This window comes from Ochotona princeps, chromosome 24 (assembly GCF_030435755.1).
Source record: "Ochotona princeps isolate mOchPri1 chromosome 24, mOchPri1.hap1, whole genome shotgun sequence".
In the NCBI taxonomy this organism is placed as follows: Eukaryota; Metazoa; Chordata; class Mammalia; order Lagomorpha; family Ochotonidae; genus Ochotona; species Ochotona princeps.
The window spans coordinates 36748232-36892410 of NC_080855.1; the positions used below are offsets into that span (position 1 = coordinate 36748232).

At 43.1% G+C, this 144179-nt stretch overlaps 1 protein-coding gene and 2 pseudogenes across 1 annotated transcript; 2 read left to right on the forward strand and 1 right to left on the reverse strand.

Moving 5' to 3' along the window:
* Positions 1-34521: 34521 nt before the first annotated feature.
* Positions 34522-92213, reverse strand: LOC131483198 (cytochrome P450 3A6-like). Its single transcript, XM_058680602.1, has 13 exons — positions 92143-92213; positions 83990-84083; positions 77391-77443; positions 72467-72566; positions 68144-68257; positions 67713-67801; positions 65311-65459; positions 44572-44699; positions 44288-44354; positions 41200-41363; positions 39235-39461; positions 36211-36373; positions 34522-34599 (listed from the first exon to the last, which is right to left on the reverse strand). Exons 1-13 carry the CDS (start codon positions 92211-92213, stop codon positions 34522-34524), a joined length of 1497 nt encoding a protein of 498 aa, XP_058536585.1.
* Positions 92214-95157: 2944 nt separating this feature from the next.
* Positions 95158-96330, forward strand: LOC131483184 (ras-related protein Rab-6A-like; annotated as a pseudogene).
* Positions 96331-104032: 7702 nt separating this feature from the next.
* On the forward strand, positions 104033-104606 carry LOC131483185 (zinc finger MYND domain-containing protein 19-like; annotated as a pseudogene).
* The last annotated feature ends 39573 nt before the right edge of the window (positions 104607-144179 follow it).

The window sequence follows — 144179 nt, forward strand, 5'->3', positions numbered from 1 at the left end:
AGAACCCTTGTCTGAAAGGATCTCTTGTTTTGTATGTCCAATCCATTATTCCCAGATAAAGGTTATCCAATCAGTTGTTTTTAATACAAATGATCTCCAATCAATTGTCATCCTACAAATCTCCATTCCCTATTTTGTAAATTAAGCTTGAATATAGGTTTTTTTTAAATTATTTATTATTTAACTTCAGTAATTACATTGTATTATGTGACACAGTTACATAGATACTTGGGTTCTCCCCACCCCTCCCCAAGCCCTCCCACCATGGTGGACTCCTCCACCTTGTTGTATAACCACAGCTCAAGTTCAGTTGAGATTTCCCCATTGCAAGCGTATACCAAACATAGAGTCCAGCATCTTGTTGTCCCGTCAAGTCCAACGGCTTCTTAGGTATACCCTCTCTGGTCTGAAGACAGAGCCAGCAGAGTATCATCCCAGTCAATTGAAAGCTCCAACATATCATCAGCAAAAATTTACATCATTATGGAATTAATTGACATAGTAATGAGTAACCAATATGTTAAAAGTAAATGCGAGTTCCCAGCCACCTTCTGAGACCACCTCACCTATACTTCAATTTTAGTTTATACACAACATATAACATTCAAAACATAACATGTTATACATAGCATCATATCATCTTAAATTAAGGCAAACATGTGGTATTTAACCTTTTGGGATTGGCTCATTTCCCTTAGCATTATGGTTTCCAGTTTGGCCCATTTGGCCACAAAGAACTGCATTTTGTTTTTTTTAATAGCTGAGTAGTATTCCATGGAGTAGATGAACCATAGCTTTCTTATCCAATCCTCTGTTGATGGGCATTTTGGTTGCTTCCATGTTTTTGCAATTACTGATTGTGCTGCTATGAACATAGGAGTGCATGTTGGTTTCTCATAGAACAAGTGTTCTGGATATATTCCTAGGAGTGCTATTGCTGGATCATACGGTATGTTGAATTTGAGTTGTTTGAATATTCTCCATACTGATTTCCATAGAGGCTGTACCAGCCTGCAGCCCCACCAGCAGTGGAGTAGGGTTCCCTTTTCCCCGCAACCTCGCCAACAAGTGTTGTTGGTGCTTTTATCCATGTGGGCCAGTCTTACTGGCGTTAGGTGGTACCTCATTGATGTTTTAATTTGGATTTCCCTTATTGCCAGGGAACGTGAGCATTTTTTCATATGTTTATTTGCCATTTGGGTTTGTTCCTTTGTGAAGTGTTTGCCCATTTCCTGTGCCCATTTCTTGAGTGGCTTGTTTGTTTTGACATTTTGGTTGTTTTGTAGCTCTTTGTATATTCTGCAGATCAGCCCTCTATCACCTATGTCGTGTGCGAAGATCTTCTCCCATTCTGTGGGTTGCCTTTTTACTTTGTTGATTGTTTCTCTAGCTGTACAGAAGCTTCTTAGTTTGATGAGGTCCCAATTGTTTATTTTGGTCTTGATTTCTACTGCATCTGGAGTCTTTTTTAGGAAGTGAGGGCCTACCCCTAAGTGTTGCAGTGTGTTTGCAACATTTTCTTCCAAAAGTTTGAAGGTTTCTGGATGTAGGTTTAGATCTGTTATCCATTTAGATCTGATCTTAGTGTATGGTGAGAGATGTGGATCTATTTTTTTGTTTCTGCAGGCTATCAACCAGTTGTCCCAACAGCATTTATTGAACAGACCTTCCCATTTGCCTGGATTGTCGTTTGTCTTTTTGTCAAAGATTATTTGGCTGTATCTGTGTGGGTTTCCTTCTGGCGTTTCTATTCTGCTCCATTGATCTTCCTCTCTATCTTTGTGCCAGTACCACGCTGTTTTGATAACCACCGCCCTATAGTATGTCCAGAGGTCTGGGACTGTGATTCCCCCTGCTAACTTCCTGTTCTTCAGGATAGTTCTAGCTATCCGTGGTTTTTTGTGCTTCCAGATGAGCCTTTGAATCATTGTTTCCAGATCTGTGAAGAATGTTTTGGGCAATTTGATTGGGATTGCGTTGAATGTATATATTGCTTTTGGCAGTATAGACATTTTAATGATATTGATTTTACCTATCCAGGAGCATGGGATGCTACTCCATCTTTTGAGGTCTTGTTCAATTTCTTTTTTAAGTAGTTTGTAGTTTTTTTCAAATAAGTCTTCTACATTTTTGGTTAGATTTATTCCCAGATATTTCATACTTTTCTCTGTTATTTTGAATGGTATCTTGCTGGTTAAGTCTTTTTCCATCTTGGGGCTGTTCGCATACACTATGGCTGTTGATTTTTGTTCATTAATTTTGTACCCTGCCACTCTACCAAACTCTCGTACAAGTTCTAGCAGTCTCTGTATTGAGTCTCTTGGCTCTTCTACATAAAGAATCATATCATCTGCGTATAGTGAGAGTTTAACTTCTTCGTTTCCCATTTGGATTCCTCTGATTTCTTTTTCTTGTCTTATGGCCTCAGCGAGTACCTCTAGGACTATGTTGAATAGTAGTGGAGAAAGTGGACATCCCTGTCGTGTTCCAGATCTCAGTGGGAAGGGTTTCAGCTTTTCTCCATTCAGTATGATGCTGGCGTTGGGTTTTTCATATATGGCTTTAATTATGTTGTGGATTTTTCCATCTATGCCTACCTTGGTTAGGGTTTTTAGTAGGAAGTGGTGTTGGATTTTGTCGAAAGCTTTTTCTGCATCTATTGATACTATCATGTGATTCTTGTTTTTCAGTTTTTGGATGTGGTGTATCACATTTATAGATTTTCGAATGTTGAACCATCCCTGCATTCCAGGGATGAATCCTACTTGATCTGGATGAATGATCTGTCTGATGTGTTTTTGAATTCTGTTGGCTAGGATTTTGTTGAGAATCTTAGCATCAATGTTCATCAAAGAGATAGGTCTGTAGTTTTCCTTCTCTGTTAGTTCTCTGTCTGGTTTTGGGATTAAGGTAATGTTGGCTTCATAGAATGAGTTTGGAAGGGTTGCCTCTTTTTCTCTTGTTTTGAAGAGTTTGTAGAGGATTGGAGTCAGCTCTGTTCGGAATGTTTTGTAGAATTCTGGAGTGAAGCCGTCTGGGCCTGGGCTTTTCTTTGTTGGGAGGTCTTTAATCACTGATTCAATCTCTACTTCAGTTATGGGTTTGTTCAGGTCGTTTGTTGCCTCTGGGCTAAGTTTTGGCAAGTGGTAGAAGTCTAAGCACTTTTCCATTTCTTGGTGGTCTTCTGATTTGTTGGAGTACAGTGCTTTGTAGTAATTTCTAATTATGGTCTTAATGGATGCGGTGTCTGTTGTTATGTTGCCTTTTTCATCTTTGATGCTGTTAATTCTTGCCTTCTCTTGTTTTTTCTTTGTCAGTCGGGCCAGTGGGGTGTCTATCTTGTGTATCTTCTCAAAAAACCAGCTTTTTGATTCATTGATTTTGTGTATCTTTTTTTTATTTCTATCTGGTTGATTTCCTCCCTTGTTTTGATGATTTCTTGTTTCCTATTGTGTGTGGGGCTCTTCTGCTGTTGTTTTTCCAGTTCCTGGAGGTATGTGTTTAGTTCCTGTATTTGGCACCTCTCTTGGGCCTTGACATGAGCTCCAATTGCGATGAGTTTACCCCGTAGCACTGCTTTGGCAGTGTCCCACAAATTTTGGAATGTTGTGTCAGAGTTTTCATTGGTTTCCATAAGTTTTTTTTTTTAATTTTTTTTATTAATTATTATGCATTATGTGACAGTTTCATATGCTCTGGGAATCCCCCCACCCCTCCCCACACCCCTCCCCCCTGGTGGATTCCTCCACCTTGATGCAGTATTACAGTTCAAATTCCATCAAGATTCTTTCCTTGCAAACATATACCCAGCATAGAGTCCAGCTACTCATTGTCCAGATGGGTTGAACAGTTTGTTGGGGAGACCATTTCTGGTCCAAAGGTTTCCATAAGTTTTTGATCTCATCTTTAATTTCTTCTCTGATCCATTGTTCGTTTAGTAGCATATTGTTCAGCCTCCAAGAGTTTCTGTATTTCCTGGGGCATTTTGAATTGCTGATTTCCAGCTTCATTCCGTGGTGGTCTGAGAGGGTACATGGTATGATTCCTATCTTTTTGAAGTTATTTAGGTTTGCTTTGTGTCCTATCATGTGGTCGATCCTGGAGAAGGTGCCATGCACTGCTGAAAAAAATGTATAATCTGTGGCCTTAGGGTAAAAAATTCTATAAATGTCAACCAAGTCCAGTTCTTCTATTGTTTGTATGAGTTCTGTTGTTTCTTTGTTGAGTTTTTGTTTTGTTGATCTGTCTATAGTTGTTAGTGGGGTGTTAAGATCACCCACTATTATTGTGTGCATATCTATGTCTCCCCTTAAGTCCGTGAGTAATTGCTTCACGTAGCTAGGTGTGTTTGAATTTGGTGCATATATGTTCATAATGGTAATTACTTCCTGATGGATCAGTCCCTTCACCAATATATAATGTCCTTCCCTGTCCTTTTTGATGTGTGTCAGATTGAAGTCCACATCATCTGAAATTAAGACAGCTACCCCAGCCTTTTTTTCTCGTCCATCAATGAAATATCTGTTTCCAAACTTTCACTTTCAGCTTCTTCGAATCTCTTCTGGTTAATGTGTCTCTTGTAGGCAACAGATAGTTGGGTGCTGTTTGATAATCCATTCTGTTAATCTATGCCTTTTGATTGGTGAGTTTAGGCCATTTGTGTTGAGAGTTAAAATTGAGAGGTTGTGATTTTGCCCTGCCATACTTGTTTTTGTGGGTGTTGATATCTGTGTTATTGCCCTTCCTTGTGTGGACTTTAGTGGGGAGATCTTCCTGTTTGCCATCTTTGCTTATGATTCACCTCCTTTTTTTCTGGATTTAGTGCATTTCTAAGGAGATTTTGTAGAGCTGGTTTTGTGCTGGCATATTCTTCTAATTTCTCTGTGCTATGGAAGTATTTGATTTCGTTCTCAAATACGAATGAGATCTTTGCTGGGTACAATAGTCTTGGTTGACAGTTGTTCTGATTCAGGATTTGGAAGATCTTTGTCCATTCTCTTCTTGCTTGTAAGGTCACTTCAGAAAAGTCAGCAGTGATCCTGATTGGTTTTCCCCGGTATGTGATCTTTTCTCTGCTTCGTACTTGTCTCAGGATTCTTTCTTTGTCTTCGTTGGAGTGGAACTTGAGCACCATATGTCTGGGTGAAGATCGCTTTGGGTCATATCTGCTGGGAGTCCTCTGACCGTCCTGGATTTGAGCTGGATTCATGTTCCAAGTGTTTTGAAAGTTTTCCTGTATAATTTCGTCGAGCACCATTTGCATTCCTGATTCTTTTTCCGCTCCTTCAGGAAGGCCAATAAGCCTAATATTTGATTTTCTGAGGTTGTCTTTCATTTCTTGTATGGTCTTATTGGCTTTGTTCAGACTTGTCTCCAGCTGTTTAATGAACTGGGTGTGTTCATTTTGTGTGTCTTCCGTTTCAGAGATCCTCTCTTCTGCTGTATTTGTTCTGTTGGTTAGGCTCTCAATTTTGTGCTCTAAGTCAAGGATTTGACTTTTCATTTGTTGTATTTCTGAGGCTATGTGTTTCTTGAATTCCTTGAAGTCCTCCCAATTCTTCTCATTGTCTCTGACATATTTTAACATTATTTTTTTGAATTCCTTGTCTGGTAGATCTTCTATGTCTTCATCTCGCATCTCCGAAATAGACATTGGCTTTCGATCCTTTATTGTTAGGGTGTTGGCACTCTCATCTGGATCATTACCTTTTCTGGTATTTCTTCCCATTGTGTTAGTGTTTCTTTTTTGAGAGACCTAGGCACCAGTGTGCTGAGGGGTCTCCAAGCACTATCCTGTAGAGATCGGAGTCTGCAGGCGTGGAGTAGCAGGGTGTGGGAATTTTCAAGGCACTTTTGGTGCGTCTCCAGAACACTGGACCTCAGGGAGCCACTTCCAGGGCCCAGAGGATTCAAAGCGCACTCTCAGCTCGTCCCCTACAGGTATGCTACCTCAGGGCATGGGGGAGTGAAGGCATTCTCTGTGCGCGCCCCCTGTGCACTGCATCACAGGGCTCGGAGCACGGGACTATAGGGCGTGGGGTGTTCCAGGTGCTCTCTGGAAGCGCCTCCTGCGCAGGCCCGACCACCCCATCACTTGCAGGGGACCGAACACCCCAGCGCTAGCAGGGAACTGCCCAGCCCAGAGGCGTGCTTGGATTCCTGTGGGATAGCACCGCCCAGCTGAGTGCCAGACCTCAAAGGCACAGGGGAGTATCCAGTGTGCCTTTTGCCTTTCTCCCAGACACAGTTTTGGCAGTTTCAAGGCACTCGTCCTGTGTCTCTAGACGCTGGAGTCTGGGGGGGGAGGGGCGGGGAGACGAGCACCAATTGTGTTCAGGCTCTGTCCGTGCCAATGGGGGGCCAACTCCCGAAGCCTCCAACCCACCACTGTCCCCACCGAACTCACTCAAACCTCAGGTTCTTGCAGTCTGCCTCTTCCTCTGGTGGGAATCCTGGCCGCCGGTGCGTCTCCCGACTGCTGCGTCCGTTGCTGGTCTCGGCAGGTCGCGATGGAGCCTGGAGGCTGCGGCTGGTGCAGGTCCCGGGGCTTGGTGACCAGGGTGGGCAGATGCCGGCGGGTCCCGGTGATTCAGGGTCCTGGTGTCCGCAGCGGGGCAGGTCCTGGCGAGTCCTGGTGACCAGGGTGAGCAGATGCCAGCGGGTCCCAATCACCGCAGGTCCTCACGGCCACAGCATCTGTGGGTCGGTCTTTGGGTGGGTCGGCGGCTTTCAGCGTCTGCACTCAGAGGTGACTCAGCAGGTCAGGAGCGGAAAGTCGTCTTCCCTGTCCTTTGCTTTGTTTTTCCCTGGTTGCTCTTCCGAGTTGTGTGGATTTTTTTGGCTCCACACTGTCCAGGGAACTTCACGTTCTTCTCCCTGTAGTTCTATGCTGCTCCACTTATGCTTTTGTCGCGTTCTAGCCCTCTCTGTCTGTGAGCTCTCTCACAGTCTTCCTCCTGTGTCGGCCATCTTGCGAGTCTCCCTAGGTTTTTCATAATACATTTTTCATAAAATTTTTGAAGACCATTATACGCATAGATTTTGATTCCTTGATTAAAATATCTCAATTTCATTTTCCATGAACTTTAAAAATTCATTTCTCTATCAGAAGATAAAGAGAAAGAGACACAAAACTTGTATTCACTGGTCACAACTCAAACGACTTCAATGTTCAGGGCTGGACCAGGCCAAAACCAGTAGCCTGAACTCCATCTGGGTATCCTACACAGTACGGGGAGACAAGGGCTTGGACCATCTTCTGCCTCTTTCCCAGGCATATTAGCAGGGAGTTAGATGGAAGTGAATTAGCAGGGATCCTAACCAGTGTCAGCATTGCAGGCCTTGGCTTACCGACTGTGCCACAATGTCAGATACTCCATGAATTTTTTGAAATACGTTTGTATCATGATTGGCTCCAGCCACCAGGACTTGGGTACTACCGGCTTCTTAAGTTGTAGGAGGCAAGGAACACCAAAAAGTATTTTATTTCATGGCCTAGAATTTTAACTTCTTTCATACCTTTTAGTGGGCTCATTAAGTCTGTTTACAAAGCATGATTTTGGAATATGACATCTAGAGAATGGGTCAACTGACTACATCAAGTGCCTTTACCACATTAGCCTCCATCATACTGAAAGCAAGCATCCTGAGAAAAAGCTAGGGAAAGTGAAAGGCTAGCTTAGTTATCAAAATGTTTGCAGCTGCAGTGATTTGATTTTCTCCTTTCTGTTTACAGAGGAGAGAAGTGGACTCATTCACATCCTGCAGCACAGGTCACTTTGCTCCTAGCATGGGTGTGGCTGCTTGTGGGAACTGTGAAGCTTCAAACTGGCATCATCCCACTTCTCAATGATCTGGTATGTTTCAATATCTGTTAGGCTTCAATTCAAGAATCTTCTCCTTCCACCTTGCTCAGGAATTTTTCAGCTTGAGCTGTTGGACCCAACATAAAACCTCTGGTGAGTTTGATAATTCCAATAATTTAAAATATACCATTCAATAGACATATGGTGGGATTACTACCATGCTGGGAATTTCAGTTCTGTTAGTCTAGGTATTCTCCAGCTGTAACAGAACAGAGCCATGGAGGGTCATTCACTTCAGCCACAGAGGCTGAGAAGCAGAGGACATGGTGCACAGGTTTGAGAGCCACACATACTTGGACTTAAACCCTGGCTCTAAGTCTCCCTTTTTGATTTGGCAGCTCCTCCTCTGTTTCTTCACCTGCCAAATAGTATCAATAACCCTTGCCTGGTGATTGTTCTAAAGTTAATTGCTGTGACAAAGCTGGTTAAGCTGCTACTTGTGACTCATTGGAGTGTTGGTTCATGTCCTGGTGGCTCCACTTCTGATCTGGCTCCACACTAATGCTCCTGGAAGATGGTCCAAGTACCTGGGCCCCTCAAACTCATATGGAAAACCTAGATGAAGCTCCTGGCTTCAGCATGAACCAGACCTGGAAGTTGGGGGCTTGTAGGGATGTTGAGGCCTCCTACTCCCTCTTACAGTGACAGTAGATGAAGATTCTCTTCTCTACTTCAAATAAATAAATTACAAAAAAAAAAAAAAACAGAGAAAAGTGCTGGCATATGATAAGTTGGCATATGATAAGCCTATGATTGGTATTGGTTTCCTTTCCATTCTCTGAGGAGTCCTAGTTCAAGTACATGACTTCTACATGCAAGAACACAAGCATATATGGTGTAGTTATAGTCACACTCATACAGTCTCACCACCTGCCACATGCAGACTCATGGGATGATAAGGCTGCACTTAGGCAGGAGATGCAAGGGCTCTGACAGCTGGTAATAAGTCAATTCCAACTCATGTGTATGGCAAGCAAGTCCTTTCAGTAACCCTGCTTTTTTGAAGATTTATTTATTTTTATTGCAAAGTCAGATATACAGACAGGCAGAGAGAAAGAAAGGAATGTCTTCCATCTGATAATTCACTCCTCAAGTGTCACAAAAGCAGAGCTGAGCCAATCTCAAGTGAGGAGCCAGGAGCGTCTTCTGGGTGCAGGGTCCCAAGGCATTGGGCCATTCTTGATTGTTTTTCCAAGCCACAAGCAGGTAGCGGATGGAAAGCATGGCAGCCAGGATTAGAACTGGCTCCCACATGGAATCTGGCACATTCAAGACGAGGACGTTAGCCAGTAGGCTATTGCTGCAGACCCTCAGTGACCAGCCTCCCTTTTTAAGATTTATTACTTATTTGAAAGAAGAGTGACAGGAGAGGCAGCGATCATCCAACACTGATCACTTTTCAGATTCCCACAATTCTCAGGCTTGATCCAGGTGAAGAAAGGTGTTCAGGTGTTAGGAACTCCATTCCAGTCTCTCACATGAGTGGCAGTAGCCTAAGGAGTTGGGCTATCTTCTGCTGCTTCCTCGTGTGTATTATCAGACAGTGATCTGAAGCAGGGCAGCTGGGACTCAAACCCACGCTCTGACATGGAATGCTGGAGTTGCAGATTGCACTGGCTTATATACAGTGGCGTAATACTGGCTCTAGTCTTTCAGTCTTGCTTTTTTTTTTTTTTTTTTAATCAATGTGCACTTTATTTTTTCTGGGCATCATTATACTAAATTTTTTGCAGGGCAAGCAGGAAGGCAAATGTTACTTGTTAACCGGACAATAGCACAAGCCCGACTAAATAGGGATCACAAGGAATTTGGGAAGCAACCACCAGGCTTCAGGCAACAGCACAGCAAACATGAGTTACAGAAACCAATATCAGTAAACAAACATATAACAAGAAAAGCAACATAACAAAATAAGGAGAAAGGGTTGCTCACACATCCAGAAAAAAATAAATGAGATCACAATGAGACTGAGTGGAAGCACAGACAAATGTACCATTAGTGGATATTCGCTCAAACTGGCCAAAGACCAGGAGAGACCACCTCGTTTTCAGGATGTCATGCTGCTTTGCCTTGATTTGTCACGGTTAATTGCCACAGCTGCCTCCCTTACCTCTCTTTCCCTCTCTGCTGTTGCTTTGTCTGTTTCCTTCAAAGCTACATGGCAGTCTCTGGGCCACCCATCTGTGCAAGTTATGTGTACTAATGACTTTCATACCCTCACAGTTTCTTCAGTGTTGGATGTGTGCCACTGGGCCACAAGAAAAGCAGGCCTTATTGTAGTGCATTTTAGGTGTTCCTGTCATGTTGATATTATGATCCACTCTTGCTTGACTTTGATTCCCATTTCCTAATTCTTTGTTGTTGTTGTTCTTGTTGCCTTTTCTCTTTATCACTGATATAATTGCCTTTTTATGATACAGTTTCATAGGCCATTCAATTTCCCTTATTCCCTTCTCCAGTTCTGTGATGCTGTTATGGGTTTCTCATATTAGTCTTCATTTGCTTCAAATAATTTTCTTCTGTAGCTACCTAGTTGCAATTTTTTTTTATCTTAAGAATAATTTGAATCTTGAAAAAATTCTGTTTCCATGTATTTAAATCATCACAGAGTTTGTTCTTGATACTGTTTCCGTTTTGAATACCGCATGTATTGAATTCTGAATGTTGTCACCTACTTGTGACATTGGGATAAATTCCACTTTATCATGGCATACGATCTTGTTGACAGAAGAAACAAAATGGAAAAATTCATAGTGAATTAACTCTAATATACCTTAAGAATCAGTCTGGATTTCCTGAAGAGACTTCACACATTGTGTTCGAGAGGATGCAAAATGTGAGCCGTTGATTCTCACCAACTCAGTTGCATAGATTGCCATTTATTTATATATTTATTAAAATATTTATTTATTTTTATTGGAAAGGCAGATATACAGAGAGGAGGAGAGACAGAGGGAAGATCTTCTGTCCGATGGTTCATTCCCCAAGTGACTGCAATGGCAGGAGCTGAGCTAATCCGAAGCCAGGAGCCAGGAACTCTTCCAGGTTTCCCACATGGGTGCAGGGTCCTAAGACTTTAGGCCATCCTCTACTGCTTTTCCAGGCCACATGCAGGGTGCTGCATGTGAAGCAGGGCTGCTGGGGTTAGAACCAGTGCCCATATGGGATCCTGGCACGTGCAAGGCAAGGACTACGCTATCGTGCTGGCCCTAGATTGCCATTTAAATAGCCAGAATGTATTAGAAGAAAAATTTTAAAAGAAATTGGCATATTTAATGGATATTTTCTATTACTATTACAATACAAATTACACTACTAGGGTGACCTTATTTATTCAATTCTATTTTAGAATTACTGAAAAACTAGTAAGAATATTCAGTGTATGACCCAGCTAAGCAAGTGATGAGAAGACTAAAAGAAGCGGGAGACAGATGATCAACAAGAAACAGAGAGTTTGAATCTACATATCTGGCACTGATTTAGTCAGCTCCTCTCTATTACACAAAAGAGAGTACTCTGCACACACAGATAGTTTTATGTGCCCATTCCCTGCAATGCTTCCTTGTGTGCCACAGGTTAGTTGCAACATTATTTCCAACCATTATTATGAAAATGCATTGAGCTTTCTGGTGTTTTGCATACACTGAAGAGCAAGGACGAAGTCCAGAGGATAATCAAGATCATCTCTTGACACAACCTTTAGAATAATGGGCTTCTCAGGCTTGAGGAATCCTTGTGTGGTTAATTTAGGGGCATCTGCAACAATTAAGTAAACTTATAAAGAAACAGGAAATGAAGCACGATCAATAACAGAAGCAAAACAGAAAAGCTACAAGAATAATGATACTGAAAAATGCTAACACCATTCCTGAATATGGTTAACACATTTGGAAAAGTCTCATGAAGTTAATTTTTCTACATTGAAACATAAATAATTCTTGAGTGGGCAACACATTTTAAGTGTATAAATAGATCTGGTCTTATGGAAAAAAATTCCAACTTTGTTATGCGAAATAAAATGTGTTTTTGTTTGCTTGTTTGTTTCTCTCATCCCTTCTTGCCTTCCACATGTATTGTTAATGGCAATTAGGAAAACTTGGTAGTTCTGAAGAGCTTTCATGAATCCTCTTAACGTCATTCTCAAGGAACTATTCATTCAGTGTGGGCAAGTAAGCAATAGGTCTCATCTTAGTAAAGACAAGCTGCATCAACTCCTTACAACGTGAGGAACAGCAGTATGAAGATGACTGGAAGCCTGCCAAGGAGAAGGTATCCCATAGCACGTGTGGCAGAGACCTGCTTTCCCAAGTGATGACTCCATCTCTTCATACACTTATAAACTTACACACTGGATTTCAGTTGGTGACCAATTCTACTCTCCTAGGTTCCTCTGCAAAAATCATAATGAAATCAGGGACATTGATGTTAAATGCAACTTAAACTCTAGACATAAGTTTCCTTGGGCTTTCCCTGGTAGGAATCAAAGAAACAGTCAGGTGAGCTCCTTACAGGACCAAATCCAGAGAAAGATGGAAAAAGATGAACCCTGGACAGCTCCTGACAACCACTGGAACTGGGATTTTTAGCAGCCATTCCACACAATCACATGGCAGTTCAAGCCTCTGTTACTGCATTTTCATGGCATTAACAGTTTGCATTTGAAGATAGAATCAAGAGGGCTATAAACTGAAACATCCTGGGAGAGGAATTAAAAGCACTAAATCAAAAGAAAAATGATAATATTCACCTGAGGGTTACAAAAGTATGTACTTCAGAACATCAAATATAACAATTAATTTGTCTTCTAAGGCATAGGCAAAGTCACAGATTAGTTCTCATCTATCTTGATCGTCACGTTGGAGTTCTGAAAAAACCCCCATACGTGTGATGCTGATGATCAAATATAATGAGCTTTTGATTCTGTTCTATAAATTCTCACATTAATGGACATGAAGGCAGAAGATCATTGTTTACTATGAACATGACAAGTGATTATATTTAAATTTGAAATGCCAGTCATGCACTGTCCTTAAGACATACACAGTTAACTTGGTAATATTGTTTCAAGTAAATTCCAAATCAAAGTCAAATCATTCTTTAAACATGTGTTTTGCATGCTGTCAGTGTGATAAGTGCTCACAAAAAAGTACATCATTGAGTGTTTATTCAAGGACAAAAGTGACACTCAAGAGTACAGATTTGGCTTATTACCAGGCAGCTTTAGCACTTTTTCTTATGCCTGATAACCATTTGAATTTGTTCCTTTGAAAAGTGTCTGACTATTTAAAACATCACTGAGGTAGCACCTAACTTCAATAAGAATGTCTAACATACAGAAAGCCACCAACAACACTTATGGGGGAAAAGGAACCCTACTCCAATGCTGGAGGATTACAGGCTGGTGCAGCCTATATGGAAATCAGTATGGAGAATCCTCAGGCAACTGACAATCTGCATACCATATTACTCAGCAAAATCATTTCTAGGAATATATCTAAAACCTGTTAAATGAGAAAGCAACTTGCACCCCTATGTTCATAGCAACACAATCAATAATAATAATAAAAAAAAACACGGAAGCAAATAAAATGCCCGTCAACAGAAAACTGAATTAGGAAACTATGATACATCTACTCCGTGGAATACTATTTAGCGACTTATAAAAAATGCATTTTGGGCCCAGTACCATAGCATAGTGGTTAAAGTCCTCACCTTGCACGTGCCAGGATCCCATATGGGGGCGGGTTCTAACCCTGGCAGCCCTGCTTCGCATCCAGCACCCTTGTTGCCGGTGGAGTTCCAACTGCCACTGCAACTCACATCTCTACTTACCTAATGCTTCTGGTTTATCAGTCACTGCAATGCTACACCATTGTGTCTACTGCTATCCTGTGTCTACCAGTCCACTGGCAACCCTCTGCTGTTGTTCTGTTCTCTCCAATTTCCTGGAATGTGCCTTCTCTGCTTCACACTGGCTAATGTTTCTCCATCTGAGTAAATGTATCCTTATCCTGTTCCACCATCTTGGTTGTTCGGGTTTACCATGTACAATTTCTATAATATGTTTAGGACATCCATGGCCATTGTGAACATTTAAAGAGTTAATGGATAGAAGTGCATACTGGGGCCCGGCAGCGTGGCCTAGTGGCTAAAGTCCTCACCTTGAACGCCCTGTGATCCCATATGGGCGCCGGTTCTAATCCCAGCTGCTCCACTTCCCATCCAGCTCCCTGCTTGTGGCCTGGGAAAGCAGTTGAGGACGGCCAAAGCTTTGGGACCCTGCACCCACGTGGGAGACCCGAAAGAGGTTCCAGGTTCCTGGCATCAGATCAATGCAGCACCGACCCATTGCGGCTCACTTGGAGAGTAAAACATCGGATGGAAGATCTTCCTCTCTGTCTCTCCTCCTCTCTGTACATCTGGCTTTCCAATAATAAGAAAATCTTTAAAAAAAAAAAAAAAAAAAAGAAGAAGTGCATACTGGTTCACTTGCTGTGTCCTACTTCAAGAAAAAAAAATTTAAAATTTCCAATACAACTAGAATAAAGAAAAATTAGATTGAAATGTATACAAAGATATAGTTACATGGTTGTACTGGGATCAGTCTATTCTACTATCTAAGCCAACTATGAGGTTCTTAATTATTTTGCCAGATAGTTTGTGAAACTATCTTCTTGAAGCTAGTAGGTTGAAACTTAATATGATGAGAATATTTATGTTAAAGAAATAGGTTCCAGATTGGGGACGTTTTTGAGAGAGACAAAATAATGCGACATGGAGAAATTAAAAAAAAGTTCACTGACAGCACTTGGTATAGTATCAATGGAAGTAACTCATTTCTGGTTCTCTGTAAATAAATTTGATTTCCACATTTTGATCACAGAAATAATCTAGAAAGGCGACAACTCGGTAGCAATGATCAGTTCTAGCTCTCAAAAATCAGAGATGTAAGAAGTTATTTCACATCCAGCACAATGACCATGGGTTAATTTGAAACCCATCATTGCATGATCAAACCAGTAGGTAGAGGTTTCAGAAGAAACTGCAAATACACAAATTCTTAAAAGTGTTCCCAACAGGGTGCATGTGTACTACAAGCATAAAAAGGAAATGTTATGGGAGATTAGGCCAGTAAGCACAACTTCACCAAGTAGTCCGACTTAATAAAATAGCTCTGGATACAATGACTGATTCCATGTATAAATGAACCTTTCCAGGCTGAGACTCTGACACAGGGATATTGATGTGACTGGGGATCTGCCACTGTTCTACCAATAATGGTGATCCATTGGCCACTCACTGGCTTTCTGGTATGAAATGCTACACTTCTTGTGGTCATGGCAATGGCTGGGAGAATTCACTCTGGCTACCACTGTCATATCTGAACACACATCTTTTTGCAATTTGGAAGAATTGCTCACTTGCCTGGAAAATTGCATGCATATTTTGGAACAAATCCTCCCTCAGAGGCTCCACACCACAGACCTCACAGAAATCCATGGTAATCTTTTTAGGAATTTACTACTTAATAATTCTAATATTTAATCATCAGTTGCAGAAAATCCACTTGGTGCTGAAAGAAAATTTTAAAGACAAGATAACCACTTGTCAGAAATGCATCAGAAGCTCAGGACTGCAACTGCTCTCTGAGAAGACCCCTCACAAGTCCAGAGGTCTGTCTGGAGTCGCGTGAATCATCATCTCAAAATTATCACTCAAAATGCTAATTGTCATGCCTATCATTTTATTGTAAATGTTGTCACTGACGGCAGGGTACAAAATTAATGAACAAAAATCAACAGTCATAGTGTATGCGAACAGCCCCAAGTTGGAAAAAGATCTAACCAACAAAATACCATTCAAAATAACGGAGAAAAGTATGAAGTATCTGGGAATTAACCTAACCAAAAATGTAGGAGACCTATTTGAGGAAAACTACAAACTACTTAAAAAAGAAACTGAACAAGACCTCAAAAGATGGAGTAACATCCCATGCTCCTGGATAGGTAAAATCAAAATTGTCAAGATATCCATACTACCAAAAGCAACATACACGTTCAACGCAATCCCAGTAAAAGTACCCAAAACACTCTTCACAGATCTGGAAACAATGATCCAAAGGTTCATCTGGAAACACAAAAAAACACGAATAGCTAGAACCATCCTGAAGAACAGGAAGTTGGCAGGGGGAATCACAGTTCCAGAACTCTGGACATACTATAGGGCAGTGGTTATCAAAACAGCCTGGAACTGGCACAAAGATAGAGAAGAAGTTGAATGTAGCAGAATAGAAACACCAGATGAGAACCCACAGAAATACAGCCAAGTAATCTTTGACAAAAAGACAAATGACAACCGAGGCAAGTGGGAAGGTCTGTTCAATAAATGCTATTGGGACAACTGGTTGATAGCCTACAGAAACAAAAAGATAGACCCACATCTCTCACCATACACCAAGATCAAATCTAAATGGATAAAAGATCTAAACCTACATCCAGAAATCTTCAAACTTTTGGAAGAAAATGTAGGAAATACTCTGCAAGATCTAGGGGTAGGTCCCAACTTGCTAAAAAGGACTCCAAAAGCAATAGAAATCAAGACCCGATAAGGAGGAAGCTTGGATCCCAACCATGAAGACTCTCAGACCTTCACCACAAACTATTAATACGAGCAACAAGGACTATATCCCAACTGCCAAGGAGGCCACAGGGAATTGGATGCCCTCGGAGGCCAAGTACTCTGAGGTCACCCACACCTAACAGGAGCTTCCGCAGGGGATGGAAGAAGTCCAAACACTACCGCGCAGAAACCAACATCATCGGAAAGACAACCAGAAGCCCTGAGTGGTCCGCAGAAACAGAAGAACAATAAATGTCCTTCAGGACCAGGGAGGAGAGCTTTCTCTGGTCCGAGCCTGGTTCCACCTCTGGACCCCCGCCCTCCCTCGCAATGACCATCGGGATTGCTCCGAAAACCCCTCAAACCAATCAAACAATCATACAAACTAAAAAAAAAAAAAACTAAAACAAATAGACAAACAACAGAAAGTAGAATTTGAAATCTGACAGGAAAGAGCTGACATGGATTGGCTCATGCCTCACAGGGTGGGACACAAATATTAGTTACTCCTCACAGTGGTGTTGAGGATTTTCCAGCACACCCCCCACCCAAAAAAAAATGTTCTGCACCTTAATTGTGGACAGATGTCTTGTTAGAGTTACAAGCCAGTCTAGATTATCCTAAAATCTGCCAAGATCAGCAAAATTATACTTCAACACAGCAAATGGCTAAATACTAAAATGAAATAGACACGAGACAGCTGAATGGTACCTTATAGCCATTTTAAGGTATATAGCAGCCGGTCCTGTATATAAACTAAAATTGAAATGTCAATGAACAAATCATAGGTTGTGGCTAGGACTTGTTTTTGTTTTTGTTTTTGTTTTTAACATACTGGTTACTCAAAACCATGTCAATTCCATAATATTGCAAATTGCTCTTGATGTTATATTAGGACTCTTAATTGACTGGGATGATATTCTACCAGCTCTAACTTCAGACCAGAAATGGTCTCCCCAAGAAACTGTTCAACCCATCTGGACAATAAGTAGCTGGACTCTATGCTTGGTATACGTTTGCAAGGAAAGAATTTTGATTGAATTTGAACTGTAATACTGCATCAAGGTGGAGGAATCCACCAGGGGGGAGGGGCGTGGGGAGGGGTGGGGAGATTTCCAGAGCCTATGAAACTGACACATAATGCAAAATAATTAAGAAAAAAAGAAATCAAGACCAGAATAAACAAATGGAACCTCATCAAACTACAGCTTCTGTACAGCAAAGGAAACAATCAATAAAGTGAAAAAGCAGCCCACAGAATGGGAAAAGATCTTTGCGCTCTATATAGGTGATAGGGGGCTAATCTCCAGAATATACAAAGAACTACAAAACAGCTGAAACACCAAAACAAACAAGCCACTCAAGAAATGGGCATGGGAAATGGGCAGACACTTCACAAAGGAACAATCCCAAATGGCAAATAAACATATGAAAAAATGCTCAAGTTCCCTGGCAATAAGGGAAATCCAAATTAAAACATCAATGAGGTACCACCTAACGCCAGTAAGACTGGCCCACATGAAAACCATCAACAACACTTGTTGGCGAGGTTGTGGGGAAAAAGGGAACCCTACTCCACTGCTGGTGGGGCTGCAGGCTGGTACAGCCTCTATGGAAATCAGTATGGAGAATATTCAAACAACTCAAAATTGACATACCATATGATCCAGCAATAGCACTCCTAGGAATATGTCCAGAACACTTGTTTTATGAGAAACCAAAGTGCACTGCTATGTTCATTGCAGCACAATCAGTAATTGCAAAAACATGGAAACAACCAAAATGCCCATCAGCAGAGGATTGGATAAGAAAGCTATGGTTCATCTACTCCATGGAATACTACTCAACTCTTAAAAAACACAAAATGCAGTTCTTTGTGGCCAAATGGGCCCAACTGGAAACCATAATGCTAAAGGAAATGAGCCAATCCCAAAAGGTTAAATACCACATGTTTGCCTTAATTTAAGAAGATATACTGTTATGCATAACAGGTTAGGTTATGGATATTATGTCATATGTAGTATATAAACTAAAATGGAAATGTGAATGGGGTGGTCACAGAAGGTGGTTAAGAACTCGCAGTTATTTTTAACATGTTGGCTGCTCAATACTATGTCAATTAATTCTATACCGATGTTAATTGTTGCTGATAATATGTTAGTGCTTTTATTTGATCTGGATGATACTCTGCTGGCTCTGCCCTCAGACCAGAGAGGGTCTCCCCAATAAGTAGTTGGACTTGACTGGAGTATAAGATGTTGGACTCTATGCTTGGCATATGCTTGCTAAGAGGGAATCTCAACTGAACTTGAACTATGGTTACGCAACAAGGTGGAGGAACCCACCATGGGGGGAGGGTGTGGGAAAGTGCGGGGAGAATCCCAGTTCCTATGAAATTACAGCACAATGTAATTAATGAATAAATTTAATTAAAAAAATTCACACACACACACAAAAAGAAATGTTGTCACTGACTCATTTTCATATCACTTCTACAAACCCCAAATTCTTCATCACTCAAGAAATGCAAACACTCACCTTAAACCTACAACTAACAGGCTCAACACAATAACCTAGTGGCTAAATCCTCACCCAAAATCCCATATGGGCACCAGTTTGTGCCCTAACTGCTCTACTTCCCTTCCAGCTCCCCTATTGTGCCAGGGATAGCAATAGTGGAGCCCAAAGCCTTGGGACCCTGCACTCACGTGGGTGACTGAGAGGAAGCTCCTGGCTCCTGCCTTTAGATTGGCTCAGCTCCAAACATTGTGGGCATTTGGGAAGCGAACCAGTAGACAGAAGATCTTTCTCTATATCTCTACTTTTCTGTGTTTATCCACCTTTCCAATAAAATCAAATAAATGTTTGATTAAAAGATCAATCATAGTTACAGTTCCCAAAACTTGCCAAAAGCAGACCATTCTCATGTACTATTGAATTTACCTCTTTATTCCTGAGGCAATTTTTTTAAATTTTTTCTACAGACATTTTCGAAAAATCTGTCCCGTCTTTGGTTTACCTAGTGATATACACTGTTTCATATACTGGAGTGAAGAAAGAAAGAGTGGTATAGGAAAAAAAAAAAACAATGAAAAGCAAATTTCATGTAGTACAATTGTGGTTTCTCATTCAGAGGAGTAAAAGTCATCAGGGTTCTCAACCAGGAAGCATTCCCTCCACACTTGTTTTGACTGCCAAGCTAATAGATAAACAGTGGCACATTCACACAAAGATGCCATCACTGGAACCTAGAGCATCAATGGTCTTTTCTTCATCTTTCCAAGGACCACAGGAATAGATGAGATTCCCAATTCCAGATGCCTTCAAAGATGGACACAATAATATATTTAAAGAACTAGTGTCACTTCTTAAAAAAATTTGCAAGCCAGGGAAGAAAAATGAGTACATCTAGATTTGTTCTATGAAACTGGCAGTCCATATGGGCACTGTTTCATATCCGGATTGCTCAACCTCCCATCTAGCTCCTGCTTATGGCCTGTGAAAGTAGTGGAGAATGGACTAAATTTTTGGGCTGGGCACCATTCACGAGGTCCAGAGGAGAATCCTGACTTCTGGTTTCAGATTTGTTCAACTCCAAATATTGTGGCTATTTGAGGAGCAAATTGGCAGATGGAACATCATTCTCTCAAAATTCCCAGTTTTTTTTAAAGATTTATTCATTTTATTACAGCCAGATATACACAGAGGAGGAGAGACAGAGAGGAAGATCTTCCGTCCAATGTTTCACTCCCCAAGTGAGCCTCAACGGGCCGATGTGCGCCGGTCTGAAGCCAGGAACCTGGAACCTCCTCCGGGTCTCCCACGTGGGTGCAGTGTCCCAATGCATTGGGCCGTCCTCGACTGCTTTCCCAGGCCACAAGCAGGGAGGTGGATGGGAAGTGGAGCTGCCGGGATTAGAACCGATGCCCATATGGGATCCCGGGGCTTTCAAGGCGAGGACTTTAGCCATTAGGCCACGCCTCTGGGCCCAAAATTCCAAGTTTTTAAATAAAGAAAGCTATATCACCACAGCAAGTGCAGTAGTGCCTTCAGTATAGACAGAGATCAAAATAACAGAAAGTCAGTCTAGAAGTAAATTTTATTTTCATGATCCATTAAATTTTGTAAAAGTATTGCAACCATTTAAGGAATGAGGCCTCCAATTCAGCAAATATTGCTGGCACATTGAACAGACACACACACAAAGAATAGAGTCAGTTCTTTGTTAAACATTCTGTACAAAGCTAACTCCTAGGGCTGGAGCTGTGGTGCAACAAATTAAGTCACCCCACAGCAGAGGCATCCCATATGGGTTCTGCTTTAATTACAAGCTGCTCTGTTTCGTATCTATCATCCTGCTAATGTACTCTGGGAAGGTATGAGAAAATGAAACAAGTTCTCAGGCCCATACACCTTGTGAAGAGCTTTACAAATATCCTGACCCTGACCTTTCCTTGCCTGCCCTGAACCAGTGAAATAGTCTGGGAAATAAGCCAAATCAGAGATGAAAATTCCTCTCTGAATCTCTCGCCCCACCTCTACACTCATACTCCTTTTCCCTCATTGTAACTCTGTCCTTCAAATCAATAAAAATAATTCATTTTGGTGGCAACTCACTACCATTGCTGGCCATCAAATGGTGGGGAGCACGTGGAGGCCTATGGATGAAGGCTTGGGGCACGAGAGGGATACAGTTATAGCACTGGCGGGCATGTGGGGACCTGGAACCTTACCTCTAGGCAGATGGAATGAATCTGGTGATTTCTCCATGTGTTTGGTCCTGGCTGAGGAGAGCGTCCCAGCATACTGCCTTGGTGTGCTGGTGAACCAGGCTTAGAGAACTCCAATGGACTTTGATCTTGGGTGTGTGGAGGGGTAAGGCAACAGGCCAGCACATGTGGAGCTTGGGACCCTGGTGGTTAGGAGAATCTCAGATGAACATACAAGCCACTCAGCTTCCAAAGACGGGGCAGGAGCACTCATCCACTCTTGGTCTCAATGATTGTGGATTGAATGGGGAAAGGAGCATGGAATAGGTAGTAGGGAGGGCCACTCTGGGAATATCTTGCAGATGAGGAATGACTCCTGAGGAGCTCTCAATGACAGGGCCATTGAGCCTATAGGTAAGCTAGGCAACTGTGACATTGCCGTATACAGGGGAGAAGACAGAAGACCTTTATGGATCAGACCAATGCACCAGGACACATGGGAGACCTGAGCTGGGCTTGTTAGCATGGAGCACTGTCAACCACCACACACCAGCCTACACAAAAGCTAGGGCTTGGTGCAGCGGACCAAGGAACTGCATGGAGGGGTTCCAGAAGCTCCCTGGACTTCGAGCATCCAAGAAGAAACACATAACTCGGAAGGAATCCAGAGAAAGAAGACAGGGAACACAGCGACCCACTCAAAATGTGGAGTCATGCTGGGAAAGGGGCGCACCAGCAGGAAACCCATTCGACCCAGGGCAGATGGAGACAGCTGGACGGTTTGTCTTTTGTGAAGGCCCCCACCAGCAGCAGGGACCCCCTCCCCTTCTGGTGGAATTTCCAGTGAACAGAGCTGTGAGATTGCTTGGCGTTCCGAGCAGCACAGGCCCCAGGCGGCACCTGGCTTGGAGGCTTTGTGGCACTGGCATCAGCTGCCCTGAGTCACGCAGGGTCCCAGGGAGGTGGGGACGGCTGGGGTGAAAAGCCCCTTAGATTCCTGAGAGAACCATATGAAGCTCGACCCTGCTTGGTGCTCCTCTCCTCCCCAGAATTCTCCCAGACTGAGGCTGTGCAACAACCGAAGGCTCCAACTAGTGTGGGGGCTGGGCGTGGAGCTCCTACAGGTCCCCCAGTGGTGCAGCGCAGCCAACATGCGCTGCTTCGCTTTTTCTGCGGGACCTTGCTGGGCAGACCCTCAGCACACCAGCGCCTGGGGTTCATGCCAGAGCAGCATCCCACTGCTAAATGCCTGTAGCCCCGGGGCAGCGGGCGAAGGTGGGGAGTGCAGTTTCACTTTCTCTGCGGGACCTTGCTGGGAGGACCCTCAGCACACCAGCACCTGAGTTTCACATCAGGACAGGGCTAGGCAGCTCCACAACTGCAGGCTCCGAGACAGTGGCCCCGATGCACATAGCTAGAGCCCCCGATGGCTTGATGCATACTCCCTCATAGGCCTGAGGGGTACTGGGGGTCTCCCAAATCCACAAAGACCAGAGACAAGGACCTCTGAAGCTACAAAGTGCTGCTACTAAGCTCTACCCCTGAAGACACACACAGGACAAAAGGTCCAACCAACAGAACTTAGAGAAACCAAGCTACAGAGGCTTATATACACCAAGGGGTTAACAAAGCTACCCCCCACCCTCACCAAACATCCCCAATAGAACTCAAAGAAATTCTCTTCTGTAACCAACCATAAAGCAGTAGCAAACTCATACCTACTCCACACCACTGCACTGAGACCAGAAACTGTGGATAAACAAATCAGAGAATACATTCCCTCAAATCAACAAGGAACAATAATGCAATGGGAAGAAGCATCAGAAAAAAAAAAAGATTCAGATGAGAGAGCCAGTACCTCACCAAAAACGTACCAAAAGCCATTATCTATTTTGGAGATGCGAGATGAAGACATGGAAGCTCTACCAGAAAAAGAATATTAAAAATATTATTAAAATTTGTCAGAGACAATGAGAAGAACTGGGAAGACTTCAAGGAATTCAAGAACCACATAGTCACAGAAATACAACAAGTCAAAAGCAGAATCCTTGACTTAGAGCACAAACTTGAGAGCCTAACTAACAGAATAAATGCAGCAGAAGAGAGGATCTCTGAAACTGAAGACACGCAAAATGAAAGTACCCAGCTCATTAAACAGCTAGAAATAAGCCTGAACAAAGCCAACAAGACCATAAAGGAGAAGAAAGACAACCTAAGAAAATTGAATATCTGAGTTGTAAGACTTTCTAAAGGAGCAGAAAGAGAATCAAGGATGTAAATGGTGCTCGAGGAAATTATACAGGAAAACTTCCAAAACACTTGGAACATGAACCCAGCCCAAATTCACGATGGACAGAGAACTCCCAATAAATACGATCCAAACAGATCCTCACCCAGACACATGGTGCTCAAGTTTCACTCCAATGAAGACAAGGAATCCTGAGACAAGTACAAAGCAAAGAAAAGATAACATAGAGGGGAAAATTAATCAGAATCACTGCTGACTTCTCTGAAGAGACCCTACAAGCAAGGAGAGAATGGACAAAGATCTTCCAAATACTGAAACAGAACAACTGTCAACCAAGAATAATGTACCCAGCAAAGATCTCATTTATATTTGAGAACAAAATCAGATACATCCATAGCAAAGAGAAACTCGAAGAATATGCCAGCACAAAACCAGCTCTACAAAATCTCCTTAGAAATGTGCTAAATCCAGAAAAAACTGGGCAAATCATAAGCAAAGATGGAAAACAGAAGGTTTCCCCACTAAAGTCCACACAAGGAGGGGCAATCAAACAAAAACCAACACCCACAAAAACACATATGTATGGCAGAACAAAATCGCAACATCTCAATATTAACTCTTAACACAAATGGCCTAAATTCACCAATCAAAAGGCATAGATCAACGGAATGGATCATCAAACAGGACCCAATTATCTGTTGCCAACAAGAGACACATCTAACCAGAAAAGAAGATAAGAATCTGAAAGTGAAGGGATGGAAAAAGTTATTTCACGCCAGTGGACGAGAAAAAACGGCTGGGGTAGCTGTCCTAATTTCAGATGATATAGACTTCAATGTGACAAACATCAAAAGGGACAGGGAAGGACATTTTATATTGGTGAAAGGAAAGATCCACCAGGAAGTAATTGCCATCATGAACATATATGCACCAAATTCCAATGCGCCTAGCTATTTGAAGCAATTATTTACAGACTTAAGGAAAGACAGAGATACGCATACAATAATTGTGGGTGATTTCAATACCCCATTAACACCAAAAGACAGATCAACGAAACAAAAACTCAACAAAGAAACAAAGGAACTCACACAAATAGAACAATTGGATTTGGTTAACATTTATAGAGCTTTTTATCCTAAGGCCTCACATTATATATTTTTTTCAGCAGTGCATGGCACCTTCTCCAGGATCGAGCACATGATAGGACACAAAGCAAATCTAAATAACTTCAACAAGATATGAAACATATCATGTACCCTCTCAGACCATCATGGAATGAAACTGAAAATCAACTATTCAAAATGCCCCAGAATATACAGAAACTCTTGGAGGTTGAACAATATGCTATTTAACGAACAATGGGTCAGAGAAGAAATTAATAAAGATGAGATCAAAAAATATATGGAAACCATGCCATATGCCTGTGTTTTTGAGGTTGTTGGTAATTGATAGTCATTTCTGTCGATGGATTTTATTGAGCTCTCCCAGATTGCCACCCTTGCTTATGGCTTGCTTCCTTTTTCTCTGGGAGTAGCGCTTTTTTTAAGGAGATTTTGTAGAGTTGGTTTTGTGTTGGCATATTCTTCTAATTTCTCTTTGCTGTGGAAGCATCTAGTTTTGTTCTCGTATACAAATGAAATCTTTGCTGGTTAAGAGTATTCTTGGTTGACAGTTGTTCTCTTTCAGTACTTGAAAGATTTTGTTCCACTCTCTTCTTGCCTGGAGCGTCTGTTCTGAGAAGTCGGCAGTGATTCTGATGGTCTTGCCCCTAAATGTAAGCTTCTCTTTGGTTCGTGCTAACCTAAGGATTCTTTCATTGTATTCATTGGAGGGTAACTTGATTACCATGTGTCTTGGGGAATATCGTTTTGGGTCCACCCTGTGGGGAGTCCTCTGGCCTTCCTGAATTTGGATTGGGTTCATGTTCCAGGTATTTTGGAAGTTCTCCTGCATAATTTCCTCAAGTACTGGTTGTATGCCTGTCTCTCTTTCCACTCCTTCTGGGAGCCCCATGATTCTGATATTTGACTTCTTGATGTTGTCGTTCATCTCCTGGATCATCTTGGTCGCTTTGTGTAGTTGTGACTCTAGTTGGTTAATAATCTGCCTGCTTTCATTCTGGGAATCTTCCAAGTCGGATATCCTGTCTTCTGCTGCTGTAATTGTGTTGGCTAAGCTCTCAACTTTGTGCTTCAAGTCTAGGATCTCGTTTTTGAGTAATTTTGTTTCTGTGATTATGTGGTTTTTGAAATCTTTGAGCTCATCCCATCGTTTTTCATTGTCTCTGAAGAGTTTTATAATTATATTTCTGAACTTCTTATCAGAGACGTCTTCAATTTCTTCATCTGTAATCTCTGCGATTGACCAGGCTTTATGGTGGCTTTTTGGGGTGGCGCTAGCTGTTTCTACTTCACTAATTCTCTTATTGCATCTCATACTTGTGGCCCAAGGTGTTACTGGATTCTCACCCTTGTCCTCTGTTGCCACCTAGTGGGTGACCTGCGGTCTTGCTGGCCTAGGTTTTTGTTTTCCTTCTGGACCAGGGAGTTTTTGTTTTTTTGTTTCCCTTCAGGGTTTCAGGTTTCAGGGCCTCAGGTTTCAGTGCCTGGGCGCCCGTCCGGGTCTTGTCTCTTTGGTTGTTTTTTTTTTTTTTTTTTTTTTAATCTGAGGCATGGGATCTGGCGGACCCACTCCACCGCCTCTTTCCCCTGGACTGGTTGGCCCAGAATTTAGATTAGCTGTGATCCTGGGGATTTCACCCTCGCTGCCACAGCTGCTGGCTACTGCACTTCAAGGTCCTAGCACCCTCCCGGTACCGTGGCATTTGGTTATGGGGGAGTGTGTGTCAGGTAGCCATCCCCGTTTTGCCTGAGTCCCGCCAAGGTTATTAATATCTCGACCAGTGCTAGAGGTTTCAGCACTCCTACAGTTTCTAGCCACCACTGGAGGGGCTTTGTGCAACGATTTCCTAAAGTTGCCTATATATCCTCTGGTTAAAATTCCCGCCGGCCTTTCCCCTGCTGGGTTCTTAACTAACCCTTTTCGAGCCGCTGCGCCACTAAGCCGAACCGCTGAGCGCTGCCTTGGTTTTTTTGTTGTTGTTATTTTTGGTTGATTCTCCAGATTGTATGGGTCTTGTTGATTCCGTAGTGTTCTGGGAGATTCACACACCTGCTTACACTGTTTCTAACTATACTTGCTCATTCTTCTGGCACTTTTTGCCTCTCTCTCTGCCTTCCCCCTTACATCAACCCTCCATGGTCGGCTATTTTTTCCGGAATACTACTCAGCTATTAAAAAAAGCGAAATGCAGTTCTTTGTGGCCAAATGGGCCCAACTGGAATCCATCATGCTAAGAGAAATGAACCAATCCCAAAAGGTTGAATACCACATGTTTGCCCTAATCTGAGATGAAAAGATGACAACTTGAAAGATAGTACCTGTATATTGTAATATTAGTGTAATCTCTAAAAACCTGTATCCAATGCAATAAGATAATGCGATATAATCTATAAACCAACAATTAATGTCAGAATACTTAAGATCTACATCGAAAAACTGTAAAACCTACTATACCCTCAATACCCTATGTTAATCTGTGATGGGGAGGGAGTGCAGGGAAGTCTTTCAGGACCATAAAAAGAGTGAGGAAAAGGTACAATATAGCCTATCAAGATCAAATCTGGTAATTCGTAGACAACAGACTCAAAGCGGCACTAAACAATAGTAAAACTACTATAGCAATGCATGAGGGGGGAATCAGGTGAGATTCTGAAAACCTCTTAACAGGAGGTCATGTGCGTGGGGTAGGGGGGCACTCCAGATGGAGCAGGTGGTAAGGAGGAAGCTTGGATCCCAACCATGAAGACTCTCAGACCTTCGCCACAAACTATTAATACGAGCAACAAGGACTATATCCCAACTGCCAAGGAGGCCACAGGGAATTGGATGCCCTCGGAGGCCGAGTACTCTGAGGTCACCCACCCCTAACAGGAGCTTCCGCAGGGGATGGAAGAAGTCCAAACACTACCGCGCAGAAACCAACGTCATCGGAAAGACAACCAGAAGCCCTGAGTGGTCCGCAGAAACAGAAGAACAATAAATGTCCTTCGGGACCAGGGAGGAGTGCTTTCTCTGGTCCGGGCCTGGTTCCACCTCTGGACCCCCGCCCTCCCTCGCAATGACCATCGGGATTGCTCCGAAAACCCCTCAAACCAATCAAACAATCATACAAACTAAAAAAAAGCTGAAATAAATAGACAACAAAAAGTAGAGCTTGGAATCTGACAGGAAAGAGCTGGCATGGATTGGCTCATGCCTCGCTGGGTGGGACACAAATATTAGTTACTCCTCACAGTGGTGTTGAGGATTTTCCTGCATACCTTCCCCCCAAAAAATGTTCTGCACCTTAATTGTAGACAGATGTCTTGTTAGAGTTACAAGCCAGTCTAGATTATCCTAAAATCTGCCAAGATCAGCAAAATTATACTTCAACACAGCAAATGGCTAAATACTAAAATGAAATAGACACGAGACAGCTGAATGGTACCTTATAGCCATTTTAAGGTATATAGCAGCCGGTCCTGTATATAAACTAAAATTGAAATGTCAATAAACTAATCATAGGTTGTGGTTAAGAACTTGCTTTTTTTTTTTTTTTTAACATACTGGTTACTCAAAATCATGTCAATTCCATAATGTTGCAAATTGCTGTTGATGTTTTTTTTTTTTTTTAAATTATTTATTATTTAACTTCAGTAATTACATTGTATTATGTGACACAGTTACATAGATACTTGGGTTCTCCCCACCCCTCCCCAAACCCTCCCACCATGGTGGATTCCTCCACCTTATTGCATAACCACAGCTCAAGTTCAGTTGAGATTTCCCCATTGCAAGCGTATACCAAACATAGAGTCCAGCATCTTATTGTCCCGTCAAGTTCAACGGCTTCTTAGGTATACCCTCTCTGGTCTGATGACAGAGCCAGCAGAGTATCATCCCAGTCAATTGAAAGCTCCAACATACCATCAGCAAAAATTTACATCATTATGGAATTAATTGACATAGTAATGAGTAACCAATATGTTAAAAGTAAATGCTGGTTCCCAGCCACCTTCTGTGACCACCTCACCTATATTTCAATTTTAGTTTATACACAACATATAACATTCAAAACATAACATGTTATACATAACATCATATCATCTTAAATTAAATATGGGCGCCGGTTCTGGTCCTGTCAGCCCCACTTCCCATCCAGCTCCCTGCTTGTGGCCTGGGAAAGCAGTTGAGGACGGCCCAAGGCTTTGGGACCCTACACCCAGGTGGGACACCCGGAGGAGGTTCCTGGTTCCCGGCATCAGATTGACGCGCACCAGCCCGTTGCTGCTCACTTGGGGAGTGAATCATCGGACGGAGGATCTTCCTCTCTGTCTCTCCTCCTCTGTGTATTTCTGACTGTAATAAAATGAATAAATCTTTAAAAAATAAGTAAATAAATAAATAAATAAATAAATATTATAATGAAAACAGACAGAAGACAGCTGAACAATAATCTATAGCTATTTTAAGATGTATAGAACCCAGTTGTATTTAAACTAAGATTGAAATGTCAATGAAATAGTCACAGGATGCGGTTAAGAACTTGCATTTATTTTTAACATATTGGTTGCTCAATACGATGTCAATTAATTCCATAACATTATAAATTATTGCTGATGTTATGTTGGAGCTTCTAATTGATCAGGATTTTACTCAGTTGGCTCTACCTTCAGACCAGACAAGGTCTCCCCAAGAAGCCATTGAACTTGACTGGACAATAAGATGCTGGACTCTATGCTTGGTATATGCTTGCAATGAAGGAATCTCAACTGAACTTGAATTGTGGTTATGCAACAAGGTGGAGGAATCCATCACGGGGGAAGGTCAGGGGAGGGTTGGGGTGAATCCCAGTGCCTATAAAACTGTGTCACCTAACACAATGCAATTAATAAATTTAAAAATCAGCTAGGGCTTGTTGCATGTCTGCAAGGCCTATATCCCAGGATCTGACAGTGAGTGTCAGAACAGGTGATAGGTCACATTAGGCTGGCCCATGACACAAACCAGCATGCAAGATAATCAGGTTCAGGGGTAGATTCTTTAGGGGATATGTGGGTCTAGCCTTGTGGAATTACAAGTCCCACTGGCTAGTTTAAGAGTTTGGGAGGTGAGGCATTGAGATAGGCATGACCATGGAACCTGCCAACACTGGGGTTCTGTGAATAGGCTCAGGCTAAGCAGGTCCAGACTGCAGCACCCACATGAACACAATAAAAGAGGATGTAGAGCAGACTGGGATACAACATCCCCTAGCTCATACAAGGCTATGGTGAGGGTAGGCCGCCAGATGTCTAGGCAAGGGCCTAATACCCTCTGGTATGTGTGACATGTTTAGGAGCAGGCTAAATGGGAGAACTTGGGAAACTCCATTGGTAGCTCAAAGCATCCACTGGTGAACAGGTGGTCCAGGTCTGGGTTGGGCAGCCTAGGCAAGATAGTTCCATCCACTGGCAAGTTTGTGGGTTGGTTTTGGATGTGGGTGGAATAGGCTGGCTGAGCAAACCTTAGCCCACTGGTGAGTGCAGAAACCAGGCTGGAATGTGACTCATGCTGTGCTAAGGTGTCACACCTACTGCTTTACATGAGCCAGGGATGGGAGCAGACTGAGCAGGGCCAGATTGCAGTACCTGCCTGCAAGTGTCAGGACTGGTTGCAGGCAAGATCAGGCCTGGCTGTGGCACCCAAACCCAAAGCCAAAGGCCAAAACATGTGCGAAGCTATACAAAGCTGGGCCTGGTAGGGGTTATTCTACCTCACTCTGACTGGGCTGCAGCTCCCATTGGTTTGCATGAATGCTAAATGTGTGTGGTGAAAAGGATGTGGCTAAGCTGCAACACACATTAATTTGCTCAGAAGACAGGATTTGAGACAACTTACCCAGCCATTGGCATTAACGCTTTGTACATAGGTTGATTTGGATGACAGACTGTGCCAGATCCTGTATTGGCAATTGGGTCTGGGATTACCTCAGATAAAGTTTCTTTTGGAATCCCACCCAACTGAAGTGCTGGCTAAAAAGCTCCAAGCATGGAGTAAATTGCAGGTTCCATGGTCTGAACATGGAATGTATGTGTCAGATCTGGGCCTCTTCAGTGGTTTTGAAGGAGCTGTGGACAGTATATTCAGATGCATATGGAGGATATGCCTTACACTGGAGCCTGCAGAGAACAAATGGAAACATAGTAGAGGATGGAAGATTTGCTTCTGGCCATACAGTGCCTGGGGGCAGCTTGGTTTCACCCCTGAATCTCCTAGGCAGCCTCGGGTGACCTGTGGACTAACATGGGAGCTAGAAGATTCAGCCTGGGATCTTGCTCAGATGAACAGGGGAAGGCAGAGTGGAGGGGGTCTGGGGTCTTTCACTCACTCTCACTCTCTTCATTTCAAATTAAACAAAATTTAAAACAATGCCCAAAATGGAAGCAGGAATTTCTTAGGCCAAGAAATTCTATACAGAAAGCCATGAAAAAGAGACACAGGGAAAAGCCTCAAAGCGTTTCTTTAGGACTGATAACAAGCAACAAATCACTTGTACAAGGGACACAAAGTACATTTCTGTGCTGTTTTATCATTGGATTTCCAGTTTGCAGTTGGGTGTCTGCAAACACAGAATCATTGTTGTGCATGCCCTGAGAGGAAAAAAAATTTTATTCAATTCCTTAGGATCCAACTGTACACCAAAAGAAACATAATGCCTGTTCCTAGAACAGGGAACACAAAAAAGTACAGTATATACCAAATGTGCACCTAAGTCAAAGCACATGTTTAAAGATTTTCTGTTACTAATTTGACTTAAAATAAAAAGAGCACATGGGAATTTTACTGCCGGAGTCCAGCTCCAGCCGAGAGTTCGGAGCTCGGGAAGGGTGCGTGGCGTAGGCGATAAAGAAAGACACAGACACTGACACTTGGTGCGTTCTTGCTATATCCTTTTTTCTCCAAAAGAAGCTGTCCTTTTTATTTACTTAGACACATCACTAGCCTCTGCACAAACGTTTGATTTTTTATCTTTAACTTTAGAACTAAGACAGCATACACAGATGTCCAATTAATTATTACTTCATGGTCAACCAGGTGCTCTTAAAGATAATTTTGTAAGTTACTATAATCAGTTTCTTTAAAGCAAGCCATTATTCATTCTTCAGAAGTAGCCATTAGGTGACAGCCAGAAATCCAAGGCCGAGGCACAGATGGTTACCTACTAATCAGTAAAACATTCCTACCTACTACATTTTATTTTCACAACTTATCTATCACATAATGGGAAAGATACATCAAAAGAAAAGAACATAAGGATCTAAGGCAAAAAGTTTTAAACATTAAATCCCCCTACAACTGCAAACCCTACAACCCCATAAACAATTAAACAATAATCAAAAGTATATCTCTGTGATGTTAGTAGAATTGCCCTATATTTCCTCTAGTTAAAAAATTATAAAAACGGCTAAAACAGCTGCATTTTCTATGCTCTAAAAGTTGCAAGGACAGGCTAACCTTTAAGGTCACAGTAACTATATTTTTTTTGCCATAGCAGTTTCCACTCATACTCCCATCAATTCTGTTAGTTTGTAAAATTCTTATTAAGCCATTTCCCAAAAGGCATGCTATATTTCTGGGCCAGATTTCAGGACAATGGGTAGGTACACAACAAGGTGTCCAAAAATGGCATGGGTTTAATTGTACTCCTGTGCGCGGTTAAAGGCCCACTCACCAAGACATTATCAGTAACATTAACTCTCAAGCTCATATTACTTGCCAAAGCCATCTCACAGGGGCAAACAATGCCTCAATAGATTACAGGATTCTTAGTGGGGTGCCTGAGTGTCTATGCAAAAGGGTGGTGAGACTGCATCAAGGTGGTCAGAGAGAAATCCGCCGGGCCCTGCCAAACAGCTGGAAGCTCCCCCGGGCCCTGCCAAGCAGGGGAGCTGTTCTCTTCACACCTTCGTGCCATCTACACCTACTGCACAGTCCCCTGCATTTTACCTTCTTCTAACTATACATCACAGAGATGTGAGAACAATGCAGCAACAATTCTTATTTTCACTGTCTTCACCACAGTTCCCAACTGTTGCCACCAGAGTGAATGTCTCCTCTTTCCAGTTTGAAGTAATGATGGACTTTATATTCAGAATTGGCTCGCTAACAGGTTCACATCTGAAGCTTCTCTATGAAGACAAATTCACAGGAGAAAAGCACACGAAATGCAAGAGGATGTAACATGCAGAATCTATTTAACCATAGTCACCTCTGTGTCATTGGGAACAGCAATGCTTCATTTTTCAAAATACAGAGGGGCACACTCAAGCAGGAGCGTTTTATGATCTGACTCAGGAGAGAATGACTAGGGTAGGGGACACTGACCTTCCTTCTGCTGCTTTCCCAATGCCAAGAGTCTGTACGGTAGAAGTACGTGTCCTGAATAATATTGATATCAACACAATGAGACCAGGAGAGTCCCTCACTGCATTTCTCTGTCTGATCAGACACTGAGTCCACAGAAAGAGAAAAATCATCAAAATGCGTTTAAGGGATAACCCATAACTCTGCCACATGGCACAGAGATTGGGAAAGGAAAGGGACAATTGGGGGGAGAAGATGTTGGGGTAGTTCTTCAGTCCAGAAATACAAGTAGTCAAGAGTGTTGCCATAAAATTCTCTTCTTCACAACTCACAGGGCAACATCTCTGAGGCTGATAATGGGAATGACTGAAACTCAGAAATTTCTCTCCAGAATCCAGCTAGTCACTGTGAGCAGTGAACTCCAGGGATTTGATCTGGAACATTGAACTCACCACATTGTTTATGAAACTTATTGAGCACTCTAGGAAGAAATGATTTGATTTGCACACATCAATGATACGTAATAATGAGCCACACTCTGATGTCTCAATACATCTATACAGCATATATTGATCAAGTCAGATTAATTAGCACTGACATTGTACACCACTGCTTTACACTTGGGGCCTTTAATCTCTTCTAGCTCTTTATTAAAAGCAAACAAAAAAAACTGTTAGTATGAACTGCAGTCACCCAGCAGAATGTGATGTGGAGCATTCACAATTATACCTTCCATTTAGCCATTTTGGGACCTGTTGTCCAATCTTGAAAAACACTATCTCTTCTAATTCTTCTCCACAACTTCACAACAATTTTTATAGATTTTCTTGAAAATAGCCATTATAACTGGCAGGAGATTACTTTCCATTGTAGCTTTGACTTGCATTGCCTGGTGACTTGAAATATTGACAATCTACTCATATTCTTTATTCTATTAATTTCTTAGTTTTTGATCAAGGTACTTGGAGTTTGCTGTTGAGTTCCTTATATGATCTGGAAAATGATGAACAGTGTTTAAATATCCTCTCCCTGTAATATACCTGAAGAATCAATCTGGAATTCCTGAAGTGGCATCACACAGTGTGTTCATGTGGATGTAAAATGTCAGCCATTGGTTCTCACTGATTCAGTACCATAGATTGCCATTTAAATAGCAAGAATGTATTAGAAGAAATAAATTTAAAGAAATTGGCATATTTAATGGTTATTCTAGTAAGTACAAGCAAGAAAAAGTACAAATGTCACTACTAGGGTGACCTCATTTATTCAAATCTTTGTTTTTAGTATTATTGGTAAACTACTAAGAATGTTATATTGTGTGATCCAGCTAAGCAAGTGATGAGAAGACTAAAAGAAGAGGAAGAGAGAGGATCAACAAGAACCAGAGTGTTTGAATCTACATATCTGGCACTGATTTAGTCAGCTCCTCTCTATTACACAAAAGAGAGTACTCTGCACATACAGATGGTTGTATGTGCCCATTCCCTGCAATGCTTCCTTGTGTGCCACAGGCTAGTTACAACATTATTTCCAACCATTATTATGAAAATGCATTGAGGTCTCTGGTGGTTTGTGTACATCTTTCATGAACAGCAAAGACGAACTCCACAGATAATCAAGCACAATGTACAGTTCAATTTCTTGACACAATCTTTAGAATAATGGGCTTCTCAGGCTTGAGGATTCCTTGTGTGGTTAATTTAAGGGGCATCTGCAACAATGAAGTAAACATACAAAGGAACAGAAAATTAAACACAATCAATAACAGGAGTAAAACAGAAAAGCTACAAGAATAATGATATTGAAAAATGCCAACATCATTCCTGACCATATGGTTGACACATTTAGAAAAGTCTCATGAAGTTAATTTTTCTATGTTGAAACGTAAATTACTCTTGAGTGGATAACATATTTCAAGTGTATAAATAATTCTGACCTTATGGAAAAGTCAATTGCATTTATTGATGCAAAAGAAAATATGTGCTTTTTGTTTCTAACATTCCCTCTTGTTTTCCAACTGTACTATGAATTGTAAATGCGGGAATTCTGAAGTTCTGAAGAGCTTTCATGAATCCTCTTAACGTCATTCTCAGGGATCCATTCATTTAGTGTGGGAAAGCATGCAGTAGGTCTCATCTCAGTAAAGACAAGCTGCATCAACTCCTCACAGACATGAGGAAGAGCAGTATGAAGATGACTGGAAGCCTGCCAAGGAGGAGGCATCCTATAGCACGTGTGGCAGAGACCTGCTTTCCCAAGTGATGACTCCATTTCTTCACACACTTAAAAACTTGCACACTGAATTTCAGTTGGTGACCAATTCTACCCTCCTAGGTTCCTCTACAGAAAACATACTGAGGTCAAGGAGATAAATATTAAATGCAACTTAAACTCTAGACATAAGTTCCTTAGGGCCTTCCCTGGTAGGAATTAATGTGCCCATACTCTGTAATGATGCTCTGCCACAGTTGGTCACAGCACCAAATCCAGAGAAAGATGGAAAAAGATGAACACTGGACAGCTCCTGACAACCACTGGAACTGGGATTTTTAGCAGCTATTCCACACAATCACATGGTAGTTCAAATCTCTGTTACTGCATTTTCATGGCATTAACAGTTGGCATTTGAAGACAGAATCAAGAGGGCTATAAACTGAAACATCCTGGGAGAGGAATTAAAAGCACTAAATCAAAAGAAATTGTAAAAATGATAATATTCACCTGAGGGTTACGAAAGTATGTACTTCAGAACATCAAAATATAACAATTAATTTGCCTTCTAAGGCATAGGCAAAGTCACAGAGTAGTTCTCATCTATCTTGATCATCACGTTGGAGTTCTTAAACAAACCTGACACATGTGATGCTGATGATCAAATATAATGAGCTATTGATTCTCACTGATTCTGTTCTATAAATTCTCACATTAATGGACATGAAGGCAGAAGATCATTGTTTACTATGAACATAACAAGTGATCATATTTAAATTTGAAATTCCATTTATACACATCCATTGGAGAAATACAGAGATCTCTTGATAATATTGTTTCAAGTAAATTCCAAATCAAAGTCAAATCATTCTTTAAACATGTTTTTTGCATGGTGTCAGTGGGATGAGCCCCCTAAAACACATTATTGAAGATTTATTCAAGGACAAAAGTGACACTCAAGAGTATAGATTTAGGGAAGCATTCAGAGATGTAGGAATAACCGAACCAAATCTAATGATGTAATGACAAAATATTCTATTCGAACACAACAACATTCAGTTTTTTTAGAAAGTCGCCAGAAAAGGATTCTCACTACATGAAGTACACTAACCTGAGTTTCCTCACAAGGCTTGAAGGAGAAGTTCTGTATTAATCTGACGAGAGCAAGTTTTACATTTATGAGAGCAAACCTCATGCCAATGCAACTTCGAGGACCAGCTCCAAAGGGAAGGTATGCATAAGGATTGATTTTGTCCTTGTTTTTCTTATTGAACCTGATTCCACAGCAGAAATGAGCACACATTAGTGATGCGTAGAACCACAAGAATCACTTAGTTTGAGTTATCAATTGGACCTTTGAAATGATTATGGCTTGGCCATTCAAATCTTACTGTTATTGAGCTTTAAGAGTTCTAAATTGGACAGCTGTTCCAGTTAGCAATTACCCTCACCACACAGGACTTTTCTGTCTTGTTGGTGAGATAATGTGAGTGCTGTTTAAAAAGACACTTACCTTTGCACCTTAAAATTACATTAAAGGTGGTGATGAGATCACATTTTGGAACACATATGGAAAGTAAGGATGGTGAAAGGAAAAGCAGGTTCCTGCTTCAACTGACAACCAAATGAACATATGTTAACTAAGGAAGAAGATGATGACACTTAGCATCTAAACAAAACTACCCCCAATTTCTCTCTTCTCCAGCCTCCTTCCCACCTGCTTCCTCCTCATTCTCTTTCACTCTTTCACTTCACTCTTTATCTATATACTTAGTTTCTTTCCAAATTCTCCATAAAATACTCTTTGACATTACTCCCCACCAGCATACTCCTTCTCTCTTGCCATAATTGTTTAAGCGAGATACTGACACGACATCTGATGCTATCATACTTTAATGACATCAGTGATATATATCTCTTCAATCAGGCCATAAATTATTTGAATATAAAGCTATCATTTATTCATGCAATTCCTGATAGTTGATGGTATTGAGAAGATAATGTTTATATTGGGAAAATGACCATGGAATATTGTTCTTTGATTTTAAAATAGAGCTACAGTTTTGTACAATATTCTTAGATTTCTAGATTTTTTTTTCTTTTTAAAGATTAACCTATCATTTTTATTGGGAAGTCAGATATACATATAGGAGGAGTGACAGAGAGGAAGATCCCCATCTGCTCTTTCACTCCCAAAGTGGCCACGATTGCTGTAGCTGAGCCAATTCAAAGACAGGAACCAGAAGGCTCCTTTAAGTCTTCCACACGAGTGCAGGTTCACAACGCCCTGGTCCATCCTTGATTGCCTCCTTGGACATTAGCAAGGAGACAGATAGGAAGCAGGGATTCCAGACATTAACCAGCACTCACATGAAATCCCTGTGCGTGCAAGGCAAAGACTTCAGCTTCTATGCCAATGCACTGGAGCACTATAGGTTGCTTTGCTCAAAATATCTTATCAACAGAGGAAGGGCAGTAAATATTTTAGTCGCAATAGCATATCATCAGAGCAATGTAGTGTATGAGAGAGCTGACATAGGTGCTGGGTATTTGTACAAGTATTAGGCCCATGCAGTTGCAGTAGAAGTGCCCCCATAGACTTGTATTTCTCTGTTACATATGGGAATATTTCAAACATTCTCCAGCTTCAACATTGATAACATCCAATGTTCTCATTGTTTGGCCCAAGCACTGACACTTAAAGGTTGGTGACTAATATATAAATAAATTTTAAAAATCTGAAAAAAAAGAAAAAAAGGGTTGATGACTAAAGCAATCAAAGAGAACCCTATGGACTTATCACTGAACATGAATGAAGCTACAGAAAGTAGAAGTCCTGGCCTCAGGACACAAAGAATTCATGGCTTTGAAAATAAAGGGTTATGTGAACACTAATTTACTTGACTTATAATTACCACATGAGCACCCTGTGCCATCAGTAGGGTCAAAATGCCCACAACAAAATTTCTGTCAACAGAAAGCCCATCTGTTGGCGATAAAAATGTCTTCATTCCTGGGGCCCGGCGGCGTGGCCTAGCGGCTAAAGTCCTCGCCTTGAAAGCCCCGGGATCCCATATGGGCACCGGTTCTAATCCCGGCAGCTCCACTTCCCATCCACCTCCCTGCTTGTGGCCTGGGAAAGCAGTTGAGGACGGCCCAATGCATTGGGACACTGCACCCGCGTGGGAGACCCGGAAGAGGTTCCAGGTTCCCGGCTTCGGACCGGCGCGCATCGGCCCGTTGCGGCTCACTTGGGGAGTGAATCATCGGACGGAAGATCTTCCTCTCTGTCTCTCCTCTGTATATATCTGGCTGTAATAAAATGAATAAATCTTTAAAAAAAAAATGTCTTCATTCCAAGACTTCTGACTTGCCAGCCAGTGTTCATTTTTCCTTGCCAAAGCAACAATGGTAGCTGAGCAACCACTTCCAAAGTGTACAATGTCCAAAAGCCTGGCCTATATTACTATTCCAAGAATAGCAAACAGCTTTGAGACCCAGTGACTTCACAGTGAAAAAAGGGTTCACTCACTACTAAGTAAGCGTGTGGGCTGCCAGAAGATAGCAAGTAGAACCAGGATCAGGGTACCCAGACTCTCCTGACTTGACTGAATCTTCTGTCCATCCATGATGAGGACTTCTCATTAGCACAGCCTGTGGCTTTACAATTGGTTTACAGGAAGAGGCCACCAGATTCAAGGTGGAAAGCTTTTCTATAAGTACTGTGACATTTCACAGCCAAAGTAATTAGCATAGGAAAACTGGAAAGAATTTTTTAAAGCCTGTACACTTAAAATAAACTACAGTCAATAAATTACAGCTAAATGCAAATATTACCAAAATTGTATCAATAGTCCGTAATAGAAAATTACATAGCATTTTCAGAGCCCCCTGTGTAATTTAAGCTCACGAGATGCAACAACGGTTTGGATTCAAGGATGAAAATAGTACCCTTTCTCCAGTTACCACTTTGGACAATTTTGAAAACAATCATTATTTTTCCATAAGAAAAGCTTCTAAAATAATGGACACAAATGATTCTGTTCTCATGAGTTCCTTGTCTTCACACAAATTTACCACATATGCTTGAGCCAGATTGTTTCAACATAGGTTCCCCTTTCCAGGGATCCTGTACCTTTCAGGGCGGAATTCACAAGGCTCTGTCCAGTATTTCGGATTCCGGTGGAGGACATACATCGGAATTGCCACAATTGTCCCTTTGGGAATGAATATCCCATTTATTTCAATGTCTTTCTTGCATGTCCTCTCAAATCTGCTACCAACTGGGTATAATCTGAATGATTCATTCACCACCATGTCCAGATATTCCATCTGCATGACAACATCATATGTGACAAATGTCTGGATAGAAAGAAACACATTTTGACAAAATGAGATTTGAAATTAAAACAGATGTGTCCTCCATCCTGTTCAATGAACAGTGCATTCCGATGTGGAAAGTAGTTGTGAACAAGGAGATTTTGAGGACAAACCCCTAACCAGGCCCAGAAAACATAAGCATGGCCTTACAATACTCATGCTGCCTCATGTGTATAAAAGAGATAAACACTAGACATGGTGTGGTTGCCTAATGGCTAAAGAACTCGCCTTGCATGTGCCGGGGTCCTCTATGGGTGCTGGATCTAAATAGGGCAGCCCCACTTCCCATCCAGCTCCCTGCTTGTGGCCTGGGACAGCAGTTGAGGACAGCCCAAGGCCTTGGGACTCTGCACCCACATGGGAGACCCAAAAGAAGTTCCTGGCTTCAGATTGGCTCATTTCTGGCTGTGGCAGCCACTTGGAGAATCAAGCATCAGATGAAAGATCTTCCCCTCTGTCTCTGCTCCTCTCTGTATATCTGACTTTCAATTAAAAAAAACCCAAAAAATGACAAATCATTTTTAAAAAGACAGATGAACAGAGTAGAACACTGTGCTTAAAGAAAATATGCAAAGTAGCAGTCACCTCTCAAAGAGAGTCTACAATACTGCCAACAAACTGGAACATTAAAAGCAAAGAATCCCTTAACCTGCCTCAGAATTTTCTCCTCAAAAATTCTGGTTAGAAACTGCTTTGACCCCATATAAAATATCAGAAAGGGCCAAGATTGGCATGTAGCAGGTGAAGCCACCCCTTGCAATGACACCATCCCTCATGAGGGTCAGGAGGTATCTATTCCATTTTCATCCATCTCACAGATAATGATCTGGAAATGGCAACACAGTGCATTCCAGGACTTTCTGTCCCGGTCACCATTAAGGGAGACCATAAGCAACTCTGACTCTTGCCTTCATCTTGATGTCACACTTGGCATTGTGGACATAAAAGAGTGGCAAGAACATGAAATCTCTCTCTATCCCTCCTTCTCATTTTTCCTTTCTCTGCATTTGTCTTTCAAAATAAACAAAGAAAGAAATAGTTTTTCTAAATTGTCCTACTAGGCCCCCATTATTTTTTAATATACATATTAATATGACAATAAATTCAGGTCAAGTGAGGTTCTACAGAGAAAAGAAAACACTTTCACTCCACATATTATTTCTAGAACAGTCCCTCATGAATAGCTTAAGGCTATGTTTATCTGGCCATCAAACAGCCATGTCACGCTAGATTTCAGGCTCCTTCACAATCGACAGCAAACACTCTGGATCATCTCATGTGTTCTTTAACACTGGTGGTGTGAATGGAGGATGAGAATGGCAGGAAACAGAACACAGTCTTCCGCCCTAGGCCAGTCCTGGACAGCCCAGGCCAGCCTCACTCAGCCAGCAGCCCAACCAGACTAAGTTCAGCCAATGGAAGCAGAGCTAATGACCACAGACTTGAGTAACAAAGACTCCTTCTAGGTGCCATTGTGGATTCTTGTAACTGACATGCAGGACAAACACTGATTTACCAAGTTGTTATAGTTCTGTGAGTAGCACCTTCAGCCCTTTTTCCAAATGAGTTTTTCTCTTTAGATTATTCCTTTACTTGTAAATGAAGTATCTTCACTTCATACTTTGCAAGCAGTCCCCTGAACAGTGCTCTGGAGGCATTCTATCAAGACACTACTCCTGCCCCACAGTGCACCCATCCCAAGTACCACTCATTCACTCACCTTCTTTTTGGAAAAAGCTGCATCAACCTCCTGCTGCAGTTTCTGCTGAACATCAGGGTGAGTGGCCAATAAATACATGATGAAAGAAAGAGTATTGCTAGTGGACTCATAGCCAGCAAAAAGAAAAGTAATTGACTGAGCTACCAATTCTGTATCAGTCAGAGCTAACAAGAGAAGAAAAACATTTTAAGCAAAGTAGGTCATTGTGAATCACCCTATAGTAGATGAAAAAAGCCATATATGAACAGATGTTATTGTACATCAAGTTAAGCTACTGCCTACAGAGACAGCATTGCATTTGACTGCTGGATTCACGTCCAGGTTCCTGATTCCAATTCAGCATTGTGGTAATGATTCTGGAAAGGAATAAATATATGGCTACACTACTTGTGCCCCTGAGCATGCACAGGAGATTTCCAGGTTCCTGGATTATCCCTGCCCAGCCCCAGCCATGGCAGCCATGTGTGGAATCAACCAGTGATGGAGGAATACTCACTCTCTGGTTCCCACTTTAATTCTTATTTTAAATAAATAAATACTTAAAGAAACAAAAAGATTACAAAAGTTTCAAAATTCTTGTAGGAAAAAAATGTGTAAGTACCCAGCAGGTTGGCTCAATTGGCTAATGCTTCACCTCCCATTGCCAGCATCACATATGGGTGCCAGGACTTATCCCAGCTTTTCTCCTTCCCATCTAGCTCCCTGCTTACAGCCTGGGAAAGCAACAGAGTAGGATCAAAGGTAAGGGTTATGCAATTGTATGGGAGAGTATGAAAAAGCCCCTGACTCTCGGTTTAGGATTGGCTAAACTCTTGCCACTGTGGCCCTTAGAGAGTGAATCAGTGGTTCAAGTCTTTTCTGTCTTTCCTTTACTCTGTAAATCTGATTAGCATTTCCAATAGACATTTTTAAAAAGAAAAAAAAATAAAGAAGAAATTCAGTGTCAACAGATGAATGTTATTCACACAGTCAGGAAAAAAATATTTTCTTGAGTTCACTTTATCCCAGCCTATCCCATGCACTGCTATCCTCTCTTTATTACACTATCCTTATCACCAATTCAGTTAGGTGCTGTCAGGAGAAAACTTCCCTGTCACACATGCACAGTGCAACCAGTACACCATTTGGATAATATGCGGTAGCATTGTCCTTAAGGAAAATACATTGAATTCTTTTTTTATATATTTTATTTTTTTTATTCATTGATTACATTGTATTATGTGATACAGTTTCGTGGGAACTGGGAATCACCCCACCCCTCCCCCGCCCTCCCCCCATGTGGAATATTCCAGCTTGTTGCATATCCACTGATCAAGTACAGTTGAGATTCCCTCTTTGCAAGCATAAACTAAACATAGAGTCCAACATCTTATAGTCCAATCTAGTTCCTCAGCTTCCTGGGGAGACCCTGACCAGTCCGAGGGCAGAACCATCAGATTATCAACCCGATCAATTAAAGGCTCCAACATACCCTCAGCATGTTGCTCGGGGTTTGTGGTCCACAGCCCCGAGCTGAGTCAGGAGGCTCTATGTCCCAGCCCTAGTGCCAGGCCTTCCCCCTGCAGCTCCCACTCAAAGTCGTTGCCCCACTGGGAGACACACTGCTCCACGCCTCCGTCTGGGTTAGTTGACTCTGCTGAGCTGTGTCTTGCCTCTTGGGCTCAGGGCCTCTGCGCCACCTCAGGCCACAGGTCCGCAAAGTCTTGTCTTGCCTCTTGGGCTGGGGACCTGTGCTGCACACTGTGGGGGTCTCTGTCCTGGGCCCTTGCCTCCTGTGGTTTGGAATCTACACCCTAGGCTGGGTTGGAAAGATCCGTCAAGTTCTTCTCCCTGGAATTCCCACTCAAAAGAGTTGTCCCACTGGGAGATGTACTACAGCGACTCCGCTGCCAGGTCAGCAGGCTTTGCTTAGCAGCCTCCAGCTTCTATTGGCTGGGAGAACTTGCCTTGTGGTTCTGCAGAACCAGCTTTAGTTCGGGGTCTCCTGCTGAGCTGAGCACAGCAGGGGATCTACTCGAGTTCACAGTCCTGCCCTACCCCCTTTACAAGGCTTTTCTTTTTTCTTTCTCTCTCTTTTTTTTTTTTTTTTGCACTTTCTCAAAGGTGTTCCGCCGTTGGGAGCAGAGCCATGGGAGTCATGTAGCCATGCTCCCACCAGCCTGCACCTCTGTGCAGGGAGGTTCTACCAAGTGTTGCCCTGCTCCTAGTGCTCAGGCTGAGCCCAGCAACAGTTTCCACTAGAGTCTCTTGCAGCTAGTCAACCATTTGGAGCTGAGTTGGGGATTACTGTAACTGGGTCCCAGAGCGCAGCTCCAGTCCCCTCTGCAGTCTCTCAAAGCTGCTGACCTGCTGAGAGGCACGTTTCTGGGCAACCCCCCCCACACTTATCTTCATGGGTTGATGCCCCCTTTGTTTAATCCAGTAGCCTCCTTTAGGGTCTCCTGCACTCCAGTGGTCGGTGCCCCTGTCCATGTGGACGCCTGTCCTTCTAACCACCTTTGTCCTCCCTGGAATGGCTGAGATTCCTCTGCCTTCCCCCTGACTGGGATCGCGACTCATCAAAATTCTCACGGAGTGCTGTCTCCTCTTTTTTCCTTTTTATGGTTGTCTCTCCACCCTGTGTAGATCTTACTTCAGCGAACTCTAGTGACCTTCCTACACCTATCCCCACAGTTATGTGTCTCCTGGTTTGTTTCTCTGCTGAATTAATTACCCTCTGTTCCCACTCTGCCCTACACCAGCTCTCTATGGTCGGCCATCTTCCCACACATAGAGAACACATTGAATTCTACTTAAAATATTTGAAAACACTGAGTGTAAAATAATAAGACTTTATCGAATAAAAACTAAAGGGTGTTTCACTTACGTATATGTGAGTTAAATTAAGGGGACAAGAAGGGGCTACAGATAAAATTGTGGCATTTAGAATGTAGTCCAATGATGAACTGCACCTAGGAGCTCATGAAAAATTCAGATTTCCAGCAACAATTACACAGGTCAACATGGAAATTCTTCAGAATTCTGAAAATAAATCTACCATCTGACACAGCCATTTCTCCCTCTGAGCTTCCCATGCATTCTTGGTTACCTTTGTAGGAATCAACTTCCTTGGAATTCTGGGAGTTAATCAGGAGTTGCAGAAAGTCCACACGGTGCTGAAAGAGAGGTCAAAGACAAGATAACCCTAAGTCAAAGTCCATCAGGAGCTCAGCACTGCGGCTTCTCTCTGAGGAGACCACACTCAAGTCTAGAGGTCTGCCTGGAGTGGCCTGAGTCATCATCTTAATGCTATATCTCAAAACAATCATATGGCTGAAACCCCAAAACCTGGGGGAAAAAAGAACATCCTCATGCAAGTAGCATCAGATTTACCTTTTTGTTATCTTTGAGACGTTCTTCTTTAATCTTTTCAACAAAGGTTTTCAAAAAATCTGTAACATCTCTGGGGTACCTACTGATATTCAATGCTTCACATACTGGAGTAAGGAAAGGAAAGAGTGCTACAGGAGAAAGAAAAACAGAAATTATAATGAAAAGCAAAATTTATGTGACACAATTACAATCTCTGAATCAGGACAGTAAAAGTCCTCAGCGTTCTCAACAAGGAAGCATTCCCTCAGCATTTTCTTTAGTTTTCCAGAACAAACACTGAGCAATTGCACAACCACATACAGAGACCATTGCTAGAATGGACCATCAATGACCTTTTCTCCATTTTTGCAATGAAAGGGCCTTGGACTGAAACTCACTGGATAGAATGGCACAAGTGACTGCAAATGAAGAACAGGGTACTGAACACATTCCTTAAAATGAACTGTAGACCCATGGTGACGCAACTTAGAAAACAACCAAAGAGAAATCTAATCAGAAGTGCAATGACCAAGAGCAAAAGAAGAGACAGGCATAATGAATATTATAATGCCTCCCCCACAAAAAGAAGTAAAAATTTTTATCAACTGTGAAGTAAACTGAGGAATACATTGAGGAAATGAGGGATAAAGAATTTTAAAACTGACATTCCTTTGCTGAGATGGAGAGGGGATGGAGAGGGGTCTGTAACAGCTCATGGGAGTCTGAGGATATGGGCTTGGTAGGGAGAGGAGGACATATCACAGCGGGGCACATGAAGGCCTTAGAGTTCACATCTAAGCAGGCAAGCAAACCTGGAGAATTCCTCATGTTCTTGGTGCCAGGTGAGGTGAGGATAGGGGCAGGCAGAGCCACAGCGCAACATCCTGCCCTGGTGAGCTGGCTGACTGGGCCTGGAATACTTCAATAGGCATGAATTATGGGTGGGTAAAGGGGTAAAGCAATAGGCTAGCACATGTACCAGGAGCTTGGGACTTTGGTGGGCAGGTAGAGCTCTGGACCAGCACACCACTCACTACGCTTGCAAAAGTTGAGCTGGAGAACACAGGCACTGATGGGCACAATGATTGTGGATTCATTAGGGAAAGGGGTAAAGGGATATGGGGAAGGCAGGACCACTCAGGGAGTTTGTTGCAGTAAGAAATGATTCCTGAGGAACTCCCAGCAACAAGGCCATTGTACTTGAGAGCTGACCATATGGAGGGAGAGGCTAGGTCTGGGTCTGACTGATGGACTGCAAAATGGCAGAACTGAGTTGGGCTTGTTAGCATGAAACACTGCTGACCACCACAGGCCAGCTCACACAAAAGCTAGGGCTAGGGTCCTTCCTGGCAGGATTAGATCACAGTATCTGTCAGTGCCATCGTAGGGGAAGGGTAACATTAGGCTGGCCCGTGACATCAGCACAATAGAGAAGCAGGTCCAGGGGTCGATTCTGTGGGCAATATGTGGGCCTAATCCTGTGGAATCACAAGTACTGCTGGTTAGCCGAAGATTTGGGATAGTGCTGGGCTGAGCTAGGCATGACCATGAAACCTGCCGGCACTCATGGATAGTGGGGGTAGGAACAGGCACAGCAGGTTCCAGTTGCAGCACCTGTATATGCACCACAAAACAGGGTATGGGGCAGACCAGGCCAAAACATTAACCAGCTCATGAAAAGGCTAGGATGAAAGGGCAAGCTATGCCAGGTATGGATCTATGCCACCTGCCATGTGTGGGGTCTACGTCTGGAATTGCACAAGGTGAAGAACTTTGGAAACTCCCCTGGTGGGCCATAGTTCTCGCTGGTGAACACATGTCTCAGGTCTGGATAATGGGCATGCTTTGCATGGTAGCTCCACCCAATGACAAGTGTGGAATGGTTTTGAAAGGCTGTGGAACAGGCAGGGCCAAGCAAACCTTAACGAAATGACAAGTGCAAAAACTATGCAGTAGTTTGGGTCATGCCAGGCTTGACTATTATACCTACCAGTTTACATGAGGCAGAGATGGGAATAGACTGAGTAAGGCCTGGATGCAGCACTGCCTACAAAAGTTGTGAGTAGGGCCAGCCAAGTCAGGCTAGGCTATGGCATCTGAAGGCAAAGTACAAGCTGAACCAGAGCAACCAGTGCCATGCACATCATCTGTGCCTGGGAACAAGCCTGGTTGTAGAGTTAAGGGGATGCCCAGGCTGAATAATGTCATATCTGGTGAGTGTAAGGTTAGAGTGGGGGCTGTAATCTGGTCTGGACATGGTTGTAATGTACCTCAGCAAGGGTGTGGCCTACATATGGTGTGTGACAGACTAGATTACAATTCAGAACCCACTGGTGCTCATGAGAACCAGGGTGGATAAAGGACAGCCATGCTTGAACCATGCCTGGGTGTGGACCAGGCTTTGGTGGGCTAAGCACCCAACAATGTGTGAGGTCAGGTCAGGAAAGGCCATTATTCCTGTTAGGATAGGGCATATTTTAAGTTGGCTGGGCATGGAGCCACCTGTATGTGAGAGACCTGGCACTGGAACAGTATCTGAGGGAGGAGCTTAGGGAACTCCTCTGTTGGTACACAGTCCCTGCAGGTAAACACAGGATTCAATGCAGAAAGCAGCCAAGAACAGGCCAGTTTATGGCTCAGGTCTGGGGCAAGCCAGGATGGGCCAATTCATATGACCCTCTGGCGAATCTGAGCACAACAATGCAGTGTGGGTTGGACAAGTTGGACCACAATACCAACCAGTTCACATTATGGCCAGGACGGGAGGAGGAAAGCAAGGCTGAGCCATGGTAGAACACCAACTAGCAAATGCCGATGTGAGGGGCTCATGCTAGACTGTAAAACATTTAAAGCAATAAAGAACAGCACATAGTGATCAAAGAATCCAAACAGCAAGAAGAGATCAACTGACAGGTTTATTAGGAATTTTTTTATCTAAATTTACTTGTTTTTTCTCTTGCTTTTCTTTACTACTCTGGGTAAAACAGTGCTTTGTTCAACTTCTTTTAAAAAATAGCTTTTTCCTGAGAACCAGGACGGGAGGCAGACCTGACTAGACAGGTGCTGATACCCACTGGCAAGAGTGTGGGGTAGAGGGTGGAGTCAGCTGAGATAAGTTAGGCTTCAATGGCCAATTATGTGTACAAGAGCTGAAGGGAAGGTAAGACAGACTGGACCAATCCATTGCACATGCTGCCAGACACAGAAACTAGGACTCGGGTCCAGCTCAGTGGAAGTTTTTGGAGGTCACTCTGAGTGGACTGTAGTTCCCAATGGTGTACATGAGGGCTAACTATGTGGAGGACAGGGTTGGGGTGGGCCACAGCACCCATTCTTTTGTGTAAGAAATGGGACTGGAGAAAATCAAGCTGGTGGAATAAGGTTATGACACATTTAAATAGACAAATATTAGCCAGGGTCAAGCAGAGAGGACACCTACCAGGAAATAGGAGAGGACAGACTAACATCAGAGGGGCATTTGGAGACTGATAGACATAGTAAAGCAGTGAATACAATGGTGTGGTGCTACAGTGACTGAATACACGAGTAGCATTCAGCAAGTGGTGATCTGAACTGCACCAGGAGCCAGAAATCCACCAGAAACCAAGTGAGAAGTGGGACTCCTTGAGAACTCAGGAGGTGAACCCAGTCAAAGCATTGCCCAACCTGCTGGTTTGTTTGAGTTGACCAGGAGCAGAGATGGAGCAGCAAATTTCAAATAGATGGTGCGGGAACAGGGTGGATTTTATAAACTAAGTCCACTAAACCCAAATCGAGTGCCCTCTTGTGTAGGGAGGTAATGGCTACGGGACAGAACTGTGCATGAACTAAGTTGTAAGTGAGCACATTTGTGGCTCAATGAACTACAACAATGTGGCATCCTTCAAGTTTCACCCAAAATGGGACCAGGTGGCCCCAGACCTAATGGCTAGCAGATGAAGAACTCCACAAGTTTCACATGAGCTGTCATTTGGTACAGTGTGGCAAAAGCTTTGCCACTGTAGGGACAAGAGTGAGCTGCACATATGCTATCATCTTGGGAATTACGTAAACTGAAACTGGGAGAAGCATTCAACAGACAATGGTGCAAGAATAGTGCAGAGTTACAGGAAAGAGAGAGTGGTGAGCCAGGAGCTGAGATACACAGACCATGGTAGAAGTCTAACATAAGAGCACAGATATGAGACTAGCTGAAGGAAGTGGTAAAAGTGACTGCAAACGAACAACCATGTACCAACCAGAATAAGTAAAATTGAGTTGCAGACCTGTGGATGACAGAGCTTGGAAATCTGCCCCATAGAGATGAATCTGATAATCAGAAGTAAAATGACCAAAACAAAAGATGACTCAAAAGCACAATTTATATTACTGAAGAATCCCCTGCAGAGGAGCAAAAATCTTTGCCAACCTCAGGAATCGTTGAGGAAGACATAGAGAAAATGGGGGATACCAGATTCAAAACACTTGTTATAAAGCTTCTTACCAACAACAAGAAGCACTTAAAGAAGGAGTTCAAGGAGTTTAAGGAATATGTTACACAGGAAATAGCAGGAATGGATCAAATGAAAGCTGATATATCAGAAATTCAGAATAGAGTGGAGCAAATTAAAAGTCCAGTAGAGAATCTCCAAAATGGAATGAAGGAAGCAGAAGAAAGAATTTCAGAATTTGAATATGTTTCCTTTCAGCAAGGGGAAGCAAACAAAAAGCTGCAAGCAGAGCTGGGTCAAGCTGAAAAATGTATTAAAAAACTGAGAAACACTATTAAAAGGACAAATATAATTGTTATGAGAGTCCCAGAAGGTACAGAAAGAGAAGCTGGGTTTAAAAAACATATTTAAAGATATAATAAAAGAAATCCTGCATAATCTGGAGAAAGAATTGGGAAACAACATTCTGGAGGGGCACAGAACTCCCAACAGGGTTGAATCAAAGCAATCTTTACCATTACACATGGAAATCAAGCTCTCTTCAATCAAACATAAGGAAAACTTCCTTAAATATGCTAGTGAAAATAATCAATTGACATACAGAGGAATGGCAATTAAATTGACAGCTGATCTCTCACAGGAAACTCTACATGTCAAAAGAGAATGTTGCAACATATCACAGATTCTAAAAGCTAAGAATTGTCAGCCGAGGATAATGTTCACAGCAAAGCTGTCCTTTGTCTTTGAAATGAAATAAAAATTCTTCCACAATAAATAAAAGTTAAATGAATATTCCTCTTCCAAACCTGCCCTACAAGGGATAGTTACAGATGTTCTCTTGACAGAAAAAAGGAATAGCCCCATCAAAATGAAAGACAAATGTGAAGAACATTGCAGTAAAAAACAACAATAGACTAAATCAATGAAGAACCCATTGCTAAAATGACAGGACCACATTGCCACCTATTTATATTCACCCTGAATGTAAATGGCTTAAACTCATCAATCAAATGTCATAGAGAAGTAGACTGGATTAAAAAGACAAAACCCATCTCTTTGTGACCTACAGGAGATACATCTCACCAGCAAAAATCAGCGGAAACTAGATCTCATGGATTTTGATGTTTTAGTTTAATTTCTTCAAAACACGTTTTATTTTTCTCATTAATCTTTACTGAGTCAGGTCATACAGTAGCATCATTTTATTCATAATGGTTTTTTATTTTCTTTTTTTATTTCTTCAGCAACACATTAGTCACGCAGTAGCATGCTACTTAACTACATGGTATTTTTCATTTCTTCTTTCTGTTGTTGATTTTGTTTTGTGGCCCTTCACTTTGGGGGATTTACACTGTGTAATGGAGAATAACATGTTCAGATGTGAGGATACCGTGCAGTATACAACTCTACTTCTGGATCGAGGATGCACTTCCAGTGAAACTGTTGAAAATGTGCCTTAACAATGGATTGCTGTCCATGCCCACAATGATGGATTTGTGACACTCTAGTTTGAACTATGCTGTTGCAGTGCTATGGGAGACCTCAGTGGGTGGGGTGGGCTTAGAGAACGGGATAATGGAAATCCCAGGGTTGATGGAACTGTTTCATAAAATGATGATAATAATAAAAATAAAACATATAAATAATTAAATAAGACTAAAAAATAAAGGGGGCTCAAGATGGATCTTACCTAGTAATTGCAATTATCAGTGTGAACATAGGATGATATGGGAGAAAGAACAATCTGTACGCATGTAAGTGGGTGCACACAGAAGTTGGGTCTGAAACCACAGGGGACAAGAGTGCTTCCAGGATATCAGAGCAAAACTGCTAGACTCATAACTCCAACCATGGAGAGAGTGGCAGTATCAGCAGTCTGTCAATGGAGGTGCATGTGTCCCAATTAGGCCTCCTCAGTGGCTTTGACAGAGCAGTGGACAGCATATCCAGAAGCACATGGAGGATATGCCAGGCCATTGGAGCCTACAGAGGACACCTAGTACCATAGCAAAGAGGTCAGAACAAACTGGACAACTACCCCAATTAAGCATGACAGCACGTATCAGAGCCAACTTAGAGGTGGATTGTGCCAACCAATGAACCTTGGAAAGATATCCTCATCCTTGCATCTGTGAGATCAATGTTGAAATCTCTTGAGCAGAACCCTTGAGGCATGCTCCAATTCAAGGATTTTGCAATGACATCGGGTGCCATGACCCATTCCTCGGGTACTGAGGTGTTTTGGAGGCTGGGTGTGGCTTCTCCCTTTACTCTCTCCTTCCCCATATACAGGAAGAAGGAGAGGAAAATGTGGACACAATGGTTTCACCCATTTCCCCCTGATCCTACACGTTTTCTACTTCAATTGACTTATAAACATCACCAAAAAACTTTTAAAAAAATAAAAATAAAAACTGCTCATTCTCGTTGCAATGTGTAGTTTTTTTTAGTTTCAATTCATTTCTTTATCATTTTTTATCATTTCCTGCTTCCTGTTCACTTTTTCTGTTTTAATAATCCTTGAGATGCATTATCAGGGACTAAGATGGCCGACCGCGGAAAGCTGTTATAAGGTGGAGTAGAGAGAGAGGGGGACTGATCCAGCAAAGAAACAAAGCAGGAGACACAGAATTGCAGGAGAGGAGAGGAGTTCACTGGAGTTCACTGAAGTAAGAAGATCTACACAGCGTGGAGGAACAGCCATAAAATGACAAAAAGGAAAGACAGCACGCTGCGTGAAACTTGGTGAGTTGTGGTCCCAGGCAGGGGGAAGGCGGTGGAGTCTCAGCCGACCCAGGGAAGACAAAGCCAGCTAAAAAATAAAAAAAGTACACACACCTGCAGGGACACAAGCCACTGGAGTGCTGGAGACCCTAAAGGTAGCTACAGGACTGAAAATAGGGGCCATCAACCTGTGCTGAGGTGGAGGACAAGCAGAGGGGGTTTTCCAGCAACGCGACTCCCAGCAGGTCAGCAACTGTGTGAGAGTGCAGAGGGGATTAGAGCTGCGCTCTGGGGCTGGGTTGCAGCAATCCCCGAATCAGCTCCGAACTGTGGACTAGCTGCTAGAGACTCCAGTGGAATCTTCTGCTGTGCTCAGCCAGAGCCTCAGAGGCTGGGCAACACTCGGCAGAGCCTCCCAACCTGGACAGTAGGGCAGGCCAGCAGGGGCATGGCTACGTGCCTCCCACAGCTCCGCTCCTTTGAGAGAGTGCAACAGGGAGAGAAGCCTCGCATGGGAGCAAGGCAGGGAGTTTTGAACTGGGAGCAGCAAACAACTGAATACTCAGGCAGATTAGCCTGCAGTGTTCAGCTCAAACCCCAGAGGCGGGACTTTGCTCAAAAATCTGCCAACCCTAGCGGGGCAGCACTTTTGAGAGAAAGCTCTGGGGGGAGGAGCAGGGCACTGGGGTCGGATCCACAGAGCTTTCCTAGCCAGCTCAGGGCTGTGGATACCTAGCAACTGGCAGCTAGAGGCTGGGGCAGAACCCCCTGCTGTGCTCGGTTCAAGCACCAGAGGCGGAATGCTGCTCAGCAGAGTCTGCTAACCTGGACTAGCAGAGACACAATAGCGTGTCCCCCAGCGACTGCAGGTGGCTAGAGGCTGGGGCAGAACCCCCTGCTGTGCTCGATCCAAGCTCCAGAGGCGGAACACTGCTCAGCAGAGTCTGCTAATGTGGACTACTGGAGACACAATAGCGTGTCCCCCAGCAACTGTGGGTGGCTACAGGCAGGAACAGAGGCCCCTACTGTGCTCGGTTCAAGCTCCAGAGGCAGAACGCTGCTCAGCAGAGTCTGCTAACATGGACTAGTGGAGGCACAATAGTGTGTCTCCCAGCAGTGGCAGGCTGCTAGAGGCTGGGGCAGAACCCCTTGCTGTGCTGGATCCAAGCTCCGGAGGCTGCTCAGCAGAGTCTGCCTATGTGGTCTAGTGGGGACACAATATTGTGTCTCCCAGAAACACAGCGTCTTTGAGTAGGAGTTGCAGGGGAAGGGGCCTGGCACCAGGGCTAGGCCGCAGAGCCTCCCGACCCAGCTTGGGGCTGTGAACTACAGAATCCGAACAACAAGCAGTTGGAGAATCAGGTAGAATTCCTTGCTGTGCTCAGTAGAGCTCCTGAAACAGTGGTGCCACCCAACAGATCTGCTGATTCGGCAAGAAGTACAGACAAGCAGGGCAATAGCAGTGTGCTTCCCAACAGGGGAGCACATTTGTGAGGGTATAGTAGGGTAGGAACCGCATGCTCTACATCTGCCCAAAGCAAAGATAAGAAGCCCGCGGTTGCAAAGTCTCTCATCTACACCCTATCCCCACTGGCATACGCAAGACAACACCTAACCAACTAGCTGCAATGGAACCAGATTGCAGAGATATAAACCCAGGCACAAATGAAACAACCCAACACCCACCCCACCATCACCTGCTGTCAACAATAGAGTAAGAAGAATTACGCTTATGCCAATGTTCCATGCAGCAGCAGCTGGATCACACTTCCTATAGGCTACAGCACCGAGGGCAATGGCTCTGGACAAGCAAGTCAGAGATTAAAATTCCAAAACGACAAGAAACAACACCACAATGAGGACAATGAGGAGAAGTATCAGAAAAAGTAATGATTCAGAAGAAAGATCAAGCAATCCCCCCCCAAAAAAAACCAAAGACAAATCTCAATATCAGAGATGCAAGATGAAGACATAGAGGAATTACCAGATAAGGAATTGAAGAAATTAGTGATAAAATTCATCAAAGGCAGCGAGAAGTGCTGGGAAGAGTCCAAGGAATTAAAAAACCATGTCACTGCAGAAATAAATCAAGTCAAAAAGGGAATCACTGATCTAGAGCACAAAATTGAGAGCCTAACCAACAGAATGAATACATCAGAGGACAGAATATCAGAATTGGAAGACAATCAGAATGAAAGGCAGCAGCTCATCAAGCAGTTGGAAACAAATCTGGAGAAAGCCAATAGGTCCATACAGGAAATGAAAGACAACCTCAAAAAATCAAATATAAGAATAATAGGCCGGAGACAAAAAATATGGCCGACCTGGGAGGATGGGCATAGAAACGGAAGTGCTGAAAGAGAGACAGGGTGCAGCTGGAGAGAGATCTGCAGACCAAAGAACCACAGGAATGAGTGCCAGAAGCTCCCTGGACATCGAGCATCCAAGAAGAAACACATAACTTGGAAGAAATCCAGAGAAGGAATGCAGGAAACACAAAGACCCGGTTAAAACGTGGTGACTCATCCCAGGAAAAGGGTGCATCAGCGGGAAGCCCAGAGGACCCATGGCAAAGAAAGACAGCGGGATGGGTTGTCTTTTGTGAAGGCCCCCACCAGCAGCAGCAACTCCTCCCCTCCTGGTGGAACACCCAGCAACCAAAGCTGTGAGACTGCTTGGCGCTCTGAGCAACATGGGCCCCTGGAGGCACCTGGCTGGGCGGCTTTGTGGTGCTGGCACTGGTGGCGCCGGGACGCCCAGGAACCCAGAGAAGCGGAGTGCACCAGGGGTGGAAAAACCACTCGATTTTTGTGATTTTTGCTCCCTGAGAGAACCATACTGAGAATGACACTGCTCAGTGCCCCTCTCTCCCCCAGAATTCTCCCAGTCTGAGGATGTGCAAGAACTGAACACTCCAACTTGTGTGGGGGCCAAAGCGTAGAGCTCTTACGGGTCCCTCAGTGGTGCAGCGCAGGAGACTTGCGCAGCCTAACTTTCTCTATGGGACATCGCTGGTTGGACCACACAGCACAACAACATCTGGGGTGCGCACCAGCACAGCTTCTCACTGCTGTATGCCCATGACCCCACAGAGGTGGGCGCCAGTGGCGGGGAGTGCTGTTTCAGTTCCTCTGAGGGATCTCCCTAGGCAAAACCCTCAGCACAACAACGTCTGGGGTGTGCTAGCACAGCTTCTCACTGCTGAACGCCCATGGCCCCGGAGACCAACACAGCTTCTCACTGCTGAATGGCTGTGGCCCGCACAGGCAGGCAACAGCAGCAGGAAGTCCAGCTTCATTTCCTCTGAGGAATCCCTCTGGGCAAACCCCTCAGCACACCAGCATCTGAGTTTCACATCAGGACAGGGTTGGGCAGCTCCACAACTGCAGGCTCTGAAACACTGGCTCAGATACACATAGCTAGAGCCCCCGACAGCCTGACACATACTCCCTCACAGGCCTGAGGGACGCTAGGGGTCTTCCAAATCTACTCCAGAACTAGAGACCAGGGGCCCTGAAGCTACAAAGTGCTGCTACTAAGCTCTACCCCTGAAGACGCACGCAGGACGTCTAACCAACAGACCTTAGAGAAACCAAGCTACAGAGGGTTATAGACATTCAGGGGTTGAAATAGCTATCCCCCCTCACCAAACGTCTCCAATAGAACTCAAAGGAATTCTCCTCTGAAAGTAAACCAAAAGGAAGCAGTGAACTCACACCTACTCCAAACTATTACAAAGAGACCAGAAGCTGAAGATAAATAAATCAGAGAATACATCCCTGAAATCAACAAGAAACAATAACGTAATGAGAAGGAACTTTGGAAAAAGCAATGATTTGGACGAGAGAGCCAGTACCCCACCAAACAAAGACCAAAAGCCAATATCTATTTTGGAGAGCGAGATGAAGACATGGAAGCTCTACCAGACAAGAAATTTTAAAAAATAATGTTAAAAGCTGTCAGAGACAATGAGAAGAACTGGGAAGACTTCAAGGAATTCAAGAACCACATAGTTACAAAAATGCAGCAAGTCAAAAACAAAATCCTTGACTTAGAGCACAAACTTGAGAGCCTAACTAACAGAATAAATGCAGCAGAAGAGAGGATCTCTGAAACTGAAGACACACAAAATGAAAGTACCCAGCTCATTAAACAGCTAGAAACAAGCCTGAACAAAACCAATAAGACCATACAGGAGATGAAAGACAACCTAAGAAAATTGAATATCAGAGTTAGAAGACTTTCCAAAGGAGCAGAAAGAGAATCAAGAATGCAAACGGTGCTCAACGAAATTATACAGGAAAACTTCCAAAACACTTGGAACATGAACCCAGGATGGGCAGAGAACTCCCAATAGATATGATCCAAACAGATCCTCACCCAGACATATGATGCTCAAGTTTCACTGCAACAAAGACAAAGAAAGAATCCTGAGACAAGTACAAAGCAAAGAAAAGATAACATAGAGGGGAAAATTAATCAGAATCACTGCTGACTTCTCTGAAGAGACCCTATAAGCAAGGAGAGAATGGACAAAGATCTTCACAATCCTGAATCAGAACAACTGTCAACCAAGAATAATGTATCCAGCAAAGATCTCATTTATATTTGAGAACAAAATCAGATACGTCCATAGCAAAAAGAAACTCGAAGAATATGCCAGCACAAAATCAGCTCCACAAAATCTCCTTAGAAATGTGCTAAATCCAGAAAAAAATGGGGCAAATCCTAAGCAAAGATGGAAAACAGGAAGGTTTCCCCACTAAAGTCCACACAAGGAGGGGCAATCAAACAGAAACCAACACCCACAAAAACACATATGTATGGCAGGGCAAAACCGCAACATCTCAATATTAACTCTTAACACAAATGGCCTAAACTCACCAATCAAAAGGCACAGATTAACGGAATGGATCATCAAGCAAGACCCAACTATCTGTTGCCTACAAGAGACACATCTAACCAGAAAAGACGATAAGAATCTGAAAGTGAAGAGATGGAAAAAGATATTTCACTCCATGTGGATGAGAAAAAAAGGCTGGGGTAGCTGTTCTAATTTCAGATGATATAGACTTCAATGTGACAAACATCAAAAAGGACAGAGAAGGACATTATATATTGGTAAAAGGATTGATCCATCAGGAAGCAATTACCATTGTGAACATATGTGCACCTAACTCCAATGCACCTAGCTACGTGAAGCAATTACTTACAGACTTAAGGGGAGACATAGATATACACACAATAATAGTGGGCGACTTTAACACCCCGCTAACAACTATAGACAGATCAACAAAACAAAAACTCAACAAAGAAACAACAGAGCTCATACAAACAATAGAACAACTGGACTTGGTAGACATTTATAGAACTTTTTATCCTAAGGCCACAGATTATACATTTTTTTCAGCAGAACATGGCACCTTCTCCAGGATCGACCACATGATAGGACACAAAGCAAATCTAAATAACGTAAACAAGATAGGAATTTTACCATGTACCTTCTCAGGCCATCATGGATTGAAACTGGAAATCAACAATTCAAAATACCTCAGGAAATACAGAAAACCTTGGAGGGTGAATAATATGGTATTTAACGAACAATGGGTCAGAGAAGAAATCAAAGATGAAATTAAAAAATTTATGGAAACCAATAAAAACTCTGACACAACATTCCAAAACTTGTGGGACAGGCCAAAGCCGTGCTACGGGGCAAACTCATGGCAATTGGAGCTCATGTCAATACCGAAGAGAGGTGCCAAATACAAGAACCAAACACACACCTCCAGGAATTTGAAAAACAACAGCAGAAGAGCCCCCCACACAACAGGAAACAAGAAATCATCAAAACAAGGGAGGAAATTATTCAGATAGAAATAAAAAAAGCTATACACAAAATCAATGAATCAAAAAGCTTGGTTTTTGAAAAGATAAACAAAATATTCACCCCAATGGCCCAACTGACAAAGAAAAAAACAAGAGAAAGCAAGAATTAACAGCATCAAAGATGAAAAAAGCCACATAACAAACAGACACGGCAACCATTAAGAGCATAATTAGAAATTACTACAAAGCACTGTACTCCAACAAATCAGAAGACCACCAAGAAATGGAAAAGTTCTTAGCCTCACAACACCTGCAAAATTTGGCCCAGAGGCAACAAAGGAACTGAACAACCACATAACGGAAGCAGAAATTGAATCAGTGATTAAAGACCTCCCAACAAAGAAAAGCCCAGGACCAGATGGCTTCACTTCAGAATTTTACAAATAATTATGAACAGAGTTAACCCCAATCCTCTACAAACTCTTCAAAACAATAGAAAAGGAAGCAACCCTTCCAAATTCATTCTATGAAACCAATATTACCTTAATCTCAACACCAGATAGAGAGCCAACAGTGAAAAAAAAACCTACAGACCTATCTCTCTGATGAACATTGATGCTAAGATACTGAAAAAAGATCCTGGCCAATAGAATTCAAAAGATCATCAGACAGATCATTCATCCGGACCAAGTATGATTCATCCCTGGAATACAGAGATGATTCAACATACGGAAATCCACAGATGTGATACACCACATCCAAAAACTGAAAAACGAGAATCAGATGATAGTATCAATAGATGCAGAAAAAACTTTCAACAAAATCCAACACCACTTCTTGCTAAAAACCCAAACTAAGGTATGCATAGAAGGAACAATCCACAGCATAATCAAAGCAATATATGAAAAAACCCAATGCCAGCAGCATATGGAATGGAGAAAAACTGGAGCCCTTCCCACTGAGATCTGGAACACGACAGGAATGTCCGCTTTCTCCACTGCTATTCAACATAGTCATAGAGGTACTCGCTGAGGCCATAAGACAAGACAAGGAAATCAGAGGAATCCAAATGGGAAACAAAGAAGTCAAGCTTTCACTATATGCAAGTGACATGATTCTTTATATAGAAGAGCCAAGAGGCTCAATACAGAACCTGCTAGAACTTATGTTAGAGTTTGGTAGAGTGGTAGGGTACAAAATTAATGAACAAACATCAACAGCCATAGTATATACAAACAGTCCCAAGATGGAAAAAGATCTAAGGAGCAAGATACCATTCAAAATAACAGAGAAAAGTACGAAGTATCTACAAATTAATCTAACAAAAATGTAGGAGACCTATTTGAGGAAAACTACAAACTACTGAAAAAAGAAATTGAACAAGACCTCAAAAGATGGAGTAGCATCCCATGCTCCTGGATAGGTAAAATCAATATCATTAAAATGTCTATACTGCCAAAAGCAATATATACATTCAACGCAATTCCAATCAAATTGCCCAAAATATTCTTCATGGAACTGGAAACAATGATCCAAAGGTTCATCTGGAAACACAAAAAACCACAAATAGCCAGAACCATCCGGAAGAACATGAAGTTAGCAGGGGGAATCACAGTTCCAGACCTCTGGACATACTATAGGGCAGTGGTTATCAAAACAGCCTGATGCTGGCACAAAGATAGAGAAGAACATCAATGGAGCAGAAAAGAATCAACAGATGGGAACCCACAGATACAGCCTAATAGTCTTTCACAAAAGGACAAATGACAATCCAGTGAAATGGGAAGGTCTGTTCAATAAATGCTGTTGGGACAACTGGTTGATAGCCTGCAGAAACAAAAAGATAGACCCACATCTCTCACCATACACTAAGATCAAATCTAAATGGATAAAAGATCTAAACCTATATCCAGAAACCTTGAAACGTTTGGAAGAAAATGTAGGAAATACTCTGCAAGATCTAGGGGTAAGTCCCGACTTCCTAAAAAGTACAACAAAAGCAATAGAAATCAAGACCAGAATAAACAAATGGGACCTCATCAAACTAAGAAGCTTCTGTACAGCAAAGGAAACAATCAATAAAGTAAAAAAGCAGCCCACAGAATGGGAGAAGGTCTTTGCGCACGACAAGGTGATAGAGGGTTAATCTCCAGAATATACAAAGAACTACGAAACAGCCAAAACAACCAAAACAAACAAGCCACTCAAGAAATGGGCACAAGAAATGGGCAGACACTTCACAAAGGAACAAACCCAAATGGCAAATAAACATATGAAAAAATGCTCAAGTTCCCTGGCAATAAGGGAAATCCAAATTAAAACATCAATGAGGTACCACCTGATGCCAATAAAACTGGCCCACATGAATAAAAGCACCAACAACACTTGTTGGCGAGGTTGCGGGGAAAAAGGAACCCTACTCCACTGCTGGTGGGGCTGCAGTTCGGTACAGACTCTATGGAAATCAGTATGTAGAACATTCGAACAACTCAAAATCAACATACCGTATAATCCAGCAATAGCACTCCTTGGAATATATCCAGAACAATGGTTTTACGAGAAACCAACATGCACTCCTATGTTCATAGCAGCACAATCAGTAATTGCAAAAACATGGAAGCAACCAAAATGCCCCTCAGCAGAGGATTGGATAAGAAAGCTATGGCTCATCTACTCCATGGAATGCTACTCAGCTCTTAAAAAAAAACAAAATGCAGTTCTTTGTGGCCAAATGGGCCAAACTGAAAACCATAATGCTAAGGGAAATGAACCAATCCCAAAAGGTTAAATACCACATGTTTGCCTTAATTTGAGACAATATGATGTTATGTATAACATGTTATGTTATGCATGTTATATGTTGTGTATAAACTAAAATTGAAATGTGAATGAGGTGGTCTCAGAATGTGGTTAAGAACTCGCATTTACTTTTAATATATTGATTACTCATTACTATGTCAATTAATTCCATAATGACATAAATTTTTGCTGATGGTATGTTGGAGCTTTTAATTGATTGGGATGATACTCTGCTGGCTAAGTCTTCAAACCAGAGAAATTATACTAAGAAGTCGTTGAACTTGACTGGACAATAAGTTGTTGGACTCTATGTGTGGTATATGCTTGCAATGGTGGAATCTGAACTGAATTTGAACTGTGGTTATGCAACAAGGTGGAGGAATCCACCATGGTGAGAGTGTTTGGGGAGGGTTGGGGAGAATCCCAGTACCTATGAAACTGTGTCACATAATACAATGTAATTAATGAATTAAAAATAATAAATAAATAAAAAAGAACACCAAAAGCAATACAAATCAAGGACAACACAACAAATGGGACCTCATCAAACTAAGAAGCTCCTGTACAGCAAAGGAAACAATCAATAAAGTGAAAAAGCAGCCCACAGAATGGGGAAAGATCTTTGCGCTCTATATAGGTGATAGGGGGTTAATCTCCAGAATGTACAAAGAACTACAAAATAACCAAAACACCAAAACAAACTAGCCACTCAAGAAATGGGCATGGGAAATGGGCAGACACTTCACAAAGGAACAAATCCAAATGGCAAATAAACATATGAAAAAATGCTCAAGTTCCCTGGCAATAAGGGAAATACAAATTAAAAAATCAATGAGGTACCACCTGATGCCAGTAAGACTGGCCCACATGAATTAAAGCACCAACACCACTTGTTGGCGAGGTTGTGGGGAAAAGGGAATCCTACTCCGCTGCTGGTGGGGCTGCAGATTGGTACAACCTCTATGGAAAACACTATGAAGAATATTCGAACAGCTCAAAATCGACATACCATATGATCCAGCAATAGCACTCCTAGGAATATATCCAGAACACTTGTTTTATGAGAAACCAACATGCACTCCTATGTTCATAGCAGCACAATCAGTAATTGCAAAAACATGGAAACAGCCAAAATGCCCATCAGCAGAGGATTGGATAAGAAAGCTATGGTTCATCCATGGAATACTACTCAGCTCTTAAAAAAAAACAAAATGCAGTTCTTTGTGGCCAAATGGGCCAAACTGAAAACCATAATGCTAAGGGAAATGAGCCAATCCCAAAAGGATATATACCACATGTTTGCCTTAATTTAAGAGGATATGATGTTATGCATAACATGTTATGTTATGGATGTTATGTCATATATCGTATATAAACTATAATTGAAATGTGAATGGGGTGGTCACAGAATGTGGTTAAGAAATCACATTTATTTTTAACATATTGTTTGCTCAATAGTATGTCAATTAATTCCATAATGATGTCAATTGTTGCTGATGGTATGTTAGTGCTTTTATTTGACTGGGATGATACTCTGCTGGCTCTGCCATCAGACCATAGATGGTCTCCCCAAGAAGCAGTTGGACTTGCCTGGACTATAAGATGTTGGACTCTATGTTTAGCATATGCTTAGAAAGAGGGAAACTCAACTGAACTCGAACTGTGGTGATGCAACAAGGTGGAGGAACCCACCATGTGGGGAGGATGTGGGTAGGTGTGGGGAGAATCCCAGTTCCTATGAAATTAGAACACAATGTAATTAATGACTAAATTTAAGAAAATAAAAAAAGAAAAAAAAAGTGATGCATTATCAGGTCATTTATTTGAGATTTTGATTGCTTTGTAAGCATCTCATGATATAAATGTGCTTTGTTTTGGCCACATATAATGAGTTGTGATATGTTTTATTTTTTTTCCTACAGATTTATTCAGTTACACATAGACCACACAGTAGCATAGCTTCTTCAAGAAAGTTTTTATTTCCTTTTTCATTTCTTCAGTTTCACATTAGTCATTCAGTAGAATGTTATTTAACTTCATGGAGTAAATAATCTCTATTTCTCCTGTTCTTGATTTTTCTATGGCTTTTCATTATGGGCATATTTAATGACTATGTCATACATTCTTTCATGCACAGGAGTGAAGATACAATGCAGCATGCAACTCCTCTTTCAACTTACAAATGGTCTTCCAATGAAACTGTTAAATATATCTTAACAATAGGATGATGGCTCTCTGCCATTGTCCATACCTACAATGTCAGGATACACTTAAAAACAGAATGATGGACTGTTTATGATGGAATATACTATTGTAATACTAAAAGGGATACTAATTAAGGGAAGGTGATTTAGGAGGTGGGAGGGGAAATCCCAGAAACAATGGAACTGCATCAAAAACTAATACAATTAATTAATTAAAATATACTTGGAAGAATATAAACTTTCAGATTCATACTATGAAACTAATATTACTGATAATAACATTAGATATCAAGGCCTGTGCAGTGGCAACCTGACCAATAATCTGTCTGCAGATTAAATGACTCAATCAGGGTCTGGCAGAGTAGCCTAGTGTCTAACATTCTTGCCTTCCATAAGCCAGGGTCCCTTATGGGCACCAGTTTGTATTCTTGCTACTCCTCTACCCATTCTTGCTTGTGGCCTGGGAAGGCGGTAGAGGTGGCCCAATGCCTTGGGATCCTGTACTTGCATGGGAATCCAGGGAAGAAGCTCCTGGCTTCTGGCTTTGGATAGACTCAGCTCCTGCTGTTATGCCCGCTTGGGTAGTCGACCAGTGCATGTACAATCTTACTTTCTGTCTCTCCTCCTCTCTGTAAATCTGACTTTTGAATAAATAAATGAATCTCTGCAACAGCCAGAAAAGGATGTTGACTACTGGCTTCAGATTAGCTCAACTCCAAATGTTATGGCTATTTGAGGAAGGAATCAGCAGATGAAAAATCACTCTCTCATAACTCCCAGTTTCAACATACTGAAAGCTAAAAAGAACACAGCAAATGGAGCATGGCCTTCTGTATAGACAGAGATCAAAGTAACGGAAGTTGAGTCCAGAAGTAAACATTATTTCCATTTTTCCACTGAATAGCGTGAATGATTTATTTCCATATAAGAGATGGGGCTATTCAGTTCAACATTTAGTGTTGGTACAATTGGATAGTGACAGACCAAAAGAAAAGAGTCAGGCCCTTATTTATTATTCTGTACAAAGCTAACTTCAAGGACTGGCACTATGCTGTGAGAAACTAAGTCATTTTCTGCAGCAGAGGCATTTCATATGGGTTCTGGTTCAAGTCCTGCTTAAACCAATTCCCATCTAGGCTGCTGCTAATGTGCCTTGGAAATGCAGCAGAAAATGGCACAAGTTCTCAGGCCCATGCACCATTTAAAGACATTCATGGAGCTCCTACTCCTGGATTTGGCTTTGCCCTGTCCCCAGTACTTGAGGCAATTTAGGAAATAAGACATATCAGAGATGAAAATTTCCCAATCCCTCGTTCTCACCTCTACACCCAACCTCACTCGCTGTCTCTGTAACTCTGTCATTCAAATCAATGAAAATAAATCTTTAAAACCTTAAATGCATCAACAGCAGATATAAAACTATACAATTCTAGCATAAAAGCCATAAGCGTTGAGTTCATGGTTTCAGACTTGGAAATGGATTTCTAGAACTGATACCCAAATCACAAACAATAAAAGGAAACACATAAATTTTACATCACCAAAAGTTAATCATTTGCACTTACCCAGCTACTATCTGTACAGCTAAAAGATACCCACAGAACAGGAAAAAGTAGGATGCTGCACCCTTTGCCATTTCTATACCTGCAGGATCAAGGTATGTCTAAATAGCACAATGAGTGACATATGATGCTTATTAATCAACATACTATTGCAATAATATAGGGGAAATCAGAGGAATGAGGATTTGAAGAAGGGTAAAAGAAATTCAAGGGTCTATGGAATTGTATTATAAGATAATATTGAGAAATTAATAAAACTGGAATAAACAAAAATGATTCACACTTACACAGAAACTGTCAATAGTGGTAAAAGATAAAAATCAGGAGAAATATTACAAGCAATTTATCTGTCAGGAGATTTATCTAAAATATAAAGATTTCTTGCAACTCAAAAACACAGAAAAAATAATTCAAGTATTATAACACTGGAAACTGAGTAGACAATTATTGAGAGAAGGCTTAAAAATGGTAAATGTTGGTTAATGTGATTATCAATTTGAGGATGAACATTTAAACCAAAATGGGTTAAGAATTCTATTCACTAGAGAGGCTATATGATGAAAATGATGGAAGAGTCAAGCACTGGCAAGGAAGAGAAAAAGTTGGAACCTTACATACTCTAGGTGAGAAAGCAAAATTATACAGGTTTTATGGAAAATCCTTGAAAGTTACTGAAATAGCTAAATAGAATTATTGCCACAAATTCTACTACTGAACTTACATTCAAAAGATTGAAATGGATATAAAATCATGAATTTAACATAAATTTTTAAAGAATGAACGCAGTTTTCAAGCCAAAGTAATAAAAATTCAAATGCCCAACAACTAATGAATCCATTGATTAAAAAAATGAAAAGTTACATAATGGAATAATGTTACTTGCTGCTACATAGAAATGATGTTATGACACACACACACATCAACATAGAAAATCATTGAGAACTTAACAATGATTGAAATAAGCCAATCACAAGGGAACATGTATTACACAATTCCATTTGAACACAATTTAAGAAATAGTCACTATCTGGAGATAAAAGATTAGTGGTACAGGAGCAATGAGTGATGAGGGAAGGAACAGAATTGCTGGAGTGACAAAAATATTCTGGAATTGGCAACAGTGATGACAACTGTACATTTAAAATGGGTACATTGTTGCTTCTGAATTACTTCTCAAGACATTTTAAAAAGAGGAAGAAATGGTGCAATACTTACTGACTGAGAAAAGTAAAGGACTAAAGAAATTAAGATTTAATAGCCTCCTGAGATTTTTTAAGAAAGGATCATGTGGGTTTCTAAGGGAATCAATGTTCACTCCAAACGATGTTGCAGTGATCACATCCATGCTGTATGCCTCAAAGATTCTGTGGAGAGAGATACAATGACAATTAAAACCAGCACCTACTTGCCATTCTTGAGCCACACATGTAGCAGGAAGTGATGAGAAAGCACATGTCAAGCAAAACAGTAGAGAGCCAAACAATTCCTGGACCACATCTGCAGGCAGGCATTGAGGCTCAGTGGCTGAGGTTCAGTAAGCACAGTCAGAATTCTGTTTCAAATCCAGCCGACCACACTTCTGATCTACCTTCATGCTAACACATCCCGGAATGCAAAAGATGGTGTTTAAGAGCTTGGTTCCCTATCACACATGCAGGACATGCATGCGTTCAAACAACCTAGTCTGGTGAACCAGCAAATGGAAGATAGCTCCCTCTCTACCTCTCTCTGTCTCATTGAGATAAACATCTTTATTTTAAAAAATAGAACTACCACCTAGATCATCAGAATGATCATTACTACTATCATTCACATTCAAACATATCAAGGGTGGAAGATACAGTTGTCTTTGCCCTGGGTAGCAGGGACTCTAGTAAAATTAGAGATGCATCTAAGCTCAAGCAGAGTTAAAGACCATAATCACACAGGTTACAGAACTCTGTGCTGTATTTAGATGTAAGACCTAAGCTTTAGCAGGATAGCTGGAATAATTCACTCTTCCCTGGAACTCATGAAGATGGCGCTCATCCAGGTCTTCCCTCACCTTAGAAACTGTCTGCAAAGATGATTTTTTCCTAACACATTACTAAATATCAACACTCTGATCTGAATTACAGAACAATCAATCCTTCCCTTCATTCATTGACAAAGCTCTAAAATACACCCTCTTTTCCATCTCCAGAATCTGAGGTGGCCCTGAGGGTAGAATTCCCTTTAAAAGGTATATCCAAGGATGACTGTGGTTAAATATAATAACTCTACATTAAACTTATTTTTTTTAAAGATTTATTTATTTATTACAAAGTCAGATATACACAGAGGAGGAGAGACAGAGAGGAAGATCTTCCATCCGATGATTCACTCCCCAAGTGAGCCGCAACGGCCGGTGCGTGCCGATCCGATGCCGGGAACCTGGAACCTCTTCCTCCAGGTCTCCCATGCGGGTGCAGGGTCCCAAAGCTTTGGGCCGTCCTCGACTGCTTTCCCAGGCCACAAGCAGGGAGGTGGATGGGAAGTGGAGCTGCCGGGATTAGAACCGGCGCCCATATGGGATCCCGGGGCTTTCAAGGTGAGGACTTTAGCCGCTAGGCCATGCCGCCGGGCCCCCATTAAACTTATTAACAAGAAGAATGCATACATAACTGTGTAAAATGCTATCTGCTTCTCCAGGAATTCGTGGTTTACAAAGCAGATACCTGAATAATTCAAAGTTAGTACATTCTGACTGGGAGAGCAAAATTTTCAAAAATTTCAAATGATGCTAATTTTGATGCCATATTCCATATGTTAGTCCTCTGTCCAAATAGCAGCTCCACTAATAAATTCCAGCAAATGCACATTCTTGGAGATACCATGTATTAAGTCAGGCACTTGCATCATTCCACCCCCAGGTGAGACTAGATTGAATCCCTAGCTCTTGGCTTAAGCTTGGCTAATCCCTAGTTGTTGCAGATATTTAGGATCAGGACACAGAATATATCTCGTTCTAGTTCTTTCATCACACCAAATGAATATACATAATATAAATAAATATCCAAGTTTAGCTAACAAATTATTCTGTTGCTATCCCCAAAGGCTTTTCTGGGCCTTCTCTCTCCACATATTTAAGAAATTTGAAGTAAAAGATATACTTCAGCATTTAGCATTTTTCTAATATAATCAGCAATTCCATGAAGGCATTTTGGTTCTTCCTACACACACACACACACTCTAGGACTCTCCTGGCATAGACCCTGCTTCCCGATTTATACCAAATTCTTCCCTTAGTTCGCAGTCCCAATTCCATACCATCTTAAACAAAACACAACAAAACAAAACAAAAACAAACAAAAAACTTCCATAGAGTCATATTCCTTCTTTCTACACATGAATTTTGCCTCTCAAATAGCCAAAGTGACAGCCAAGCTGGTAACTGTATTATGTGCTCTATTCCAAGAAAACCCAGTCTGTCCCCAACTTCCTTTGTGTTGTATGTTATCCTTTCTGGTGGAATCACTGGAGTTGTAACACAACGTACACTCTTTCGTATGTTCACTCTAGGGATTCCCGAAGGGAAATTTCAACTCCATGCCATGTACTGAAAGAGCCCAGAACCCCACAAATACATTCTTACTTACTTGTTCAAATTGACAGGCTTGCCTTTCTCTGCTTCCTGACTCAAATTTTTCACCAGCACATCTCCATAATGGGCAATGATGGGTAGCATCTAAGTACACACACACAACACCAGCCACAGTGAGATGCAGAGATCCAGGTCACATAAGGAAATAGTTTTCTAATGAAGCAGGAGTGACAAAATGACTCTATATACACCACTTCATCCACAGTTAAAAGTAAATATTCAAGTCAAAAGGATTGGATTATCAAAGCAGAGGTAGTTCATCAACATTTTTAATGAATGCAATTCTCTTCTAGATTATAAAGAGAAAAGGTCAGTTTAAAAAACATTGGTGCCAATAAACTTTGCGCTTCAAATGGACTAGGATTGTCTTTCCATTTTTTTCCCAGACTCAGTTAAGCTTGTAATTAACATATACTAATTTATTACCTCCTTGATTTTTCCACTAGTGAAGGTTGGAGACAACAATGTTCTTATTCTCTTCCATTCTTCATCCTTAGAATAGGTGATGGAGCTTTTCATAAATCCCATTGGTCCAAAAGACTAAAATTCAAATAAAGACATTTTGCCCAGCATAAGTTCTGAAGATCATCACTGTTGTGTTTATTACACGCACATCAGGCATTTCAAACTATTTAGTAGAAGTCTACCACTTGATATGCTAAGATTATGTGCTCATAAATATTATTCTAAATGCCTAGCCTCATAAGAGAGTAGATGTGCTGTGTTCTGAGGCATTTATTTTCCATTTTCCTATAAAAATCGATTTGCCATATATCAGCGAATCTGTCATTCCAGGAGACTAAACAGAAATAGAAACATCCTCTAATATAGAGCACAACAGAAACGAATTGCTGGTGGACATCTAGATCGCCAAAAAAGCCTGTATGTTTCTTTGAAACAATTTTGTTTTCCACTCTGCCCTACTCTCTATACACAAAAACATGCACATGAACAACAGCTGATAAAAGAAGAGAACTTTCCTTAAAAAGTAAAAATACATTTCATTTAGGTTTAGATATTCTGCTTTGAGATATTTATTCCCCCACCAAACCATGAAATCATAGTATCAAACAAAGAACTAAACACTGAAATCCTGTTATTCACAGCACAATGGATGGAATGGAAGCTTACTATATTAAAACAAATAAACATTACACAGAAAAGCAAACACCAAACGTTTCTCTCATGTGTAGAATTTTTATAACACATTCTGAACCAAAAGGAGGCTTTGAAGCACTGCAAGAGGAAATAGAGAAGGATGTTGAGTGGCAGGCACCATAACACTGTGTCATAATAAGATTCAGCATCTGATACAGAGTGGCACATCTATACTTCACAACAACTTATTTTTTTATTGAATGAAACACTGAAAGAGAAAAACTCATAAGCCCTGGCATAAAGAAAACTACAAGAAAATACAAGGAACAGTATCAGTGGGACCCCATAACTGCACCTACTGTGCTATTTATAATCCAGATGCCTGCTAATGGCAGAGGAAGGCAAAGGAGAATGACCAAAGTGTTCTGGTTCCTGCATCCATGTGGAAAACCAAGAAGAAGCTCCTGGCTCTGACCTTCATATGGGCCAAACTCTGGCCATTGCAGCAATTTGGGAGTGAACCAATGGATGGACACTCATGCTCTGTCTCACTCTTGCTCTCTTTCACTCTCTGTTTCATTCTTTCTCTCCTGCCACCATCTTTTTCAGTAACAGGCTTCTGGCATATTTAAATGAAAAATCCTTTACAAAATTAAAGTCTAAACATGTTAACATGTAAACATGTTCAGTACCTGATCAGTTGATTCTACTTTTATTGAAACATCATACAGTAAATTAAAAAATGTATTATATGCAACCAAAAACATAGTTTTTATGATCACTTTTTAAGGTAGATAATACCTCTGAGACTGCAAACCTATTGTGAGGCCAGTATTTGGCACTGCATGCTAACCTTCACTCATTGCAGTTCTGACATCCTATATCAACCCTTACATGCTAGATCAGCATTCTGATCCAGCTTCCTGCATATACCCTAGAGACACAGCAGTGAATGGTGAAGTCATCTGGTACCTTCACTTACATGGGAGACCCAGAAGAAGCTCCTGGATCTGAGCTTTGACTAAATTTACTCTGGCCATTGCAGCCATTTATAGAGTGAACCAGTAAATGAGAGACTTCCCTCTCTGTCTCACCTTCTTTCTCTGTAAAGTCTGCCCTTCAAATACAAAATAAATAAATCTTTAAAAAAATAAACTTATTTGCTATTCTGAAGAAATATGAGATTGCATGGAAGTCCATTTGTCTCACACCACAAAGAGAAAAGGAAAAGGAGAATTATATTGACCATCCTCAGACTGGCCTAGCAATTCAAAATTCTAGGAAACATTTTCCAACTTGTAAAACTATACTTTGTTTTAAAATGAACATTTCCAATATTTGTGCATAAAAAACCTAAATACAGAAATACAGCAAATTTCTTCAACTTAATTAAGAAAAAAACATGCTATTATACAAAAAGAACAGAAGAAAAGACTTTCAGTCAGTACACAACGTAATGGGGAAACTCAATATTTCCCATTCCCATCAGACACAAGACCAATGCACAGAAATCACCTTCATGTAAAAGCTTATGAAGACATCATACAAATACAATTTCAGTCACTTCTGATAAAAATAAACAATTTAAGCATAAAGTTTAACAGATACAGATATAGATATAGATGCTGATATATATAGAGAGAGATGATAGGTAGATAGATAGAATATATATATATGCTGATAGCAATATGTTAATGAAAGGAATCCAAGAAACCTAACACAATGGAGAGGCATGCTATGGTCATAGATTGACAGACTCACAACTCTAAGGACACAGACTCCAACACAGTTCATCTGTGGTTTGTTGTAGATAAAAATGAACTATCCTAACTTTGTATGGAATGAAAAGAGACCAAGAACAGCTAAGCCAGTTCTGAAAAATAAAATGGGAGAATTCACTCTACATGTTAAGGATTATTATAGAGCTACCATTACCAAGACACTATGGCATTATTGGAGGATTAGACAAAGTGATCAGTACAACAGAACAGATGATGAAACCTAGAACCACACAATCACTACTAACTGATTTTCAAAGGTGATAAAGCAATTTGAGGAAGTGAGTGAAGGAGTGTTGAAACAATTGGGTAGCACATAGTCCAAAATTAACACTAGTCTAAACCTCAAACCTGACATAAATATTAGGTCAAAATAGATTATATGCATAAAACATAGCCATAAAATTGAAAAAAAAAAACAGAAGGGCTAGGCAAATAATTTTTAGATTTGATATCAAAAACACAATGAACAAAAGGCATGCATGAGACTGTCAGTCATTTTGTTGTGAGTTAATTCTTGTATACCAGGGCCCTAATGAAGGACAACAGAACTAGATCTTTGCTATTTATGGGCAGTACAAGCAATAGTGAGAAGAGGGACATTGTCTCCTACATGATTGGGAGACACTCCAGTGGCATCATAATGGACTTGGGAAAATTCATGGAAGACACACATTGTGAGACTGGAGGGGATAAAAGAGGAGAAGGGAGAGAACTTGGAGAAAAGGGAAGAGACTCCAGCGCCAACTAAACTTTATCCAAAAAACAGTTTTAAAAACTACTCAGCTCTTAAAAAAAAACAAAATACAGTTCTTTGTGGCCAAATGGGCCAAACTGGAAACCATAATGCTAAGGGAAATGAGCCAATCCCAAAAGGTTACATACCACATGTTTGCCTTAATTTAAGAGGATATGATGTTATGCATAACATGTTATGTTATGGATGTTATGTCATATATCGTATATAAACTATAATTGAAATGTGAATGGGGTGGTCACAGAATGTGGTTAAGAAATCGCATTTATTTTTTAACAATACTATGTCAATTAATTCCATAATGATGTCAATTGTTGCTGATGGTATGTTAGTGCTTTTATTTGACTGGGATGATACTCTGCTGGCTCTGCCATCAGACCAGAGAGTGCCTCCCTAATAAGTAGTTGGACTTGCCTAGACTATAAGATGCTGGGCTCTATGCTTGGCATATACTTGCAAAGAGGGAATCTCAAATGAGCTTGAACTATGATAGCAACAAGGTGGAGGAACCCACCATGTGGGGAGGGTGTAGGGAGGGGTGGCCAGAATCCCAGTTGCTATGAAATTACAACATAATGTAATTAATGAATAAACTTAATAAAAAATTAAAAATTTAAATAAATATTTTTCTTTCAACTTTGAAAAAAATAAAATGAACATTAGGCAAAATCTAAGTAAAAAAGTAAAAATTCCTATAAGGAATCTATTAAGTAATCTATTAAAAGTAATGGATGAGATGCATGTTGTGGCTCCAACAAAATAGTAAGAGGGAATCTCTGTAATGAATGAATTCTCATCTTGTTTGTGCTGCTAGTTACACAAATCTACATATCTGCTCCATGTGGCTAGCTACACACACACACACACACACACACACACACACACACACACAGAGAGAGAGAGAGAGAGAGAGAGAGAGAGAGAAGTGAAACATGAAATCTGATACGAATAATGTTCGTTTTCTACTTGCCACTGGAGAAATACACTAATTACGAAATGAAATGAAAAACAAAATGAAACACACATGAAACTTCCCTGATAATTTTGGTACTATATAATATTTAAGAATAAAAGCTTAACAATTAATACTTAAACTTGAATAATAAGCATGCCTACCCGTCGGTTTGTGAAGATGGAGTAACATTCTTTCAGCAGCACTGTTTTCAGCATCTCTGGATCAGTGATGACCATCACAGGCTGTTGACCATCATACAATCTATTATGGGAAAACAGAAATGATTAAACACAGCAAGCCTAATGCAATAGCCACAGCCAAGCCCAGGAACCACACTTGGATCTTGATGTCATGTTTCTCATACTCCTTTTGTATAACACACAGCAACATCCCTTTTTGGTTCAAGTTAGAGTAGGATGTACAGTAAGATTCCAACCACAGAAGACACACTTGTCTTCATAAAGGCAAGATCACTCAAGAAAAGTAAAATAAATTTAGAAACTAAACAGCTCATCATGAAAATCACACATGTAGAAATAATACTAGATTGCTGCCATGGTGGCATAGCAATTGAAAATCATCACCGGAAAGGCTGCTCAACATTAAAATCAGCTCACAAGTAGCAGCCTGGGAAAGCAGCAGAAGATGGCCCATGTGTTTGTGATCCTGACATCCATGTTGAAGATTGAATAAGCCTCCTGGCTCCTGTCTTCCTTGGTCTTATACAAGCTATTTGGCCACACAAGGACTCAAAACCCAAAAGGAAAATATCTCTTTCTCTGTTTCTCTTTGCCGTTATGATTATGAAAACATAATCAATAAATATTTTGAAAGAATTTTAGAGCATTTCTTTGATCTAGATTCAAAGAATTTAAAAGATAAGAGAATTTCAAATTTCACTAAGTAAAAGATAAGCTGAATTTGAGGTAAAGTTTCAACTTATGCATAGTTTGTTCATCATACACAATTTCAACAAACCCTTTTGTAATACTATGTATTTCATTATTTTTCAATTTCCCACTTTGTTATTTTATGATACAGTTCCATAAATGCTTAGATTACCCTTCCACTATATTACTATGGTGAAGTCCTTCATAAACAGTCACAAGTCCAACATTCTGCTATTTAAGTATCCTGATATTATATGTATACATAGTAGCAGAGAGTCCAGCATCCTGTTGTTATGGTATATGTAACACTTTCATTGTGAGTCCAATTGTGATTTTGAACTTGAGATGCATACTACATTGTGTCTTCATGTCTGGATATGATAGTCTCTCTTACACAGCTGCCATACATACCTTTACATGAAATCCATAAAACAAGATTAAGAACAGGAAGAAAAATATAAAATTTACAACAGCATGAAGTCAAATAAGGGAGTGAGCATTTCCCTACTAGTGACGATGACAGTCAGTCACCACATCCTATACTGCATTGGCTGAGTGCAAATTGAAGATCCAACCCCAGACTCCATATTATATCAAAGAAGATCCTGAGGTACAGAAGGTGATCACACAGGTGGTTGCTTCCTGTCACCCTCATGGGAGATCTGGATTATGCTCCTGGCTCCTCCCACCTACCACCCCTATCATTCTTTGGCATTGGTGGCATGAAACAACTAATGGCAGAGATGCTCTTCTTTCTGTATGTCTCTTAATTTTTAAAAAATGGTATTATGCAATTAAAACACAAAGGCAAGTGAATCATTTAAGACTGACAAATAATAAATCCTGCTAGGGGAATTTAGGATTGAGTGAAAAGAGGTCCAGTACTGCATGTTCTTAGAACACTTTTGTACGCCATGTCACCTCAGAAACTCCTGGACCAGCTCTAAGAGTTTGATGAGATAAGATCTGAAATTTAAAAAAAAAATAGGAAGAGGCAAAGCCTTCTCCCATTTGCCCATAGGTTCCAATCCTATCAGTTATACCTCTTTATGAATGCTGAAAATGAAAATTGTGCCCTGTATGTCATCAAGTTTATCAACCCAAGAGAGGACCAAATAGTTTAAATAACCCTATGTTTACTCACTAGATTCAGGGGGGAAAAAAGCAAAGCAATTTGTATACTTACCTTTACTAAAACTATTGGTTTAAATTTTTGAAAACCAAAAAAAAAAAATACACTTGCAGAGACTAATACATACATATATGCATATATATTGCATAAATATGATGTATATATACAACATATTTACTTGTACCTATCAGTTATTCTCTCTTTTCTAAAGAATTCAATTCACTCATTCATTTTTTTGAAGATATATTCCACACCATAAATGCCAGAATTGAACTGAAGCAAATATGTGAACAAGAGATTCTTTCTAGTTTCCCTTGTGGACCAGGGGCCCAGTTTTTGAGTCAGTCTCCACTGCTTTCCCAAGCAGTCAGCAGAGCGTCAGATCAGAAGTGCAGCAGCTGGACACACACTGGAGTTCATATAAAATGCCATGACTAATAGGTGGAGAAATGACCATCTATACCACCATGCCAGCTTGACCAATAATCATTCTTTCAAAATCACATTTTAAATATAATCTTTAGGTAACAGAATTTAGATACTTTGTTAAAAGCAATCAACATATCTGTGGGAAACTTTCCATGGCCTAATCTGGGCTGTTTCTATCATGCTTCTTGCGCTTACCTGTAGGGACTGTGTCCTGCCAGAGGAGTTGCCCAGGCTCCTCCATCAGAACCCCTCCCAGTGCCAGAACCAGTGCGCAAACCAGTGGGTCCATGAGCCAGCACTACTCAGTTTACCTCCTGTCCTATCAGGAACAGTGGCTTTTTTTTTTTTTTTGGCTGACTTTCAACCCATTTTGGTTCATGCTGTTGGATGTTACAGCCCAGCCATGGCTCATCCATACCCACATATGGCTCACAAATGGCTCAGTATCGGTTGAGACCTAGCCTAGTATGTCCCACATTTACCCTGGTCCTCCAGGACACCAGACGGTGTTGGGGTCTGGCCTGGCCTGGTGCATCCAGTCCCAGTCCAGACTAGTTGCAAGGGGAACTATGACTGTTGCCCTAAAATTTTATGCCCCTGTTCCTGGATAGCACCAGGAATCCTGTCTCACCTACACTAAAGCTGACCATATTCATGGGTGTCCCCAAGCAGCTATTCCATATCATAAAAACCTCAGAGCTTGCCCAAAGCCAAGGATCCGCCCACCACCTCAGGGCCGTGGCTTTGGCCTGGGTCTCTGGCCGAATTCCAACTCCGAGGGGTGCTTCCTGCAGCTGCCACCCTGAAGAAGTTTCAGGCCGCCCCCCACCCTAAGAATGAAAAGTTTCCCACAGGCATACACTTGGCATGGGTCAGGGGCAGACCAGGCTGAATCAGTTCATGTCATCCACTGGCAAATCTGAACACCAGAACAGAGTGTGGGTCAAGCCATGTTTGGTGGCGACAAAAACCAGTGCACAATATGGAATGCCAGGGTGAGGCTGCCTGTACTGGATGTGACTGCAGCACCCAACCAGCACACGTGAGATCCAGGAAGGGAGGGGCAGAGCCGGCGGGGGGATTAAGGGGCTGGTTCCCTCGCTGGACAGCTATTCCTACTGGAGAGCGTCGGCTGGGATGGGGACAGACCAGACTAAGCAGGGCTACAACACCTGTGCGCTGCATGTGGACCAGATCAGGGAAAAGCCAGGCTGGGCTGATTATTCCTGCTGGTGCAAGCATAAATTATAGTGGGTGAGGGTTGTTTGGGCTTAGCCGCAGCATCAGCTGGCAGAATCTGGCACTGGGAACTAATTCTGTCAAGTCAAATCACAGAACCACCTGGAGAGTGCATAAACTGGGACAGAGAGAGAATGGGGAGGGAAATAGTGGGCTCCCCCTCTTGGGTCACTACTCCCGTGGGAGGGCATGAAAACTAGGATGGGGGCTGGGGTGGCTAGACAGAGAGGCACTCAGCGACATCAGTGAGGGCTGGATAGTTGAGTTGGTTAGATGGAAGTAAGCTTCAATATCCATTGACATGTACGAGAGCCAAATGGGATGTGGGACAGACTGGACTAGTCTGCTACACATACTGGCAAACCAGGGTAGGGGGCGGGCTTGGTGGGGGTTATTGTGGGTCTCTCCAACTAGGCTGCAGCTCCCACTGGTCTATGTGAGAACTGAGCATGTGCTGGGCAGAACCACGCTGGACTGCAACATTGATTCCAGTGCAAGTCGGGACTGAAAACAGACCCAACCCAACAACTGCAACCACCAGCTGGTCATGGTGATGGACTGTGCCGGGCCCTATGCTTGCTAGAACAAACAAGAATCTGGTCTGGGAACACCTCAGACAAAGTTTCTTTGGAGATCTCCCCAATTGAAATGGCAGACTCAGAACCCTAACCAAGAAAAAGAAAGAAGAAAGAACAAGTCAATCAACCACCTCAGCTATATGTTGGCAGCGAAATACTGGGCAAACGGAGTCTCTATGTTGGACTGTGTCAACCAGTAGATTCTTCAATGACCTCATAGTGCTTGGCGTGGTGAGACTGGCAGCGATTCATGACTGGTGAACTATCAAAACCACTTAAGCAAGTATCTCAGAGCATGCCCCACAACCGGGACTTGGGGTTGGTGGGAAACTGGGTGGGGCATCTCCCTCAATAACCCCCTTTACCTCAGATACATGAAGGAAACAATATGGAAATAATAGTCTTACCCACTTCCCTGTAGCCCTTGAATCTTTTTACCATAGTTAACTATGTAAAGATTGTCCAAAATATAATAAAAAATAAAATAACCTTCAAAAAAATAAATAAAAGGAATCAACAGACAGAAGATATGCTATCACGTAGACACAAACGCATATTAGAATGTCCTGGAAAAATGTGTTATACTCAATTATTGATCCAAAAGCAACTAAAATATAAAACAACCATGCCCTGTTCAGATTGGGTTCCCTTGGTCAGCAACAGCTGAAAATGTTGATGACCTACATTTACACCAAATTCAGACACTGACACCTTACATCTTTACCCTGGATAATCTTATATCAAAAGGCTCTGAACTAAGGTTGTCCCTTATACAGTGAGTACCTCACCAGAATGAGGAAGCTTTCCAGATACTCACCCCCACGTATTTCCATATTTTTTAAAACATTTCATGTCTAAATCCCACACACCCTGTGAAGGGAAATGAAATGATATGCGATTATTATTGTAAACAGAGTAAACTTGATATCCATTTGAAATAAACTGAACAAAATGCAGTTACAAGTAGCTTAATACTATTATACTTTAATTATTCAGAATCTCAAAATTTGCAGGTACCTGGGAGAAAAAGAGAGAGAAGACATTTGAAGTGCAGAATTCGAAGGCAATCTTGTGTTTCCCTAAATATTGTGGAAACCCGGTGGCTTAACCTTGTCTACAAATATGATGCAACCCTTGTCACTGTGAAGAATTTTTCTGGGCCTTCGTGGTCTCCATAAATCTCCTAAACCAGCAATTATTTTCCTCCATAAGCACTTGAGGAAACTGAGACTTTAGGAAAGCTGTGAGGTTCACAGGGATCCATCCACTCACTTCTCTAGATCTCATAAAATTTCTAGACTTCTGACAGAATTAAGAAGCTAAAGACATCAGTTAATCTCTTCTGTTCTCAAAAATGTAGGTCACTCTTGGGTATGTTTTTTGAGTAAGAAAATGCATTGGTGAAAGAATGCATGTGAATTCACCTTCCAGTTTTGGATCACAGTATGGGCAAGAGGAGCAAATATCACCTTTACACACAGAACCCAGCATACTATTTTTTTAAAGATATATTTGTTCTTATTAAAAAATCAGATATACAGAGAGGAAGAACTTCCATCCAATGATTGACTCCCCAAGTGATCGCATTGGCCTAAGCTGAGCCAGTACGAAGCCAGGAGCCAGGAGCCTCTTCTGGGTCTCCTGCAAGGGTGCAGGGTCCCAAAGATTTGCACCATCTTCTACTGCTTTTGCAGGCCACAAGCAGGGAGTTGAAGGGAAGCAGCACCACCGATATTAGAACTAGTGCCCATATGGGATTCCTGTGCTACAATGCAAGGTCTTTAACTGCTAGGCTACTTAGTTGTGCCCCGACTCAGGATATTATAATAATTGCATATGGACCTGTATTCCAGCATAGTACTTAAGTCACTTCTCTTATATTTGAGTATCTGTGTCACATATCTGGGCCTGCCTCCTCACTTTAAATTTCCACTGTTACAAATCCTAGGCTGCATGAGGGATGGCTCAACTAACATGGTACCTCCATTCTACTCAGACGACCTGGATTCAGCTGAACTTCTGAGCTTCTGACCCAGTATAGTCATGGATATTGAAGGCATTTGCAGAGTACACAAGCACATCAAAGCTGAATCTCCTCTCCCCGAACTACTTGTTAACAAATAAATACATAAAATACGTTCAATATTCTGGTCATAAATAGCTACGTGCCTAATAAACTAAAGTTTCAAAGCTTTGCATGGAGAAGAGACCAAACGTTATTATGACCTCTGCTACAGTCAGGAAAAGTGGAATCTTGAGCATACAGCTTCATGAGTCAACATGGTGTCCACATGCTGCATTGTCCAAATACCAAGCTCTGCTTTATGTTCCTGAGAAAGTGCCAAAGAAAACTGAAAGTTCTCTTCATAACGCTCACACAGTGTAAATATCAAGTCACAGCTGAACATCGAGTGTTGATGAAACACAAACATTCCCTATTTAATTATGTATTTATTTTTATTGCAAAGTCAAACAGGTAGATAGATAGATAGATAGATAGGAAGAGAGACAGAGATGAAAATCTTGTGTCTGATGATTCACTCCCCAAGTGACCACAATGACCAGTTCTTTGCTGAACCAAAACCATGATCCACAAGATCTTCTAGGTCTCCCTTGTGGGTGCAGGGTCCCAAAGCTTTGGGCCATGCTCAACTGCTTTCCCAGGCCACAAACACAGTTAGATGGGAAGCAGAGCAGCCGGGATTAGAACCAGAGCCTGTATGGGATCCTGGAGCATTCGAGGTAAAGACTTCAGCTGCATGGCCACCATACCAGACTCCAAAATGCCCTCTTTTACTGAGGTAAATAGGATTTTGAGCCCAGACTAAACTTCTCCATCACCTGGAAGTGATCCAAAAATCTGTCAGTATGTTAGTAAATTAAAACTTGTCAGGATTCCAGGATTCCGGGCCTTGGGGCTGGGGGTGGCTTGCAATTCCCCACAGTGTGGCGGCTGTGGCAGGATGCCCATGCCGGGCGGGATCCTATGCCAGGGACTCAGGCCAAGGCCACTGCCGAAAGGCAGTGACTGAGTCCTTGGATTTGGGTGGCCAGTGCATCAACTGGTGCCAGGCTCTGCCTGCTAGTGGCCCAGCAGCAAGCACTGGGGTTCTTACAATATGGAATAGCTGCTTAGGGACACCCATGAGTAAGGCCAGCTTTAGTATAGGTGAGACATGAATTCTTGGTGATTACCAGTAACATGGTCAGGAAACTTCAGGGCAAGAGTGGGACTGAGACCTGATGATTTCAAGGGGAATATACAAAAAAATCTATTTGGGCCAGACTGATTTACCAGCCAAATTAGGAATCCTGAGATGGGTTGTTAGCTTAAAGCATCACTGAATAACACACACCAGTCCACACCAAAGCTGTGGATTGGGGCCTGTCTGGCAGGGCTAGGTACGATTACTTCACTGGGTGGTGGAATAGTGGACTGGTCACATTTGGCAGGGTCAAGACACCAACTAGTGAGTGAGAGAATTTAGTCAAGGGGTAAACTCTATGGGGGAATGATGGGCCCAATCCTATGGAAATACAGCTTGCTGCTGGGCCACTAGCAGGCAGAGCCTGGCACCAGAGCAGGCTATCTCATGAGCTCGGGTGGCGATGGGCTAAGCTAGGAGTGACCATGGCACCTGCCATCACTTATGGGTAAAGAGACTGATGGCAATCTGGCAGGTCAAGGCAGCACCACCCGAAGGTGCATCCTAAAATAGGATGTGGGTGGGCTGAGATGCAACCAGAAGGGTTTGGACTGGGTAGGGTCAAGAAATCTTCAACTCACAGAAAAGAACAGAAATCAGGAAATTAGAATGGGTGAGGGTTGGTAGGGCTATGCCACATCAGATGGCAGAGGCTGGCACCGAGGGCCAATTCTGTTAAGTTAAATGTCAAAACCACCTGGAGAGTGCATAATCCAGAAGTTGGAGTGGCCTAGTAGACAGAGAGTGGGCACCTCCTTCATGGTTAGCTACTCCCACTGGAGAGCATGAATACCAGGACAGGGGCAGGGGTGGCTAGACAGAAAGGCACCTGCCAGTATGTGTGTGGCCTGGATAGTAGGTTAGCTGAGTTGAACCAGGCTTCAATGCCCATTGACAAGTACCAGAGCTTAATGGGGTGTGGGACAGACTGAACAAGCCTGTGGTACATACTGGCATGCATGGGAACTAGGGAAGGGAGCAGGCCTGGTGGGGGGGGGTTATGGGGAGACGCCCCAACTAGGCTGTAGCTCCCACTGGTTTGCGTGAGGATGGAGTAAGAAGTGGGCAGGATTGAGCTGGAACACAATACCCATTGGTTCAAGTGGATGACAGGCCTGGAAACAGAACAGACCCAGAGGAGATTGGTCACATTAGGCAGGGCCATGACATTAACAAACACGCTTGAGAACCATATCAGGGGCCCGGCGGGGTGGCCTAGCGGCTAAAGTCCTCGCCTTGAATGTGCAGGGATCCCATATGGACGCCGGTTCTAATCCCGGCAGCTCCACTTCCCATCCAGCTCCCTGCTTGTGGCCTGGGAAAGCAGTCGAGGACGGCCCAATGCATTGGGACACTGCACCTACATCGGAGACCTGGAGGAGGTTCCTGGTTCCCGGCTTTGGATCGGAGCTCACTGGCCCATTGCGGCTCACTTGGGGAGTGAATCATCAGACAGAAGATCTTCCTCTTTGTCTCTCCTCCTCTCTATATATCTGACTTTGTAATAAAAATAATAAATCTTCAAAAAAAAAGAAAGAACCATATCAGGGGGAAGATGCTGTGGGGGATGTGTGGACAAAACCATATGGAAATTCTAACCCCATGGGTTAGTTCAAGAGATGGAGTGGTTATGGACTAAACTAGGTGTGACCAAGGAGCCTGTCATCAATCACAGATTAAAGAACTGACAACAGTCTGGACTGGTCAAGGCAGTAGAACACGAATGTGCATTCTGAATAGGGTGTGGGGTGGGCTGGGCTGCAATGTTCATCAGCTCATGCAAGGCCAAAAGGAAGGCCAGACTATTCCGGGCACTGGCCTAAAACCCAATGGCATGTATGAGAACTAGGTCTGGGAGGGGATCTAGTGGAGGAACTTGGGAAACTCCCCTGGTGGGTCATAGTTCAACTGGTGAACACGTGGTTCAGATTTGGGGGTCAGACAAGCTGGGCAAAGTCGCTCCAACAACTGGTCAATGTATGAAATGGCAATGGAATGGGCATACTGGGCAAAACTGAGCAAACCTTTACCCTTTTGTAAAATCAGAAACCAGGATGGAGCACAAGACATACCGAGCTAGGTTCTTGCACCTACTGGTCTACATGAGCCAGTGACACTAAGCCACAGTGTCTAAGGCAAGGGTCGGGACAGGTGAGGGGCAGCACCAAGCTGAGTCAGAGCAACCATCTAAGGCTGGGAACAGGATCAGTTGGGGAGCTAAAGCAACACCCTAGCTGGGTTGAGGTGCCCACCAAGGGGCGCATGGACTGGAAGAGAGGCTGCGTTTGGTTAGGATACAGTTGCAGTCTCCCTTGGCACAAGTGTGGACTGGATGCAACGGGCCAGGCCAGACTGCAACACATTCGGATGTTCTGGAGGACCAGGGAAGATGTGGGATGGACTAGGCTGGGTCTCAGCCACTACTGACTCATGTAGGAGCTGTGTGGATGATCCGTGGCTGGGCTGAAACATCCAACAGCACGACCCAGATTCGGTTGAGGGCCAGTCAGAAAAAGCCACTATTCCTACTAGGACAGGAGGTGAACTGAGTGGTGCTGGCTCGTGGACCCACTGGTGTGCACTAAATCTGACATTCTGAGGGGTTCTGATGGAGGAGCCTGGGCAACTCCTCTGGTGGGACACAGACCCTGCAGGTAAGCACAAAACACATGAAAGGAAACAGCCCAGAACAGGCTATCAAAATTATCCCACTGGCATACATTTGGCAAGGGTTGGGTGCAGATCAGGCTGAATCAGTTCGCGTCATCCACTGGCTAATCCAGACGCCAGAACAGTGTGGGTCAAGCCAGGTTTGGTTGCAACAAAAGCAGTACACAACACAGAAAGCCAAGGTGAGGTTGCCTGTGCCAGATGTGACCACAGCGCCCAACAGCACATGTGACAACCAAGAAGGGAGGGGGCAGAGCCTGCAGGGGAAAAGGGGTGGTTCCCATGTTGGACAGCTACTCCCACTGGAGAGCGTGAGGTGGGATGGGGCAGACCAGACCAAGCAGGGCTACAACACTTGTTGGTCTCATGTGGACTGGATCAGGGAAAAACCAGGCTGGCTGATTGATCCTACTGGTGTAATCCACAATTATAGTGGGTGAGGGTTGTTTGGGCTCAGCCACAGCAGTAGCTGACACTGAGGGTTAATTCTGTCAAGTTAAGCCACAGAACCACCTGGAGAATGCATAATCCGGGAGTGGGAGTGGCCAGGGAGGGAAATAGAGGGCTCCTCCCTCTTGGGTTACCACCCCCACGGAAGGGCACACAAAGTAGAACAGGAACTGGGGTGGCTAGACAGAGACAGCCAACAACATCCGTGAGGGCTGGATAGTTGAGCTGGTTAGATGGAACTAAGCTGCAAAATCCATTGACATGTACAATTGCCGAATGGGATGTGGGACAGACTGGACTGGTCTGCTGCACATACTGGCAAACCAGGGTAGGGGGTGGGCCTTGTGGGATTTATTGTGGGTCGCTCTGACTAGGCTTGAGGCCACACTGGTCTGTGAGAGGGCCGAGTAGTGCTGGGCAGAACCAGGCTGGACAGCACCCATTGATTTCAGTGGAAAACAGGGCTGAAAACGGAACCAACCCAGCAGTTGCAACCACCAGCTGATCGTGGCAATGGACTGTGCCTGGCCCTGGACTTGCTAGTACATACAGGAATCTGGTCTGGGAATACCTCAGACAAAGTTTCTTTGGGGATCCCTCCAATCGAACTGCTGGACTCAGAACGCTAACCATGAAAAGATAAAGGGCAGAATAAGTAAACCACCTCAGCTATCTGTTTGCAGCGAAAAACTGGGCAAATGGAGACTCCAAGATGGACTATGTCAATCAGTGGATTCTTCAACGACTTCATCATGCTTGGAGTGGCAAGATTGGCAGCAATTCATAACTGTTGAACTATCAAAACCACTTGATAAAGATCCTCGGAGCATGCCCCACATCAGGGACCTGGGGTGAGTGGGAGACTGGGTGGGGCTTCTGCCTTAAAATCCCCTTTTATATCAGATATATGAAGGAAACAATGCGGAGCTAATTGTCTTACCCATCTTCTTGTAGGTTTTGAAGCTTTTTACCCTAGTTATGTAAAGATTGTCAAAAATAAAAATATGTCCCCTGTGGAGAATTTCATTTCATAAACCACAACAGTCTATGCAAATATGTGAAGAAAAACAACAGTTCAAATGAGACTCACCTTGCGGTAACCCATGAGCGTCCCCAGGAAAGGTAGAGGTGTTGGCCCAGGAATTCCCAGCTTCTTAAAAAGGCCATGTGTAGAGGTGCCATATCTGTAAAGTCAAGGAGGAATCACGTCACAGGTGCTTTTTTTGTAGTTGACACCTGCTCAGTTACCAGCATAGACAAGCTAGGGAGGTAACACATAGCCAAATGATTAACAGCAGATCTCGTTATCTACTTCCTCATTACAACAACTCCACCAAGAAGTCGTAATGACTTGATAAAGACTCTGAAGTCTTCAAAGCCCCAATCCTGGACTGAGTCCCTGAAAATCTCCCCCAAATGACAATGATACTGAGAGGTTCAGTCTGGAATGCCAGGAAGTTATTTCATTCACTCAAACACAGTGAAGATTCCTGTTCTGGGTCCAAACTGGGGAAAATAATTTTTCTTTACTCTGAGTACAAGTTGTTGCATAACTGGCTCCAACAAATATGGGAGTCACTAAGAGTCTCTGATGTCACTATTCTTGCAGTTCGCTTTCAATTTTAGGCTTTACATTCTGTTTCTATAACCCATATCCTATTTAGGGAATGGTCCTTCTTAAATCTGCCTTCACACCATATATATATATGTGTGTGTATATATATATATATATATACACACACACACACATATATATATATACACATATATATACACATATATATAACATATATATACAACATTTTTAGTTTTATATAAATAATATATATATTAGATATTACATATATAATATATACATACATTACATATATTATATATGTTATATATTATATATGTTATATATTATATATACATATATGATGTATTGCATATATTACATATATAATATATTACATATATTACGTGTATAATTTTTGTTTGAAATTCATGTTTGGGGGTACAGCCCTATATGTAAGATATGAACAGGGAGAAAACTACTCAAAATGAATTATTGGTATCCCCATTTCCACAAAATTAAAGTTGCGTTTGCAGGTTTCATTGGCCATAAAAATGTGAGCAGTTTTAGCAATGTATTTTCCTTTCTATTCTTTTTCTAATATTTATTTATTGCATGGATTTACATATACCTTACTAGGTAGGACACAAATGATTAGTTATTCCTCACTAGGGTATTGAAACTTTCTCTGTAAACCTCTCCTAAAACTGTTATGCACCTGTTGTCATATGCCTTGTTAGAGTTATAAGCCAGTTTTATAACCCTAAAAACTGCCAGGTGCAGCAAAATTATGCTTCAACACTATAAACTGCTAAATACTAAAGTGAAAATAGACACAAGATAGCTGAATAGTACCTTATTGCCATAGAAGCTGGTTGTATACAAACTAAAATTGAAATGTCAATGAAGCAGTCACAGGATGTGGTTAAGAACTTGTATTTTTTTTTTAACATATTGGTTACTCAATACCATGTCAATTAATTCCATAATGTTATAAATTGTTGTTGATGTTATGTTGGGGCTTTTAATTAATCAGGATGATATTCTGCTAGCTCTACCTTAAGACCGGAGATGGTCTCCTGAAGAAACCGATGAATTTACCTGGACAATGAGATGCTGAATTCTATGCTCGGTATAGGCTTGTAACGAAAGAATCCTGACTGAATTTGAACTGTAATACTGCAACAAGGTGGAAGAATCCACCATGGGGGTGGGGGGATGCACGGGCACAGGGGAATCCCAGAGCCTATGAAACTGTGTCACATAATGCAATGTAATTAATTTTAAAAAGTAAAAAAAAAGTAAATAGGAGATTTATTTATTTTATTGGAAAGGCAGATATACAGAGAGGAGGAGAGACAGTGAGGAAGGTCTTCCAATGCTTCACTCCCCAATTGACCACAACAGCCAATGCTGTGCCAATTCAAAGCCAGGAAACAGGAAACTCCTCCAGGTCTCCCATGTGGGTGCAGAGTTCCATGGCTTTGGGCCGTCCTCAACTGCTTTCCCAGGCCACAAGCAGAGAGTTGGACGGGAAGTGAAGCTGCTGGGATTAGAGCTGGTGCCCATATGGGATCAAGGTGCATTCAAGGTGAGGACCTTAAACTCTATGCTATTATGCCAGGGCCAATGTAAGTATTTTCTTAAGACAATCTAGCTGATCTGAACTTGGGAATACGTGACTATGCATATCTTCCCTTAACTAACATTCAAGGATTCATACCCAAGCCATGCCTTCTCTCATGAAAACCACAATTACAAGTGCTGATACTCACCTTGTAAACAACACCAGGCACATTCACTCTTTTCAAGATGTTCAGTCACAAAGCACCAATTTTCTTTCTTCTGCCTTTCAACCATTTCTGAACCAAAACCATGGAGACCAATGCACTTCAGGCCATACATACTGTAACCTGGTTTTACTGTCATATATAGACTCCAATATTTGAGGTCCTGGATCCTTGTTAATGCTCACTACAGTGACACTGAGATAGCAGACCAGAGGAAGAGAAGCAGAAGAAGTGGAAACTACTTTAAGGCTGAAGCTGTAAAATCCACATGGATGGCCACATGGTGGGAAATAGAGCAAGTGTTACCAAAGTATAAACTTTTTACAAATGATTTCACATATACAGCCACTCTATTAGCAACAAGTCTTCCACTCTTCTTCACAGTAACAGGTGCATACATTATGGAATACATATGACATGTTTTATATGATGTGAGTTATGATCTAATAGCCTCTTGAGATATTAGTCTTTAGGGCAGGATAGGGTACCAAACTGTCAAATCAGTAGATCTTATGGGATTTCACAAACTGAAAAACTGTATGAACACACATGCATTTGGTTGCCAGACACCCCAAGCTATTACAATAGGGCATTGTGATCCCTCCAGTAGGACAAGTATTGAAAGTAAGACACCAGGTACAAATTCTGCAGGGCTGAAGGGCTTTGCTTATTCCCACTCCATTACATGCTTTATTATTGCCACAATGGCCAATAAATTCATTTTTTTCTACTATGTTCCAGTGCCAGCATTCTATTAAAACTTTAGTTCAAGTCTTGGCTTCTCCACTTCCAGTCCAGTTCTATATAATGTGTTTGATAAAGCAAAATCATCCAAGTACTTGGGCCCCTGCAGCACAAATAGGACACTCAGAAAAGTTCTGGCTTCTGGCGTCAGATCAGCTGTTGAGGCTACTTGTTGAATCAACAAACAGATGAAAAATCTTTTTCTCATTGAATTCACTCTCTCTGTAATCCTTCATTATTTATGTATAATAAACCTTTTTATTATACATAAAATGTATATAATATATGCATATAATAAATCTCTAATCTTTCCGTCTGTCACATAACCTCTCAAATGAAATTGAGAAAATAATTTATTCTGCCACCAGCGCTGTAGGGTGACACTATGTCATTCATAAGTTCAGGAGTCAGCACAGTTGAGTAGAAGTTTAATCATGAGCCTCTGGAGCCAGCATCCCATATGGGAGCAGTTCATGTAAAGCTTCACTAGTTCAGATCCATCTTTCTGCATGTGACTTGGAAAAGTGGAGGATTTTCAAGTTCTTGCAACCTGCATCAGTATGGGAGACCTACAAGAAGCTCCAGGATCCAGGCTTCAAAACAGCTCAGCTTCAGTCACTATGACCATTTGGGAATGAAAAAGCAGGTGCTAGGAAGCCCTGTACCTCCTTAAAACTGTTGGCTCTGCCTTATAAATAAAAATGAATCTTAAAAAAAGAATAGTAGGTTTACACTAGACAACATAAAATTATAGTGTAGGTTGGGGAATCCTTGGCTTTCTATTGTCAAAAAAAGAAGCAAAAAACAAAACAAACAAGCAAACAAAAAAATAATACTATGTAAATAAAGCGAAACTCTAATATCATCAGACAGTTAAGCATTTACCACAAGAATTCCTAAACCTTATTTCAAGTGTCAAGATTTGCAGCTTTTATTTTCACTTCAGTAAGATTCAGCAGTCCCCACAGACGTATACAAGAAGTAGAGATCAAATGTGACATGAATGATGCCTCTCCCATACTCAATCCTGTTCCTCAACTGCTCTGTGAGACAAGGAATCTTACCATAAAATCCAATTCCTCTCTTGGATGTCCTAGACGGCTTTTAGTCATGCTCTTGTGTGAGAACTGTTTAGGTAGGGGAACACTTGAAAATGGATCCCAACTCTATGCTACTGCATAGGTCGCCTTGTACCTAGGCAAGTGTTACACTACTGAGGAAAAAAAAAAGTACAAGTAGCTTGTAGAGATTTGGGCCTGGCTAATGCCAAATCTGTATTACCTATACCGGCATGCCAGGAAAGTTTCTGATTTTTTTTTTCATGATTAGTGAAGAATACAGAGGATTCCCAGCAGGCACGCATCGCTCTGGTCTCTATATGGCAGGCAGCATTGTGGCTGGCCTGGGAAAGAGGAACTGCTGAGTGCATTTTGACAAGGAAGGAATGACTTCTGGGGTCTTCCACCCTCCAGACCACTGAACTTGCAGGTAGGTGAGGGAATCAATATAGAGTGGTTTAGGAGTGGGGGAAACAGTAGGGCACTTCTGCATAAGGCCAAGGCACTGACACACATGGGGCATTCAGGCTGGGTTAAATGGCTTTGTCCACCACCTGCTGGCACTCCCAAAAGCTGTGGCTGGGGAATGTAACTGGCTAGGCTAGGTCACAGTGCCCATCTGCTTGTAGTGCAGGAGTTACTACGCATCTGGCTCAACTACAGAACACAGCAGAATGCAAGGAAATCAGATTTGGGGCTAGATTCTATAGGAAACATATGGGCTCACCTCTGTGGGACTACAGCACCTGCAGCTTGGGGGCAGTGAAGGGCCAAGCCAGGCTGGACCACATAAATCATCTGAAAGGAATCTAAATGACTCTTGTGGGAGCTGGGACTGGGAGATGCTACAAAAAGCCATTCTGCATCACTTACCAGTACATGTAAAGGCCAGCATTAAGAGCAGATAATGGCAAGTAGGGCACACATAAGATCTGGAGCTGGGAGCTGGCCTGGGAGTGGAACTTAGGGAATGTTCCTTTTCAACTGCAGATCCTACTTGGGAGCACAAGTGTCAGGGTTGAGGGCAGGCCAGGTCAGGCAAGTCTGCAGCATTTGTCAACATTTGTGTCTGCCTATGTCTGGGGAGAGGTCAGGCTGGGCCAGGCCACAGATCCTGCTGCAACACACAGGAGCCAGTACAGAGTATGGGTCATCCAGCTGGGCTGGCTACAACACCTGCCTGTAGGAGCTGAGACCATGGAGGGGCCATGCCTGGCTGAATTGAAGCACCCACAATCTTCGCTAACACAGAAGATCCAGGCCTAGTAGGGTAACTCTCAGGACTACTCATCTGGATTGTAACTCTCAGTGGTAAACATGGCAACCAGGGCTGTGGGTGGACCATGCTGGGCAAGGCCCCATTATCCATCAACATGTACTGACTGGGTTTGGGCAGGCTGAACTGGGCTACACTCCATCAGTCACTGATCCTCAGGAGAGACAGAATGGGTATGGGACAGGCAGAGCTAGGCTACAGCACCTGCTGCATCACATGAAAGCTTGGTTTGGGAGTGGACCAGGCTGCATTAGGCTGTAGTACCCACTACTATGAACCAGAATGGATTCAGGTCCGTTGAGTTAAGCCAAAGTGCCCACTAGTGAGAGCCAGGACTGAGTCTAACCATGCCAGTCTGGGTAGCAACACCTGCCAACATATGAAAGAACTATTGCTAGGAGCAGGCCTGGCAGGGTAAAATGGGAAACATCCATGCTGGGCACAGATCCTGCTGGTGAGCACAAGATCTGGTGCTAGAAACAGGCTAGACCAGGATGGGCTGAAGCACAGATTGGCATACATGTGAGCCGGGACAGTGGGTGGCAAGACAGGGTGCAAGCCAAGCTGCGTTGGACTGCAATACCTGCCAGCTCACATGAAGGCTGCGTATGGGCTAGGTTGCTACACTGTCAGTGGGATCTTGGGCTGGGGATCGGCAGGCTGAGCCAGGTTGCAGCACTTGCTGGTGAATGCTGAAATTTGGGGCAGGCCATTTCAGACTGGACTACAGCACCTGATGGCATACAAAATTCCAGGGTCTGGGAGCAAGTCTAGTGGGGAAATTCAGGGCCTCCCTTGCTTACCTGCTGCCTCAGCTGGAGAGTGTGAGAACTGGGACTGTGGGTGAGCCCATCTGGAATTGGGCTGGGCAGAGTTGGACTGCTACACAAGCTAACATGTGCCTGTACTGTTTATGAGTTGTGTTAGGCTGAACTGCAAAACCTTCTGGATGGCATATGATTCGGTGCTGTGAACATCCCTGGCTTAGGAACTATGGCCACTCACCTGCTAGGCTGTATCTATTGCTGGTGAGCACAAGAACCAGGGCTGAAAGTGGGCCAGGCTGGACAAGACAGTGGTGACACTTGGCAGCATGTCAGGGCTGGGTCTTTAAGTGAGGCAGGCTGAGCTAAGCCACTGCATCCACAGGTGTTCATGACAACCAGATATGTTGTGGACTGAGCAGGGCTAGGCTGCAGCAGAAGATGGCAAAAACCAGGGCTGGGAGCTGCCCTTGTTGGGGTCTTTGGGGGAACTGATCAAGCAGTTGCATGCACTGCTCTATGTGTTGGTTGCAACAAGCGACATAGCACACCTGACCTTCACTGAAAGTCAAGAATCAAGAATGAGTTACTCCAAGTGAGGTTTCTTAGAGGACCCAAAGAAACTACTAGATTCAGAAGCGGGCCTCAAGGAAAATCACAGAATATGTGGTGCAATTTTGGGGAACATGTGTTGGGACTGGGCTGCTTCAGTTGTTGATGTCTGTATGGTTGACAACATGTCCAGATGCGTGCCTGTGTCATGACAGTAAGTTGCTCTAGGCCAGTAGTGGATATCAAATGACTCATCTGAGCATGGCAAACAGAACGGGTTGGACAATTCTGGCCAAGCATTGCAACATGTTCCTAGGTTTGTGTATGCAATAGGTGGACCTTGTCAACCATCAGACCTTGGACAGAATTTCCACTGGAGTAAAGAAAGCAACAATTTCTCAAAAGTATCAAAACTACAGAAATAACTTCCTTGAGACATTCTTCCCAAATGTGGTTCTCTAAGGCATCATCAAAAGACTGATCCCCATTCCTAACATCTCAGGTAGTCTGACATCAAGGAATAAAACCTGCTGCTCACTCCACTGCAGACTCAGGACAAAACAAACAAACAAACAAACAACACTGAAGCATATGTCACACACACATTCCTCCATTCCTCAGTCTCTCACCCTAAGCAGAACTCTAATAAATGGACATGGATCCCTCTCAATGATGAACACTATTAAAAGGAAAATTTTAAAAAATGAAAAAGAAAAAATAAATTTGATTTGGTGGTGTTCTGGTTTCTTGAGGCTTACTTGGAGAGGAATATCAGAGGGAAAATAAATGTGTATACTAAATGCCAATTTCACAGGAACCATGAGAAAAAGGGAAAGAAAGCTGTGGGGTTACTGGCATGTATGCCCTTCTCTGAAAATCACCATTGACCTCGTGCAAGGCTGAGGATTCAATTCATAGGAGAGAGCTGAGAGGAGGGGAGTTCTGGGGTGGGAGCACTGAGGAGCAGAAGAACAGATTCTGAGCCTCCACTGAAGTCTGAGGCGCTAGATTGCTTGCTGTCTAGGATGCTTGTGCAGCGGAAGGGAGAAACAAAAAAGCCAACCAAACGCACAGGGAATGATTTTCCACACTCCTCCAGCACTGATGCAGACTCAGAAGGCAAAGCTACTCCAAATCAGTGCAAGTAAACCTCTTCTGCCCTCAGAATCTCTGGAGTGTAGGCCCTGGCTGAGGATCTCATTGCACTTGGCAGCCATGTTTTTATAACCTATCTCAATTGAATTCTAACTAGACAGCATGGGTCAAACTGAGAGTCAATCAGCATCTTTTCTCAGAAACAGATGTCATTAAGCATTCCTACAAACAGAGATGGGGAACTGGATACATTAGCTGTCTCACAGAAATCAGTAATTACCTTTCTATTGCTCTCACTCAGCTTTTGGACAACTTCCTCTCTTATCATCAAAATAGACAAATGCAATGCAAGCCTCATTACCGTTCCAGATGCAAGACTACAGGAGAAATCAGATGGACAGCTACTCACAGATACAGGAGCACCAGGCTTGTAGCCACCAGAACCCAGGTTTCTAAGGAAAAGTCTGACATCAGGTCCATTGCCACTCGCTGCTGCAGCTCTCTCCTCTGAGTGTTCTCTGAAGCTGTGCGTGCTGCTCTTTGCTGGGCTGTAAGTGCACAGCTACCCTGCCCTGTAAGCTGTGATCCAGTCAAGGTGACTGGAATATTTATGTACTGAGAAATTAGGTGTGGCTGGAATTGCAAGAGTAGATGATTTACTTTTGCCCTGCTTGCCATGCGGGCTCGCTCCAATTTGGCAGTTGGCAAAGAATCTTAGAAACCCCTTGGTTATCTCTTAGGCTCATATTCTGTGTGAAATCAATGCTAAAAAAATAAATGCTATTGATTTGCTAGTTACATCAGAAACACAAGTGAAACTATGATAGCAAATCTATTCAAACTACCACTGTCTCTACAGCTTCCCACGTTTAAATAATCTGAAATTCACACAAACAACCTACACCAAGAAGCTTCCTCTGACTAGAATGACCCTCTGCCAATAGATAGGAGTAGACCCTCTGCTACTCCTCCCTCTAATCCCAAAGCACACAGAAACCCTACTGGTAGCATCTTTCTTCACCAAACTCCTCTAACACACCAAGCACTCTCTCCTCCAGGTATCATCAGTCCCATACATTTATTTGTGTCACTGTCCTTATTGCCCTCCAGCATCACCATCAGCTCCACCTGTGCTTTCATTATCACATCACAAGCAGCTCAAAGCCATGCCCTGGTTCTCAGTCTCTGTTATACCTCTAGTGTCTAGCACAGTGGGTGTCATCAGGTTGGTTGAGTCAGGTAATATTGCTAGACCCTTTATAACCATTCTCAGTGACCCTGTGGACAACATCGCATCTTTCTGGATTATTACCACAGCAAGAGAAGCTATCAGGGCCTCAGTCCCCATGACTGGACATGGTGGGTGATCCACTAGGATTCTGTTGCCACAGAGTTCCTGAAGTGTAGACCAGATGGAACCTTTGCTGTCTTTGGGCTACATTAATTCAGGCTGTGTTCTGTGCACTCAGAGCCCAGCAATAGATTAATTAGATTTCATTCGCTTTGACTCTCTATCTACAGGAAGATCATGTACCTCGAGAATGGGTGTGAAGTAAAAACACAAGAGAACAGGCCAAATATCCACATGGATTTCTACCACCTTGGCCATCAAGGTTGTGGTAGATGTCACCTTAGGTAGCATAGACTACACCCAGAGTTTTAAAAAGACAACTCTGTATTTCTTCTTTGGGACTAAAGGGATAGAAAAACATACCATCCAACTTTCTAGTCAGTAGGAGGCATATTTAATGGATAGTTTCCATACCTTAATCTGGTATGGAAACCAGGCCACAAAGGCTGGGAGAAGGCATAGGATGTCCCTTCTGTCCTCCTTGCACTGCTCTGAAGCTATTGAGCAGAAGTCAATTAGGACTTTATCATTAGTGCACGTGTTCTAGCTCCTCCTGCAATGTCTCTCTAATAATAGACAACTCTTGCGCCTCTCCACAGCACTGCATGGCTTACAAAATATCTCACATATTTCTTAATCAATCCTCATGGCAGCCCTAGGAGATAAGCGGTAGTGATAATGTGCAGATTCCCACCTTTGCGGGAAGTCATGCAATTGTGTCAGATGACATGGGTGTGAAATGAGCATTGCTCTTTGGTTAGCAAGGCTATGAGGGGTTCTTGGCTGCGTGGCAAGACCCGGAAGAATGTGACTGGTCACCTCATTGCTGCCTCACCCCATTGTATGGATACTCAGTCACCTCTCTGATATTTCATTGAAATCTCCTGAGGCTGGTGTTGTTGTTTTTCTGCAAATTTGAAATGATTCTTATAACTGGTATAACACCTGAAACTGATCAATCAGATTATGGTAAAAGCGTCTTTAACAACTTAAGTCAATGATACTCAGCTAAAAGCATACAATAATGTAATTGAGCCACAATGTTCCCCAACATCTTGTTGCATGCCAATCTTTGGCCTGGAGCTTGCTATAATATAAGGATTGTTTTCCTCAAGCAATGTCTTGATGATATCTTGGAACAGATGGCAATAACTGAGGTACAAAGAGTTTGCTTATTTTCAGGTTTCAACTGTTACAACACATGAAATGACACATTTTGGCTTCTCACCACGGAAAGCACAAAGCATATGGTGCATCTTATAAAGGGAGACAAATGTGAAACTTCAAAGAACAATGGTTTAAAAGTTGAAACTTTTATTTGTACTTATACATAGGGGAAGAAAACAGTTTAAAAGATAAAAAGATGTTTCTTGTAAAAGCCTTCTATTCATAGCAAGGCTTAGTTGCCCTGATCCTTTCCACTGCCGTTTAACAACAACAACAAAAAAAGCAAAACAAAAACAAAAAGCAATTGAACCAGTACTAGGTCAGGTGGTTAAAAATTTAATAAAGAATTTGTGATATACATCTTTATAAATTCCTTTCATTTATGAGCTTTCTTTTTAATTTAGTATTTTTGATATTTTAAGTAATATTAGTTTAGGTTTAGTGAAAATTGATTTTGGATATAAGCAAACCACCCATCACTAAATAACCGCATCTGCTGCGAACCGTGGACTCTCTGGCTTCAGCTGGATGGCTGCAGGTTTAAATGAGTAATAGCTTACTGAAAATATTTTCCCTGAAGCAAAACAATAATGATGGTTTTAGGGTTATTTTTGTAATCATTCTTTTATAATGAAGTAAAAATGAAACAATTGAATGTTGTGCAAAAGCTCATGATGAGTTGTGTGTAAGTCATGGAGGGAACTTTCTTGAGTTGTCCAATATGATCATCATGTCGTAGCGGTCCAAGTCGCCACCTCTTTTTGTCTTTTAGCTAATCCATGCATCCTTTGCAAGCTCTGAAGTCAGCTGGAGATGGTCTCCGGCACACTTTGTCGTTGTGGAATCAAACAAATAGAAGAAAGATTTTCCCAAGCAGTTAAAACAAGAAGCCATAGAGACACATGCATGCCGTCGGCCAAAGAGGTAGCAAGCTAACACCCAGGCTGCTCTGTGTGGTGCCAGAAGCTTGTACACTGGGCATTCTGGCCTGTGGCCTGTGGCAATGGTGGTAGTAGGCAGCTGTGGGAGCTAAGAGCTCTGTGTGAGAGGTCCCAGACACATCTGAGGATGCCACTTCACCACCCTCAGCCTCTCCCCGCTCGGCTCCATGCTGGGTGCTGAGGCAGGGAAAGGAACTCGCCTTGGGCACCATGAGAGCAGCCTTAGCTTTTTCAACACTGTCCTCCACCTCCGCAAGTCATGGGCCTCCCTCAATGTTAGTAGGCGAATCTGCAGGGGAGCAGTGGAGGCCGCTGCCCTCCAGCCTTGCTCCTACCTAGGGTTTGCACCCACTGTTGCGTTGGAACTCCAATTTTTCTCTATTTCTCTATTTCTTTCTTGCTTGCTTGCTTTCTCTTCATGGTTAGCTGGTGGGAGCAGGTATCAGTAAGGGAAGGCTTCTGGCACAAGACAGCATCAGCTCCTCTGGCTCCATCATATCTACAAGAGGACACTTCTGGATTCTGCTAAGGAAATTCAAATTAGTGTCCTGGGGTAGTAGAACATTGGGAAGACATTCTTGATCACCAGATTCATGCATGACATTTTAGACATAATATATCAGGCAATAACTGGCATTGTTTTTTCTTTCTTTTTTTTTTTTAAATCAGAAACAATGTATTTGGAGGATAGAAAAGCCAGGCTAATGTGTGGAATACTGTGGGTCAGGCACATGTTCATAGCCTCATTCCCAGTGACATCCTTGATTCTTTTGCAGGTATAGTAGTTCACAATATTACAAATGTTAATGGCTTCCAGCAAACTCCAAAATGGGTTGATAATATCAGAACAGAAAGAGGAAATGATGATATCATCATGCTAGCACAAATTAAAACAGATCTTGTTGACAAGAAGCAAGTGTCTACTGAGGAGGGAAAGAGGAAAGCCAATGAGCTAAATGCCATGTTTATTGAAACTAGTGAGAAAGCAAACAAAACAAATGTAAAGAAGCTCTTCTGACTTGTGGCAACAGCTTTGCCTGGAATAGAAAACACACAGGACAGAATGAGGAAAGATATGATTGACATAAACCTGGGAAAGCCTCAGGACCAGCCAGTCAGCAAATGCTGTTCCTGCTAATGCCGGCCACACCTTCACTTTACCCTGCTCCCAAAGCCCACCAATTTGTCCCACTTCCTCTCATTGGCTGCAATGTGAATATTGGTTTGACCCTCTCTGCTTCAGTAATAACATATGACAGCTCCTCATTGCTACCTGTCTCATGGAGATGATATCTTAGCATCACAGTTACTAAAGTCAGTGTCTTTATTATTTGTATTTTACAAAAAGACAAAAGGTTCAGCATAGTCCAGTGAAAAATTAGATACCTTTTCTTAATTTTTTTCCTTTTTTAATATGATCATGTACTACAAAGCCATGGAAATTTCAGCAGTAGCATCAGTATGGCTTGTTTAATAAGATACTGGACTCTATGTTTGGTATACGCTTGCAATGGGGAAATCTCAACTGAACTTGAGCTGTGGTTATGCAACAAGGTGGAGGAATCCACCATGGTGGGAGGGTTTGGGGAGGGGTGGGGAGAACCCAAGTATCTATGTAACTGTGTCACATAATACAATGTAATTACTGAAGTTAAATAATAAATAATTAAAAAAAAAGAAGCAATATGCTCACAGCAGCACTTGGCCTACCTCCTTGAGCTCTTCATGCTTTCCTCACCTTTACTTAGCCATCCCCGCCTGGCCTTATGAAGGCCATCCTCTGGTCAACCTCCAGATAGGGCATGCACTGTGTAATGTCCCTCCTTTGCTTCAGTCCCTGCAATAGCTCACAACACCCACAGTTATATTTTGAATGCATCCAGCATTGCAAGACCACACTTGATCTGTCCAATGACTTACTAGTGTTGTTTCAGTTCACCTAGCCATGTGCAGACCATATTTGAAGCAAATGGCATCTTTTGCTTCCTTTCAAGTTGCCTAGAAGTTATAAGATGTTTCCTTGCATGTGTTGGGTTTCGCCAGGCCATAGTGACCCAGTGCATGTACAACACAGTGGATTCCTATCTACATCTAAGGAGTCGACCATGGCATCCTCTCCCTAGGAAATCTTATCAACTACCTCAGTTTATAGATGGAGAGAGGGCCCGACTTGCAAACAATCACAGTTCCAACAGAAAATTCAGTGACTGTCAATCCATGTAACTGAAAGATTAGACTGTACGACAAAGTAACCCCCTACCCACAGAGCCTGCATCCCTTTGGGCTACCTGTTTGAGTTCAGCTATTCCACATCCAATCCATCTCCTTGCTAATGCATCTGGGAAGGCAGCAGAAGATGGTTCAAGTTTACAGGCCCTTGCAACCATGTAGGTAAACTATTTGAAGCTTGTGACTATGGAGCTTCATCTGCCTCAATCCCAGCTGTTGCAGCCATTTGGAGAGGGAAGCAGACAATGGAAGGTCTCTATTTCGCCCTCTAATTCTACCTTTTAACTAAAAAATTAAAAATACCCAAGCCTGAGTGCACAAAAATATGAGAAAGACAAGATTACACAGGGAAACGAATCTTAGAAATACACAGGCAATAAGGAAGCAGTCAAAATACAGGCCAGGCTCTGAATCTTGGGTTTTTATAGTAAAAACACAGCACTGGGACTGTCAGAAACAGACCCGAATTCTGCAGGACTCACCACGATGTCCCTGCACTTAGTAGGCACAATATGACATGTCTCATACTTGTAAGCATTTGCATCAGAGATTAGAAAATCTATACAGGTGAAATTCACACACCATAAATCAAACATTTTAGGGGCTAGCATTGTGGTGTAAGAGATGAAGTCACTATTTATAATACTGGCTTCCCACAGAAACACCTGTTCAACTCCCACTGCTACATTTCTGAACAAGCACTCCAGTAAAACACCTGAAAAATACGACCCATGTGCTTAGGTCCATGATACACAGATGGGAAACCTGGATGGAATTTCAGGTTCCTGGATTTGGCCAAAGTCCTGGATGCTGAGGTCATTTGGGAAGGGAAAATGGTATATAAACTTTCTCTCTCTCCCTCTCTCTTTCTCTCTTTCTCACTCCCCTAACTCAATACTTCAAACAAACAAACAAAAAACCACAATTTTGAATTAATCATGAAAGTAACAACCACTGGAACTTACAAACCTCACATTTTTGGACAACCAAACTCTCAATCTCATTTCAAATATGCACATCACTCCAAGAGAAAATCCTGTTCCACTAAATGCTTTCCTCGCGTTCCTTCTCTCACCTCCTGGAAAGTAATACTGTGTGCTCTGTTCTGATAAGTCGGCCCATTCTGGACAGTTCACATGAAGACCAAACAACTTGTGGACTAAGATGGCATAATATGTCAACAGTCATGCGTATGAATCGTAATAATGGTTACATGGTGTTACAGATTATGCATATATCATTTATTTTCCTACTCATTAATTTATGAATATTTCAGGTGTCCTAACTTTTGACTGTTTCAAAATTGACTGAGGTGAGCCTGAGCATGTATTTTACAGTTAGACTTTTCCATTCTCTTCAGAATATCACCAAATATAGCATTCCTGGATTACATGGTATCTCTAGGCCTAATCATTTGAGAAAATAAAAACTATTTCCACATCAGTTGCTCTTCTTTACATCGTCATGGGAAAAAATGGACACCATTCAGATCAGATCAGCTCTGGATGTTGCAGTCAGTAGGGAACAAACTAGTGCATGCAATTCTGTGTCTGAGAATCAAGATGACAGAATAGAATAAGAAAAGATTTAAAAATGGAGAAATATTAGATGGAGAAATATTAGATGGAGAAATATTAGAAATATTAGAAAGATGGAGAAATATTAGAAAGAAGCAGGAAGGGCACATTTCAGGAAATAAGAGAAGACAGACTGATGGTAGAGAGGTACCTGGAGACCGAATGACAAGAGAAAGCAACAGAGACAATGATGTGCTCACATAGTGATCAGATACCCTAGCAACAGTCAGTGAAAGGCAATCTGAACTTCACAGGCAGCCAGAGCTTCACCAGCAACAAAGTTCCACCCACAAATTTTCTGGAGAGATCCCTGATCTAATAGCCATCAGATGCAGAACTCCACGTGTGGCACAACAGGCAACATTTTGTACACAATGGGATAAGCTATGAGAGTTGCAAAGACAACATTAAGCTGTGCATGCATTTAGCTGGGAGGGAATACATTGATCTCTGTGCATTGCACTGATTCCACATCAAAAATAACACCAACTTTGACATCTTATGTTCAAACAAGACCAGCACCAACAACAGCCTAGTTCTTTATGACACCTTGTGACTCCCTATTCCTGGGACATACCCCAAGTGGAAGTGGGAGAAAGGTTGTATAGACAATGGTGCAGCATGAACAGGGGATTATAGAAGGTAGAGTGGTGAGGCTGGAGCGAGGGCTACAGAGACCATGGTGGAAGTCTAACATGAACCCAGATGTGAACTCACTGGAGGGAGTGGTGCAAGTGACAGGAAACAAAGAAACATAAATCAATTGCAATAAGTGAAACTGAACTTTAGAACAATGAGTGAAACAGCTTAGAATCCTGCCCAAAAAGGAGAAAAATCGGCTAACCAAAATTAAAATGACCAAAAACAAAATATGAAACAAAGGCACAACAAATGTTATTGAAGACTCCCCTACAAAGTGGACAAAGCATTTGCCAAACTCAGAGGTAACTGAGAGGTACATTGAGAAAAATGGGGAAAACAGAATTCAGAAAACTCATTACAAAGCTTCTTATCAACAAGGAAAAGAATATAAAGGAGTTCAAACAATTTAAGGAGTATATTACACATGAAATAGAAACACTGAAACTAAATCAAGCAGAATTATTGAAGATGAAAGATGCAATAGAGCAAATTAAAGATTCACTGGAAATTCTCAATAATAAAATGAAGCATTCAGAATAAGAAATCTTATATTTGGAACTATCTTTTTCACAATTGGGAAACAATCAAAAACCTGGAATTAAAGCTGGATCAACTAAAAATTATTCAGAGTTAAAACACACTACTAAAAGGCCAAATCGTCCAGCTGGTCTGTTTGATTTGCCTAGGAGAAGGGACAGAGTAGCAGATCTCAGGTGGGCAGTGCAGAAACAGAATATATTTCACAGCCCAGTCAGCCTCCTAGACCAGAATTAGGCACCATTTTGTTTAAGGAGGCATGGGCCATGCACAGTACTGCTCATGCATTGAGCTGTGTGTAAACTCATTTCTGACACAATGAACTGCAACAACATGACATCCTATAGGTTTCATCCAAGATAGGTTGAAGTATCCCACAGACTTGATAGCCAGCAGATCAAAAACACTACTAGTGGCAGAACAGGTGCCATTTCTTGCAGGGTGACAAAGAATGTAAGAATGCAGGGGACAGCAATGAATTGTGCATGCACTGAACTTGCAAGAAATCACTGAGTCCAGTGCATTGCACTGGTCCCACAAACTAATACCATCTATGGCATTATACAGGTTAAAATAGGTCCGTGTGGCACTCAGACCAAATGGTCAACAGGTTCTAGCAAGATCAGCATCACCAACAACCTCTTTATATAGGACACCACTTGTCTTCATAATCCTGGGACTTGCTCCACCTGGGAGTGGAAGGCAGGTTGTTCAGACAAATTTTGCAGCCTCAGCACTGTATCCCAGGAGGGAAGGAGACTGGTGAGCCAGGAGCTAGGGCTACAGAGACCATGGTGGAAATCTAACAAAAGAGTCCAGTCCAGGAACTTGCTGGAGGGAGTGGAACAAGTGACTGCAAACAAAGAACCCAAGCACAATAAGTAAAATTGAACTGTAGACTTGTGGATGGAAGAGCTTAGAACCCTGCCCCAAGGAGAAGAATCTGCAAAGCAGAAGTACAATGACCAAAAGAAAAGAAGAGACAGAGGCACAATGAATGTTACTGAAGACTTCCCTGCCAAGGAGCAAAAGTTTCTGCCAACCTCAGAGTTAACTGAGGAATACATCAAGAAAATGCGGTATACACAGTTCAAAACACTTGTTATAAAACTTCCTATCAACAACAAGAAGTACATAAACCAGGCATTCAAGTAATTTAAGGGATATTTCACACTGGAAATGAATAAAATGAAAGTTGATTTATTAGAAATGAAGAATAGTGTGGAGCAAATTTAAAGTACAGTGGAGGGCCCGGTGGGGTGGCCTAGCGGCTTAAGTCCTCACCTTGAACGCCCCAGGATCCCATGTGGGCGCCGGTTCTAATCTTGGCAGCTCCACTTCCCATCCAGCTCCCTGCTTGTGGCCTGGGAAGGCAGTCGAGGATGGCCCAAAGCATTGGGACACTGAACCCGCGTGGGAGACCCAGAAGAGGTTCCTGATTCCCGGCATCAGATTGGCGTGCACTGGCCCATTGCGGCTCACTTGGGGAGTGAATCATCGGATGGAAGATCTTCCTCTCTATCTCTCCTCCTCTCTATGTATATCTGACTTTGTAATAAAAATAAATCTTTTAAAAAAAAGTACAGTGGAGAGTCACCAATATAGAATGAAGAAGGCAGAAGAAAGAATGTCAAAATTAGAAGATATTTCCTTTCACAAGGGGGAAATAAACAACAAAAACAAAACCGGAAGCAGAGCTGGATCAGGCAAAAAAAAAAAAAAAAAAACTGTTCAAAAATCGAAAGACACGACTAAAAGACCAAATACAAAAGTAAGGGATTCGCATAAGGTGCAGAAAGAGAAGCTGAGTTTACAAATATATTTCATGATATAATAAGTGAAAATTTCCCAAGTCTAGAGGAAGGATTGGGAAACAATATCCAGAAGGGGTACAGAACTCCAACATGGTTGACCAAAAGCGATATTCATCAAGACACATGATAATCAAGCTCTCTTCAATTGAACATAAGGAAAAGAACCTTAAATGTGCACGAAAAAAAAATCAACTCACATATAAAGGATTGACAAGTAAACTCACAGACCTCTCACAGGTAGCTCTACAGGCAAGAAGAGAATGGAGCAACATAGTCCAGATTCTACAAACAAAAAATTGTCAGCCCAGGATAACGTATCCAGCAAAGCTTTCTTTTGTCTTTGAAAATGAAATACAATTCTTTTTTTAATTAATTTTTGATCATCTTACTTACTTGATTAGGGTACAAAGGGTCAAGGGCTACAGGGGAAAGTGGGTAATACCATTGTTTCCACATTAATATTATCATTTTTCCCTGTATCTGGGGTTAGGGGAAAAACAAATGGAAAAGCCCCACCCAACCTCCCATCCATCCCAGATCCCCAACAGGCGGTGCGCTCCGAGGGTCCTGCTCAAACAGTTTTGATAGTTCATCGGTTCTGGATTGCTGCCAATCTCGCCATTTCAATCACGGTGAAACCTACTCAGAGATCACTGGCTGACATTCTACTCATGGTTGGGGGTCTAAGATCAGCAGTTCAGTTGGAGGGATCTCCAAAGAAACTTCATCTGAGATGATCCCAGGCCTGATTCTTACACGAATTTGCTAGTACAGAGTCCAACACCATCCGTCACACCAATCAGCTTATGCACATGCTGGTTGTTGTGATTGCTGGGTCCGTTCTGTTTCCAGCCCTGTCTCCCTCGTGAACCAACAGGTGTTGTAGTCCATCCCGATCCTGCTCACTTTATACTCAGTCCTCACGCAAATCAGTTGGAGCTGCAGACCAGTTGGGGTGACACCCCATAACCCCCACCAGTTCTGCCCCCTACCCTGGTTCCCATGCTTGCCAGTATGTACCGCAGGCTTGTCCAGTCTGTCGACATCCCATTTAGCTCTCGCACATATCAATGGGCATTGAAGCCTCGTTCAACCCAACAAACCTACTATCCAGCCCATACATCTACTAGCAGGTGCCTTTCTGTCTAGCCACCCCTGCCCCTGTCCTGGTATTTGTGCTGTCCAGTGAGCATGGTAAACCAAGAGGGAGGTGCCCACTATTTCCCTTCTAGGCCACTCCCACTCCCAGATTGTGCACTCTCCAGGTGGTTCTGGCATTTGACTTGACAGAATTAGCTCCCAGTGCCAGCCTCGGCCAGCTAATGCTGCGGCTAAGCCCAACCAACCCTTATCCATTGTAATTAATGTAATTAATGTAATTAATCCCTGCCTAATGTGACCAGTCTGCTGATCCATCATCGTGTCAGGTAATAGGATATCCTGCTAGGCAAGCCCCAACCCTTAGGTTTTGCATGAACTCGTGTTCAGTGGTCAGCATTGTTCAGTGATTACAAGTTCTTCAAAGGAAGAGTTACTGTCATTGGGAATCTTTATTCAATACTCATATGTCATACAGTGGAATAATTTTTTTCAGGGAGGTTCTTGATTTTCATTTTTGTTTCTTCAATGACACATTAATCATTCAGTAACATGTTATTTAGCTTCATGGTGTTAATTTCTTTTTTTTTTTTCTGTTATTGATTTTGTTTTGAGACTTTTCATTTAACGGGATGTATAAAAACTATGCAATGGAGACTATCATATCCAGTGACGGGGATACAATGCAGTATGCTTCTCTACTTCCAAAGTTGAACTCCCACTGAAATTGTTTACCATATCTTGACAATAGGATGTTGGACTCTCTGCCATTGTCATGGCTGCAGTGATGTACATATGATTGTGCATGAAGAACTCTGCTCTAGTAATGATATACATTAACTCAGTGAGGGGGAGGGAGTTGGGTAGGGGATAAGGAAAATCCCAGGGCCTATGGAACTGTATCATAAAATGATAATAATAAAAAAGAAGAAGTAAAAAAAATATGTATCTAGACACAATTAAAAAAGATGTGGATAGAAATGCTGCTAAGATCTTTGTACACACCTTTGACAAGAACCAAGGCCAATATTTGGCAGGCTCCTGCACAAGATGCTGTGGGAGTAGCACTGGGGTGGTGCTGGCTTCAAGGTGGTTCATTCAATGCTATGACCATGGACAACTGCCTGCCCAACTTGAAGCTCATGCCTTGGGGCTGGCTGCCCCAAGCCAAGGAGACATCCAGCAAGTAGAGGCAGCAGAGCTTGTTTTGGCTCCTGATTCAGAAGTTTGCTACAGATCCTATAGAAGAGCAGTTCCCCATCCTGAGCATAACTTTGCACTACAATGCCAACAGGAATGTGGTGGAGGAAGAGGAGAACTCGTTCAACTACTAGGAGCGGCACTATCTGATCTTCACGGTGATTGAGAAACAGCTCCAGGAGTTTAAATTTCTATGGGTGCTACCAATGACCCGCTACTATGAGTCCCATTGCAAGCAGAAGGACTGGCCCGCCCCCAGGAAGGGCTGTCAGGAGCAAAATTGCAGCTGCCTGCAGGAGCTGGAACCAGAGCAATGACTGGGCTGTGGGGCTACTCTTTGGTGTGCCATGAGATTGGAGCCTGGACTGAAGGCACCCATGAAGCATGTGCCAGTCCAGATGCAGGGTTTGGGTACCCCCTGATGCCCTCATTATTTATCTGTTAATATGTTTGCAAATACATGTGCAGTTTTTTGGGGGGGCACGGCAGAGGGAAGAGCAGAAGTGACAAATAGAATACTTTACTGAGATCCTCAGATGGCACAGGGCCAGGCATAATTAATTAATTAATTAATTCCCTTTATTCCTTCCTGTTTCTGAGGGAAACAGGAGATGAAGGGAGAAGTCACACCCAGCCTCCCAGCCATCATAGGGTCCCTGATCGGGGGTAGGCTCTGAGGACACTACTCAGGTGGTTTTGATAGTCCAATAGTCTGAATTGCTGCCAGTCTCACCACTCAAAACATGATGAAATCACTCCTGAACTCACTGGCTGACAAAGTTCACCTCAAAGTCTCTGCACCACTATGCACTGCCAATATATGGCTGGGGTAGTTGATCAATGCACTCCATTCCCCATCCTCTGCTATGGTACCGGATATCTTCTGCAGGCTCCAATGTATCACCATATCCTCTATTTGCAACTGGCTATGCTGTCCACTATTTAGTATAATCCACTGAGTTTGCCTGGCACTGACTCAAGCACTCCACAGTCAGACCATGGAACTTGTGATTCTCTCAATGGTTGGGGTTCTGAATCTAGCAGTCAAATAAATGTCTGAGGTGATCCCAAACCTGATTCTTACGTCTGGTACAGTTTGTCACCCCAATCACCTTATGAAGAAACACTGATGGTTGCAATTGTTGGATCAGTTCTGTCTCCAGCAATGTTTTCTACGCAAACCAATGGGTACCACAGCTAAGCTTGGTCCCACCACACACATGGACACATAAACCAGTGAGAGCTGCAGCCTAGTTGGGGCAAACAGCAATGACGCACACCAGATCCACTACCCTGCTCTGGTTCACATGCTTATCAATGTGTACAGCAGACTGGTGCATTCTTTCTCACATCCCATTCAACTCTCATACATGTCAATGGGCATTAAATGCTAGTTCAAACCAACCAGCCCCACTATCCAGACCACACACATGATGGCAGGTGCAACTCTGTTTAGCCATGCCTGCCGCTAGTCCTGATTCTCAGCCTCACCAATCAGACTGGCAACCCAGAAGAGAGGTACCCATTGTTTCCTTTTGGGCTCACTCCTACCCTTGGATCTTGCAATCTCCAGGTGGTTTTGCAGTTTAACTAGACAGAATTTGCTCTCTGGGTCAGTGTCTGCAACAAAGCACAGACAACCCACACCCACTCTGGTTTATTCATGTACCATTAAAAACAGTCAACCTAGCTTGGCTTTCCCTCAATCCAGTTCACATGAGGCAAAATTGTATTGTAGCTGTCCCCAGACTGGTCTGTCTCCAATCTGGCATTCATGCATACCAGTGGAAGTAGTATCCAGCGGAGGAGCTCCATGCATGTCTTCCCTTACTGTGTCCGCTCCCTACCCCTCAAGTGTCACATGTGCGGATTGAGAGCTTTAGCCCATTTCAGCATGACCCATTGCACCTCAGCATTTTCCAGTGAGTGTTATAGCCCTGTCTGGCTCAGTGCCACCCCCAGTTCCAGCTCATGATGGTGGGGCAACAGCCTAGCTTAACCAAGGGAGCCCCCCGTCTAGGCCCTAATGTGAACTGCCTGGTATTGTGGTCTGACCTGACTTGTTCCACACCCCATTCTGGTTCTTGGATTTGCCAGTGGGTGATATGAACTGGTCCAGAATGGTTCACCCTGTAACTGAGCTAAATGAATGCCCGTGGTTAACCATTCCCTGGCCTGATATGCCCTGCTCCTTCTCTTGGTTGTTGCACTCACCTGCAGGGACTGTGTCCTGATAGAAAAATTTCCCAAATTTCTCCATCAGATTATGTCTCAATGCTAGATCACATGCACATCAGAGGGTTCATGGCCCAGCCCAGCTTAGTCCACCTTCTATTGTAGCAGGAACAGAGACCATTCTTGACTGGCACTTACTCTTTCCTATTCTTACTGTTGGATACTACAGCCCATCCTAGCCTTGTCCATATCCAGATACAGCACACTTGTGGCTTTGGAGGGACAGAGACTTAGCCAACCCCACCCTACACACATTCTGGTTCTCACAAACTCCAGGGAGTGTTGGATTCTAGACCAGTCTGTCACACCCCAGACCCAATTGACAGAAATGCCAAGGGAGACTGCAGCCATATCCAAATCAGATAGCTGCCACCACTCCAGACATCATGCTCATGCTCACCAATGGGAGCCACAACCCTGCCAGGGTTTCCTCTGAGTTCCCCAACCAGGATTATTCCCAGATGTCCAGTCACAGATGTCACACGAGCCAGTGGTTGCTCTGTTCTAGCTTGGCATAGACCCCATCTGTCTTGGCCTTTGCCTTTGGATGTTGCAGTCTGACCTGTACTCTCACTGGTGAGTGCTACAACCTGTGCCTACTCAGCCTGCTCCCATCCCTGGCTCTTGTGAACTGGAAGAAGGTGTGGTAGCCTAGCCCAGTATGATCAGCACTCCAACTTGATTTCTGCACTTGCCAATTGGCTAATTTCTGCTTGGCTCTCCCAGATCTGTCCCCTTCCAAAACAAGCCCATGCATTTGTCGACAGATAGATCTACCTTACCCAGCCTTCCCAACACCCAGGCCTGGATCATGTGCTTGCCAGCAGGAGCTATGTACCATCGGGGGAGTTGCCCAGGTACACCCAATTGGCTCACTCTCAAACTCAGATCTCTCACTTTCCAGCATGTTCCAGTCCCCCACCTTGCACAGTCCACCCCATCCTTCCTAGCCTTTGTATGAGCTGGTGGATGAAACAATCTGGCCTGGCCTACTCTCTCTCGTTTTAGTGTGCTTATGTGAGTGCTTCAGCCTGTACCTGCTGAGCCTGTTCTCAAGTCCAGTATCTGTAAATGTTGACAGATTCCATGGTCTCGCCTAGCTCAGCCCCTCACCACCAACTGTTAAACTAACCTGAGGGCCTTGTATCTCCACAGGGATAGGATCACATACAACCTACAGTATCTGTCTTCAGACCTGGTTCTCTTGCGTGATGGTTGGTGTCATGGAGCAGCATAATGAGACTTGTCCACTGTCTGACACTCACTGATATGTACTGGGATTTAGCCCTGCCAGATAGGCCCCAAGCCCTAGCTGTCATGTGGGCAGTGTGGTAATAAGCAAAGACCTATTGTTAAAGTGGAACTCAGAACTCTCATGTGGGATGGAGCATCAGTCTGAACCAAAAAGGTCTTCTTGACCACCTACTTCAAACCACCAGGTCTCAGTCCTCTTGCTTACCTGCATTGACAGTGCTTTTGCCATTTGTAGTCTTTCTGGAGTCATTCCTGGCCTGCATTTACTGTGTTCCCCTCCCCCAACACACACACACACTGGAATTTCTCACTCCTGTGGAGAACGTGGGATCCAGGTCTGGCCTGAAATTTTCCTTTTCACCAACCTTTCTTAACTGATGAATCATACCTGTTAAGATAGTACCTCCCTATGTTATCAAGAGATTCTCTATTTTCATTCTATCTTTACATGATTTCAGGAAAAAATCTGCAGAAATAAGCAGTGCTTTCAAGGAATCCCTGGTCCCAAACATTTTTTGAAAGTGTTATACTTCTCCAATTGTGGACAATAACCTAGGCTGCATTGTACCTAGGTAAGTCTTGCACTGCTGTGAGAAAACATTTAATAGCTGGCAGGCATCCTGGGCATGGTTAATGTTAAATCTGTGCTAACCACATCAATGTGCCTATCATATCATTTTTCTAAAAAATGGGGGTGGGAGGGGAAGGCAACTGCTGATTCCATGTGCACCTGGGAATGGGAAGTCTGTAGGACCCAGGTTCCTGCCCTGAAGCCTCAGGCCCAGCTGTGCAGTAGTTGGTGCCAAGTACATGAGTTTTGGGGGAAGGGGTTAAGGCAGGGAGTCTGGCTCACCTGATCTGGGTCTTTTGGCATACCTGCACAGTAGGTGCCTGGCTCATGAACTCCAGTGTGGGTGTCCAGCAAGGCCTGTGTCAGGAGGTCCAGAGCACCCTACTCAGTGGAAAAGATGGAGCAATGAATGGCAGGCACAGGCACACATCAAACATATGGCAACCCATCAGGGCCTTCACAGGATATCTGGTACCATAGCATAGGGAAGAGGGCACAATAGTTCACACAACTATTCCAACCAACTGATGACAGCAAATGTAAGGGTGAATGGAGACTCTCAGGTTGACTATGTCAGACAACAGACATTGTAAGGATTTCAACAGCCTTAGAGCAGAGACTGACAGCATTTCATAACTACCAAAACCACTTAAGAAGAACCCTTGGAACATGCACCATATTAGAGTCTTTGGGTTGATATAGGGTAGCTATTCCCCATTGCTGGGTCCTGATATGGTTGGGAGTATGGTTAGTGATACCCCTACATACCCATTTTCCCAGATACAGGAAGAAGAAGAAAAAGAAATTTGAAAAGAAATGGTCTCACCGACTTTCCCCTAACCCTTGCTCCTCCCCACCCTGATCAACTTGCAAGCATCATCAAAAATGAACATTTAAAAAATGTATACTTAATCAAGCTAAGTCCTGTTACTTCTCTCCCGTGTACTCCTTAGGCCTGCATCTCTTTGTTCATGTATCCCCATGAAAATGACCTGGATTGACCTAAAAGAACCAAAGTACTCCTTCTTTCATAAACAACCACTCTTTAGGACTGTCCGCCTCGGATCTCTCTAGGGTTCAAAAATACGCACCCACTCCTTATTCTCCTGATATTGTGGGCCATACATTCCACTCAGACTAGCATCAAGGGCTACTGAGAAAAAGATTTGGCATCAGCAAAGAAATGGAGCAGCTTGAGGTCAAAAGTACAGACTTCCAAGCTCAGGGTTCCAAGTCCTAGATTGATTTTCAATTTCTCAACTAAGATTGCAGGTATTTAAACAATCTCTTTCTCTCTTCCTCCCTCCCTCCTTTCATCCCTCCCTCCATTCATCCCTCTCTCCCTCCCTCTTTCTCATTATCACTCTCTTTGCTTCCCTCCCACCATTTCTCTCTCTCTTGCTCATCTTCAGCACCTTCAGTCACATATAAATACAATTTCAATTTATGTACTGTCTGTACTCATCAATTGAACCCCATGAGGTAGGGATTTTTAATAATCAACATTACATAGGTAATTAAACTTAGCCACAGAAACATTAACTGATGCATCCAAGGAGACACAACTAGTTACCGGCTAAGACAGAAATATATTTCAATACTCTGTCTTCTCAATAGCAGATAGACCAGCTTACACGTAACATGTATCAAAAGAGGGTATACCATGAAAGATTGGTTTTTACTCTGAATTTAAGTGTGATTAACACTTAAAGTACACAAACATGAGATCACATTACAAGACTAAAGCAGAAATGTAATATTAACACAATGGTTTCAGAAAAAATGGAAATATTCAATTCTTGTTTAAGAAATTAATACAAATATTGAGGGATTTTCAACCTGATTATTTTCATCTGCCAAAATGTCAGTAATTTTTTCAGAAGTATGAAAGCATTAACTGCCTGTCAAAATGTATTAAATTATGCATACCAGTTAACATTGGCAAAAAACTTACCAAAACCAGTATGATCCATTATCAAGCATTTCTCAGTTGTTGAAATGTACATGGTGAAGCTGATGGAGAACCATTAGCCAGGATGAAGCAGAGGGCACATTCCAGGAAACAGAAGAGAACTGGCCTTTGGCAGAGGGGCACCTGGACTCTCACAAACACTGGGAAGCAGTGAAGATAACAGAGTGATTTTGCAATGACTAGACACCTAAGTGGCAGTCAGCAAGAGGTAATCAGAGCTCTACCTGCAGCCAGGTGGCAAGCAGAGTACACTGGGAACCCAGGAGCTAAACCAGGCATCGAACTGCATGTTCTGCTGATTTGTGTAATTCAAAAATGAGCAGAGACAGAGTGGATGTTGAAGGAAAACTGAGCATTTTACAGACCACATCCAACAGTGCCACACCAGATGCCATTTTGTGTACCGACACAAAAGATGTGGGACTGGAGAGACAAGTCAAGTGTGCATGCACTAAATTGGGAATTAATTCACTTTCAGCTCAGTACATTGAATTGGTCCTATAGGAAAAAAAAGCCTAAAAGCCTTTCCCATATAGAATCCTACAGATTCCACCCCCCAAAAAACTGAGTGGAACTAGACCTAATGGACAGCAAACCAAGAGCCACAACAGTGCCACATCAGATGTTTTTCTGTTTGTTTTTTGTTTTTGCTTTTGTTTTTACTAAGGCAAAGGCTGTGAACCTGGAACCCCTACAAAAAGCTGCATAGGCACAAAACCAGGAGCAAACTCACTTTTAGCTGGGCACATTGCACTGGTCAGATGGAGAAAAAAGTACCAAACTGACATGCAACCAGTTCCACCTAACATAGGTCCAGGTGGCTCTAAGAACTGAAGTCCAGCATGTTCTGCTAAAACGAGCATCATCAAAAATCCTGAGATGTAAGACAGCTGGCATATGTGTAATTCTGCAAATTTCTCAAACTGGGAGTGGGAGAAAGGCTATGTAGGCAAAGGTACTCAGGAGCAAATGAGACAGAGGCAAAATGAACATTAATGTTCGCTGCAAAGAAGCACAAGCCTTTGCCAAAATTAGAACTGAAAAAGGCATCAAGGTAAGGGGGACACAGAATTCAGATAAATTGTTATAGCTTTTTAGCAATAATGAGAAACACATACATGAGTTCAATAAATTTAAGTAATAAGTCACGCAGGAAACAGTAACACTGAGACAAAATTAAGCAAAATCTTTAGAAATGAAGGACACAGTGGAGAGCATTAGAAATTTATTGAAATGCGGAATGAAGAAGAAGAAGCAAAAGAATTGACCAGCATGTGCATAAGCTGATTGGCGCGATGGACTATGCCAGACCCTGTACTGGCAAGCACACACAAGAATCAGGTCTGAGATACTCTCGGGTGAAGTTTCTTTGGAGATTCCCCCAACTGAACTGCTGATCTCAGTACCCCAACCATGAAGAGATTATGTCAGCCAGTGGATTCTGAAAAGATTTCATCATGTTTGGAACACCAAGATTGGCAGCAATTCAGTACTGTTGCGCTATCAAAACTGCGTAAGAAGGACCCTCAGAGTGTGCCTCACATCGGGGACCTGGGATGGGTGGGATGCTTGATAGGGCTTCTCCCTTTGTTTCTCCCCTGACCCCCGAAGCAGAGGGTGGGGAAGTGATGGTATTATTGTGGAAACAACGGTCTTACTCGCTTTCCTGTAGCCCTTTACCCTTTGTACCCTAATCAACTAAGTAAAATTATTTTTAAAAATGTAAATCAAAGACGTTGGCAGCTGGAACATGGTTGCAAGCCTGAAAATGTGTCCTCAGTAAAATAAATGTTTGGGAAAGAGAGAAAGAAAATGTTGGGTGTCTTCTAAAGTATTTTTTCAACAGGAGAATGGTTACATTACCCTGCAATGGAAAGGGAGTGGTAAAGTCACAGAAGATCTGAGAGGAATGTCTTATGTTGATACACTAATAAATACTTGAATTAGCTAAGGCTTAATTTTGAAATATACTTGCAAAAATGTTCTTGAAATTCAAGTATGTAAGTAGGCTAGCAAATACCTGGGAATAGATATTTTAGGGGAAAAAATCCTAAAATTTCAATCTGATTGGAGGTAAGAGCTTAAAACTTCTGACTTTGGCTGAGGAGAATAGTGTCTCCAGGAGTATAGCAGTAGCTGGTATCACTAAACTTGGAAAACAAAACCTTCTACTAACATCCTTTACTTTTGTTTAGCATGATGTCTCTCATTCTCTGCGAAAGGACCGTCTTCTGCTGCATTCTCACGCCAATAGGGACCTGGATTGTAAACAGAGAAGATGGGAGTAGAGCTTGTGCATAAATATGAGATGACAGTGTTACGGGTGACAGCTTATACTACTGTGAAGACAATATGAGACAGACAGAGAGACACATGCAAACTCTATCTCAGACAGTATAAATAAAATGTATCACTCTACATACTGTTTGCCTTAATCAGTTCAACAAACCCCACAAAAGAGGTAATGCTATTATCTCTACCTCTTAGACAATTAAACTAAACTACAGAAAAGTTAACTGATGCATCCAACGTTGCAAAACTAGTTACAAGCTAAGGCAAGAGCACATTTTAAATTGATACTTAACTGGGGCCCAGCGACATGGCCTAGTGGCTAAAGTCCTAGCCTTGAATGCCCCGGGATCCCATATGGGCACCGGTTCTGGTTCCAGGAGCTCCACTTCCCATCCAGCTCCCTGCCTGTGGCCTGGGAAAGCAGTCGAGGACGGCCCAATGCCTTGGGACCCTGCACACGCGTGGGAGACCTGGAAGAGGTTCCTGGTTCCCGACTTCAGATCGGCACAACACCGGCCGTTGTGTTCACTTGGGGAGTGAATCATCAGACAGAAGATCTTCCTCTCCGTCTCTCCTCCTCTTTGTATATCTGACTTTGTAATAAAATAAATAAATCTTTTTTTAAAAAATTGACATTTAACTAAAAGATTTTTTTTTTAGTTTTTCTCTTATTAATATGAATTGTTATATGAGAAACATACTGCAATTTTACCTACTTCTTCTGACAGGGCACTGATAGACATGCGGAAACTGACATGGAAACAATTTTTACCTTCACTGGCTTCAAAAATACTAAATTGCTGTCACCAGAGCTAAGTGATTCATCACAGCAATCTGTGGTCACTGTAGACTTTAGATTCAGGATGTTTCTCACGTCACATCTTGGTTCACATCTAGGCTCCTGTTCCAAAAGGCAAATTACAGGACAAAAACACAAAATTCTACACAAGCTTACAAATAATTAAATGTTTATAATGTGACACAGCTCATGCAAAAGCACTTGAGGATATCCCAAGTACATCAGATAAATAACCCAGAAGAAGCTCCTGGCTCCTGGCTTCAAATGAGCTCAGCACTAGACATCGCGGCCAGTTGTGGAGTGGAAACTATTCTAAGACAAGTAAGAAGAAAAGATAAGATTACTTTCAGAGGAAGGCAAACAAAAATCATGGCCAGTCTCTCAGAAGAAGCACTCCAAGCAAGGAGAGAATGGGGTAAAATTGAACAAATCCTGAAACAAAACAACTACCAATCAAGAATAATGTACTCAACAAAGCTTTCATTTGTATTTGAGAATGAAATTAAATTCTTCCACAGTAAAGAGAAACTCGAAGAATATGGCAGCACAAAGCCAGCTCGAGAAAATCTCCTTAGGAAGGTGCTAAACCCAGACAGAAAAAATGAAAACCAAAATCAAAGATGGCAAATGGGAAGATCTCCCCACTAAAATCCATACAAGGAAAGTCAACCAATCAAAGATACTAATAGATGCAAATACACACTTACACACTTACACATGCTCCTGGCAGCTCAAAATCACAACCTCTCAATATAATCCCTAAACACAAACGGCCTAAACTCAGCAATCACAAGACATAGATTGACGGAATGGATCAACAAACAGAACCCAACCATATGTTGCCTACAAGAGATACATCTAACCAAGAAAAGATGCTAAGAAACTGAAAGTGAAGGGATGGGAAAAGATATTTCACGCCAATAGGCAAGAAAAAAAAGGCTGGAGGAGCTGTTCTAATCTCAGATGACTTAGACATCAACATGACAAACATCAAAAGAGACAGAGATGGACACTTCATGTTGCTGAAGGGAACCTTCCAGCAGGAAATGATTACCATTATAAACTTCTACACACCAAACACAGGTGCACCCAGCTACATGAAGCAATTGCTGATGGACTTAAGAGGGGACATAGATGCACATGAACTGATTCAGCCTGCTCTGCCCCAACCCATGCCATGTGCATGTCAGTGGGAAACTTTCCATGGCCTTTTCTGGGCTGTTTCCTGTCATGCTTCTTGCGCTTACTTGCAGGAACTGTGTCCTGCCAGAGGAGTTGCCCAGGCTCCTCCATCAGAACCCCTCCCAGTGCCAGAACCAGTACGCAAACCAGTGGGTCCATGAGCCAGCACTACTCAGTTCATCTCCTGTTCTATCAGGAAAAGTGGCTTTTCTTGGATGGCTTTCAGCCCATTCTGGTTCTTGCTGTTGGATGTTTCAGCCCAGCCATGGCTCATCCATACCCACATATGGCTCACATATGGCTCAGTAGGGGTTGAGACCTAGCCTAGTATGTCCCACATTTACCCTGGTCCTCCAGGACACCAGACGGTGTTGGGGTCTGGCCTGGCTTGGTGCATCCAGCCCCAGTCCACATTAGTGCCAAGGGAGATTACGACTGTTTCCTGGTTAGAACGCAGCCCCTATTCCAGCCCATGCGCCCCTTGGTGGGAACCTCAACCCAGTTAGGGTGTCCCCTTAGCTCCCCAACCAGGCCTATTCCCAGCCATAGATCACGCACATGCCAGTGGTTGCTCTGACTCAGCTTGGCTCAGTCCCTCACTTGTCCTTTCCCCTGCCTTAAACACTGTGGCTTAGCGTCCTTGATTCACGTAGACCAGTAGATCAGTAGGTGCAAGAGCCTAGCTTGGCATGACTTGTGCTCCATCCTGGTTTCTAGTTTCGCTTGTAGGCTAAGGTTTTCTCAGTCCTGCCCAGTACATCTGGTTCCATTACCAATTTACACATTAGCCAACTGTTGGAGCTACTTTGCCCAGCTTGTCCGACCCCCAGGTCTGGATCACATGTTCACCAGTGGGAGCTATGACTTGCCAAGGGAAATTTCCCAAGTTTTTCCACTAGATCCCCTCCCAGACCCAGTTCTCACACATGCCAATGGGCTTTAGGCCAGTGCCCAGAGCAGTCTGGCCTTCCATTTGGCCTTGTATGAGCTGGTGAATGTTGCAGCCCGGCCCACCTTACACCCTACTCAGGATGCACATTTGGGTGCTGCTACCATGACCAGTCCAGACTGTTGCGGGTTCCTTTACCTGTGATTTATGGCAGGCTCCTTGGTCACACCTGGCTTAGTCCATCACCATCCAAACTCTTGAGCTAACCAGTGGGGTTAGAATTTCCACAGGGTGTGGCCCAGACATCCCCCACAGAATCTACCCCCGGATATGGTTCTCGAGTGCTAATTAATGTTATAGCCCTGCCTAATGTGAGCAGTCTGCTGATCCATCATCATGTCAGGTAATAGGATATCCTGCTAGACAAGCCCCAAGCCTTAGTTTTTGCATGAACTGGTGTTCAGTGGTCAGCAATGTTCAGTGATTACAAGTTCTTCAAAGGAAGAGTTACTGTCATTGGGAATCTTTAGGATTGACTCAGATCCCAGAAGCACAGTGGGATCAACCTGGAGCTACCTAAGCAGCGATTCAAAGAACCAAAATCCCAGTGCTCCCCAGCCAGACGGCCAGCAGACAGAGCCTGGTGCCAAATGGTGCACTGGCCGCCTGGAAACAGCTCACCACGTGCACATGGTGGCTGGAGCCGGCATCTGAGCAAGACACCCCATCCTGAGGCCCATCAGCAGCTGGGAAGCTGCTGGAAGTTTAAACCCCCAGGCCCAACCAAGGTTGAGCCCATCCCCAATCCCATTCACCACCCAATGAGGGCGGTGGGTGGGCCCCAGAACTACCCAGTCACAGAGAAGTCCCCCCTCAGTGTACTCACCCTGAAGGAAGCAGCCCCTGAACCCAGGCAGGCCCCAGAACAGCTCACCACGTGAACATGGTAGCTGGAGTCGGGATCTGAGTAAGACGCCCCATCCTGAGGCCCACCAGCAGCCAGGAAGCTGCTGGAAGTTTAAACTCCTGAATGTGCTTCTGAATGACAACTTCCAGAAGAAGCAGCATGGGTCTTCCAGTGTCAAAATTCTTCCACTTGGGTCATTAACTTCACATTTCATCCGTGTTACTAGCAGATCTCCCGGAAACCCTTTTTGTCACTCCTCAGCCAATGCACTTTGAGCCCAGTGTGATGAAATCAAGCCTGTTCAGCAACCACCATAAACAAGGATGTAAATCCTCACTCAATGAGCCAAGTACTCCATGTCCAAAAAGAAGTTCAGTGTCCAAACCATTTTCAGCTACCATTGAACACAACTACTCTGGCAGAACATATGGCTGCATGTGCATGTGACACTTAGGGAACTGAGTGTGCTTCTGAATGGCAAATTTCAGAAGGAGCAGCATAATCTTCCAGTGCGAAAAATCTTGCCTTTGACTCATTAACTTATCATTTCATCAGTGTTACTAGCAGATATCTGGGAAAGACTGGTCATTTCTCGGCCAATGCACCTTGAGCCCAGGATGATGAAATCAAGCATGCTGAGCACCCACACTAAACAAGGATGTACATCCTGACTCAATGAGCTAACAACTCCAAATCCAGAGAGAAATACAGCGCCCAAGCCATTTTCTGCAACCACTGAAAACATCTGTTCTGGCAGCACATATGCCTGAATGTGCATGTGACACCTAAGAAACTGAGTTCGCTTCTTAACGACAAATTCCCGAAGGAGTAGCACAGGTATTTGCCGCTGTCCCACAGCGATGAACTTGGTGCACAGAGCAGATAAAAACATGCATGGACCCTGACTGGTGGTCAAAGCTGAAGTTTATTAGTGGCACCAGGCTTTATACACTGAGGGTTATGTAGGATAACGGTGGAGGTATTGAGCTTAGCAACAAAACCCATGAACTGTTTCTGTACTCTTGTTTGGAACTCCTTTTGTCTTGTATATTCCACCAAGTGTTCTCATACACATGCTGTCCACTCAACTGCTCTTATACAAATGATATCCAATCAGGTATACAAAAGGTAGCCATTCGGTTGTTCTCATGCAAATATTATCCCATCAACGGTAATCCTGTGTTCGCTGACTTTCTAGGGTCACATTGTCCTGCCACAGGTATTCCAGTGCCAAAACTACTCCACTTGGGTCATTAATTGCACATTTCTACAGCTTTTCTAGCAGACCTCCAGGAAACCCTGTATGAACACTTCTCATTCAATGCCCATTCTGCCCAGTATGATGAAATCAAGCATGTTGAACACCCACACAAAACAAGAATGTACAACTCACTCAATGTGCTAGGAACTCCAAATCCAGAGAGAAGTTTAGCGCCCAAGCCATTTTGAAGCTCCTTTGAAAGCAAATGCTCTGGCAGAATAAATATCAGAATGTGCATGTGATACGTAGACAACTTCCACATGTAGAACACTTCTTCCAATGCCAAAACTAATCTGCTTGATCCTTAACTTCATATTCCATCAGCGTTACTAGCAGACCTCCTGGAAAGCCAGTTTTGGCACTTCTCATGCAAAGCCCATTATGATGAAATCAAGGATGTAGATCATCACTCCATACTCTAAGTACTCCACTTCCAGAGAGAGAAGTTTAGCAGCCAAGCCATTTTTAGCTACCATTGAAAGCAACTGTTCTGGCAGCACATATGTTTCAATGTGCATGTGACATCTAGGGAAACTCAGTGTGCTGGTGAATGGCAACTTCTTGAAGGAGCAGCAGAGGTCTTCCAGTGCCAAAACTACTCCATCTGGCTCATTAACTTCACTCGCCATCAGCTGTCCTAGCAGATCTCCTGGAAACCCTGTTTGGTCACTTCTCATCCAATGCCCATTGAGCCCAGAATGATGAAATCAAGCATGTTTAGCACCCACACTAAATAAGGATGTATGTGGGGAGCCATGCATTTCAGTCAGATGGCATGGGTGTATGATGAGCACTGCTCCTCAGTTAGCATGGCTATGAAGAGTTTCTGGCTGTGTGGCAAGGCCCAGCAAAATGTCTCTGGTCACCTCATTGCTGCCTCACCCCATTGTATGGACACTCAGTCACCTCTCTGATGTTTCATAGGATTCTCCTGAAGGTATTGTTTTTGTTTCTCTGCTAATGTGAAGTGACTCTTGTAACTGGAATCACACCTCAAATTGATCAATCATGGTATGATAAAAACATCTTTAGTGATGTAAGGCTATGACACACAGCTGGAATTATACAATAGTACAATTGAGTTCACAATGTCTCCAAACATCCTGTTATGTGCTCACTTTGTCCTGGAATTTGCCCTAGGAAAAGTAATGTTTTCCTTAAGAAATGGCTTGATAATGTCTTGGAACTGATGGCAATCATGGAGGTACAAATAGTTTGTTTACCATGTGCCTGTTAAAGGGCAGTGAAAGGGATCAAGGCAGTTCAGCTGATCTACAAACAGAGGGCTTTTACAAGAAACTTCCTTTTATCTTTATAATCTGTTTTCTTTCCCTAAACATTAGTGCCAATATAGGATAGAGATTTTAAGCCATTTTGAGGGGGTTCACATTTGTTTCCCTTTAGAAGATGCCCCATATACTTTTGCTTTCTGTGGTGAGAAACTAAAATGTGTCATATCATTTGTTGTAACAGTTCGAGGCACATGGTTATGTAAAACATGTTATTTTATGTCTATTATGTTATATGTTGTGTATAAACTAAAACTGAATTGACAATGAGGTGATCAAAGAAGATGGTTAAGAAATTGCAATTGTTTTTAACATATTGGTTACTCAATACTATAACTTTTAGTTACACAACGAAGTTAATTGTTGCTGAGGGTATGTTGGAGCCTTTAATTGATCGGGTTGATAATCTGATGGTTCTGCCCTCGGACTGGTCAGGGTCTCCCCAGGAAGCTGAGGAACTAGACTGGACTATAAGATGTTGGACTCTGTTTAGTTTATGCTTGCAAAGAGGGACTCTCAACTGTACTTGATCAGTGGATATGCAATAAGGTGGAATATTCCACAAGGGGGAGGGCGGGTGGAGGTGTGGGGTGAATCCCAGTTCCAACAAAACTGTATCACATAATACAATGTAATCAATGAATTAAAAAAAATCTTTTTCCATCTCTTCACTTTCAGTTTCTTAGCATCTTTTCTGGTTAGACACATCTCGTGTAAGCACCAGATAGTTGGGTCCTATTTGTTGATCCAATCTGTTAGTCTATGTCTTTTGATTGGTGAATTTAGGCCATTTGAGTTATGGGTTAATATTGAGAGACTGTGATTTTGTCCTGTCATGCGCGTGTGTTTTTCAGGTTATTGGTATCTAATTGTCTTTCCTTGTGTGGGTTTATTGGGGAGGTCTTCCCATTTGCCATCCTTGCTTATGGTTTGTTTCCCTTTTCTGTGGGAGTAGCACATTTCTGAGGAGAATTTGTAGAGCTGGTTTTTTGCTGGCATATTCTTCTAGCTTCTCCTTGTTATGGAAGTATCTAATTTCATTCTTGAATACAAATGAGATCTTTGCTGGGTACATTATTCTTGGTTGACAGTTGTTCTGTTTCAGGATTTGAAAGCCTTTATTCCATTCCCTTCTTGCTTGGAGCGTCTGTTCTGAAAAGTCAGCGGTGATCCTGATGGACCTGCCTCTAAATGTAAGCTTGTCTTTGCTTCATGCTAGCTTCAGCATTCATTCTTTGTATTCGTTGGAGGGGAGCTTGATTACGACGTGTCTGGGTGAAGATCTCTTGGGGTCAAATCCGTGGGGCGTTCTCTGGCCTTCCTGGATTTGGACTGAGTTCATTTTCCAAGTGTTTTGGAAGTTCTCCTGTACAGCACCGGTTGTATGCCTGTCTCCCTTTCCACTCCTTCTGAAAGGCCTATAATTTTGATGTTGATGTTGTCATTCATCTCCTGGATTGCCTTGCTAACCTTGTTCAATTCTATCTCCAGTTGGTTAATAATCTGCCTGCTTTCATTCTGGGAATCTTCCAATTCAGATGTCCTGTCTTCTGCTGCAATGATTCCGTTGGATAAGCTCTCAACTCTGCTTCAGGTCAATGATCTCCTTTTTGACTAATTTTGCTTCTGTGATTATGTGGTTTTTGGATTTCTTAGGTTCCTCTCATCGTTTTTCATTGTCTCTAATTATGAAGAGCTTCATAATTATTTTTCTGAACTCCTTATCTGATACGTCTTCAATTTCTTCATCTGCGATCTCTGTGACTGACCAGGCCTTTTGGTGACTTTTTGGGATGGCACTGGCTCCTTCCTCTGACTCATTAATTTTCCTGTGACATCGCCCCATGTCTATGTGATGTAAGGTGTTGCTGGCTTCACACTCTTGTTCTCTGCTGCCATCTAGTGGGTGTCCTGAGGTCTTGCTGACCTAGATTTTTTTTCTTCTTTGTGGTGCCTGGATTCCCCTCCCCCTACTTCTTTAGTGTGCAGTCTTGTTGGTTTTTTAAGACCAGGCGATATTTATGGTAGCTTTTGAGTGTCTGTTCTGCGGAGTTCTCATGCCCCTGGGACTGGAGCAACCCAGTGCTAGGGAGCTCCAGTTGCCAGCATCAGACTTTTTTTTTCTGTGCCTAGTTGCCCTCTCTGGCCCATCCACCCAGATTCGCACCTTCCCCAAACCAAGCTTGCTCAGATCCGAGGCAACACTTCAGGCACCTTTTGTCCTGAGTTCCTCCTGCTAAGGGCAGGCACTTCCCTGTGTTAGCGACCCACCAAGGTTCGCTCCCTGAATTTTGCTCACCCGAGTCTCTACAGCTCAGGGCTCCCTCTTTGTCCTTCTCAGGTTGCTGATCCCAGTATTTCCTGTGTGTTTTGCTGCCGTGTGTCACTTTTCTCAGTCCTGGCAGGGCTGGGGAGTTTCCCACAGTGTTCCCCATGGTTCTTTTCCTCTCGGGTTAACTTCAAACTACTCCTGTCCCTAGCTTTTAGGACCCTCTGTTACATCAGTCTAACACCGTCGGCCATCATGACTCTGCAGCGATAATACAAGTCAAAACCTAACTAAACAGACAGGTCAATTTGTGAAAGTCAGGGACACTGGGACACTGCTGCTAGGCTCTGTTTGCTATCTTTGACTCCTACTCCCACAGGAACTACTAAGGGCACTGTCTCCTTTCTGCTGAAGCAGAAGAAAGCTCAGGAATAACCAGAGACTCACACCATTGACCCCCTGGAACCAACAATCAGCAGTCAATGGACACTGAGATGAAAGTTGTGTCTTTCATTGTGGCACAGCAGATTAACTCTTCCCTGTGACAACACCCTAGAGTGAAATGCTCAGAGTCCCAGCTGCTCTGCTTCCAATCCAGCCCTGTTAATATGCCTGGGAAAGGAGTGCATGACAGCCCAAGTGCTTAGGCCTCTGACATGCATGTAGGACCCAGATGGAGCTCCAGGATCCCGGATTTGGTGTGGCCCATCCCTGGCCACTGTGGCCATCTGTGGAGCAAACTAACAGATGAGAGTCCTGTCACTCTTCCTTTCAAGTAAACAGGTAAATAAATCTTAAGAAAAGAAGGGAAGGGGTTCGGGCCTTGGGATTCGGGGGCAACTGCCGCTCCTCACAGTGTGGCGGCTGTGGGGGGTGCCCCTGCCGGGTCGGACCCAATGCTGGGGGCTCACGCCAAAGACACTGCCGCAAGGCAGTGAACGAGTCCTCGGCCTCATCCAGGACCCAAGAGAGCTCATTCCTCAGGGTAAGTGCACCATGTGGGAACTTGGGAACTGGCTTAAAATTCCTAGCTCCACCCAGCTGCTAATATCTGGCAGCTAGGTGAGTTTGGGAGGGGTTCGGGCCTTGGGATTCGGGGGCAACTGCCGCTCCTCACAGTGTGGCGGCTGTGGGGGTGCCCCTGCCGGGTCGGACCCAATGCTGGGGGCTCACGCCAAAGACACTGCCGCAAGGCAGTGAACGAGTCCTCGGCCTCATCCAGGGCGGCCAGTGCACCATGTGGTGGCAGGCTTTGCCTGCTGGCCGCCCGGCCGGGAAGCTCTGGGGTAATGGATGTCCGAATTGCTGCTTAGATAGCTCTAGTGTGACCCCACTGTTTCTTGGTTCTGAGTCAATCCTAAAGATTCCCAACGCCAGTAACTCTTCTTTTGGAGAACTTCTAATCACTCAATAATGCTGAGCTTTGAACACCTATAACGCAAAAGATAAACCCCGGATTGTCTAGCAGGATATTTTTTGCCTGACATGATGTTGATTCAGGAGACTGGTCACATTAGGCAGGTCCATAATTTTAACTAGCACTCTAGAACCTTATACTGGGGTAGACTCTGTGCAGGATGTGTGGGCCACACCCTGTAGAAAGTTTGGCCCCACTGGTAAGCCTAAATTTTAGGTGGGTATGGACTAAGCTAGGTGTGACCAAGGAGCCTGCCATCAATCACAGGTAAAGGGATCCACCATAGACTGGACTGGGCAAGGCAGCAGCACCCAAATGTGCATCCTGAATAGGCTGTGGGGTGGGCCGGGCTGCAACATTCACCAGCTCATACAAGGCCAAATGGGAGGCCAGAGTACACCGGGCACTGGCCTAAAAACCAATGGCATGTATGTAAACTGGGTTTGGGAGTGGATCAAGTGGAGGTACTTGGGAAGCTCCCCTGGAGAGTCATAGCTCTCGCTGGTGAACATGCCGTCCAAATCTGGGGGTCAGACTAGCAGGGCATAGTAGCTCCAAAATGTGTAACTTGGTAATGGACCGTAATGTACTGGGCAGGACTGAACAAACCTTTGTTTACAAGCAAAACTAGAAACCAGCGTGGAACACAGGTCATACCAAGCTAGGCTCTTGCACCTACTGGTCCCCAGAGCAACCACGGGCAGGTGCATGATTTACAGCTAGGAACAAGCCCAATCGGGGAGGTAACAGGACACCCTAACTAGGTTGAGGTTCCCACCAAGGGGCGTATGTGCTAGAATTGGAGCTGCGTTCTATCTAGGAAACAGTTGCAGTCACCCGAGGCACTAGTGTGGGCTGGGATTGGATGCACCAGGCCAGTTCAGACCCCAACACCATCTGGTGGCATGGAGAACCAGGGGGTAGATGTGGGACTGACTAGGCTGGGTCTCAACCCCCTACTGAGCCATGCGTGAGCTGTATGTGGGTATGGACGAGCCATGGCTGGGCTGAAACATCCAACAACAAGAACCAGAATGGGGTGAAAGCCAGCCAGGAAAAGTCACTGTTCCTGCTAGGGCAGGAGGTGAACTGAGTTGGGTTGGCTCAAGGACCCCTGGCATGCGCAAAACCTGCCTTTGGGAGGGGATCTGATGGAGGAGCCTGGGCAACTCCTCTGGCAGGACACAGTCCCTGCAGGTAAGCGCAAGAAGCATGATAGGAAACAGTCCAGAATAGGCCATGGAAAGTTTCCCACTGGCACACATTCAGCATGGGTCAGGAGCAGACCAGGCTGAATCAGTCCGTATCACCCACTGGCAAATCCGATCACCAGATCAGAGTGTGGGATGAGCCGGGTTTGGTCGCGACAAAACCAGTACCCATTATGGAATGCCAGGGCGTGGTTGCCTGTACTGGATATGAATGCAGCACCCAACCAGCACACATGAGATCCAGGAAGGAAGGGAGGGGCAGAACTGGCGGGGGGATTAAGGGGCTGGTTCCCTCGCCGGACAGCTACTCCCAATGGAGAGCGTGGGCTGGGATAGAGACAGACTAGACTATGCAAGGCTACAACACCTGTGCGCTGCATGTGGACTAGATCAGGGAAAAGCCAGGCTGGGCTGATTATTCCTGCTGGTGCAAGCATAAATTAGAGTGGGTGAGGGATGTTTGGGCATAGCCGCAGAAGCTGGCACTGGGGACTAATTCTGTCAAGTCAAATCACAGAACCACCTAAAGAGTGCATAAACCGGGACAGAGAGACCTGGGAGGGAAAAAGTGGGTTCCCCCTTCTTCGGTCACTATTCCCGTGGGAGGGCATGAAGACTGGGACGGGGGCTGGGATGGCTAGATAGAGAGGCACTCAACAACACCCGTGAGGGCTGGATGGTTGAGTTGGTTAGATAGAACTAAGCTTTAATACCCATTGACACGTACAAGAGCCAAATGGGATGGGGGACAGACTGGTCTTCTGCTACACATACTGGCAAACCAGGGTAGGGGGCGGGCCTGGTGGGGGTTATTGTGGGTCGCCCCGACTAGGCTGCAGCTCCCACTGGTTTGTGTGAGGGCCGAGTACGTGCTGGGCAGAACCAGACTGGACTGCAACACCCATTGGTTCCAGTGCAACTCGGGACTGAAAACAGAACCAACACAGCAATTGCAACCACCAGCTGATCGGGGTGATGGACTGTGCCGGGCCCTGTGCTTGCTAGAGCATACAAGAAACTAGTCTGGGAATACCTCAAAGTTTCTTTGGAGATCTCCCTAATCGAACTGCTGGACTCAGAACTCTAATCAAGAAAAGACAGAAGACAGAGCAGATCAATCATTCATCTCAGCTATATGTTGGCAGCGATATATGGGGCAAACGGAGACTTTATGATGGACCATATCAATCAGTGGACGACCTCATCGAGCGAAACTGGCAGCGATTCATAACCGGAGAACTATTAACACCACTCGAGCACATATCTCAGAGCATGCCCCACATCCGGGACTCGGGGTGGGCGGGAAACCGGGTGGGGCTTCCCCCTCAGTATCCCCCTTTACCTCAGATACAAGATGGAAACAATGTGGACATAATAGTATTACCCACTTCCCTATCCCCCTGAACCTTTTTTTTTTCTTTTCTTTTTCTTTCTTTAACTGTAATTAACTATGTAAAGATTGTCAACAACACAATAAAATAGATTATAAAAAAAAAAAAAAAAAAAAAAGAAAAGAAGGGAAAAAATCACTCGCCAGGAGGAAAAAAATGTGTATAATGCCAAAAGGGTGAAGACTAAAGACTACAAGATTAATCAGTTCACTGAATATGCCTCAGGATTTTCTGAAAATGTTAGGAAATCAGAGGACAAACACCATCTACTGGTCTTACCTTGGCTGGACCAGTCTAGGACCCATAAAAAAAATCTTCACTCCAGACACAAAGGTGTCCTTCCTCAGAAAGGGAACAGAACCATTGGTCAACAGTTCCAGGGTCACGTTTGACATGGGCTTCCCCTGTGAGTTCCAGTCTATCAGGATAGAGAGTTACACACCCTCAATTAAAGCCTGAAAGTTTCTCACACTTCACAAAGATGAAAGCTAGCAGATATCAATCTATATTTTTATCCTTTCCATCTTTCACATTGGACTTCTCAAGTGTTAATCCCTCAGTGTAATTATAACCACATTTTTTTTAAAGGAAGGACCCAACTTTTTGTAACCCTACAGTCACTGCCATTCCCTCTAGGGTCCAATGATCCAGTCATCCCTTGGTATGGACAGAGGACTAGTTCTGGACACACTGAGGCTTCCAAAACCACAGATGCCCAAGCCCTTTAGAGAAAATGGCCTGGTGTTTGTATAACCCACACACACCTGCCTATTGGCTTTAGACCACCTCTAGATTTGTTAACAATTAACATACATTGCAAATGTTACATAAACAGCTGCTATATCTTACTGCTTAGGTGTTGCAGTGGGGAACCTTTTTTCTGCCAAGTATCATTTGGCTACTCATAATATCATTTGCAGGCCAAAATGATCAACTTAAAAATAGCACTGGGCACAGCATGGTAGCCTAATAGCTAAAGTCCTTGCCTTGAATGCACTGGTATCCCATATGGTGGCGGTTCTAATCCCAGCTTTCCCACTTCCTATGCAGCTCCTTATTTATCGCCTGGGAAAGCAGTTGAGGGCGGCCCAAAGCCTTGTGAACATGCACCCATGTGGGAGACCTAGAACAAGCTCCTGGATCCTGGCTTCTAATTGTCTAAGCTCCAGCCTTTGGGGGTCACTTGGGAGTTAATCATCCAACAGAAAATCTTTCTCTCTGTCTCTCTTCCTCCCTCTATATCTGACTTTCCAATAAAAACCAATACATACATCTTTTTAAAAATAGCATTGTGATAGATTTACTGAATTTAGATTCCCAGTAGCAGTTCAATTGGCAGGACTAGGTCAAATTATTTTGCTGGCTTCTTTTTTAAGATTTTATTTATTTTTGTTGGAAAGTCAGATACACAGAGAGGAGGAGAGACAGAGAGGAAAATCTTCCGTCTGATGATTCACTCCCCAAGTGACCCCAAAGGCCAGTTCTGCACCGATCCAAAGCCAGGAGCCAGGAACTTCCTCCTGGTCTCCAAGGAGGAAGGGTCCCAAGGATATGTACCATCCTGAATTGCCTTCGCAAGCCACAAGCAGGAAGCTGGATGGAGAGTGGGACCGACCACCGGGATTAGAACCAGTGCCCATATGGGATCCTGACACATTCAAGGCAAGGACTTTAGTTGTTAGGCCACTATGCCAGGCGCCCCTTTTTTTAACTGTTATTTTTATTTTTGATGATTTTTACACAGTTGATTAGGGTGATAAGGATCCAGAGCTACAGGAAAGTGGGTGAGCTCACCATTTCCACATTCTCCTTTTTTTTTTTTTCTTCCTGTATTGCCAGCTTCTTACGGCTGTCACACCAGACATGCCCACCTCTGGAATAAAGGCAGGAAAAAGTCCACACATGATCAATTCAGCTGCCAGTTCTTTTTCTCATAGTTTTGATCCACAGTCAGTGGAGTCCATGGAGGTATAACATCCTGCTGTCCTTTCCCATACAGTGCTTTATAGCACCAGGCTATTACTTTCTGAACTGTACTTAGTAGGAAAAAAGAGTACCACCTTTTTTATTTTAATACATTTTATTATTGTTGTTATTATTTTATGATACAGTTTCATATTCCCTTATCCCCTCCCCAGTTCCCTGCCCCCCAATTTCCTCTATATCATTACTAAAATATAATTCTTCATACTCAGTCGTATGTCCATCATTGTGGGCATGGACAATGGCAGAGTCCAGAATTCTATTATCAAGATATACTAGGGCCTGGCGGCGTGGCCTAGTGGCTAAAGTCCTCGCCTTGAAAGCCCCGGGATCCCATATGGGCGCCGGTTCTAATCCCGGCAGCTCCACTTCCCATCCAGCTCCCTGCTTGTGGCCTGGGAAAGCAGTTGAGGACGGCCCAATGCATTGGGACACTGCACCCGCGTGGGAGACCCGGAAGAGGTTCCAGGTTCCCGGCTTCGGACCGGCGCGCATCGGCCCGTTGCGGCTCACTTGGGGAGTGAAACATCGGACGGAAGATCTTCCTCTCTGTCTCTCCTCCTCTGTGTATATCTGGCTGTAATAAAATGAATAAATCTTAAAAAAAAAAAAAAAGATATACTAGACAGTTTCATTGTAAGTCCATCTTTGTCTGGAAAAAGAAATGCATACCACTCTACATCCTCACATCTGTATGTCAGTCTCCATTTCACAGCTGCTGTACATCTCCTTAAATAAAAAGTCATGATTCAAAATCAACAATAGAAAGAAAATGTTGTGGGCTGAGGAGTTGATTTACATTCCTTAAGCTGAGCACTCAGGAATCGGGCCTATGGCAGTAGCACCTAGCCTTTGCAGACTCATTGGCGTCCTATTGTCCTGTTGATGGGCTTGGGGGAAAGAGGATATAATATGGTAATAAAGAGGCTTAGGAGAGACGGCTCTGAGAGATGGCTCCCAGCACTTTTAACACCATCATGATCTCCGTGTGTCGGTGCTTTTCGCTCGGACATTCGCCATGCCTACTATGCCGGCTCAGCTAGCCGCGACAAATGGCGCTGCAACGTGCGGCACATTGCAAAGGACGTCCGAGGGACCCCTGGAAATATGAAGGTAAGGAATTAAGGAATTAGGAATTAAGGGATTTTGAATTAAGAATTTGGAATTTGGGAATTTTGCAGGGGCATAACTGATTTAATCCCCAGACCCTCTCCCTGTGCTAGGGCACAAGGGACTATCTGAGGGACCCCTGGAACTCTGGAGGGGCAAATTAATCTCATCCCCAGACCTTCTCCCCATTCAGGGGCACGAGGAACAATCTGAGGGACCCCGGAAATCTAGAGGCAGGTTTTAAAATTTTTGCAGGGGCATAAGTAAAAGCTATCATGGGGCAAGAACTCTCTAAAATGCAGGTAATTAAGGGAATCCAAGATCTGCTCCAGTCACTAGGCACCGACACTACGCTTAAGGCCTCGCAGAGCTTTTTTGAAACTGTCTGCGACATATTCCCATGGTTTGCTTTCACTGTAGTCCTCCTTTTTCTCTGGCGCTTGCTAAATATTGCTTGGTCATCCCGTCAAGCAGTGGTGGAAGCCCGCCGTAAGAAATTGTCCGTTAAAAGTAGGAGACAGCTACAAAACAGGGTAAATAAGGAGAAAGAACCCCAGACAAGACAAAGTCTGGAGAAAGTGCATGAAAAAGATTCTCGGTCCTCTTCTGAGGAGGCTGAGGAGGAAAAGGATGGAAGTGAGTTTGCCGAGGATCCTCCACCTGTAGAGCGTGTGCCAAACAAAAGTCCCTCTTGGACAGGCACAGAGCTCTCTGTGCCGCCTGAGCCATTGGCGCCATCATGTCTGAGCACAGTTGTAAAAGGTTTACAAGAGCAGCTTCAGCGCCTCTCCCTTCAGTTGAGGCAGGAACAGAGTGAATGCACTTTTGGGGCTTGTGCTGGACCCCCGCTTTCAACTTCTCTTTCAGCTGTGGAACGTGCGGTAAAGCAAGCTCAGGAGCAGGGAGATCCTGAGGCAGCTACCTTTGCTAGGCGCTTTACCTTCCCAGTAGCTGAGGTAGAGAATCAGCAGGGGCAGAGAATTAGACAGCACCTGACACTATCCTTTAAGGACATAAAGAGTCTGAGGGACGCTGTTGCCACATATGATCCATCGGCCCCCTTTACTGTTTCCATGATTGAAGCCTTAGCACCTAACAATTTGACTCCGGCCGATTGGAAACAGCTCTGTAAGGCTACTCTGGATGGGGGCGATTTTCTAATGTGGAAATCTGAGTTTTTTGAGCTTTGCCTTGACACAGCACGGCAAAATACTCAGGCAGGCTTTCCTGAGAGAAATCATGATATGTTGACAGGAGAGGGGAATTTTGCTAATGTACAGGATCAGATTAATTATGACCCAGGGGTTTATGCACAGACTGCTGCTGCTGCAGTGAGGGCCTGGAAGTTTTATCACCAAAGGGCTCGCTACATTTACATCTCTCTAAAATTGTCCAAGGCCCGGACGAGCTTTACCAGGCATTTGTAGATCGCCTACTGGTAACTGCAAATAGGGTATTTGGTGATGCAGATCAAGCCATGCGTTTTGTAAAGCAACTAGCATATGAAAATGCCAACAAATGGTGCCAGGAAGCAATTAGACCTTGGAAGCATGAGCCCCTTAACACGTATCTTAAACTTTGTAAGGACATTGGGGAAGGACAGATAATGGGTGCAGCCATTGCAGAGGCATTGCATGGTGGCACAACCGTGGGCCCGGGAGCTCACCCAAAACAAGGATGCTTTAAATGTGGCCGGCTAGGGCATATCTGCCAGAACTGCCCACTCCAAGGTTGTGCACAGGCTGCTAATATGGACAGGCAGTCCCCAGGAGTTTGGCCTCGATGCCAATGTGGGAAACATTGGGCAAATGAATGCAGGTCCAAGACAGACATCTCCAGGCAGCCATCTGTGCTGGGAAATGGGAGCAGGGGCCAGCCCCGGGCCCCGCAAGCACCAATGTTCGGGGCAGCGATTCAGTTTGTTCCTCAGGGACAATTGCCATTCATGACCTTGCCCTAGGGAGCCCAGGCAGTGGAGGATGGGACCTCCATACCACCTCCTACATAGTATTGACACCCCAAATGGGTGTACAGGCTATTCCTACAGGAATTTATGGGCCACTACCCCCTGACACTGTAGGGCTTCTGCTGGGATGTAGCAGCACGGCCTTGAAAGGAGTTCATATTACCCCAGGAGTGATTGATGCAAACTATACAGGAGAAATTAAAGTTTTAGCCAGTGTTCATGCTGGAGTTGCAGTTTTGCCCCAGGGGGCACAAATAGCACAGTTAGTGCTGCTCCCCACAGTGAAGTCAGATAATGCTTGCATGCTTGGACAGAAGAAAGCAGGGTTTGGTTCCAGTGGTGAAGCCTCTGTTTATTGGGTCGCTGATATGGCAGGCCGCCCTACTTTGGAGTTGAGTATAGAAGGAAAGAAATTTACTGGGCTTCTAGACACTGGTGCCAACACCACTCTTATTTCACAGAAATATTGGCCCCCAGGTTGGCCTGTTACACCCACCATGACCACTCTGCAAGGATTGGGGATTACCCAAACCCCCTTGCTAGCTCCAGGCCTCTAGCCTGGAGGGATAAGGAAGGAAATGGTGGCCATGTTACCCCCTATGTAGTACCAGGTCTGCCAGTTAATTTGTGGGGGAGAGATGTTTTGCAACAAATGGGGGCAGTATTAGTATCTGGTCAGGAATTAGCTATGCAGCAGATGGAGAGGTACGGCTATATTCCTGGAAAAGGTATAGGAAGAAAGCTGCAAGGAATTACTCAACCAATCTCCGTGGAACATAAGAAGGATAAGAAAGGGCTAGGGCATTTTCCCTAGGGGCCATTGTGATGGCAGCTGAGGTTACTCCACTGAAGATTACATGGAAAAGTTCTCAACCCGTTTGGATTGACCAATGGCCCCTTTCTACAGGAAAAATAGCCGCCGTTAAGGAAATAGTTCAAGAACAGCTAGCTAGCTGGACATATTGTCCCTTCCACTTCACCTTGGAATACACCTATTTTTGTGATTAAAAAGAAATCAGGGAAGTGGAGACTTTTACAGGATCTCAGAGCAGTGAATGCTACCATGGAGATAATGGGATCACAGCAGCCAGGATTACCGCTGCCTTCTGCCATTCCAAAAGACTTTAATATTGTTGTGATCGATTTAAAGGATTGTATTTTTTTCCATTCCCCTTCATCCAGAAGATTCGCCTCGTTTTGCTTTCAGTGTGCCTTCTGTTAATTTGCAGGAACCATTTGAACGTTACCAATGGAAATTTTTACCTCAAGGAATGGCTAATAGTCCTACTATGTGTCAGATTTATGTGGCTGCCGCCTTAAAACCGGTGCGCGTTAGCTTTCCTCTGTTATGATTGTTCATTATATGGATGATATTTTGCTGGCAGCTCTATCTACTCAGGTGTTGCAATCCTGTTTGTGTAAGTTACAGCAAGAGTTAGAAAAAGCAGGATTAGCTATAGCCCCAGATAAAATACAACTTGTTTCTCCATTTAATTATTTGGGATTTCAACTTTTTCAGAATTGTGTTAAACCCAAAAAAATTGCCATAGCCACAGAAAAGTTGCGAACTCTTAATGATTTCCAGAAATTGTTAGGAGATATAAATTGGATGAGACCCGGTTTGAAACTTACTAATGCAGATTTGAAACCTTTGTTTGATATCTTAAAAAGTGACTCCTCTCCAACATTCCCTAGGGTGCTGACTATGGAGGGATGTCATGCCCTTCGCAAGGTTGAGATAGCTATTGAACAATCCCATTTGACTAGGATTGATTACAATTCCCCACTTTTATTTATTGTTATAGCATCCTCGTATATATTTTATCAGCAGGGACCTATTTTGTGGGAACATTTGCATGTCTCTCCTGCTAAGACAATTGTGCCTTACTATTTGGCCATAGCAGAGTTGATACAAAAGGCCACTAAAAGCATCCTAAGACATTTTGGGAAGGTCCCAGATACCATTATCGTTCCATACACTCAGAAGCAGCTTTTGTGGTTGCAGAAAATGGAAGAGACCTGGTCAATACTTTTGAGCACTTTAAATGTTAATTTTGACAACCACTATTCCAGGGACCCCATTGTACAGTTTTTTATTTTGCATCCTTTTGTTTTTCCGCTTGTAACCTCCTTCAACCATTGCCAGAAGCTTTAACTGTTTTTACTGATGGATCGTCAAATGGTCAAGCAGCTTTTGTAGTAGAGGGCCAGGTTACCACCATCCCCACGTCTTTTGTCTCTGTACAGGTTGTAGAATTGGTGGCCGTTCTTGCCGTCTTTCAAACATTTTCCATGCAGCCCTTTAATTTGTATTCTGATAGTGGATATGTTGCCCATTCCCTTCCTGTGCTGGAGATGTGGGCCAAATTTCTTCCCACTCTACAGCAGCATCTCTATTTGCTAAAAATCAGGCCTGTGTTTGGGCTCGCAAAGATAAATTCTTTGTGACTCATATTCGAGCCCATACAGGTTTACCTGGGCCCTTGACTTCAGGAAATGCGGTTGCAGATTCAGCCACCAAATTGGTGGCCTCAGCTCTTGAAGAAGCTCAAAAGGCACATGCTAGATTTCACTTGAATTCTAACACGCTTCGTTTGCTCTTTAGTCTGACTAAGGAACAAGCCAGAACCATCCTGAAGCAATGCTCAGTGTGCCCTCAGTTTTTGCCTGTTCCTCATTATGGTGTTAATCCCTGAAGACCGTTGCCCAATCATGTCTGGCAAGTGGACGTGACACACATCCCAGAGTTTGGGACACTAAAGTATGTGCATGTCACTATTGATACTTGTTCTGGATTTATTTTAGCTGCTCCTCAAACAGGAGAACAAGTCAGACATACTCTAGCCCATTGCTATGCATCTTTTTCCATCTTGGGAACTCCTAAAGCTATCAAAACTGATAATGTTCTCTGTATCGTTCCAATTTTAGTATATGTGCTGCCGAAGCGAGCACAAGGCAACCCACAGAATGGGAGAAGATCTTCGCACACGACATAGGTGATAGAGGGCTAATATCCAGAATATACAAAGAGCTACAAAACAACCAAAATGTCAAAACAAGCAACCCACTCAAGAAATGGGCACTGGAAATGGGCAGACACTTCACAAAGGAACAAACCCAAACGGCAAATAAACATATGAAAAAATGCTCAAGTTCCCTGGCAATAAGGGAAATCCAAATTAAAACATCAATGAGGTACCACCTAACACCAGTAAGACTGGCCCACATGAATAAAAGCACCAACGACACTTGTTGGCGAGGTTGCGGGGAAAAGGGAACCCTACTCCACTGCTGGTGGGGCTGCAGGCTGGTACAGCCTCTATGGCAATCAGTATGGAGAATATTCAAACAACTCAAATTCAACATACCGTATGATCCAGCAATAGCACTCCTAGGAATATATCCAGAACACTTGTTTTATGAGAAACCAACATGCACTCCTATGTTCATAGCAGCACAATCAGTAATTGCAAAAACATGGAAACAACCAAAATGCCCATCAACAGAGGATTGGATAAGAAAGCTATGGTTCATCTACTCCATGGAATACTACTCAGCTCTTACAAAAAACAAAATGCAGTTCTTTGTGGCCAAATGGGCCAAACTGGAAACCATAATGCTAAGGGAAATGAGCCAATCCCAAAAGGTTAAATACCACATGTTTGCCTTAATTTAAGATGATATGATGTTATGTATAACATGTTATGTTTTGAATGTTATATGTTGTGTATAAGCTAAAATTGAAGTATAGGTGAGGTGGTCACAGAAGGTGGCTGGGAACCTGCATTTACTTTTAACATATTGGTTACTCATTACTATGTCAATTAATTCCATAATGATGTAAATTTTTGCTGATGGTATGTTGGAGCTTTCAATTGACTGGGATGATACTCTGCTGGCTCTGTCATCAGACCAGAGAGGGTATACCTAAGAAGCCGTTGAACTTGACGGGACAATAAGATGCTGGACTCTATGTTTGGTATATGCTTGCAATGGGGAAATCTCAACTGAACTTGAGCTGTGGTTATGCAACAAGGTGGAGGAATCCACCATGGTGGGAGGGTTTGGGGAGGGGTGGGGAGAACCCAAGTATCTATGTAACTGTGTCACATAATACAATGTAATTACTGAAGTTAAATAATAAATAATTAAAAAAAAAACTGATAATGGTCCTTGCTATACTAGCAGCAAGTTTCGTGATTTTGCTGCCTCCCACCATATACAACTAATTACAGGTATTCCTTATAATCCTCAAGGACAAGGTATTGTGGAACGTGCCAACCGTACTATTAAGGATTACCTTATTAAAACCAAAAAGGGGGAATATAGCACTCCCCGAGATCATTTGAATCTTGTATTATTTATTTTAAATTTTCTAACATTGGATGCTGAAGGACGGTCTGCTGCAGATCTTCACTGGAATCTGTCTCAGAAGCAGAAAGGTTATGTTATGTGGAAGGACCCCTTGACTGGTAAGTGGCTAGGCCCAGATCCTGTCCTCATTTGGGGGCGAGGATCAGTTTGTGTTTTCCCAGAAAATGAAAATGGTCCGAGGTGGATTCCTGAGAGGCTTGTCCAGCAAGCTTCTGATGCTGAGTCTTGTGAGACCTCGGATCCTGGCCAAGATGATGGCATTTGAGTCGGAAGATCGACAGGACAAGCAAGTATATTAGGCCTTTATATATAACATAAGTATATCAGCATTTTGTCGCTGTTCTGCAGCGTGTTCCCTGACTGATGGTCAAAGCCAAAGTTTAGCGGTGGCTTTGGACTTTGTTCTCTGAGAGCCATGTGGGATGGGGGAGGAGGTATTGAGCCTTGCTATTACCCATCCATGCTTTGATTTGAAACTCCTTTTGTTTTGTTTATATTTTCCCCACCTTGTCTTGGATTCACCAGAGCATGTCTCTCCCAGGACAAATGCTTATCTTATTAGGTACTTACTTCCCCAACAGACAAGGGTAACATTTGCATTTCTATTCCCCACCTGAAGCCTCAGCCCATTTCTGTCTCCAGCCATTGCCAAGGGAGAGGGCTTCAGACTGGCCTCTTTATCATTTGAAAGGGACCAAGGAAGTGGGCCAGTGACACCTTTCTGGCCTTTTGTCCCTAGGCCAGGTACCATGGATACCAGGAATTTTCTTTGTTTTTGGAGAAACAGCCTTGAGAGGAAACTTTAAAAAATGCTCTTCCCACCATGAATACAGGTTTTTCTCTCTTGTTTTTCCTCCCGCCACTATGGCAGAGGATTAGTTCCTTCTTTCCTCTGAACCTGAGGACTCGGTCTTGTGAGTGAACCTTAGCTCATTGAATTTAAAGCTTGTGTTTGCTTGTGTTATCCCTATGCTTTTCTCTTAAGTACAGGAGATGCCTCTGAAAGGAATGACACCAAGTTCCAGTACACCCTGACAGCATGCTGGAATGGCAATTGCGATTCTGCTGTTTTCCTGCAGCTGCCCTGAATCCCACCTGTTTCTGTTGGGACTGACAGAGAGGCCTATGTTGGCCTGATAAAGAATAAAAGAGACTTTGGCATAACGGCGTCCATCATAGTCAGTACGTCAACAGCCACTACCTCCAGCTACCGTGGTGACAGTGAACAAGGTTGCAGAACAGACTGCCAGAGTTATGGAACAACAGGACTTTACTGATGAACATGAGCGGATGGACATGCTTATGCTGGACTGTAGGTTGATTTGTTGGAAAAGAAACAGCAGATGCTGTTAGATTTGGCCTCCTGTAACCCATCGTATGCCTTTCTGTTGTATTGTATGCATTTCTGTTTTATCATCTGTGCAAGTGCAAAAATGTTTTCCCTATCCTGGGAACTGCTGTCTACTCATTGCTACTGAGCTAAGTTACTCCTAAGATCATGGCCTCTTGTCTCCCATTGTGCCTTTTATGTATGTTTCACCTGTGATGTGCTTTGTTTTCCCAAGCCCGGGAACTGTTGTTTGCTCATTGCTACTGAGCTGTTATTCACTCCTAGCCTTGGAACAGGGATACCAGCTTCCCCAAGTATGGTTTGAGCAGCTGCAGCAGACAACGCGTTGAATGGCAGCCAGTGACAGGTAAGATGGACCGGGAACTGACCAACCTAGGACAGGGTCTCCATCATGCTACGGAGGTTCCCAATGACGGGTAAGGCTGATAACCTGAGAGTCCACAACCTAAGACAGGTGCATTCAAGTCTGCCTATGGCAGTAGCACCTAACCTTTGCAGACTCATTGGCGTCCTATTGTCCTGTTAATGAGCTTGGGGGAAAGAGGATATAATATGGTAATAAAGAGGCTTAGGAGAGACGGCTCCGAGAGATGGCTCCCAGCACTTCTAACACCATCATGGTCTCCGTGTGTCGGTGCTTTTTGCTCGGACATTCGCCGTGCCTACTATGCCGGCTCAGCTAGCCACGACAAGAAAAGAAGAAATTTACAATATCATGAGGTTAACTGACATGTTACTAGATATGACAGTCTCCATTAAACAACTACTGTACATCCCCTTAAATGAGAACTCATGATACAAAATCAACAATAAAAAGAAAAATAGAAACTTACAATGCCTGAAGTTAAATGACATGTTACTAGATATGACAGTCTCCGTTACACAGCTACTATACATCCCCTTAAATGAAGAGCCACAAAACAAAATCAACATCAGGGAGAAAAAAGAAAGTAAAACATCAAGAAGTAAAATAACATGCTACTAAATGACTAATGTGTAGCTGAATAAATGAAAATCAAGAACCTTCTTGAAGAAAATGATGCCCCTGCAAGATCTGAGAGTCATTGAATGATTTAATCAGAAGGAAATTTTTTTTTTTAACATTACGTGTTGTCAACTTACTTTTCGAGTCAGTTGAGGTGATCTTCACTATGCTAATGTTCTTTTTTTATATATTTTTTTATTATTATTGGAAAGCCGGATATACAGAGAGGAGGAAAGACAGAGAGGAAGATCTTCCATCCAATGATTCACTCACCAAGAGAGCCGCAACGGGCCGGTGCGCGCCGATCAGATGCAGGGAATCAGGAAGCTCTTCCGGGTCTCCCACGTGGGTGCAGGGTCCCAAAGATTTGGGCCATCCTCGACTGCTTTCCGAGGCCACAAGCAGGGAGCTGGATGGGAAATGGAGCTTCCGGGATTAGAACCGGTGCCCACATGGGATCTGGGGGCATTCAAGGCGAGGACTTTAGCTGCTAGGCCATGTCGCCGGGCCCCAGAAGGAAATGTTTTGAAGAGATGAAAACAAGAGAAAACAACAAAACCCATGTGACATAGTTTCCGCTGATCTTTGTGGAAGTGTGTCTCCTCCAGCCAATAAGCAGATGGGTTTTGTTTTTTAATCCAGACTACTAAGCTATGATGTTTGATTGAGCTTAAGTCATTTACATTCAGAGTTTAATGTATATGGGTAGAGATTCGGAAGATGGCCGACTGCAGAGAGCTGGTATAGGGAGGAGTAGGGAGAGAGGGGGACCGATCCAGTGGGGAAACGAGCCAGGAGACACTGAATTGTAGGGAGAGGAACGGGAAGGTCACTGGAGTTCACTGAAATAAGAAGATCTACACAGCGTGGAAAGACAACCATAAAAAGTAAGAAAGAAAATACAGCACACAGCGAGATTCTTGGTGAGTCATGATCCCAGGCAGGGGGAAGGCGGCAGAATTTCAGCCGTTCCAGGGAAGACAAAGGCGGCTGGAAGGATAGGCGCCCACACAGACAGGGGCACAGTCCACTGGAGTGCAGGAGCCCCAAGAGGAAGCTACTGGACTGAACATAGGGGGCATCATCCAGTGCAGAAGTAGAAGACAAGCAGGGGAGGTTTCCCAGAAATGTGCCCCCCAGTCGTGCAGCAGCTTTGAGAGAGTGCAGAGGGATCTGGAGTGGCGCTCTGGGACTGTGGTGCAGACATCCCCATCTCAGCTCCGAACAGTGGACTAGCTGCTAGAGAATCCAGTGCAACCTACTGCCAGGCTCAGCCTGAGCTTCAGAGGCTGGGCAACAATCAGTAAGACCTCACAACCTGGGCAGAAGAGCAAGCTAGCAGGGGCACTGCGGCGTGCCCATAACTGCTCCAATCCCACCATTGAGAGAGTGCAAGAGAGAAAGTAACTTCCTATAGAGCCAGGGCTGTGAACTCAAAAGCAGAAAACAGCCTCTGCCAGTACACCCTGCTGGGCACAGCTGGAGACCTCAAACCAGAACCAGTTCAGCAGAATCCAGGCAGAGTCTATCAGCAGGAGCCCGCTCAGAAAAGCCTGCCTACCTGGTGGCGAGAGGCAGTGTTGTCTCTTAGTGGGGGAAGCACTTTTGAGAGGGAATCCCGGAGACGGGAGTTTGGCGCTGGAGCCCGCAAAAGTTTCCAACCCCGCCTGGGGTTCTGGAGTTCAAGCTCCGGGCGGCAGAGGATCCTCCTGTGCTAGACTCAAGCCCTGAAGGTGAGATTCAGTGGAGGTCCCTGGGGGATTGGCTGGTGATCCAGAACCGAGGCGTGGCTATGCAGACAGTGTGTACCCCAGTGGGACAACGCCTTGGAGTGGGAACCGCAGGGAGAGGGGTCTGGCATTAGGGCCAGCCCACAAAGTCCTCCGAACAGACTTAGGGCTGAGAACTACAGACTCTGAATAGCAAGCTGCTGGTGCCTCAGGCAGTGCTCCCTGCTGGGCACAGCTGGAGACTCCAAACCAGAACTGGTGCAGCAGAATCCAGGCAGAGTCTATCAGCCGGAGCCCACTCAGAAAAGCCTGCCTGCCCGGTGGTGAGAGGCAGTGTTGTCTCTCAGTGGAGCAGCACTTTTGAGAGGGAATCCTGAAAAGAGGAGCTTGGTGCTGGGGCCTGTGGAAGTTTCCAACCCCGCCCGGGGTTGTGGAGTTCAAGCTCCAGGCAGCAGAGGGTCCTGCTGTGCTAGACTCAAGCCCTGAAGACAAGACTCGGTGGAGGTCCCTGACGGGATTGGCTTGTGACCCAGAGCCGAGGCGCGGCTACGCAGGTCAGAAAACCCCTGACAAACAAGCTGCAACGGAGCCAGGAGGCAGTTATATAAACCCAGGCGCAAATGAAGCAACCCAACAACCACCCAACCATATAACGCCTATGCCAACACTCCATACAGCAGCAGCTAGAACACACCTTCTATAAGTTACAGCACTGAGGGCAACAACTGAGGACAAACAAGTCAGAGGCTAAAATCCCAAAACGAGAAGAAACAAAAACGCAATGAGGAGAAGTATCAGAAAAAGTAATGACCCAGAAGAAAGATCAAGCCCTCCCTGCCAAAACAACCAAAAACTAATCTCAATATCTGAGATGCAAGATGAAGACATAGAGGAATTACCAGACATGGAATTTAAGAAACTAGTGATGAAATTCATCAGAGACAGCGAGAAGCGCTGGGAAGAGTCCAAGGAATTCGAAAACCATGTCGTTGCAGAAATAAACCAAGTCAAAAAGGGAATCCTCGATATAGAACACAAAACTGAAAGCCTAACCAACAGAATGAACACAGCAGAGGACAGAATATCAGAACTGGAAGACAATCAGAACAAAAGACAGCAGCTTATCAAACGCCTGGAGACAAATCTAGAGAAAGCCAATAGGTCCATACAGGAAATGAACGATAACCTCAAAAAATCAAATATTAGAATAATAGGACTTCCCGAAGGAATGGAAAAGGAGATAGGCTTGCAATGGGTGCTCAATGAAATAATACAGGAGAACTTCCAGAACACAAGAAATACAAATCCAGCACAAATCCAGGAAGGACAAAGGACCCCCAACAGATTTGACCCAAATAGAGCGTCACCCAGACATGTGGTCCTCAAACTTCCTTCAAGCGAATACAAGGAAACTATTCTAAGACAAGAAAAAAGGATAAGATTACTTTCAGAGGAAGGCAAATCAGAATCACAGCCGACCTATCAGAAGAAACACTCCAAGCAAGGAGAGAATGGGGTAAAACCTACCAAATCCTGAAACAAAACAACTGCCAACCAAGAATAATGTACCCAGCAAAGCTCTCATTTGTATTTGAGAATGAAATCAAATCCTTCAGCAGTAAAGAGAAACTCGAAGAATACATCAGCATGAAACCAGCTCTGGAAACTCTCCTCAGGAAGGTGCTAAACCCAGAAAGAAAAAATGCAAACCAAAATCAAAGATGGCAAATGGGAAGACCTCCCCACTAAAATCCATACAAGAAAAGTCAATCGATCACAAATCCGAATAGTCGCAAATACACACTTATACGCTTACACATGCTCATGGAAGCCCAAAATCACACCCTCTCAATATTATCTCTAAACACAAATGGCCTAAACTCACCAATCAAACGACACAGATTAACGGAATGGATCACCAAACAGCACCCAACTATCTGTTGCCTACAAGAGACACATCTAACCAGAAAAGCCGGTAAGAAATTGAAAGTGATGGGATGGAAAAAGATATTTCATGCCAATGGACGAGAAAAAAAGGCTGAAGTAGCAGTCCTAATCTCAGATGATTTAGACTTCAAGCTGACAGACATCAAAAAGGACAGAGAAGGGCGTTATATATTGGTGAAGGGATCGATCCATCAGAAAAAATTACCATCGTGAACATATATGCACCTAACTCCAATGCACCTAGCTACGTGAAGCAATTACTTACAGACTTAAGGGGAGACATAGATATACACACAATAATAGTGGGCGACTTTAACACCCCGCTAACAACTATAGACAGATCAACAAAACAAAAACTCAACAAAGAAACAACAGAGTTAACACAAACAATAGAACAACTGGACTTGGCAGACATTTTTAGAACTTTTTATCCTAAGGCCACAGATTATACATTTTTTTCAGCAGAACATGGCACCTTCTCCAGGATCGACCACATGATAGAACACAAAGCTAATCTATAAAACTTCAAAAAGATAGGAATCATACCATGTTCCCTCTCAGACCACCATGGATTGAAACTGGAAATCAACAATTCAAAATACCCCAGGAACTACAGAAACTCTTGGAGGTTGAACAATATGCTATTAAACGAACACTGGGTCAGAGAAGAAATCAAAGATGAAATAAAAAAAATTATGGAAACCAATGAAATCTCTGACACAACATTCCAAATCTTATGGGACACAGCCAAAGCAGTGCTACGAGGCAAACTCATCGCAAATGGAGCTCATGGCAAGGCCCAAGAGAGGCGACAAATACAGGAACTAAACACGCACCTCCAGGAATTGGAAAAACAACACCAGAAGAGCCCCACACACAACAGGAAACAAGAAATCATCAAAAAAAGGGCAGAAATCAAACAGATAGATACAAAAAACTATACACAAAATCAATGAATCAAAAAGTTGGTTTTTTGAAATGATAAACAAAATAGACACCCCGCTGGCCCAACTGACGAAGAAAAAACAAGAGAAACCAAGAATTAACAGCATCAAAGATGAAAAAGGCAACATAACAACAGACACTGCAACCATTAAAAATATAATTAGAAATTACTACAAAGCACTGTACTCCAACAAATCAGAAGATCACCAAGAAATGGAAAAGGTCTTAGACTTCTACCACTTGCCAAAACTTAGCCCAGAGGCAGCAAACGAATTGAACAAACCCATAACTGAAGCAGAGATTGAATCAGTGATTAAAGATCTCCCAACAAAGAAAAGCCCAGGCCTAGATGGCTTCACTACAGAATTCTACAAAACATTCCGAACCGAACTAACCCCAATCATCTACAAACTCTTTAAAACAATGGAAAAGGAAGCAACCCTCCCAAACTCATTCTATGAAGCCAACATTACCTTAATCCCAAAACCGGACAGAGAACCTACAGAGAAGGAAAACTTCAGACCTATCTCTCTGATGAACATCAATGCTAAGATTCTCAACAAAATCCTAGCCAATAGAATTCAAAAACACATCAGACAGATCATTTATCCGGATCAAGAAGAATTCTTCCCTGGAATGCAGGGATGTTTCAACATTCGGAAATCCATAAATGTGATACACCACATCCAAAAACTGAAAAACAAAAATCACATGATAGTATCAATAGACGCAGAAAAAGCTTTCGACAAAATCCAGCACAACTTCCTGCTAAAAACCCTAACCAAGGTAGGCATAGAAGAAACAATCCACAACATAATCAAAGCAATATATGAAAAATACAACGCCAGCATCATACTGAATGGAGAAAAACTGGAACCCTTCCCACTGAGATCTGGAACAAGACAGGGATGTCCACTTTCTCCACTGCTATTCAACATAGTCCTAGAGGTACTCACAGAGGCCATAAGACAAGAAAAAGAAATCAAAGGAATCCAAATAGGAAATGAAGAAGTTAAGCTTTCACTATACGCAGATGACATGATTCTTTATCATGATTCTTTATATAGAAGAGCCAAAAGGCTCAACACAGAGACTCCTAGAACTTATACGAGAGTTCGGTAGAGTGGCAGGATACAAAATTAATGAACAAACATCAACAGCCATAGTGTATGCAAACAACGCCAAGATGGAAAAAGATCTAACCAGCAGGATACCATTCAAAATAACAGAGAAAAGTATGAAGTATCTGGGAATAAACCTAATCAAAAATGTAGGAGACCTATTTGAGGAAAACTACAAACTACTTTAAAAAGAAATTGAACAAGACCTCAAAAGATGGAGTAACATCCCATGCTCCTGGAAAGGTAAATCAATATCATTAAATGTCTATACTGCAAAAAGCAATATATACATTCAATGTAATCCCAATCAAATTGCCCAAAACATTCTTCATGGAACTGGAAACAATGATCCAAAGGTTCATCTGGAAGCACAAAAAACCACGAATAGCTAGAACCATCCTGAAGAACAGGAAGTTAGCAGAGGGAATCACAGTCCCATACCTCTGGGCATACTATAGGGCAGTGGTTATCAAAACAGACTGGTACTGGCATAAAGATAGAGAAGAAGATCAATGGAGCAGAATAGAAACACCAGAAGGGAACCCACACAGATACAGCCAAATAATCTTTGACAAAAGGAAAAACGATAATCCAGGCAAATGGGAAGGTCTGTTCAATAAATGCTGTTGGGACAACTGGTTGATAGCCTGCAGAAACAAAAAGATAGACCCGCATGTCTCACTGTACACCAAGATCAAATCTAGATGGCTATAAGATCTAAACCTACACCCAGAAACCTTCAAACTTTTGGAAGAAAGTGTTGGGAATACTCTGCAAGTTCTAGGGGTAGGTCCCTACTTCCTAAAAAGGACACCAAAAGCAATAGCAATCGAGACCAGAATAAACAAATGGGATCTCATCAAACTAAGAAGATTCTGTACAGCAAAGGAAACAATCAACAAAGTAAAAAAGCAGCCCACAGAATGGGAGAATATCTTCGCGCACGACATAGGTGATAGAGGGCTAACCTCCAGAATATACAAAGAACTACAAAACAGCCAAAATGCCAATACAAACAAGCCACTCAAGAAATGGGCATGGGAAATGGGCAGACATTTCACAAAGGAACAAACCCAAATGGCAAATAAACATATGAAAAAATGCTCAAGTTCCCTGGCAATAAGGGAAATCCAAATTAAAACATCAATGAGGTACCACCTAACGCCAGTAAGAGTGGCCCACATGAAAACACCAACAACACTTGTTGGCGAGGTTGTGGGGAAAAGGGAACCCTACTCCACTGCTGGTGGGGCTGCAGTTTGATACAGCCTCTATGGAAATCAGTATGGAGAATATTCAAACAACTCAAATTCAACATACCATATGATCCAGCAATAGCACTCCTAGGAATATATCCAGAACACTTGTTTTATGAGAAACCAACATGCACTCCTATGTTCATAGCAGCACAATCAGTAATTGCAAAAACATGGAAGCAG

What these genes read in the sequence shown, in the direction of transcription:
- LOC131483198 (XM_058680602.1), bottom strand. Translation starts at nt 92,213, where the DNA reads ATGGACCTGATGTCAGACTTTTCCTTAGAAACCTGGGTTCTGGTGGCT. An exon ending in CGCTCATGGGTTACCGCAAG is followed by an intron (nt 77,444 to 83,989) that starts GTGAGTCTCATT and finishes TTCCCTTCACAG; the next exon opens with GGTGTGTGGGATTTAGACAT. An exon ending in CAGCTTTTTCCAAAAAGAAG is followed by an intron (nt 39,462 to 41,199) that starts GTGAGTGAATGA and finishes CTTTCTATCCAG; the next exon opens with ACATTTGTCACATATGATGT.